This window comes from Passer montanus, unplaced genomic scaffold (genome assembly GCF_014805655.1).
Source record: "Passer montanus isolate IOZ18808 unplaced genomic scaffold, ASM1480565v1 scaffold42, whole genome shotgun sequence".
NCBI lineage: Eukaryota > Metazoa > Chordata > Aves > Passeriformes > Passeridae > Passer > Passer montanus.
This window is the reverse complement of record NW_024369041.1, coordinates 4,146,203-4,260,639: the sequence shown is the minus strand read 5'-3', so window position 1 is coordinate 4,260,639 and position 114,437 is coordinate 4,146,203. Positions and strand designations below refer to the sequence as shown.

Below are 114,437 nucleotides of genomic sequence, written 5' to 3'. Positions count from 1 at the left end.
CTCACAGATTGGAAAACAGCAAAAGTATCCTGCAGGATCACTTTTGAAGAAAGGGCAAGGCACTGGAGCCATCCCCAGCGCTAACACTTTGCTGCAGAATGATTCCTGCCTTTACCCCTGAAGAAAATCCTGTGTGTGGGAAGACAACAGACTTGCTAAAGTAAGAAATGAGTTACTGTTTTACTGCCTAAAGAAAAGTCAGAAGTGTGGCCTCAGAAGTGGCAGTGTGACCTGCCAAGGAGGCATCTTTATCTGTTCCCCAGAGCAGGGAGCTGGAGGTGCTCTGTTGGTGGCAGCAAGGCTGTGCATGCAGGCAGGTGGGACTCAGTGCACCTCCTCAAGGGCACAGCTCCAGAGGGAGGAGAGGGACGGCTGGAGCAGCTCAGGGCATTGCTTCTTGGCAGGAACACACGTGCTCCAAGAAAAACAAATTTACTCAGTATTTTTATGAGTCTCTGAGCTCAGCCAGGTCTGGCAGAGATGACTTGACTTCACCCAGAGAGACAGTAGGGGGGAGATCATTCCAAGTTTCCCTTTATTTGGGTAGTGGAACATGAGTAACTCCTTCCCCGAGCTGGAGGGCGTTGCCCTGGGCTCTGGATCCTGCAGTGTGTGTGTGTCACACTGTGCCTCTCACATCCTTCCATGGGGCCCCTTGTATGGCCTGACAGCACTGCAAGATATAATTGCCTTTGATGCAGCAATTCCAGCACAGGCACTTTGGACTCTGCGGAATAACAAATAATAATGAAGAAAATAGTCTGGCAATAAATGCTGATCACACCCTATAGGCTTGCACTGCACTTTTCATTTCATTTTCATTCATTTCAGGTAGTAGATATTACATGCAAAATAGTAACTTACCCAGAACCTTAGAGAGCTTAGAGTTCTTTGTAAATGTGTAATTTCCCCTTTAAAATACAGTTTATTTCCCTGCACAAATTCTTCATTATTCTGTTGTTGGGGTTGAAAGGCCTCATAATTTGTCTGAGTCCTAAACGCCCTGAAAAGAAAACATTTTTCTTTTAGTGAGATGAGCAAATCTGGGGAATTGAGGCAAAGGTTCTGCTCTGCAGGTGAGCCCCCAGAGTTCCACAAGACCTGCAGGGATGTAGGTGTGGGGGGTGTGTGACTTTTTAGACAGCTGCAGCTTGGAGAGCTTCACTATTGCTCCTTCTTTTTTATGACATTTTGATTGTTGTTCTCTCCTGTTCTGCTGAAGCCAGAACTATTTCTGCCCACTTTTGCCTCACTACCTCTCTCTTCTTTTGCAGTCTTACACTGCCTTTGTAAGGCACTGCCAGCTAATGCTGAGCTTTTGAACATATAATTTATTCTGAATATGTGTCTCTGTTATGTGCAAAACCAAGCTGGATGCTGTGATTCCTGTTCCATTCTCCTTCCTGACCCAGCAGTAATTCTCCTGATGGTACAAACCAAATAAAGAATGGAATTTCTATGCCAATCTATTCATCAGCCATAAATAGGCAATATATTAGTTAAACTTCCAGAAGTGAATAGCAATATATTTCTGAATCTTGGTATCTCCAAAATGTATGTAGATGTTTGCTTTGGGGATCTCTGGCATTTTTGTTGTCAGCTAAGGGCTGTCATGTGATGTTTATGTTGGCTAGAGCAGCACTTGGCAAAAGAGGGTAAGAACAAAACTGGGTATAAAATGGGAAGCTTTTCTGCAGAGAAAGTGTCTTTTCCTAGGCATAGGATTTGCAAAAATATGAATCACTGAAGCTGTTCTGAAGAAAAAAAGGAAAAACTGATTTTAAAAGCCTTTATTTTCAGAATTTCAGAAACACATATTCTGATGAATTAAAAATAAAAAGTCCTTAGAAGTTTATCTCTTATTCAGTGGGGAAGTCCAAAGCTTACTTCACACATAGGTGTAGCTTTATTTTCATTGGGACTTCAGGACAATGAGAAGCTTGGCATGTCATCTAAATGTGGTGATGAAATATATCTGACACTGAGAATTTCAGTGTGCTAAAGAGTGGTGTTCTAAGCATTATGCACCTAATTGGCTTGCATGTCACTATTGAAAATAAGGAGGTAACAACAGTTTTAGGTTTTCTCCATGCCTGGGACTTAGAAGGAAGCAGAGATGCAGGTTCAAGCCCCTTTGGCTCTCCCTTGTGAGGGCAGAGGCTCTTTGCTTGCTCTGGTCTTACCCTGAGCACATGGATGGGAAGCAGAGGGAAGGAGCTGGGGTCAGCCAAGAGGGCCCAAGCCAACATCGCTGTTGAAATGATTGTTTGCCCCTAAATACAAATTACTTCCATCTGGTAAAAGAAGAAAAGTTATTGAAGTCTACTGTAGTTCCTCTCTTGTGTTCCCCAGGAGCAGGGTGGCTCCATTTGTCTGACTGGGGCATTGCTCTGAAACAGGCTCGTGGGTTTGCCTGGCCTTTACTTATGTGCACTTGATATTGCTGTGCCTCTTTTACATGAAATTGCATTTTGTTGAATGGTTTCACCACCTTAGAGGAAGAGACTCTCCACTTACACTGGGCAGTGATATCTTTAAAGCTAGTGGAAGTTTGGGAGTGAGCTGCAATGTAAAGTGCTTCCCTAAAGGAGATGTAGCAGTTGCTGTTCAGCACCAAAGTCCAGAGAAACGACAGGAAAGTGATGATGCTTTAAACCTGGCCTCAGTCCAAAGCATCCCTGCCTTACAAACAGATCTGCAGTCCTGTTATCTGCCTGGGAATAACAGCAAAGCGCCGCAGTGCATTCACACTGGGAATGAATTCACGGAGAATCAGACCTTGACTTGTGCACCCACAAATGGAGAAGTCATGTTTGAGCTCTCTTTCTTGTGGAGTGTGTATAGGTACCCAGTCCTTTAAATTCTTGAGCCAAGCTGTGATGCTTATCAGTTGGATTTATCAGTTGTGATAAAATGCAGTGATTCCTTCATGACACCCTTGAAGTGCTACCTGTGAACCCAGCCTAACCATTCCAAATCAAGAGTCAAGCATTCACTTAAGCATTCTGGAATATATTACTTTTAAAAAATCACTTATTTTTAATGGCACTCTACTTATTGAGCATGTAAATTAAGTTTTTACTTCCCACATAATCTAGAAGAATACCTTTGTTCATTTACTGTTCTGCAAATAGAATAGCAATAAAGAAATTTTTTTTTTTTGTATGGTCAGACCAAAAGAACTGGAAACAGGAGGAGAAAAAAATTTGAAATTTCAGTTTTAGGGCAGGATTTAATTACTAACCATTAAAATTAGCTTTTCTATTCATCCTTCTCTCACAAAACCTGCTCTCTGAAGGGCAGAGGTCCCCGCAGACTGGCTGTGATGTTCTGACCCCAGGTAACTCATGCCATTTTCAGCACTGGTCTGTGTGCACAAATATCAGAGCAGAGCAGGCAGTGTGTGTGAGAGGCAGGGAGGCTGGGACGGGGGGAGATGCTATGCTCTGTCAGTGCTGCTGGTGAAAGGAAAGCGCTTGTCAGGCTGTGATTCCTGGCTGCCACTGCTGCCTGGGAAATGTGTGTCAACACCATGCAGAGGCACTTGCTGCTGCTGCGGGGAGGAGGAGGAGGAGGTGCCTCTCTTTATCCCTGCTCGGCTTGATGCTGGCGTCTCAGAGATGCCTTTGTCACAAACAGGAGTGCTCACAAGGCGTTGTCTGCTTTGCTTTCTCTCCCCCAGCCCAAACAACAACAACAAAATCCCATCTCTGCTATGTAGCAGTGAGATTCTTTGTTGGTTGGATTTTTTTTTTCCCCGTTTCTGCTGTAAGATTTCAGGATGATCCAAGAGTGCATTCACTGGATTTGAGGGGTGTTTTTAGAGGGGGAATTCCGCTGCTGCCTCAAACCCAGCAGTTTGCAATATCCTGAGCTGACCTTGCTGAACATAATACATCAGGTCAAAAATGTTTTGTTGCAGGAGCACAGCAGCCTATTCCTTTCACAGGAATGGTTTCATCTACTGCTTGCTGTTAGCTTAATAACCTTTTCCTACTTGAACTGTCTATTCTGCCAGATTTCTTTTTTTCATAGAATCCCTTGTGGTTTGGCCATGAACTGAGCATGTAAGAGACCACTAAACAAGAAAACCTCCAGACAGCTAGCTGGGCAACCCTATTTATGTAAAAAAATCCTGCATTTGATGAGCCAATTACACAGAGCAAATATTAAAAGGATAGAATGACAAATACTTGTTTGCAAACCTAAGCCTTTATTAACAGCACAGTCACAGCCATGAAAGGCTACCTGAGCCTCACAGTCTACCTGCACCCCTGCCTGAATTCTGGGTGCTGCTGGCTGGGCTTTGTGAGTGTTGTGGGACTAATCCCTGTGGTTCCTTGATTATGAGCATGTGCAGAGCAGCCCAAGGTAGAGCCGTGCATGCAGAGCAGCACACAGACGTGCCTCGCAATGCCATGTTTGTGCATGTGTTCCTACAACTGAGGAGGACACAGGGAGCCTGCCTGCCTTGCTGATTTATCTGATGTTTTCTTGTTTCTGTTTCAGCATTCAGGATAAGTCCTTCAACACGACAGCTTTAGCAGAGTAAGTGAACACTTTAAAGATGTCCTTATTTTTAAACAGGAATGATGAGTTTAGTTACCGTGCAGAATAATTGTAAGTGGTATGTGAGAAGTCCCAAGCTATCTGTCATATATTTGGATTGAGTTTTCTGTAATCTAAATATATTATTGCCTGTATGGGAAGGATTGCATAAAGCAGCTGCCTTTTTAAATGCTCTGTGACTACTTAGCAGTGAAATCCCTTTTTTGGGAGAATGTATGCTGGGTGCACATCACACACATTTGAGTGCATGATTTTCAGTGTTGGATGAACCTCCGTCAAAATATTGCTCATTTCTGATACTGATGATCCTGTCAAACACAAGCATGTCTGTTTTCTAAGGACACATGGTCTGTACTTACCAGAAGCATTGTTAGGAAAAGAAAAATCATTAGGAAATATTTTGAAAAATCCCTATACATTATTTATACAGGCCAAGTAGCAAAAATGTCATTCTTTTATTATCTATTCCATAAACTACTTACATGGCCTTTTGTATATATCATAATCATGAGGATGTATATGTTGATTTTTCTTGTTGTTTTACAGACAAAACAAGGGAGGACATTAGAAAGTTAGAAAGGCAAATCCTCTAGGAACTATTGCAAATGAAATGGTCTTTGTCTTATTTTAGTCTAAACCACTTCAATATTGGTGTTCTGTGCATATTTACTTTGCATGCTTTTGATTGTTTCAAAAGCTTTTGGGGATGATTCTGCAGCAGTAAGGAGCCAAGTTGTTTTTCAGGAGGAAAATGATGTATGGATTTGTTTGTATATAGGTGAGTTTTACACTGCTAAAGTGCTCATAATTTAAACACCCCAGCTGGACATGAGCTGTTTGCTGAGTGCTGGGGGACAGGGGACACTCTGAAAACAGGCCAAGCTGTAATCATCTGAGCCATCTCTAAGTGTTGTCATAACCTCTGCAGGAAAAGTAATATTTCAAAGGGATCTAAAGAATTTCCCTCTGTTATATTGCTTTGCTTTATTTGCTTATATTTCCTTGCTTTGTTTAATATTTAAATTTAGTCACACTTTGTGTGTGACTGGGGCAGATATGGAAAGATTGAGCTGAAGCTAATAAATCATGGAGGGGTTTTTTGTTTGCTTGCATGCTTGTTTGTTTTCATTTCCTTTGTTCCTGTTAGTTAAGTAATAAATTTTGGTCTGTAAAATTATGGGTTTCTCCCTCTTCACAGAAAAATAGCCAGATTACAGATAATATATTTTTTTATCCTTTTTTCTCCTTCCCTTTCCTCTGTCCCTAAGTACATCCATTGTTTCCTGTAGAGATTCCCCTGAAGAAGTCCCTAAGCCTGCCTCCCCCCGAGGTTTCTGGGACCCAAAGGTGATGGCTTTTCTCTGTGGGCTTCATGTTAAATCAGGAGGGTATAAAAGCTGGGAGTGTGGTGCCAGCCCTGCCCTTGGGGAGATGGAGAGGGGTTGGATCTCCCTCATTTCAGCTGCTGTTGGTTCTTGTTTGTGGGATTTCATGTTAAATCTTATATTCCCAAACAAAGGGGTAGAAATTTGCTTTTAGAAAACAAAGGGAGTGAACAATGACATCTGAAAAGCATTGTCCCATTGAACAAACTTGGTTTCCAGAGTTGTCTTCCCTAAATCTCATTTGGAGCAGTCCCCCAACATCAGCTTTTGAGAGCTGCTGAGGATACACAATTCTTACTGATTTCATCACTTATTGCTTGTGTTGGCCATCTCTGAAAACAGATGAAAATAGATTTATTTTTATTTAGCAGAAGAAAGAGAGTTTTCCATGCACATCTAGGCATCCTCATTTAACAATTTCTGTCTTTATTTGTGACAAAGGCAAGGCCAGGGCTTCCTGAATGGAATCAAGTCAGTGTTAGAGCACTTTCAGGAACATTTTTCCAGACAAGGCAAGTGCCTGGGGGTGCCAAGCTCCCAGCAAGCTATGCATGCAGCCTGGTTTGGGAGCTGCTCACGTGAGCTTCTGCAAGGTCAGGTCAGCAAAAGGGAGCAGGGCTCACTCTGGTCTGAAATGGCTCCCGTGGGAAGGTGAAAATGGTAGAAAGTTGAAGAAGCTGGTCCCATTAACCCAGAGACCCTGGAAGAAACACAGAGGCAGTACTAGCCAGAGTCAGAGCAGCACTCCATCCAGGCTGGGATCCCAGCTCTGACCTGACTCTGGCCCGTGCCATAAGATCAATAGTGGATGTTCTTACTTTCAAGAGATATCCATTAGTCAGTAGCTGAATTGGGCACTGAAGAGAGAGGATTCACCCCACTGGCTTTGTTAAAAGACACTTCCTACCCAATGTAAGCCTCAACCCATTTGGATTTCTGACCTGCAGCTGTTGTGGCATAGTCTCTGGTGGTTTAGGAGTGAGGAAGATGCTGCTGCGGTTTTTTGGTTGGTGAAAAGTCTCTCTGCTACATGGCCACAGACTATCAAAAAACGTACCAAACTCTCAAATATCACCCTATCTATTAAATACAGCTAAAGATAAACAACAAGATTTACAAGTTACTGGTGAGAGGAAAAGAAGGTGTACGTGTTTGTTTTGATATGTGCAGACAGGAGGCATGAACACAGATGATTCATTTCTTTAAGAAATCAAGGTAGGAAAACTCCATGATGGAGTTTTAATGATGGATATTTGCATATCAAAAATCCATCTTTTTAAAGGTCCTGCTATGGTCCTAACCTCAAACACTGTCCTGTGTGAGTGAGCTCTCCTGGTTATTATTTATTTTGGTGGAAAATTTTAGAGTGTGTTTCTTCTGAACTTCCTCAGGATCTTTTAAATTTCATGATGGTCATTGTATTCTCTGACTCATCAATGCTTATATTTCCTATCTACTGCCATCCAGTTACTCAAATACATTTTGTCACACTCATTATGTTGTTTATAAGTTGTGTCTTGTTTTATGACTCCTGTCAGCTGCTGGGTGCTGAGTTAGGAGCTGTGCCTCTCCAGATCACCTCGTGGAGCCAGCCCAGCTCCCCCAGTTAAGGAGAGTGCTCCTTCACTGGACTTGCTTTGACCATTGTGCTCAGCCATCCATTGTCCCTCCAGAGAGTGTTTCTCACTGCCAAGGTGGTTTTTCAGGAGGCCGCCAAGTGAGGTGACTAGTGAGAGAAGAGGGAGCAAAACTGGTGACAGAGCTTCTTCCTCCCACCTCCTCTTCTGAGGCACACCCAGGAGGGAGAGTTGGTCCCTTTAGGGGATCCCTGGACTTTGCTGGCCATGGTTTGGCCCGTGGTGCACACCTCACCTGGTGGCACCTTCTCCTTCTCGTCTGTCTGTGCTGGGAGCTCTGTCCATCCAGCTCTGACCTTGGCACTGTCTCCTTCCAGTGCATTTTCTTTCTGTTGTTTCACCTCTGTGAAATATTCCTTCTAGTTCTAGAGCCAGGTTGCTGGTTCCTTTCACACTGGGCTTTGTTATTCAAACCCCCAGTGTGTCCTGTGCCTCCCCTTGCTGCTTCCTATGAGGCACTCAGGTATTGGCCCGAGGGGAAGGTGTGACTGGCACCCAGATTTCTACAGTGAATTTTCCCATTTTGCACATCAAGCCCTGTCTTCCATCCATCATCCCACTCTGCCATGTGGGGAAAGCTGCACTCATTGCAGGAGTATTGTGTGATTAGGGTGATCTGCCACTGGAGTTCTCTGCTCCAGTTGTGAGCAGCAAATGCTCTCATGCATATGCTGATGTATTCAGGAAGTGTAAACACTTGAGTGGCCCTTTAAATATTTTCTGCTGCAGTCTGACTTTTGATATAGACACCAGCAGAAGACTGGTGGGGAAGAGGAATATATTAAACCCTTGCCATTAAATTGCAACGCAGAGCTATGAATGTGTCACTTAAGGTACTCTCTTCTAAGTGGGGCAGTTCTCAAAAATTGACAAGTCAGCAGGAGTACAGGCTGCTTCCCCCATAATGAAGAGATTCCTCTGCCAGAAAACTTCAAGGGATCCAGGCCTCCTTAGTGTCTGTGCCCTGTGAGTATGAGCTGAGGGTGAGGAGAGGGCCCTGACTTTACCCCAGCAATACCAGGCTTGGTGTTTGCATATTTTGGGAGTGCATGCCTGTGGATGCATGTTTATCTGAAGAAAGGCTGCCCGTGGGCTTTGCAGGTTCAATCATCCTGCAAAGTTCAGCCAGGCAGCCAGTGTCCTCTCAGTGGCTGTGGTTTGGCATATTTATCCAGACTTCTCTTCTGATTAGGCAGCCTTGGAACAATTCTTTTGTTTGTAAGTTAAAGGAAGTAATTGATTATGATTGTTCAGGCTTCTTAAAAAATATTGCTAGTTCACTTTTTAAGACTAACTCTCACTTCATTATTTAGTTGGGGATTTTTTTTTCCTGCTGCATAAAGGGTGATTGATCTATCATAGTTAATATTTTTGTGAGTTTGTGAGAAAAACATCCTTAGTTGTGTCTAATTATTTTTGAGGTTAATGTGAAGTATACTATAAGCAATTAGAATACAGAATTTCTCATAATTTTCCTGTGATTTTTATGGTAACATCTGAATTCCTTGTAATTATTTCCACTTGTCTGAAAATAATATACCAGATTGTGCACACTTAACATCTAAATCTTCTTCTTCCTCTGAGACTTGGACTATCATGGAGCAGCTATGGCATTAAATGACCCTAACTAAAGTGTGAGGAGAAGAAGAAATGTGTTTATAGTATGAGCTGCACTGTAATGTTACTAAAAGCTAAGTTTCTGCAGCTGGCAGAAAACCAATAATTATCTTGTATTCGTTTTCAAGGTGTGACGGGTATTCAGACTCTGTGCATGAAGATCAAGCAGGCAGCTCCAGTCCCAGGTACTCTCCTGCAAACTTTGTCTGAAATCCATTGGCAGCAAGTGAAGCTGTGACTGCTTCTGTTAAAACACTAGAAAGAAACCTTTATTCTCAAGGGAATGCAGAATTTCAGGGTTGTTGCCTGCAAAAGCTGCTAGTATTTCTGGGAATGTATTTATTGTATGTATTCTATGTGTTTATCTCGTGCACTTTTGTGTGATCAATATGAAGATTATTTACTGTTGCTATTATGTAAGTAAATACATTGTGGTCTGTATTCTTAAGTTCACATCATTCTCCTGTCATTCAGATGCAGCTGTGGTGCTTATACACCAAATTTTACTGTACAGCAGCTGGTGCAAAGCAGTAGTAAGCAGAGTTTTGCAACTGTGCAAGGATGTGCTCATTGATGAGTGTGTCCGGGAAACAGAAATCCTTTAAATTGTAATTTAACTGAAGTATTCTTGAGGCATGCCTCTCTCATGGCTATGTTAGTACATATTGATTGCTAGGGTGTGCAACTTAACCTTTCAGGAAGATCTTAAAATCAGAGGATACCTCAAAATTATCAACACTGGTGCACACTGTTGGGGTGCCCGTGGGCTATAAAGCTGTAACTATAACAACTGCCTTGGAGCCTGCTTGCAGAAGGCATGGGCAGCAATGGTGCTCAACTCCACAGGCACCCTGCAAGCATCCATCTGGATGCTGATGGGCCACAGATGGAAAGTGAGTTTGGCAGCTCAAAATCCTTAGGAGAAAACATTGAACTAGCAAGTTATGCTTTCTGGAAAAAAAAAAAGGAATTAATCTCAGGGGGATTTAATTCAATAGCCTTGACTCCAAAACATTGAACTAGCAAGTTATGCTTTCTGGAAAAAAAAAAAAAAGAATTAATCTCAAGGGGATTTAATTCAATAGCCTTGACTCTCTCAGCCGTGGAAGTTTCACACCAGGAGAGAGGTCATCTCCCAGCTGACCATTAGGATGCTGCCAGCTGGAGCTGACATCTGAAATCCCACCTGAACCCCAAGCTCCAGGCAGGGATTTTGGAGCAGCAGTGCCACTGCCAGCTCCTGAGGCAGCGCTGCCTCCTGCACTGCGGTGACTTCGTGGTGCTCATCATGGAAGGCATGAGAGCTGGTGGGGATGGAGTGACTGGTGTGGGTGACACCAGCAAGGTCCCCTTGGAGAGAGCTTGCACACTGTAGTCTGGGCGGGGATTGGAAATGCCTGTCCCAGGTCCCAGATTAAGCATCCACGAGTAACTGTGTCTGTTCAAGGCACCAGGTGTCTCTTACACAGGTGGATGTTTTCTCCAAACACATCCCTGGCTGTTCAGACCTTGAGTGGCTTCCTCCTTCCCTCTGTGCAATGGCCCTCACATCCAGAGACCAACAGAAGGGAAGTGTGCTGTTGAGAGGAGTTACTGTCTGTGCTGAATTTTTTGTGAGGTTATAGCTTACTGTGAATCATTGGGTGGGGGAAGTCTTCTGCATGAAAAAGACAGTTTCAGATTTTATTTGGGAATGTGAACTGTAGGTCAGAAGCCCAAGAGTGCTTCTAAAGCAAACATTTAAGTAGCTCCACAGTTGAGTGTGTGATAATGCTAACAGTAGCTTAGATCCTTAACTGATGTGTAGACCACTAAATTTAGTAAAAGCAATATGCCATAAATAGCTAAGAACTTGTTGCTCTTCTTCCTTCATAATGTTTTGACAGATGTCTGAAAACCTGCCTGATGCATTTAAATTTTATTTTCTTACAGAGATGATGATAACAAAGAAAATTACCCGGACAACTCTGCTGTCTTAGAGGAAAGGCAGCTGCCTTTGCAAGACACCCAGCAGCACAAGCAGCAGGTGTTAACTGACTGCACTGTAAAGCCTGAAATGGGCAACTTAAAGCTGAGGAAACCTAAGCCCATTGCAAAGCTAGAAAATGGAAAAAGCCATGAGGAAAGTCAGGTAAAGAATTAAACTTACCAGGGGGAGGCTTGTGGCACAATGTCTAAGCAAATTTTGAAATGCAAAGAGGGACTCCCTGCTAAGTCATGCTGTGATTTGAGACCCCACAGCAATCTACCCTGATTTCCAGGGACCTGCAGTCTGCAACCCTCCTGTAATAACAGTTTCCTTCTGCTAGGGAATTGCAGAGAGGATTCTGCTGCAACTGCTTTCAGAAATGAGTGGAGAGCATAGCTGAAGATGTGCAAATATTTATTTAGACAGTTTCTGTTTTGTTTATTTCATCAACGATCTCCTTTACTGCAACTAGAGGGATTTCATGGTTTTCCTTCATCTTCCTTTCTGTTTTCCCCATATTTAAGTAGTAAGGCCATAGCAGTGCATACTAGTAGCAGTGCTATCCCCCACCATCTTCCTAGGTTGAGCTGGGGGGAACAGAACTGTAAATGTTGTAAAAGGTGCTAAGGAAGACTAGAAATGAGGAAACTTCTGCTGCTGTCTCTGGTGGTACATTTTCTCTGTTGACTCTAGAATTCCATCTCTCAGCAGCTGCTGAAAATGCCTCTGCTCTTCCCTGCTGCTTCCCAAGTCATGTTGGATGTGCAGATTTAACCTCTCAGCTGGAAATATTCTCATATCCAAGATAGTTAATGTTAATGTTGGTAGATTTGTTGGTCTGCAGTAGGCACAAGGCCTGGCATGTGCAAATACAGATGTCTGTATTTACATAAAATTGTGCATACACAAATACAGATGTCTGTATTTCCATCTTTTTGCTGTATAATTTATTTGGCTACTTTTTGTCTCTCCTCTGTTCTTGTTTGTGAATAGAAATTTACAGAGCTCTTTCTAAAGTACTTCAAGCCTATCATAGAATAGGAATTATTTTGGACCAAGTTTAGAATGGGATTTCATCATTTTAGACAGAATGTCTTAGCTTCTAAGTGAGAGCTGTCCTTTTTGAATCCCTGAAGGAAAATGGAAACCAAATGGCAAATGGCATTATCACGGTCTCTTTCAGAATACCAATGTCAAACCCTTGCCCTGAAATTCCTGTCTGTTCTTCTGGAGCTGATCCAGAAATAAAGCAATAACTGGGAGGATTTTTTGCCATTGTACTGAATTCCTAGGAAATATTATTTTACCTGCAGGAAGATGAGGTGTGCATGTTTATCAGCTGAATGGAAAAAAAATTATGGGAATTTTTCCCTGTGAAGAGCAAGTGGAAGCAGATCAGGAAGAAAAGTCATGAAGAACAGTAAATGGGGCAAGGTCTGTCTCAGAGGTCATTGGTTGCTTTTTCAGCCTCTTCCGAGCCCGTTTGTGTCCTGCCTGTGCCTCTCACCCAACGAAAGCCAGCAGAGCACAGATTTGCTGCTCCGTGGCATTTTACATGGCCCTAAGGGGCTAACTGGAAATGGTGAAATTCTTTCATGGAAACTTTTTGAGTGTATAATTAGACTGCCATGAAACACCAGCATGACTAAAGTATGCAGCCTCTGGAAGGAAAAACAGGGCCAGGCAGATAATTTCCACATGGTTCAAGGGTTTGAATTAGGAGAGACAGAAGTGATGAAACACTATAACTGCATCAACCTTCCTTGGTGAAACCCCTTGCCACCCAGCCACTGAATGGGATAAAGGATGTACACTGAATGTACTCCTGAGCAGCTGACAAACAGCACTTTCTGAGCACATGCATTGATGAAAGAAAAGCAGGATGCGCTGCACATCGTGACTAAACAGTTCATCCTTGCTTTCCTGGGATTATTGGCAGAGTGCTTTTTCAGCAGGCTCCTCACTTCCCCAGCCTGACTCTGGCATCAGAAAGAGTGACACCAGAGCAATGACAGAATCTCTGCTAAAGGTGTTGCCCTGATAAGCCAAGGAACTGCTTGCTATTCCCTCTTATGTGTTACAAGCCCATGAATTTCTTTTACAGAGGATTGTCCCCTTAAAATTGGAGGAGGCTGTTGGGAGATGAGTAAGTTTCCTGTGTGTGTTAGGAGGATCAAAGTCTGTTTGGATGGGAACCATTTTGGTGTGCCTTTCTAGTTGTGAGAATCCAAGGGGTTTTCACTGTGGAAAGGTCCCTGAGAGGGAACAGACAGCTGTGATCAAGTAGAGGGAAGATGGGATTTTGAGTTTCACAAGGCTCTCAGCTGAAATGTGATTCTTGTGCCTCTGATATTTTTGGCATAAATGTAGCCCTGTGGTCATGTGCCTTTGGTCTCCATGAAGAAAAGGTTATTAGATTTACACTGATGATTAAAAAACCCAAGAGTAATAAAAGAGCAGCATCAGGTGACTTCACTTGAGCACTTATCAGATGGCAGAATGTCACCAGGGTAAAGCTGTATTCGCAGGTTGCCTGCAGTTATTTCCCTGGGGGCAGGAGCTGGCTCTGGAGGCAGCTGCAACCTTTCCAAACAGAACATGGGAAGAGAGGAGGCTGCTGGAATGCGGCTGCACCACTCTGCTCCAGCTATTTGGTTTCATCTTTCCCATGGTTCCATCAGCTTCCTTAGCAGTTCTGCAGCACTCATCTACAGGAAATCAAATTCATTAGGATTTCTTTGACTTCAAGAGGTGAGGAAGCATATGCCCAGAACATACTCCAGGGAGTCAGTGTAAGAACAGATGGTGAGGAATGGAAAGTCTGCTTTCCTTGCCCAGTCCTTTCTCCTGTCACTCACCTTTGGTGCACTGTCACGAGTATGGATTCCTTAATGAGTCACCCTGAAAATCCCTACTGATACTGGGACATATTTACAAAAGAACACCAAACTTCCTAGCTAATAGGCAGAGAGACAGTAAAAGTTCAGTTTTAAAGTCTTGTTATTAAGGTAAATGGCTATAAAAATGGTGGCTTGACAATCAGTGCCTAAAGATGACAATGCTGAAAACTGCTGAGTAAAGTTTTGTATTTTGACTATAAATGAAGCGTGCAAATTGCTTGTATGTCAAAGAACTTCCAATAATTTGACATTCAAATTATGATTTTAAATGCACAGTAATCAAAAAGTCAGAGCTGATATTGGCACATCAGCTGCAAAAACACATAAACACATCAGGCAGTCTGGAAGTTTTGCTTTGGTTTCTGGGTATACTATGTTTATTATGATGCAATTTCACTGTAGAAGTCACCCTCTTTAGTGAAAAAGAAACAAAAATGCAGTAGAAGATGGGGCTCTGCTGTAGGTGCCTGTGACACATCAGGATTTCACTGCTCTTTAGAAACAGATTCCACCAAGGGTGTTTCCCCAGTGTTACTTGTTAACGCCCTAATGATATGATTTTTGAGCAGCAACAAAGACATAAAAGAGAAAAAAAAACATACAGAAACAACCCAAAGCCACCCAAGTTTTCTAACATCAAGGCTGCAAGCAAGGGCTTATTGCCAGCATGTGCTCTTGTCCTCAGCTTTCCCCTTCATCCAGCAGGAAGCACCTGGAATTTCTGTGTTCTCTCTGCCCTGCAAGTTCTGAAGGGTCCTACCCAAACTTTTGACTTCCATGCATCCAACCAAAATTTGACACTGGAGAAAAGTCAGGTACATTGCTTTAGCAGGGAAGGGAGCTCTGTTGTTTTGCAGAGGGAATTGTATTTTAATTTTTTAAACTATTAGGCTAAAATGTTTGATTACAAAAGCTAATAAAGAGGTAGGAAGAAAGTCCCACTTTGATTATCACATTTTCAAAGATCTTAATTAACTTATTTCATTGCAGCGCAAAGGAAATATTGCAACCCATTTCATAGGTAAGGAAATAGAGATGTACTGAATGCATCTTTTCACAGCCCTACAACTGGTTTTCAAAAGCTTGGAGTCGAATGGATACTTTTCTCATTCCTGTTCTTTTACTCAGTTTTTTGGACTAAATTGCCTTTTTTTATTTTCTGTGCAGCAGATTGGGTGATGTGGCTTTTTCCCCCCTCACTGCCTTTCCCGCCTCCCAGAGTAATACTCTATTCATAAGGCTACACATATGTTAGGGAAGGGAAAGAGGCAAATGGTTAAATTTTACATATCTTATTTAAGTGATATTTAACTGCACTTGCTTTTGTCAGCCAGATTTTTTGATGCTTGTCAAGTAATAAAATCTTACTGATGTGAGTAAATAATTTCAAACTAATTCTTTGTACAGAACCTCTTAGCTCTGAAGCTGAAATCTGTAAATACCCAAGTAATAAAATCTTACTGATGTGTGAGTAAATAATTTCAAATTAATTCTTTGTATAGAACCTCTTAGCTCTAAAGCTGAAATATGTTATTTAAGTAATAATTTTAACAGAAAAGTTACAGCCTGCTTTGGTTTTAGAAACTGTTTTCCAATGAAATAACTGTGTTTAGAACCTTTTATTTCCTGTGTTCTCCAGTTGTTTTATAATTACCAAAAAATAACAAAGATCCTAAACCAGCACCTGGTCTCATGGAGCATTTTCTTCCCGAGGGAAAATATTTAGCCAATTTGGATTGGTACTGACAGAGCACATTCAGCTTTTCTTTTGTTTCTCTTTGTGCAGGAGCTGGAGTGTGCACTGCCAGGCCTCTCAGAGCGGCAGGGGAAGGCTGGATCCTCAGCTAATAACTATGCACAGAATGTGGCACAGAAATGCCAGGAAGCAGTCGTGAGATTCCAGCCAAGGTAAGACTTGGGATAACACAGCACGTTTCACTTCTGATTAACTGTAGGAAAGGCTAATTCATCTGCTGCCTTCTGCATAAAATATTCAGACTCCTGGCTCTTGTTGGCAGTGTATTCTATATTTATACATCTAGGAGTGTTTGGAGAAAGTGAAAGGGATAAAGATAAGAATGCAAATTTAATCATTCTTTAAACCCCTTACATCCAAAGCAGAAAGAACATCCTTAGTTTAGAAACTTCAGTTCCTCTGTGCCAAGTTTCAAAAATACTTCTCCACTTCTTTCCCTTTCCCCCCAGTGCTGAATTGCCTCTGTTTCTCAGAGCTGCATTCTCTGTGCAATGGGAATGGGAACTTTCACACCTGATTATAGCAAGGGTATCTATAGATGTACAGTTTAGGCTCTGGGTGCTGTGGCAGCTGTCCTCGTTCTGGTGCTGGAAGGGCACTGTGTGCTCAGGTCTGGCATTAACCACATCCTCATGGCAGGTAACTCAGCTGGTGATGAAGTCACTCAGCTCTGGCAAGTGTTGGAAGTCACAGTTTCTACTTTCATCCATCATGGCCATCCAAAAGGCTAAAAATGGGATTTCAATTCACCCAACTGACCAGTGAAGGTGTGTCCTAAGGATAAGATTAAGTCCTTAATAAATCCGGGGGCAGTGCTTTAGAAATTTCCCATGTTCAGGTGCTGGTTTGGCTCTGCTTTTCTGTGCACAGAGTTTTTGTCTGGTGAGCCAGGTCTCTGCTCTTTGCCTTGATGTGCATGACAGCCTTGGTGCCCTGTGGCAGAGTTTCTGGCTCCCTTTGGAGGGTCTGAAGCAGCAGCAGCAGCCCATCCCAGGGATGCTCAGTGGCTCAGGCACAGCTGGTTGACAGCTAGAGCTCCCTGGCTCAAGGTTTGTTTGCAGTCAGGAGTGGGACAGCGGTGACAGCTGCCATCCAATGGCACTTTGGTGCTTTGTGTGACATGAACTGGTTGCTTTCTCCACAGCTTTTAGGAGGCAACATTGTAAATGATCTTAATTTGTGCACTCAAAGGAAGGCTTAGCAGAATGAAAAAGCATTTAATTAGCTGGGTCAACAAAGTGCTTTTGCCCTCCAATGCTTGCATGTGCAATTGAAACACTGCATCTCAGGAAGTGTTTCTAATTAGGAAGCCTGCCTTCTCTTTTTCTGGCATTCCTTATGTGAGGAAAGAATCCCATGGACTTGTGAAGAGGAGCTTCCTGAGTGTGGTATCAGACCTACCCAGTGGCTCTGCTGCTGGGATGTTTGTGTATGGGTAGGTAGTAAATAACTGGTTAATTTTGAAAGGAATGTGATGAAAGACAAGAACCAGAGTGTGCATGAATAAAACAGCAACCACAGCAGAGTTCCCCTGTCCACTTCAACTGTTTGGCCTTTTTAGTCTGCCTGGTATTAAACCACTATTCACTATGCTATTTATTCTTGTTTAACACCATGGTAGCCCTTGAAAGCCTGCTGTCCAAAAGGGCTAAATGTGTTGAAGAAAGATGCCTGGATTTACCATTCTAAGTGGTGTGCAAGCACAGTGATCAAATCTCAATTCAAAGAAGCCCCAAGTTTCACTGTGTTTCACTGGTTCCACTGGGCTGCTGGCAAAATTAGCAATGCTTTGTGACACGACACCTGCCTAGTGTCCCTAAGTCAGACTAAAAGCTCTCTGGGTTTAGGAGGAGAGGGGAGGGACACACTGCTGTAGGGGTGTCCCTATACACCTCTCTTCATATATCAGATGTGTAGGGCAAGGACAAATAAAGGATCAAGGTTGATTGTTTCTAGTGAATACTGTTGTTACTTCTGCTTTAACTTAGTTGCTGCAGGAGAATATATCTCTGCCTTTATTCTCTTTGGGGATTAAAGGTCTAAATACCTCTGAACTCTACAGAGGTTTTTAAGAAATCTGTGAGGCAGCTAAAAACCAGATCATTTTAACTTGTCTAAATATGGATTTAAGACTGCTGAAATATGAAAAACTTTTCAGTACAGTTCCTGTTAAGCAGAATAATCTAAGTTTAGGATATTCTAACAAAGGATTCTCATAAACAGATGTGTGACAGAGAAGAATAAACCAGGTCATGTAAGAGCAACAACCCACAGAATCATGACTTAGAAGTGTGTATTGTTTCTTTGAGGGGGTGCTTTCATTTTATGGTAACCACTGAAACAATAAAGGAAAGTTTTGTGGGATTTGAGGGAAATGGAAGAGTAGCCTTGAAGAGATTTGCAGCCAGATGAATAAGGGAATAGTGTCTTTTTTTTTGGTTAAGCTGAACCTGACCTGTGAAGCAAGAGTTTCAACCTCAAGAGGTGTTTACCATGTATGATTTATGAAAATCACCATCAATTTAGTGGATGAAATGCCATCTGCAGGGAAGTGAACCTTTACACCTTTTTTTCCAGAACATGAATTTCTAATACTATTGCCAGAGATTACACTGAATACTGCTCTGGTCATTGTGTGTGGCTGGGTTTGGATATGAGTGCAATATAATCTACACCTTGATAGAAGGCAGATAAAAGTTATAAGCAGGTCCTGGGAACAAATAAAGGAATTGCCTTTTTTTTTTAACAGAGACTAGAAAAGCCAGTATGGAACAATACACATGATTACAACAGCTGCTTCTGCCAATTGCCTTCTCAAAGGCAATCAGCAAAACTGGAGTGGGCTGCAGGCTGTGTGCAGTTACCTGAGCAGAGCCTGGTGCTTTCCTCAGATGCATGTTACAGAGAGCAGGCTGAAACAAAACACCCCTGGCAGTGGGAATGTCAATGCTTCAGTGAAGGCTGCATGTCAAGTCAGTGTGGAATTCAGAGCTACAGTTTGGGGTGAATTTTTCTGCCAAAATAAAATTCCTGAAAGTTCCCCCTCTTCACCATTCCCCAAACAGACTGGGAATGAAGTGGTTTCATCCAACAGGTCTTATCTTGTCCCTATTCTGTGATTCTATGGCTCTATTTTTGGCAGAGGCTGTAGGGGGGCAGTTGCTGTCAGACCTGTGATTGTTCTGCAGGAGAAGTGGAAGTGCTGGTAGCCCAGGGCTGCCCTGCATCTTGGGGTCAGCCAGAGCCTCCTGAGGTTTCTGAGCTTCCCTGAGGGGAGGCCAAGCTCTAGCAAGGCTTCAGTATTTAAGTTTGCAAGGCAGGTATATTTTGAGAGTGCAGCTCAGGTGGGAATGCTTGCAGTTTTTGTTGAATAGCTACAACTCAGAGATGACTGGGAGGCAGCAGGGAAGCTGCAGAAGTCCTGATATCCCCATGCTGACCTGCGTGGCTGAGGCAGAGCCTGAGAGGCTGCATTTCCCCTCCTGCACAGGCAGCCTGGTGAGCAGGGAGAAAGTTGGGAAATGATTGATTGGTTCCAAAGAACAATTTCTTTGGGGATGGTGGTATTGAAATACTGGTGTTTATGGTCACAGTGATACTTCTTGTACCAAGGCAGGGAAGAGTCTCTGAACAAGCTTTTGGGCTGCAATGCAATTAAAGAAAAAAAAAACAACAAATGAGTGGGATGGGGAGAGGATAGAGGAGGAAGGTAAGAGCAGCTCTTGCTGCAGCCCCAGTAAGGACTGTGCCTGCTGAGTACGAGAGCTGCTCATGGTAAGAATAACAAGAGCTGGCTGGGCTGCACAAGGGCTGGGACTAATGAGTCAGACACTGCTACACTGGCTCTCTGTCTGACTTCCCATTCCAGCACTCTGGGACTGCCCAGGGAGTGCCCTTGGGCCCTTCAAGGCAGATTTTTCTCTTGTTGTAGGTGTGCACTTTATGTTTGCCCCAAAGCTTTGTGCAGTTCTGCATTGCTTTCTGAGTCATAGGTGTGCTTTTGAAACATCCACCTGCAGCAGCTTGGATTTCATGATGCTTTTTGCCATTTGGGAAGGTCTCAGAAAGGAGCCTTCTGTTATTTTCTAATAACCTTTTCCTCATGTTCTGCTGTAACTCTGGACAGGCTGGATCAGTGCCCTGCCAGGGAACTGAGACTGCCACTGGTGAGCTGTGAACCACCTGGGTCACCCTCACTGGCTCCTGGACTGGACTCAGGGGAGGAGCTGGGCCAGGATAGGCTGAAGGTGACTCTGGAAAAGGAGTTTCATCCCACAAAATCCTGTGAGGGTGAGGGGCAGGACTCACCTGGCATTAGCCATGCCAAGACACCACACACGTGTGGCCTTGTGGTGCATAAACACATAAACAGCCTGGGACGGGGTTTGTGTCACCAGAGCTGGGCTGGACTGACATTTGCAAGGTACAAAATGTAATGCTCCTTTCTGGGGTTCACAGAGGAAATGTCGTGGGGATTTGCTTAGGTTATCTTCAAACATCTTCCCCAGCTTTTAAAATTATGTGGTTTTATTTGAATTTTATGGAGGTTTAAAAGTGATGTTGTGCATAATTCAAAAATTCACATGTCCTGGTCTGTATTTTAAACAGCACAGTGCTCATGCAAATTTATTTCCCCCTTGAAGTCTAGTAGGAGCTCTGTTATGATAATTAGAATTTAGGTGGGTTTTTTTCTTTCTTTTTTTTTTTTATATCCACAAGCCTCAAATGTACATGTTAGTTATTGCATCTTTGCCATCTCTGTCATGGAGAAAAGGATAATTCTGCCAAAGCCAGTCTATAAAGGAGGGTGAGAGACATATATTTGAGTAGCAGCCACAGAGAGAATTTAATTTTCATTATTTTACAGGATGTAAATTATACAAAATAAGGGTGCCTGCAATTAATCAAAATTTCAGCTAAGGCCTGAAATAATTTTAATGTACTCAGCACAGATGGAAAATGAGGGCTTGTTCCTGCTGCTTTTGAAGTTAATGGATATTTTGTGATTGACTTTTAATGAGAGTAGGATCCAAACCATAGTTATTAAATGGTAAGCCCTGTGTTGCCTGGTGACAATCAGAAAACCTGCATTTGCCTAGCAGAGCAATTAATCTTGGTGAAAATGAAAAAGCACACCCCAAAACTTTCTGCATAGAGTAAGATCAGCTCAGCACACAGGAGACTGAAAATGTAAATTCTCATCACACAGAAATGGTTACTCATCTTCATGATTTCAGTATCTCCAGAATCCAAAGACTGCATAAATAATAGCATCTTACTCCACTGTTTCTAGTGTAAAAAGGAACAGGAAAATGAAAGATTAAAGGCATCCTAAAACAGCTGGCAAGAACATCAGCCTGAATGAGAGAGCTGGCTCCTCATGGCTGCTGTAAACCTTTTGCTCTCCAGAGTACAAGACTTGTGAGATGTACAGCTGTAAATAATGTAGAACTTTGTACAGTTCAGAATTTACTGTTTGTTTTTGTCTTTTAAAGAAAATTTGTTTTGTTTTTATATTATTAAGGGGAGTTCTCATTTGCTCTGTTATGCACCCTGAAAGAAGTTATCCAAATGAATACCAGAAGTGTTCAAATCTCACATGTTGTTCTCATCCTTTCCTTCATGTCTAGCTCTAGTTCAATGCAATAAATGACCCTAAATATTTTTTCTTCATTAGTGAATTAGTCCTTCAGCTGTTTGTAGCCTTGCAGCTGCCCCCTTACATGTTATTAAACCAAACTACAAATATTTCACTCTTTCCTATTAAATTAGTCCTTTTGCCGTTCTCATGACTCATTTCTGTTCCTATGGGAATTGCACATCTTGGATCCTGTTTGGAGCCAAGTTCACCTGGTGTAGCTATCTAATGTGTCTGGTTTGTGGCATAGCCATCATTTCAGTCTTTAAGTGCCTCACAAATCCAGGAAGAATTACAACAAATACTTCTGCATCTCTTTGTTCTGGTTTGAGGTCTCTAGAGGATTTTACAGCTATTTCTTTTTGCTGGGATAACTCTGAGCCCAGAAAAATATGAATTATTTTGTGCAAAGGAATCTGGGCTTAGTGTTGGGTTTGATCACATCTCTGAGTGAGTCTCCAGGGGCCAGGAGACATCAGCACCTTTTCAGCACTGACAAGTCTCAGTCTCTGAGACAGCTGCAGCTCTCTTGCTTCCCCTGAGTCAAGAGGCAGCCTGTGGTACCCCCATGTCAGGCTCTGAAATCAGGTGTGGGATGCCTCAGCTTGTTCTGGGATGGACAGAGTGCTGCTGGGGCTGCTCAGTCTGTGGGAAGCTGTGTCCAGACTTGAGTTTCATTCCTTGGTGTAGTGAATTAGTACCTAACCCTGATCTGGGAGCTGTAATGGGTCACGTCTGCCTGGGTGGGGCACAGCTCCTCAGTGCCACAGCCTGGGGAAGAGATTTGTCCCTCACTAGTCCAGGGCCTTTCCTCTTCTCACATGGAGAAACAGCAATGCACTGAGAGAAAACCAAAGGTGTGGACATCTCTGATGGCAGCCAAGTGACACTCACCAGAAAATGAGGACATCTCTCTTGCAGGATTTCCAGGCACCTGGGGCCTTGCTGAAATTTGCAAAAGCAGAATGCTGAAGATTGGGAGCCTGAAATGCCATCAAATTTAAATATGGAAAGTTTATTCTTTATGGCTGTGATATGGGAAAACTGTTGTTCCTGATTTAAAGCATGTGGGACAAATTGTGCTTAGATTTAAGCTTGTGTTTGAGCTTTTTCTTGGCATTAACCCTGTTAGCTCACCAAGTCACAGATCATACATCCGTAGAACTTTTTTAACATGACAGAATGAGCCCAGATGTTAATGTCGTAGTTTCCAGGACTTCATTAACAGTTTAAATGTACTATTTAGGATTCAATAAAACCACTGTTGTTTTGAATGGGTTAAAAATTAGAGATTTCTTTATTCTGTAATTTATAAATTACATACACACATGATGAAAAGCTTGAGATATTTGCAGCACAGATAGACAATCTATTGAATGATTTTTTAAATTTTGTTTTGTAGAATAGATCAGAGCACAAGCATTTCACCAAAAGAAGCAACTGATCAATTTAACAGCTTAAATGAGGTAAGTGTAACCAAAAGTTGAAATACAATGTTATGAATTTTGAATAGATGTTTTGGTTTTTTTGTTAATTTCAAGGTCTTGGAATAATGTAATTGCTTAATAAACCTAGATTAGCTTCTTAATGAATGATTGTAGTCATGTTTTTGAAGAAAAGCTTAAAAATGTGATATGAGACTGCTAAAATAGTTTAAAAGCTAGAAGCAAGAGATTTTAAATTTTTTTAAGCCAGTTTTAGGTTGCTTTTTTTATGCTCAGAAAATAATCAAACATTCAATATTGACTGAGTGAAGGGACATCTTTCAAGAATGTTTGATTTTTTCCTCGTATTACAGCTCAAAATGGTTCATCTGTTAAATATGAACTGTCTATATGTTATATATTATATGTTTATATATATATATATATGTATGTTATATGTCATGTATAAACCATAAATATGTTTTGTTTAAAAATAAGGAGTTCTCAAGGCTGCTACATCCTGCATAAGTAAGCTAGGAACAGTACAATGGAGTCTAAAAGGTGCTCTGGTTGTAAGATGGAAGGAGGGAAGAGCTGAAGAGGGGCAGCAAGGAAAGCCAAGTAACACCAGTGACACTTGAAAGAAGCTGCTTTCACGGGATTGTGCCAGGAGCACAGTGTGGGTGAAGCACAAAAAGCTTGGTGAGATGACATCGAGCAATGGATGAGCCTGGGCGAGGTCCCACAGCCAGCAGGACCCTGGGAGGGGCAGGGGGTAAAGCCAGGCTTTGCAGTTATGCCAAGGGGAAACCCTATAAAATATCTTCCCACACCTGGGGACCCTGCAGCCAGCCCAGAGTCCACTCACTCTGCCAGGGCAGTTGGGTTTTTAGTGTGGGCCAAGACAACACAACAAACCCAGCGGGAGAAGAGAAGCCCATTCCTGAAAAACTCTGGGAATGAAGGCTTTGTTTCCACAACGAGCCAGAGAACATCTGTGTCTATTAATAGATGCCTGACTTCCATTAGGGGAAGACCACAATGTGCCCTTTTAAAGGAGCTCAGACCTAATCTTCTCCTTGCAGCGAATTGTTTTCTCTGCACTTTGTGTCACTGTTGTGCAGCTCACTGTAGAAAATCTCAATGCTGACAAGCAGGGCACATTCAGTGACAACACAAGAGAGTACACTCAGCCTCTGTAGAGCCACCTCAGGCCCTGGGAGAAATCATTAAGTTATTGTTTCTTTTGAGAAGCCCCAATGCAGATATTCACTGAAGCTTCTGCTTGAAAGCTTCCATTTAAAATCCTTGCAAAAGATTCCTTAAAGGCTAAGAAAAAATATTGTAATAAATCAGTGTAAAATATTAAAACCAATGATTAGCTTAGAAGCTAAAATAAATTGTTAATAACCAATGAGGAATCAGCAAGGGTTACAACCTGGCACTTTCTTTTGCAAAATCTTAGATTATTTTGTGTCTCAGGTCTATTGCAAACCTGTGCATAAGAAAAATTCTCTTTCTGGAGTAGAGAAAATGGTGTCTCTCTTCACTGCTCACCCGTGGCATTATGCAGACCCAGGGCATATCTTGTTCTATCTTATTGTTTCTTGTTTGTTCCCCATAAAGGAAGTTCTGAATTGAAAATGTCATATGCCTCAAGGCACAAATATTGCCTTAATGGATACTGCAGAGATTTATTTATGTTCGCATAAAATGTGCCTATCTTATTTTAACCTGAACCCTCAGATTAAAAAGCTGTTCCAGTGTGACATATAAAATCATTAATTTCCTTGGAGTGAAAAAATGGAACAGGTTGAAATTTGCTCAGTTTCTTTCCAATATGAATCACTCCAAAGGCTATTAAATGCTGAAAGCTTGGATTACTCTCCTTCTCTGCCCCAGCCGATTTCATAAATCCAGTAAATCCATCAATAAACTGGATATAATAGAATAGCTGCCTTCCTGTCTGGGAAGCACAGGAGCAGGCCCAGAGGCAGGCTGCAGGCATCCTTTTTATTCAGGAACACCCTGTGGGGGTCAGGGTGATACCAGTTTATGCAGGAAGAACCAAGCCTGGGCTTTGCTCCTCACCTCTGCTGTCAGCCTCCTGACTGAGTCTGAGCAGAGCTCATGGCTGGGACACATGTGAGTCCTTTCCCTTTCCCTCAGTTCTTAAATTTATCAAACCTTTGGATGTCCACAAGAATGAGACAAAGGATGCTGATAATAGTAATCCTTTATCTGGGAAATAAATTCTTTCTAAGGGCAGGGCTCTCATTTGTCACATAGTCTCCTGTCAGGCTCCTGGACATGCTGACCAGCACATCCCACAGTGCTGATCCTCCTGGGCATGGCCCCGTGCCATGTCAGGGTTCTGCCCCTCAGTGCCACAGCATTCTGGTGAGGAACTGGGAGAATTTGTTCTTCCAGTGTCCCACTCTCCAGAGGGATTTAACAGTGTGTGGCATTCATCTGGACGAAAGAGATTATTTGTTATCTCAGTAATTCCTTGTCCTAAGGCCTCCCCTCTTCATTTTCAACAATCAGTGGTTGGAAGGAGTGATGATCAGTGGATCCAGGCTCAGTTGTTTGTGGAGAAGGTGTCTCTACTACAGGCTGAGATTCCTCTGGGAATGGCAGTCCTTTTGTACTGTGCTTTCTCCAGCAGACAAGGCTATGGAACTTCAGTGACTGTGTTTTCTTAAAGTATCATCAAAAATAGCAAATGGCTGAGAAGGACTACGCTATTTCTCTTCCTGTTTTTCTCTGACTTCCTATAAATATCTTAATTTTACCATTATTTATAATAATGTACAATGCTTTTTCTCTCATGGAATTGGCTTAGATTAAAATCTTTGAATTGTCCGTTGCTTTAAGAGGACATAAGAAGAGATAAGAAACCTTTGTCCAAGGAAATTATAATTGCTTCTTTTTCAGACTTTTGGGATAGTCTTCTTAAGAGAAAACAATATGGTTATTTTTCCAAGGCAATTTATGGATCCATTTGAGGTAGTCATATGTCCTTTCATTTACATTAGCATGGATCAGGAATTACTGCATCAGAAAAACTCATGTTAGGCACCATAATGAACGTGGAATGAACACCAAATCTGAAGCTGAGATCTTAGGACACCATAGCTTCAATTACTTCAGTTATGCTGTTTTTCCACGTAGGGGCATTCTCAGATTGATGATGATGCCCACCATGGCCTGACTTTTCCATCTGTGTGTTTCAGCTGTTTGCACTGGCTTCTCACATGTTTAGCAGCTCCCTTTGAGCAGCCATGGGCAGAGGTGGCCCTGGGGACAGGTCTGGCTGTGGCAGAGCTGTGAGCAGTGTGTGCCCAGGCTGGTTCTTCCCCAGAGCAGATGTGTGGCCTTGCTCTAAGTTGTGTCTCCTGCCACGTTTCCTGTTAATTTGTGGTGACTTTTCCTGGGCAGTGCAGCGTGGCAGTGCTGTAACACTCTGCTGTGGTTTGGGAGAAGGATGGGCTTGGTGGTACACTCCAGAGTCATCATCTCCCTGGTAACATCAAGACAATCAAAGCTACTTAGTGTTTTTCTCAAATCCCTGTCACGGGCACACTCATGAAAATAGATAAGGTATTTCTATTATTATTATTATTATATGATTTTTTTAAGTGTTTTGGCACTGGCTGGAAATTTGCTATCCACCCACCTTCCCCAGATGGGTGAAAAATATCACTTAGAGCAACTGAATATAAACCAGCTGGTGAATAAGAGCATAAGCATTGGTGAAATACAGTGTTTAACAATGTAGTCTGTGAGAATGCTTTTACGCTGAACTTCCCATAAATATCAATGTGTCATAAGGAATAGTGATGCAAAGTGAATGTATTTCCTTGAAATGGGATTTTTCTTGTCAAATGCTTGAAGTAACAGTCCATGAAGGTTAAGTCCTTTTATCAGACATTCACTTACATTTTCCTTATTGGCACATTGTTATTGGTTGTCATCTGTGTTCTCCCTAATTTTCATCAGCTGTTCTCCTGGTAAGGTCCAGGCTGGGATCAGAGTCCTCACTGGTTTGTAACTGGTACAGTCATCTTTTCTAGATGACATTAATGACTGTAAAACTCTGCCTGGCTGTGATAATTCCACAGCCACTTTGTTTGGGTTTAGCTGGGATGACAGACAATGGGAAATGAGGACTTCCCAAAACAGTGCCATATGTATGATGCAAGTTAGCACCCTTCCCTTGACAGGGAAATGCACTGCCCCCTGAAAGCTTTAAAGGGTGAGAAGGTTTCCATAATTTTATAAAATTCCTGAATTTTATAAAAGGAATGAAAGGATAAAAGCAGACCATCATCCCTGGTCTTCTCAGACAACCGAGTTGATTTTTTTTTAACCAAAAGTTATCTTTGGGTTTACAAAAGGGATGTCTTACAACAAAAATAATGCAAAGATGTATTAAATTACTCATTACGTAGGTGACGCATTGTCACACAAAGGAAATGAGGCCAATAAATCAATTCATTTTTTATTAAATGAATCAATAAATTGGTTTCAGGTGTTTGACAGAGTGAGGGAAAGAGTTTCCAGGGTATAAATTTGAGAAATTATTTCTTTTTGCATCTCAGATTATTTTCTTCAGAAAATGTCCTTCATAAATATGTATCACTCGAGTGACTTAATGTTATACGTACATTCTGTGTGTGCCAGCTGTGTGGTTATTAGGACAGCCTTGTGTGGTTTTGTTTCATGTTTTGAGCAGTATTTCCCTTGAGATGGGGGAGCTGAAAGCGTGGGGTGTGGGGAGTGACTCATTTTGCCCAGTCAGATGGTGATTAGGGCTTTCACAGCATTTCCATCACAGCGAGATGCTTCTGTCAGATCGTGCAGCTCAGTGCTGCATGCAGCATTAAAATTCAAATCAGAGCTGGACCACGCATGGCACAGAGGCTGGAAGGGATGTGGCAGATAACTGTCCCTGTCATTGATTTGCCTGCAGCCAGTGACAATGATGTGTTGGTTTTACCTTTGCAGAGGATCACAAAGGATCTGCTGCCCTGTAGAACCGGCAGCAGCCCACATGAAAGCCGTGTCTACATAATGAAGTATCTCTAAACCAGCCAATTAAAAAATGTCTCTCCCAAGAATCCCTTGAGTGATCGTGCTGTCAGTAACCCTTTGTTCACTGCTGTGTACTGCACTCCCAGGCTGGAGAGGGAGATTTGATTTTTTATGAATGGTAAATGGGGAGGGACATAATGTCATCAGATTGTGATGTCAGCCCAATGAATGAAATACTTCCTTAATATATTGCTCCAAGCCCAAGAAGAGGGACACCACCTCTGCTTGGCTTCCCGGAATAAATCGCCTTTTGCTGACAAAGTCATCTTTCCCACGTGCCATGAATAATCCATGTCAGTTGGGACTTAAATAAGCAGGAGTCAAGAAACTCATGGAATAGTGCACGTTTGTTCTCCCCACGTCCTCCCGGAGCTGGCGGTGGAACACCCCTTTGCAGGAGCTGCCCATGGGCTCCGGGAGTTGAAGAGCAATTGCTGATCCCTGTTGTTCTCCACCCAGCCCAATGTTCTGCTTTTGTCTGCAGAATTCTTTGTTGAAGCTGCAAGCCCTGGAAACGGATCTGTGCTCTGCGTTTCTGCCAGCCCAGGAGGAAACTGCCCAGCTGCCGGCGCCCAGGGACACAGCCCCTTCTGCAGCCCAGAGCAGTGTGCAAGCTGATGGGGCCAGCTGTGGAGGTAAGCCAGCGTGCCACGATGTGCTCTCATTTGCAATTATAAAAAAGCCTTGTGACTTGCACTTTAAAATCAGGCTTGCAGCCCTCTGGGAAACAGTGCAGAGCTAACGCAAAGCACCATTTCCTCCTGCAAACGCTGTGTAATGTAAAAGGGGTGATACCTGCTAAAAGGATGAAAATTAACAGCTGTAACTCTCTGGTTTTCTGAGAGGGGATTTTCCTTTTTGGAGAGGTTTTAAAAATCCCAATTCTTTTATTTTTAGTTTTAATCTGTTATTTTTCCCCAAGTAAATTTACTCTCTTTACTTCCTATGTCTGTATTGTGTGAGATCACCTGCCATATCATGTAATTCTATTTTTGTCATTCTTTTTGTCAGAGCAATATCACTTCATTTCTCCTATTATTGATTTTAATTTAATGCATCAGCAGAGAGATAGCGAAGGTGAGTTTTACAGCATGTGGATTTTAATCATTCATGATCCTGTATTATTACCCAGCTGGGCAAACTGTGGTGTGTTATCGCTCCCTCTTCCCTCAATAGAGAAATAAATAGCCCTAAGGATCAGCACTCTTTTTGTCAATTCATGGCTTGTAGTCACAGGGCTGGCAGAGTCGTGATGCTCAATAGAAGAGGAGTCACTGCTCATGAAAAATAGGTCAAAGGCAGTATGACTAATACATCTCACAGACAAGTGACATGAATACACAAATACCTAAGTCGTGCACCATGTATGGTTCAAATTAAGGCAGGTAGGCCAGTAATCCCTTTGCAATTGTTTCATATCCGAAAAAAAAATCTGGGTTAAGAAGAACTTATTTTAGGAGCTGCTTACTCAGCATTTTCAGCAAGAAATAACATTAAGTTATTTATTAAAAAATCATAAATGATAGTGTTCTACTTTAAAAATTCTAAAGTTTGAGGTTGGCACTGGAAAAATCAAGGACCAATGCATGTATAAATCAAATTATTATCAAGATAAAGGAATTTAAAAAATGCTAGATATCCTTTTTTTTTTAGTTTTCATTTTTAATTTTTTTTTTTTAAGAGGATGTGTTAGTCCAGCCAGGCAAATAGCTTAATAGCTCCTGGACACGGCTATAGAGCCTGGACTGGGCTAACCTTGATGGGGATCTGAAACAGAGACAGGTCTCATTTATGTATTGCACAGGAAAAGACATTCTGCAGCTCACCCAAAATCTGCACTGACTCCTTTCCTTTGTGTCAGGGTGGCGTTTCCCTCCTTTCCCAGTAGTTTGCTTCATTATTTTGCTCTGGTGGTTTCATAGTTCATTGTTAGGATGGTTCCTAATTTTTTCCCCTTAATTATTTTTTACTGTTTTGATTAGATTTTCTTTTTTTTTATGCTGGTGGAGACTGCTGCTTCCAATCCCCTCTCTACTCCCATTTCCCCTCTGCAGCCACATGGGGAAATGTTGCATGATGTAGCATTTCTCTTGCACAGTTTCAGAGCATGCTCTGCCACTCCAGCAGTCCAAACTCGTGCTTTAGTTAAAGCTCATCTATTTCATGGGTTTTAATTGCTGTTAACATCTGCTTTGTGGTTTGTGGCATTTTTAGTAACGTGCCATTTTGCACAGACAGCACTGGTCCTAATTCTGTCTTTGAAATTACTGCTGAAATCCTCTGTTGCACTGAGCTGTCACATGGCACTGTTGGCTGTTTGAGGTCCACCTTGGCTGCAAGTCCAGGGATTGGTACCAGGCTGGGAAGGGGGCCTCTAGAGGATGTGCCATTCATGTTCCATCTTTAGTTATCAGCCTTTCCTCAGTGGATCAGGGAAAATAAACACAATCCTTTCATTACCACCCCAGTCAACAAATTTTAGAAAAGTGTACATGATATGTACGGAGAATGAAGATACAACAGTCTTGTAAGATGACAGGGTGCTTCAGAATGCCAGTTTTAAGGGGATGGACAGTAACTTATCTCTGAGCAAAGTCTGCAACTTCCAGTTTACTTTTGAATATGCCAAAGTGAGACTGTAAAGAGTTGTGATGGGTACCTAAGCCAGTTTTTTAAAGAGGTAATTATAGAAAAGTAGAGTGCAATTTCTGTAACCTTTGGATATGAAATTACATCATATAAGTGCCTGAAGCAATGAGCAGCTGAACCCAACTACAGGAAGTGACTTCTGAATTACTTAAAAAAATTCTGACAGAGGCTTTCACAGTTCTAGTGTGTTTAGGACTGAACACACTACATCTGGATATTATTTTTTCTGTACAAGAGATTTCTGTGTATTATTGTTTCACTTGAAGAATATCGCAGGCATAAATACAGGCTTGTACCACAGGACTTGTCATATGAAGTCTACCTACTGAACCATGCTGCAGATTATCAGACACTAGAATTTGGTTTTACTTCCTATGGTGTTCTCCTGTCAGTGCTAAACTGCATGGAGTAGATGGGATGGAAGAGATGATGAGGGGCAAGTCACTTGCTTGGGTAGATGTGGCTTTAATTCTCAGTTTTGGCAAAAATACAGGCTAAAATTAGACAAGATACATGAAGTCAGGTAGAAGTTTGGTCACTTCATGAGCTACTCTTAGGATAATAGTTAGTGTCTTGTTTAGGATCTATACAGAACTGAAATCAGGATGATGGCTTAAGTATTAATTAAAAATGGAATTGGTTAGAACTTGTCATCACCCTGAGATGTCCTATGGCCATTTCAGTGGCACAACATTTCAGTTGTGCCACTGAAATGAATCAGTCTGAATTATTTGCTGGCCACTTCTAACTCTTTGGTAGTAATTTAATGCACTTCTAGTAGAGTTGGAACTAAACCCTTTCTTGGGCCAGAGTTGCAGGAGTATTCAAGCCTTGTGGACCTTGCTGTCAGAAGGCCAAGGAAATGAAAGTACCCTGGCCTTTGGGAAATATTTCCAAATTATAAATCATGCAGTTTGTCTCCCTTTTGTTTGCTAGCAGAATAAAAGAACCTCCTTGAATTTTGTGTGCTTGGTTTTACACTGGAGCTGCACCAGCCACTCCTTGTCCTGTGTATTTATCTTCCAGGAGTGCTTAGTCTTGAACATGTGCATTTCTTCCATTTCTGAGACTGGGCTGGGCCTATGAAATTGTCTGCTTGTAGATGTGAGGAGCAGCAAATATCTGTGACTATAAGGTTTATCAGTGGTACAGGCTGTCTCCTGCATGAAGGACATTTTTAGGTCCACAGGAAGTCAGAGTTCAAATGTTGGAAAGTTATTTCCTTCACTTACCAAACACAGGCTAACTGATCTTTTTATTACATCACTAGCTGATCTTTTTATCACATTATTTTCCTTTCATAGTGAGGGCACTGATACTTAATACTTATTCCTTGCAATAACAGAACATGAAAAACTGTGCAATTGTTCTTAGTCAACCTATTTCACAGTTGATTGCGTGTTTGTTGAAGTTCAGAGATGGTGAAATTAAAGCAAGGGAAGACAGGTTGTCCTCACTGACAATAATGATTTACAGAAAAAAACAGCCAGCAACAACAACAAATCAAAACCCAACCAAAGGTACTATTTTTAAAAAATCTTACAGGGTAAAGAAAGAGTACTTTCCAAAAAGAGAGACTATTTTTGTTGCAGAACACCAGTTATTCCAGCCTGTTGTCAGTGTCCATGACTCCCCAGGACTGCTCAGTGCCCTGCCCCAGCTTCTCCCAGGTGCCTTCCTGGGGTCTCTCTGTGGGAGGATTTGAATCTCATACAAGGTTTAGCAGATTTGGGTGTTGTTCTGGTATCTTGGAGAGCTGAATTTGACCTACAGAGGATGAAGTTCTTAGAGGAAGGATGCAAGGTTAGAATTCACAATCAGCTACGTTGTCTCATAGTGAAAATGCTTGACATAATTATAATTGATGATGCTGGTAAGAGTATAGATGAGCTTATAAATACAAGAGTCATGGAACTTTTGCTTGACAGATTAACTAAACTGTGATTATACAACAGGATTTTTTTTGTTATTTGTAAAGCAAAAGCAGTTGGATAGTGTCCAATAAAATTATATTTAAGCCATTGTAATTACTATTTCTTAGAGAAATATAGGGTTTTTTTTGAAGAGTGCCATTCAGACCTGTGTTTTCACCACTGTCACAGTGTAGCAATAGGGATTTGGAGTTTTGGTATTTATTGGGAAGAGGACAAATAAAATGTACTACAAAGGTTCATTTCAAATCCTGAAAAAAATACTCAGCATGGGAATGTGATATCCCATGTGCAAAGCAGAAAATTGAAAGTGAAGGTAAACAAACTTACCTAAACCTGCCAGTTCTTCTGTGAGTAGACTCATGTACAGCTGTTTTTCAGTGCAGTTTTAGACTTCCATTGAATAAAAAGATTCTGTGAAATGTATTAGAATGCATGACATATGGCAAATATAATACTGATTAGAATTGACACTTGCTGCCTGGAAATGCAAAATAATAGATACTAATTAAAAAGCTGTATATATGAATGGACTTAGAAAAAAAAATAATGTAGCTGGTGCAAAATATAATGTACTGTGGAAACTTCTGTAGGGGAACCTGAGTCAGAGCACAAACTTTGCTTTAATAAAGCAAGAGAGAAAAAATGTTGGGCAAGAACTTTTATGAGATTGTGGAGCTTCTCCCTAGAAATTATAATCTACATTAAATCCCAATCATCTGATAGCAAAAATATAGCATCTGATAGCAAAAATCAGGTTAGATCATCCTCATCCATTTCAACTACTCAGGGTGAGGAAGGAGATTTAGTACTGAATTTTCCCTTCAATGGACTCAAGTAGAGTACAGGAAGATGAACCCCTGATGTACCCTAGGCAGGCCCTGTAATGTGCCATTATTTTCCATGCTGCCCTTAAGCAGAACCAGTGTGATGAGGTTCATCAATTCCTACTTTTTCTAACTTGGCCATTGCTATAGAACTAATTTTACCTTTTAAGGCAGCTGTGGTGAGGTTTGCATTTACAGTCCAGGGCATTGTTAACACAGTACCACAAGCATAACTCCTTCAAGGAGCAGCCACTGCCCATGACCTTGAATAAATAAACTGAATGTTCTTGGTGGTGGCTGTTATTTTCATATCTTGTGTTCTTTGAGCCAAGGGTATGTTACTGTAACCCAACAAAATCCTGCAGGATGCTACTAGCAGCCCTGGAGGTTATTACATATTATATTATATTTTTGACCTTTCTTTCTCTTCACCAATGAAAAATCACAAAATTAAACTTATTGTAGGCAGTCATCATCTTCTTCAGGAAAGTGGCTTTTAAAAGCAAACAGATCTATGAAAATACAAGTAATGCTTCTGCTCTGGGAAACTCTCCATCTTTACTTCATAGTTTATAAATACACCCATCCACCTCCTCCTGTGGAACCCAGAAAGGGTTTATGTGAAGCCAGTGGCAGTACTTCTATTTTCTCATCCTCAGTGCTGTGTCCACCCTGCATGCGACACTTTGCTGATCTGTTTGCTGTTCACTTTGAATACTTATGCTTGGAATACTTCTGTGGGCACAAATTTTTATTGAGCTAGGTAGCTGTACCCTAAGTGAGTGACCCTCAGTCCACAGTGATGTATACTTTCTTTCCAGAGCCTGTGCCAGCCCACAGGGACTGGCAGAATGACATGGAGAGCAGCCCACAGGAGCATCACTCCCTCGGGACCAGCCGACTGCTGTATCACATCACAGATGGAGACAATCCCCTCCTGTCACCACGCTGCTCTATCTTTAGCCAAAGCCAGAGATTCAATCTAGACACAGAGTCTGCCCCTTCTCCACCAAGTGCTCAACCTTTCATGATGTAAGAAAATCTATTTTAAGTCTTATGTATTTTTAAGACTTTTTCTGCAATTCACAACCTTTGACTCTTCGTGGGTTTTGTCAGTTGTTGCTATGTCATAAAAAGCAAATGTTTGTATTGTGGCATATTTTGAAATGGGTAATTTGCAACACCAGAAATAGGAACTAGTGTTTCCTCAGTCATAACAGTGTACAATATTTTTTTGAAGTCTTTGTAATTATAGTTAGCAAGGACAGTTTTAAATGTTAGTAATTAGAATGATGAATGAGCACAAGATAGAGAGGGCTCTCTAGGTCTAATACTAAAAAATTCAGCTGTAATTGAGCTGTAGCTTGAGTCACTGATGAGGGGTGACAGTGACATAAAGCATATGAACAGTCCATGTATGTGATTTCCAGAAACCAAGCTGTGAGTTTGGAGAGAAATCAAACTTTCTTAAAGCTTATATACAGAGCTTTAGCTTCAGCTGCATATGGATAATAATCAGCTCTATTGACTTGCAACTGTAAATAATCAGAAACTAAACTGTCTTCCAAATGATAATGTTTATTTCCAGTAATGAAAAACTGAGCTTACTTTTACAAATCATGTCACCACAGTCTCCTGTTATACTTGCAAGATTTTGAATAAAGGTGTGGGTGTTAAATGTAAATACTGGATCAGGCTTTTGCCTACTAGATTAATTTTTAAAAATATATTCAGAAATCCCATGATTAATTAAAAAAAAGAGAGAATGTAAGACAGATGGTGAACCCATTAGAATACTCTAGGGGTACCTTCAAGCAAAAGCAATTATTTTATGCTTACTTTGTAAAACTAAGCTGTCTCTAGCCAGTGAAAGAACAGAATAGCCATGAATTCTAAAATGTTAAGTGTGTCTGAAAACAAGGCATGGTCCATTATAGCCAGCTCTTAGATCCCACAACTCTGCTTTTGGTTTTTGCAGGCCAAGAAGTTCTTCCAGGTGTAGCTGTGAAGACTGCAAAGAACCACAGACAGTAACTCAGCTTACCAAGCACCTTCAGAGCCTCAAGAGAAAAATTAGGAAGTATGAAGAAAAGTTTGAGCAAGAAAAAAAATACCTGGTAAGACAATAATTGAAAAGGTAAATACTCCAAGAGGGAGACAAGAATCCCAGCGTATTTAAACTTATTCAAAACAATGTCAGATAGGGTATTTCTGGTAAAATGAAATTGGAAAAACTTCAGTGAATAGCTTTTCATCACCTTTCAGTGTATGCAGTAGATCTGAGACTCTGCATTTTCTTTGGATTACCTTTGTAGCAAAATATCCATATTTGAGAAGAATCAGTGAAACATGGCTGACAGGCTTGTGAAACAAAATGGTGCAAAAGGTGAAAAGCTACTTATTTGCTTTGTGGGAGTCATTTGCCTGGAAACTTGTTCTGCTGTGCAGATCCCTTCATTCAGGCAGGCTCCTATGAACCTCCAAAGCCTGGGGCTCTGTACAAGCTGATGGCAAAAATCAGAGAAATAAAACTTGTGGGGGTTGTTTGAGGTCAGTGGTGAGTGCTGTGCTGGGAATTGTGCAGTATAAAAATATCAAAATGTACCTGATGCTAAGGAGGTGTACAACACAAAGCAGGGAAGTTTGTGACATTTTCTGACTATATTAAAATTAAGCAAAGGATATATTACCTTTTAATCCCATTAATGGCTGAAACCATAGCCTTCTGCACTGTTTAGATCTGTGGGCATCATATGCTCCTAGGAGAACAATTTCATACCTAAACAACCCTCACACTATGGCCAGAACAGAAATTATTTCAGGAGCATTATTTTACAAAACTGTTTTGCAATTTTACATATCTGAGTTTTGAAGATTCAGTGTAAATTCACTTTAATTCACAGACAATTTCTAGATGCAAAATAACCCCTGATCTACAAAGCCTTTGTTGTTTGTTTCTTTTGAAATCACTCTTGCATAGGATTTTTCATTTGATTAATTAAGCAGGTCAGTAGAAATTCTGAAATTGCCGTTTCCCAAGAGAATCCCTGTCTTAAAGTAAGAGCTTATTCCTGCAGAGGACAGAGACCTTCAGTTACCATCCTGGAAATCACTTAGGAACTTGACTAAAATTAGGTATTCGCTCAATCCTTTTGAAGTCACTGAAGTTATTTATCCAATTAGTCAGAGGCTGAAACGTTCATTGCTGTGCTTTTTGGGATCAGAGACGTAACACTCAGATCCTTGTGGCACTGTGTCACAATGGGGAGAGATAAGCCATGACAAATGAATGCCATGATCAAGCCAGATGCTCTGCATGGCTCTGATAGAGTGCAGTCAGAACTGGGGACATTTTGTAGCACACTGGGGGTGGGGAGGGTTTTATCTGTTTGATCCTTTAACTGCCAGTTCCTCCTCTTTCTTTACATTCTTTATGTTTTCCTTTGCATTCAGCCTTCTCATGGTGACAAGACTTCCAATCCTGAAGTTCTGAAGTGGATGAATGCTCTGGCCAAAGGTCGGAAGCAGCTCAAAGGTACATAATAGAGTGTTGTGTCCCTTTGCTGCTGAGGCTTTTGGAAGAGGGAGTGTACCTGGAACCTTTTGAAGTCACTTTTCTAACCTCACTGCTGTGCTTATTTTTCACAGTGTGTGGCAGTAAGTCTCCCAATGGCAAGAAAGATATGATGTGATATGACTTGCCTTGATTCCTGAAAGCAGGGATTAAAGTGAGCCAGTTCAACCTTCATACCAAGGCTAGAAAGGGGGAGGGGGGGAAAGCCATCGTCTCTCCCTCATCACTATAAACATTCGTGCAAAAGGCAATGCTGTTCTGAGCACTTTCATGAGGGTCTAAAACACAGAAGTAAAAAAAAGTAAAATAGAATTACTATTTTTGTAATAGCAAAAATATAGGTGAAAATGTTTCTTTAGGACTGAAGATACACATCTCTAAGGATGTAATTTAATTTGATCATAAAAACAAATCTTTCCTTGACAATAAATTTGGCCTTGAGGGTCAGGTTTTGACCTTGACTGTCTGCATACCACTCCATTACGTTTGTGGGTGTATCAGATGCTTTCCCTTGGGGAGTCTGTAGCCAAGACTGATTGATTTTTTTGAAGGCTATTTATAATTTCTCTAAATCCTTTTTTTTTTCCCTGTTATAAATGGATTTTCACTACTAAATAAATTGTAGTGTTATCTTTAATCTCTGTTCTGGATGTAGTTAATAATGTAGATATAGAGGATGTTATTGTGGTAAATAAAGAATTAGAAACTTATCTTGGAGAATTTCCAGAAGAAATTTACTCACTTGAGTACTGTCCTGTTTGACTACTAGATGATGATGATTACTATTATTGTTTCCTCTTGAACTCTGTTGCAAATCCAGGAAGGGCAAATGCAAAGAAAAGGCCAATCTGCATAGTTACTTTTCTGAAAATCTTATCTCTGACTCAACTTCCTGTCCTGAGGGTCTAGGTTGCAAAGATCAGCCTCACCTTCACCCCTCAAATGCCTCAATCCTGTGACAACCCTTAATTTTTATTATCCTGAATAATGGCACTGCTTTTAGATGAAGCCAGATTCATGAGGTTCACATGCCAAGAACAATTGAAATGGAAAACACTCAGATGTTTGTAGATCTTTCTTCAAATTTGCAAGGGTTATCTATCCTTTCTAGCTCTATGGGTTTACCAAAAATTGCTGGCTTTTCCATAAAGCTGGCCTCTATCCTCAGACTGTCACAGCTAAAAAATTGTGTTACTGTTTCTGCGTGGATTTCAACAAATTTAACACAGTTGGACACATCAATCTCCTGCCTTGCCCAGGGTCCTTCACCAGACAGGCATATGCTTGGAACAAAATCAGGTTTTATGGGAGCTAATTCAGAGTTTAATTCAATTTCCTTGCTGCTCTGTGCAGGTCCCTGGAGCTCCAGGGGCTTTGGCTTGGTGTCAAGACAATAGAGTCACATGCTTTATCACATCCAGGCAGGCTGCTGACTGGGAAGCTTCTGTCTTCTGCTGGGTGCTCAGGTGCTCTTCTGTCAAGGGAAGGCATTTAAGAAAGTGACTGCTTCTCCTTGTGAGGATCACACGAGCAGCTGTGTTGGCATGGCAGGGTGGCCTCTGGAAGGGAGAGGGACAGTTTAAATTGCTCCAGGAAGCAAAAGATGTTACACATTAAAGTGAAGCAGAATTACTTTCCTATGTGCCTGTGGTATGATAATAATTCTTAGCAAGGAGTAGGAAAACTCCTTTGCAAATACTTCTAATCTGTTTACTTGCCATGCAATTTACCTTTCAGAGCTGAAACTGAGAATGTCAGAAGAGCAGAGCTGTACCTCCACAGGGCCCCAAAGAAATGAGCCCTGTGAAGGCAGTGGCACCTCTAAAGAGGCTGGCACACAGGAGGCCACAAGCATGGAGCCAGCTCCCTCAGTGGAGGAAACCATGGACAGTGTGCTGAGACGACTAAAGGAGAAAAGACAGCACTTCAACCTGCCTGAGACTATTAAGGTATTTAAGAAGTCCCTCAGAACTCTCTCAGCTGAGGCAGATGTTGGTGTGTGGCTGGCTCAGGGTGTGCCAGGGGCTGCACATCCTCTGTCTGCTGGCACTGCAGTGCATTTTCTCTCTAGTGAGGTGGGAGCTCTAGTGCAGTTTCCAGAAGTGACTCTTCTGAGAAGAATTGCTCAGGTGCAGAAGGCTTTTTCAAGCAGTGCTAAGCATTTTCTGCTCAGAGATGCACATGTGAAACTGTTTGCCAGGCACTGCAGGAACCTGCTGACTTGAGGCTGTTTGCCCAGAACTGCATACCTGGTGTACTGAAGATGGTGCAGCACGAGCACCTTGAGTCCACAGAAACTGTGACTAAAAACACTCCTGAAGGTATTTTGATGATAAAGATCCCCTCTCAGCTGAGAAATGCTGAAAGCCTCTGCTGAGTCAGTAGCATGCACTGAGGTGACAGGGACAGCACAACCATCCAGACTGCTTTGCTCTCCACCTTGTACATTTGTGCTGGTCCTGCCTCTTCCTCCTCCATGTTCTCAATTACTCTTCTGAATGTAGGGGCAATATTCCATGGAACATGATTGCTTGGCTACGAAATCAGCTTTTGTTTTAAAACTAGTACACGTATTAAATTTTTGCTGTGCCTTCACATTCCTGGCACAATATAGGGCTCTCTAAAACAATGTGTACCACCCAAACCCCCACTCTTCTGGGGGCTGGTTTTGCTGTCAGAGGGTGCTGCTGTTCTGATGCTATTACAGCCAAGCAGGACAATAAATCCTGCCCTCAAAGGTACCTAAAATCTAAGTGTTGACAGTGACATTTGGACTTTGGGTGATTAATTAAAAAGCTGAAGGGGTGAGAGGGTGAAGAACTAAATGCTAAACTATGTGAGAACTAAGAAATTATTCTGGGTGGATTTCAGTAGCAGAGAGTACCCAGCAGAGATAATTTTTAATTTTTGTTTTGTTTCTATTCTTGGCTCTCAAACAACTAGCTACTATATAAAAACCAGAACTGTGCATAACAATGCCATGCTACTCAGATCTTGGGCACTGCATACATGACTGATTTTTTAATTGTTTCTTTTTATCTGCTACTTTTTTAGAAAGAGAAATTAAATGGAAAAAGGGTTTCATAACCAGAAAACAAACAGAAAAAAAGGCAACAAAACTGTACTATTTTGTACATAGCTCTAAAATCCTAACAGTGCAGACTGTAGGATAATATTTACAGTCATTAATTTTTTTTTTATTTGTTGAGAACAGATGACCCCAAACAGATGTCTGTTATGAAACCCACTCCAAAAAACTTATAAAAGTAAGTTGGGTGTGGGTATCTGTCCCACTTATTTTTCAATTTTTTGGACTTCCCGTAATTTTCCAAGAGAACCTTCTAAATTTAGGAAATGGCAGTTAGGGATTGAAATATTTTCACAGACAGGGAAATATGTAAATTAAATGTTTGCACATGACAATGTTTTCCATTTTTTTTTTTAAATCTTATTAATTTTCTGTTTTCTTGTGGAGAGAACTTGTGTTTTAAAAACCATCTGTTAGCAAAGTGCTTGGTAATAGTTATCAAAACTGCTGGGGAACACAGGCTTGAGCAGGAATAACATGAAATCAAATTGATCTATTCCAAAATGATATATTTTAGTAGCTCCCTAAGCGTAACATTAAAAAAGATTGGATTTTGATTATGAGTCATCCTGGACTTTTGGGGGAGAATGAGGTTTGTGGCACCGATGATTCAAAATAAATCATGGATGTCTGTGGTAACAGCAAAGATCAAAGGCTTCATTTCAGCTACAAACAGCTTTGGTGTTACTGTAGATATATTTTATCTGCAACATTTTGTTTTCTATACAACATTTAGAACCTGCACTAGAATCTGAGCTAGATTAATAGTAAACTAAGTAGCAGCTAATGTTTCTTTTTTGGGGTATTTAGTTATTTTGGTCAAAGACAGCATTTCCATGAAAGCCTGCCAAGTTCTCCCCTGAAGTTCTCTGTGGAAAACCTCTAAAGCCCTGCTGAAATACAAATGAGAGCATGTGTGTCCTTAGAAAGGTAAAAAAATAAAATCCCAGTATGTCTAAAAAGCACAGACCACAAGATCTGAATAGAAAACAGCAAAATATGGTTTCCAGAACCAAACACTCCTCTGCAAAAAAGCCTGTGAGTAAAGTTATTGAATGAGAAGGCATAGAGAAAATTTGGGTTGGCATGTGCATGGCTCAGTAGCCCACAAAGGGGTGGCCAGCTGTCATTGTTTGTATTACATAAATTACCACCTCCCAGTATATTATTGGGAGATGGTATTTTATGCAATAGCTCACCTTAGGTTTAGGCACAAAGCTTTAGAAAAAGGTAAAGATTAAGAGCATGAATGTAGGAGTTCAAGAGATAAAAGGCAAATAACATATTTTAATAACACTACTGAAAAAGCTGCACCAAATCTCCCAAAAAGCAAATCCACCAAGACCCCATCCCAAGCTGGAATCCAAAGTGAGTGTTGGGTGGCTGGGGCTGTGACTGCCTCAGTGCCCTGGGGGAGCAGCAGCTCTGTGCTGCCCAGCTCTGGCTCACAGCCCTTCCCAGAGGAGTGGGGCTGGAGCCGGCCTGATGGGAGCTGGCACTGCTCTATGGAGGTGTCAGGTCACGTGTTGCCTTTCTTTATACTTTTTATTTCTAAGCTTGTGTTAAATGCTGCTTTGTAATGAGCCACCACACATCCCCAAGAGGCAGACCAAGGCCCTGGGAACCTGACTCTGTGCCTGCATGGAAACAAAGCACTGCCTTTGACAGGCTCTGGGCAGGCCCAGCCCTCACTGGACTGTCTGTCCTTCTGTCCCCAGTTTGTATTTTCTGTCTGGAAAAACAACAGCGAGCTTAAAGGCACAAGCATGCAGGGAACAGAACAGACTAGTAAGGAAGATAACTGTACACAACATTTTGTGTGCCTCTGTTCCAAGTCATGAAAACCAAACTACTACCTTATCTTTAGGTGGAGTCCCCCTTTTCTTTCTTTATATGTCGCAAATAACTTTTGCCTTTTGTATGAATGTTTGCAGCCTGTCCCCCAAGGCTTTTCTCAGACTGGCTCCCTTTATGTATCTGTCTTCTCATCATTGACCCACTTCAGTTCATATTCTCCTTGGCTATGAAGCAGTGTTTCTATTTAATTAGCATTGAATCTCCTGCTGCTGTACGTAGCCTACAGTCCTAAGATGTCTCAGACAATTCTGTAGTTTGTGGCTGCAGCTGCCTTCTCTCATTTTGAAATTATCAGCTATTTCAAACTTAGCTGAATACCAACCTGTCTTGAGATTGCTAATAAAATGAGCTAATGAAATAGGCTCAAATGCTAAACCCTCCTGAGATCGTTTCTCTTGTGTAAAATCAATATTAATGATCACCCCATTTCTTCCTAACCACTCAGCTGCTCCAGGCTTAATAGTTTTGGAAAGAATTAACCTTATATTAATTGCAGAAATAGCTATAAATAAACAAATTAGCTGATTTATAATATTCCTGCATTCTAGTTAGCAGCTCATCTCTTAACATGAATGACAGATGATTTTAGAGTGATTAACTCATGCAGACATTTTAGGAAAATGTGATTAGCAGTTCTGATTAATGGCTCTGTGCTGTTTTTACATTTGAACATCAAAGAAAAAATGTCTTTCTCCTGTTGAAGTTAATAGCAAGGTGCTCTGATATTAGAAGAGTGTCACTTCTTCAAGGTTGATTTATTTTGAAAGGTAGGGTCTAATTAGTAGTAATTTCTTAGTTACCACTACAAGCCCCCTTGTCATCAGCTTTCTGCAGAAATCCCCTGTGTGTGCCCCAAGCCCCTGGTTCTTGACACGACTTCATCTCCCCACACCTGGGAACACCTGGCCCTGACTCCAGTGGCTCTGCTGTGTCCTGGCACAGACTGTGGGAAGTGACATTCACTTCGTGTGCTCCTTGGTGTTCTGGCCCAGGTGAAAATATGCAACTGTCAGGAGCAGGTCTGGCTGGGGCAAGGGAGGAGACAAATACCTGTTACACAGTGTGCTCCCCCCAGCACACACCTGGACAAACACTGACTGTTCACCAACACTGCAAAATCAGCGTTCCTTTGGTACCAGTGATTCATACTGCAGTCTTTGAACAGAAATAAGTTACCATTACAGGTTGGGTTTGCATTGCTAGTTCCTTATGTTCTACATCACTTACCAGCCAAGGCAAATCTATTTCTCTTTCTTGATGAATAATTAAAAAATTGAGGAATGCTCTCTATGCATTTTTTCAGCTTTCTGAGTATATTGTCTAGAATGGTGGTTGTTCTCATTTTTTATAACTAAACACACTTAATATATATGTAGTGTAATTTTGGACTCTGTTCTTGCTAAGTTAATGCCATGTCCCCATTGACCTCAGTGCAGACAGAAATAGAATTCATTATTAATGTTTATCTGGGAAGAAGAGATTATTAAACAGATATGTACCTGTACCCTTGTCATGAAATCCTGACTCACAATCTTATAAATAACTTTTTTAAATAGGATATGACAAAAAAGCAAATGGCTTTGGAAAAAATCAATCTTCAGAAATGTCTACTATATTTTGAGAGTATTCATGGACAACCTGTAAGTATGCCATGGAAAGATAGGTAAATTAAAAATTATCTAACTTCTCTCGCCAATATTTTTGGTATATTAAATATATTTAAATGAATTTTACACAATTAACATAATTTTAGTTATTTCAAACTAATTTTCAGATATAAATGTTATTTCCTGAGAGTGATGAATTTGGTTTATATGTTAGAAATTAAAGTAAAATAAAAAGTGGCTCTGTATCTTTCTATGATTGGGAAATGCAAGATTTGAGGATTAAATTGGAAGATTATATATTCACAGCAGCCTTGGCTCTGCTATCATGTATGATGGAAGGCTTATCAGCTGAGGAAGGTTTTATGTAGGGCACCATCTGAGATATGAACTATAAAATTACCTGACCTGTCGAATGTGTTTTCCTTTACTACATAATAGGACTTAAACTATTCCTTAAAATCTTTTCAAGGGACTTCATTTCTGAATGTAGGTGTAAACAAAAAAATGCCACAATTGGTGAGATGATGATTTGAAAATTTGTCGACACAGCTGAGGAATTTCTTTTGATATCAATGTCTGTATTCTTGTGAATGTCTGTTTCTGGCTAGTAGTTGTTGTGGTAAAGGGAACTTGCACCTCTGTTTGTCTAAAAAAATGCCAGCTGTTAAAATTATGATCTGATTCTGACCTCATTTTTGTTCATCTTCTTTGGGCTTGGAATGAGTGCTGAGGGATGGAGTAAGTATGCAAGAAGGGTATGAAGAAATTCTATTTCCTGAGAAGGAAAACAAAAAAAGAAATTATTAGTGCAATGTAGAGGTAATTGAGAGATAAGAAAGAGAATAACAGGGTGCCTTGTAGCACAGGATTCAGAGAGGGTGTTCTGAGGGGTGAGGCAGCTCTGTAACAGCAGCCTTGAAACAGTGCAGTGTGCTGGGGCTGAAGTTTGCCCTGCTGATGTCTGGTATGGCTCAGCACCATCTTTATCCACAATTACCTGACAAGGCCAGACAGAGAGACCACTGACCAGGTTTAAAGCAAAAACAATTACCTCTTCTGGCTTGTTTGGCATTCCCTGGAGCTCTTATGTGTTGTAGTCAAATGGAAGATGATGCCTGGGGAAGAGAAGGGGGATAGGCAAGCCCTGACGTTCCACACTGAAGGGTGGCTCTAGAAGTGGTCCCTAAGCACTCCATCAGCCAGATGTGTGCAGTGTCACCAGCCTGTGATTGTCTACTGTCCCCCCTGCTCCTGCTGACCAGGCATTTGCCTGTCTGAGCAGCTCTGGACTATTGCCTGTGCCATCAGCCGCTGTCTCTTCACACCTGCCATGGGCTCACTTATCTGAGCGGGTGCACCTGGGCCTCTCTGCAGTGCCAAAAATCAGTGAAATTGCACCAGGGAGTGCTCATAGGTGTGGGAGCTGATGAGCAGAGGCTGATGGTGGATTAGGGAGCAAATGACTCTGTTTGGACTTTCTACCACTGAGAAGAATGTTATTTCGGGGTGTAGGGGTGTGGTGGCATGGTGTGATTGGTTGGCTGTTGTGGGGGGCAGAGAGGTGGTTTGTCTTGATTTTGGGATTTTTTCCCTTGTGGAATTTGCTTGTTGCTTTTTTTTTTTCCCCTTAATGCAGTAAGTCAATCAAGTGCACAGCTAGTTTCCCTAAGGTGTATTGTTGTATTTGTGAACCTTTGTGGCGGGATCAGGCACTTAGCACCTGATTTAAAATCATATTCTCTTCCAAATCAATGCTCCAAGTGCTCATGAAAGACCAAGAACAAAGCAGATGAACAGATGGTAAATCCCCGTTGTGGAAAGCAGCTCTGGTGAGGGATGCAGGCAGCAATCCTGCACAGAGGCAGCTCCATGTGCAGGCTGCAGAGCCGTGTTCTTGGTGCTCTCCATCCCACCGGGCCAGTGAGTGCCTTGTCCCAGGCAGGCTGTGCCATTCCTGCTGCTGCCATCACAGCTCAGGAGCTGAGCTGGCAGTGCAAGGCACAGCAGCAGCACACCTCAACTCCTGCTCTAGCAGCAGCCTCAGAGAGAGAATAATTTGCCCTCTGCCTGGGCAGTGTGGCTCAAGAAAGTGAGGAAGCCGTACAAAGTATTCTCCATTAGAAAATTGATTGCCATTTTCCTTTTTAGAAATTGCATCGATTATATTACAGTTCCCATGGAATATCTATTGAAGCAAAATACACATCTGCTCATACTCTTCTAATACCTTTCTCAGCTTTATAGGAGAAAATTAGACTCTTTTAAACGTACTTTTTTATTTTTTAATTTTTGAGGGCTATGTTTTGTTATGATTTCTCTTTAGGTAACTAAGCAAGAAAAGAGTCTCATGAAACCTCTTTATGACAGATACAGAATTATCAAGAAACTTCTGGCTGCTCCATCTTTGATCACAACAATTGTAAGTTGGAAAGAATTCATCCAATGCCAAGGAAACATACAAAATGCTGTGTTTGATTTGTACCTGTATGTCCAACAATAGAACTACTGATACCAAAAAAACCTGCTGATTGGTTAACACAGGGTGTTGATACTTCAAAATGCTCTGTAAAATTCAACTTCCATGCATGCTAGAAGTTCCAATGTGCAGCAGCAGTTTCTGAGGCAAGAACTTCAGAGGGCTGGGTAAGACTTCAAAGGCTGGCATTTGTTTTCCATCGTGGCAAACCTCTGCCACACAGAAGGAAAGCTCTCTCTGTCCATGAAGGACTCTGCTGTCACTGTATCTCACTTTTATATCTTATCAACAATGCTTTCATCAACCATGTAGCACATACATGAAATTTGTAGTACTTTAATAACATATTGGTGCAATGGAACAGTACTGGTCTCACTGTGGGTGAAGGTAGTGGAATCTGGCTACTTGGAATTTAATTAGCATGTCTACCAAAAATAGTAATCTAATAGTAGTTGGGGTTAGGTCAATTTTAAAAATTATTATTGTCTTGTTTGATGACAATGTAACTTTAGTTTCTTTGAAAAATCACAGTGCAAAGCTTGGCACACTTGCACCTGGATGTTTCATTGAAAAATTTCACTGCAATTCCCCCTAAGTGTTACTTGTCAGGAGCTTTGCCCTGTGGAGTTGTTATGTTTAAGCCTTGGTTTCGATAGTTCAACTTTTTTTCTGAGGATGGAGGAATGTGAGCAAGACACCAATGTCAGTCTCCTTAGTGGCTATAAAACTGTGGAATCTCTCCCTCCAACTCTTTCTACAGCCAAAACATCTGGATATCATACACATACAGGAGATGTGTATATAAGAGAAGTAGAAGTTCCAGCCAGACTGCATTGCTTACATAAATACAGAATGTTAGTTAAATCTTTGCTACATGTAAAGGCTTTTGAGCAGACAGAAATAAATTGTTGGCTGGAGATACTTGGGAGCAGGGCCAGCTTCTGTCCTTTTTACTCCTAGTGGCAATGCAACCCAGTGACCCCAGGAGTGCTTTTGTGAGCAGCCTCAGGTAGACCTGGTAAACCTTTCAAAACATCTATTCTGTTTTGAATACATGCAGGAAGTCAGATCCTAATTCTTTATGTTGTCAGCCTATTACTGGAAGCACTGTAATTTAAACAATTAATTTGATAATGTTTTGCATTTCCCAAGCAGGAGGAAGAGGACTCAGATGAAGACCGTTCTCAAAGCAGCCATGAGTTATCATCTGGCCCAATGTCTTGCTTCCCTGTTGAAGAGCACCTGTGTTATTCACAGGAGGAGAGTGAGCCTGCACATATTTCACCTCTGGATGAAAAGAAAGTTTACAGACAAACAGCCTTGTCAATGTCCAATTTACATGAGGCAACAATGTAAGTTCTCTCTTTTTCCCTCCCAAATGTTTAAAAACATTTCTTGTAGACTTTGTAAGTGACATATGAGCCTTTAAGAGAAATATGAGCCATATCTGTTGCATAGGTATATTCTATACCAAAGGAGTGATTCAGTGCTTTCTTATGGGAGAGGGGAGGCAGAGGAGATTCACTGTTTGGGCAGCACACTGGTGGTTTGAGCTGTTTATTCAAACAATGTTTTGTCTCCAGGAAGAGAAAGGTAACTTGTGCCTTCCAGGAACAGATATGTTCACATACCTTAGGGGATGGTATCTTTTGTGTTTTGATTGGAAGGTCTTAGATGCATAAATGAAGCTAACTAGACTCTAACACTATAGAGATCAAATAAAAATTAGATTTCTATGTAACTCAACAAACGATGTGCACAATAGTTTGCTTATAAATGCTGGGAAGATATTTCTGTGCATTTTGTCATTATGAAAAAAAAAAAAATTACCAGGAGAAAATGTCAACAGAATTCTCTCACTGCTTAAACCCTTATCCTCTGAACACTAGCTAAAACATGGCCTCCAAACATTATGCTTCTGGGTACCACTGGCATTTCCACTGCATCACAGTAATGATTGGGAGCAGCTGCAAATAGGAGCAGGGCTTGCATGTTGACTGTAATTCAGCTACAGCATTTCCTCCTGTGAGATACTGAGCCCTGTCAACTCCATTAATTCCGCAGGGAATTGAGGCCAGTAGCAAGGCTCAGTCCTGAATGCTTCTCCTCTTCCACTGACCAGAGTCTCTGCCTTCCCTTTATTAGCTGGAACACCAGTAAAAGGGAAGGGGTACAGTGTTGTGTGGAGGGTGATGGAATGTCTTGGGGCTCTGGCCAGTGCCTGCCAAGGGCCCAGAGCAGAAGCTCAAATCCAGGGCTTTACAACCCTCCCAAGCACAAGGGGGTTTCACGTTCCTGTCTCTGATCCACAGGCCAGTTCTGCTCGAACATCTCAGAGAAACAAGAGCTGATAAGAAGAGACTTCGCAAGGCTCTTCGAGAGTTTGAGGAGCAGTTCTACAAACAGACAGGAAGGTAAGTCAGCAGGGCCCTCTCCTTGTCCCCTTTGGGTCCTGGGCAGGGGTGTTTGTCTCTGTGAGGGTGAGCAGGCCAAAGGGGATGCACCTAAGAGCAGGAAAATACCCTGATGTGGTATTCACATGCTCTCTGAACAGAGATTTCACTTTCTCAGGAGAGAAAGCAGAGAAAAGAATGATCAAAACAATTCTTCTCTCATTTGCTGCTCTTGTGTTTGTGCCCATGTGGGTTGTGTTCTGGAGAGTGTTTACCCGAGGTGATTGCTTGATTGGATTCTGGTGATGGTGGTTTGGATTCATTGACCAATTGGATCCACATGTGTGTGTGTCAGGCCTCTCGAGCAGAGAGTCAGGGATTTTCTAGTTAGTTAGTTAATGATAGTTCTTGTTAGTCTAACATTTTGTGCCCATGTGGGTTGTGTTCTGGAGAGTGTTTACCCGAGGTGATTGCTTGATTGGATTCTGGAGATGGTGGTTTGGATTCATTGACCAATTGGATCCACGTGTGTGTGTCGGGACTCTCGGGCAGAGAGTCAGGGGTTTTCTAGTTAGTTAGTGATAGTTCTTGTTAGTGTAATACAGTTATAATATAATATAATGAAGTAATTAATTAGTCTTCTGATATCATGGAGTTCTGCGCATCATTCTTCCTGCCCGTTGAGCATCCTAGCACTGATACCCTGGAGATGTCTGGTCTCTGCAGATGTCCATCTATCTCTCTGCTTAGCTCCTTCAAGATGTGGTCATCTGTGAGGAAAGCCAGGATCTGGGGATCTTCCAGGTCATGCCTACAATGAGTTTATACCCACCTCAGCACAGGATATTCCCTGAGCTCAAGGGAGGCTGCTAAAAGTCTCTTTCTGAGGATGTCACTCTGCAGGGAATAGACTTGGCAGTTGGGTCATTTGTAAACAGCCAGATTTTAAAACCAGAAGCCACTGGGTTTTTTTTACTCAGAATTAAATACTGGCCATTTTTCACTCTGTTTTTCCTCCTCTTCATTTAGCAAACATTTTTGTTGAAAACCATGGTGTATACGGGCACTGGTAATGGTGGTAACTGGTAACCATTTGCAAATGACTTGAGAATCAAGTAATTATACTTCCACAGCTGTCAAGAAAGTTATCTAGTATATGAAAATTCAGTATTTAAAATATGACTTTATTTCTGAATATTAGAGCTTTTTTGGTCCTGTCAAATTATCTTAGTCATTTACAGTCAGTAAAAAAAAATAACCCAATCCTCATCAGTTGTTGCAGAATTAATTTTTAATACTGTTTCTCTTGTTAGTCATAAAAAATGATGGTGCTTATATTTGCTTTTCATAGGAGTCCTCAGAAAGAAGATCGGGTGCCAATGGCTGAGGAATACTCTGAATACAAGCACACAAAAGCCAAAATCAGGCTCCTGGAGGTTCTCATCAGTAAGCATGATATTTCCAAAACAATTTGAAGTGAATGCAATGCTGTGATATTGTTCTCTAGGAAAAAAAAAGAAAAAAAAAAGGAGAGAGAAAAAAATGCAAGCAAACAAGTAATGAAAAAGAGAAAGTAATTTTACAGGTCTTGGTCTGCTGCACGATTATTGACACACTGAGATTTTTGATGCACTTTACCAATTATAATAGCTGTGATGAGAGAGAACAGCAATATGCAAGAATATTAAGCACGGGTGAGTGGAATATAGTATATATTTTTCCTTTTGAAAAAGCCTTGAAGTGCACTGTGAGAATGTTAAGAAATTAAAAGGACAGTGAAGTAATGTAGATTCTCAGTTTGATGACCTGCTCCAAAAGTGTGAGGAAATGTTCTGCAGGTTTTTAGTATATCTCAGTACATGCTAATGTGCCACACGTTTGTTTCCAGAATTAACATGTGTTATAACTAATTAGTAATGTTGGCTATTAGTGTGCTGATTCACTAGATTAAAATAAATTATTTGAATGAGTGAAGGAAACACTCAGAACATACTCTAGCTATCAAGACAGAGCTGCCATTCAATTCCAGTGGCTTCAAAGAAAGATGCATAGGGAGAAGCAGTGCCAGGGCTGGGAGCAGAGCAGGAAAAGGCCAGAACAAGACTGCCAAAGGGAACTGGTGGTGTTACAGGAGTAAGAGAAAGGGCTTGGCAAAATGAAACAGCTACAGGCTGCTGAGAGAAGATGGAACAAATGTCCTGGCTGCTGTCCTTTTCACTAGTTCACAGGACCTGGATCACAGAATTTAGAAGTCAGTAAATAGATCAACTACATGCTAGTTTTGATTTCTCTATTAACCTTTGCACTTTGGTTTGCCTGACGCTATAACATTCGCTTCTCTAACTACCAAAGCTCGTTCAAACGCATGCACTTTGTAAAGTGTTGAAGTACTTCTTGTGTTATAAATTGCCACATATATATATAAAAACAGGACTAGATTACTGCATTATGCTAAGATATTTTGGATAGATAAAGTACATGGTATATAAGTGAGTGTCACAGTTATCTGATGAGGACTGCTAGACTTCTTGTTTACTGAAAATAAGGTTATAGAAAGTTATTTTTCCATTGGAGTTATGCATTTTTCTTAACTTTCAGAGCACCACACTTTGTAATATTAAGGAGAATTGTCACTGTTTGTGGTAGACCATTGATGTAAAAAGTGGACTAGTAATAGAAAGATTATCAGCAGGTTTTGTACTAGAAATTAAAAGCAGGGATTCTGGGAAATTCCTACCCCAGACAGAAAAGAGAGAAGAATTAAAGAAAAAAAAGGGACTGGAACCAGATGAATAATGTTTAGTGTTTTGCTTTACCTGTCATTTTGTATTGACCACATAGTATAAGCAACCTGTTTTTTATCTTGGTAAGAAGATTTTGATTTTATAAAGCGTCTTATGTACCAACCATGTTTGTATTTATCAAGTATGTAATGGCATGATTTGGAAGATGTACACATCTTCAAGTAGTCTGGAGGAAAAAATATGAACACTAAAAAAGGAATTTTTTATTTTGCACCGTTTGTTGTTTCAGTGTACTGATTTAATAATTTATAACTTAACTTTTATGAATCAGAAATGGTCTTCATAAATCTGTTTTAATTAAAGTCATCTAGAGCAACAGGAACAGATACAGAGCTATTTGAAGTTTACAAACTACATCTTTGATAAGGGAAAATGATTTAATGACATGTATACAATTGATATTAAAATGTAATCTATATATTCTATATGATTGTATAATATTTTATACAACAGTACAAATAAAATATTTTTCTATTATATTTATTATGTCGAGACACCGTTTCTGTTTTCAGTTAGCTAATATAAATAACATAAATAACACTGTCAAACAACACGTTGGAAGTGCTGACATTTCTAGGCTCTGAAATTCAAATCATGCTGCAATTACAACCTTTCATGCTGTTCAGTTATCCCAGTACTTGTTCAGTAGTTAAAATGAATGCATATTTAAACACCATTTATAAGCCGTTATTTTTATTTTGCTAAAGCAGTTTATATAGGATTTTGTTATGTTTGGCAAGAAACAGAAAACAATTTTTGCAGCATCTAGGTATAAATGGTTGCCAGAAAGAAATCCAGGACTTCTAATCATTTAAAGCATCGGGGGAACAGAAGGGAAAGAGGGAGAGAAGAGATCCTAAGAAGGCTATTGGAGGTTTTGAAGACTGGTAGTTGCTTTTGGTGGCAGCGGCATGTGCATGCTTCCGACAGAACTGTCTGACTATGGACACGGGCAACAGAGGCTTGAAGGCTCCTAAGGAATGAGGGGAGTTTTAACGTCCAACACTGATATTGCAGGTCTTGCAGCTGGGATCTTTCTTTGCATTTGCAGTAGACAAGCTCATTAGTTGGTGACCAGTAATTTCAGCAACTGTGCCAAGGGAGAGATCCACAGGATCAGTGTAAATTACTTCCAAAATAACATCCTGGGCGTGATGGTAAACCATGACCCCGTCTTCTTCATCGCAGGTCAGAAATTTGTTATCTTTTATGTTTAGCTGGGGAAGGCGCTGCTTACAGAACTCATCTCCTGGTGACCCCACGGGGGCGATCACGAGGATGACGTAGTGGTAGGCTGTGTACATGCAGTAGAAGTCTCCAAAGTACAAGTTAGTATTTGGGTTGAAGAGTTTTTCAGCTGCAATCTCATACCTGTATCTTCCATAGGGTGAATCTTGGGGTGGCTTCCCAGTGTTAAACTCAGTGTTGCAGCTAAAGAAGATGCCTTCCAGCTTCCCACTGATCGGAGAGCCATGGCTGCCACTGTTATCCTTAACAGAGGGCTGCATAGCATTCCCATGATGCTCTCTACAAATGAAGGACTGGCATTGTTTATTTTGTAACACATGGCAAAGAAAAAGTGGAAAGTTAGGACATCATGCTGTTTGGAAACAGGACTGAAGGGACACAAAGGAAAACCATTAAACTGAAAGACAGGGTTAGTGTCAGGATCTTAGGACCAGGAAAATCAAGTCCCATCAGACTTGGGAAGAGCTAGAGCAATTCCTGTTCAAGGGGAAAAATCTGCTTTTCCAGCCTGCCTTCTCTGTCAGCTGTCTGGGCAAAAAAAAAAACAAAAAAAAAAAACCACCAAAAAAAACCCACAAACCCCAAAAAACCCCAAACACACAAACAAAAAAAGCCTCCAAATCACAAATGTCTTTAATTAGCTGATTTGTTCAGACTTACACTACATTTCTAACAATAAACACCTTGACTATTGCAAGTCAGTCTCCATATGCTGAATATGCTGTTTGTTACTATGTATTTTTAGCATAGGCAGTACATAGTTCATGTAGTAGAATACTGCCAGTGAAAGTTATTTCTTAAGGATGCTTTTTAGAGAGGTTATAGGAAAGAATGTACTGTCTGCCAGTATTTTCTGTCCCCAAATGATCATTTCAAGTCTAATTGGTCTACTGCTGACTTCAATCAGTGCAGAGCTGGGCACAGAGAATTAGGCAATTTGGTTAGTTTCCATTTTGGTTGGTATCCAGCTTCTGCAGTCACTAGTCCTAAGGGGAAAAAAAGACTTTTTCTTTTTTTTTAACTTAGCTCAATTTTATTCCAGTGAAAAGAAATGTACAACGAACAAGTGAATTTTTGAAATCCCCAAATCCCAAATTGCATTCAGCAGCATTAGGCTGCTAAATTTAGGAGAATACTCCAAAACACCCCCTCTAACATTCCTTAGCACCTGAGATTTTTATGTCTAGCAGGGCATTCCCCTGTGTTTGTGTCCCACACACCTCTGCAAGTGCTCCAGTGGCAGCTTTGACTCCCTCTGCACCTGCAACCACATAATACCTGAAAGGGAACCATCCTCTTTTGTAAGTCCTGTAAAACACCATATTTGCTAGGCACCCTTATAACAATGTCTTTGTACTCACTGACATGACAGACTAAAAATGCATGAGGCTGCATGGGGCTACAGATTATTATGATTCTTATATTCCCCTCTTGCTTTGCTTTTACTTTTATTTTCTTTTTTCCTTCTTTTAGGAAAGGGGAAACTAGCCAAGAAAGTCTGTTCTCTCTCTGCTTCTAACTTGCAACAGGTCCATGTGAAATGGTGCTGTGTGGGAGAAGGTTTTGCTTGGTTAAAGTGGGAGGTAGCAGTCAAAGCAAACAAACTCAGCATATACATTACAAAACAGCTTTGAATAAACTCATTAATATCCCCAGCTGTGATTAGTTTTTTCATTATTTGTAATCTCCTCAGCAGCACAATTTTATTATACTCTAAGATGCATTTCAGAAGTCTTCTGAGCCATTCAAATACTACCTATTGTCTCAAGCCCTATTTCATAAGACATTGATTGGAGTGGGGAGTATAATTAGTATTTTATGACCGAAGAGATTACTAGGGAGAAAAAAAAAAAAGAAGAAAAAAAAGGTTGAATAAGCTTAAATAGCCACCTGAAACCTCTGCAACCTGAAAAGTCAGGCTTAATTCTTAGGAAGTGGGTTCCATTTCTGTGGCAAGATACTGACATCCAGTGGCCAATTAGGCTAATTATAGGTCGGCCTTTCGGGGAATCTGAGCTGCTTTTGGTGGTCCCAGCCCAGGTAAGCTGCAGTGACACAAACACCCCTTCTGAGCTCACCTCAACCCTCTATTTAGGGGCTGCTTTAGCACCAGGAACAGCTGCCTGTATGCCAATGCTACCAGACCTTTTCCAGGCTGTGTGCTGACACCAGAGACCATGGCAGGCATGGGATGACAAGGAATTTCCCCTAATAGGAAGCACATGGTCAGGGCTTTTAACATAACATGCAGACAGGTGTACTGAGGAAGGATTAGCCCTTGTGACTGTATTAGTATATTTCTGGTCAAAAGAGGTGATCATCAGCCAGTTCTGGTAGTGTAGCTTCCCACTGGCCTGGTAAAACAGGTTTTTGTCTCCAGCTTATTAACAGAGGGAAAACAAACCCATCTCTATTGGTGTCAAACCAAGAAAGAATTTAGCAGGAAGAAGAGGAACAGACAGTGCAATCAATTAGAATCACATTTGGCAGAACAAGGCTAAACCCACAGCTATAAATGCACTCAGTGGCAATTTTCAACACTAATGAACACAAAGTCAGATGCACTATGATTACATAGCTGAAAACAAAGCAGTGTGAGGATCAGAACAGCACAGGCATTTCCCTTCTGTGGTATCTAGCCCAGGATGGCAGCAGTGGTTATGAGGGTCTCAAAGAACCTCAACAACTGCAATTTATTCTCTGCTTCTACTGAGTTTTGCAGCTGTATCCCTATGTGCAATAAAATAATCCTTCCAAAACACAGAATGGCAAGAGAAAGTCCATGCTCTGCAATATCCAATACACTCCTGGAATAAATTAGATACCCAAGACTACAAAATGGGAATGTTTCCAAATATAGTAGACTCTGTTCTTTGAAGCTGGATTGCCTTGGGTTGTTTTAAAAACTTTCCATTCTAGGCAGGTACTAGTGGGACACTCACACAAAACTGAAATTATCTGGCCCAGCAGGAGCCCTATCTCCTGATGAATATTAAAGAAGCACAGTCAGTGGTGCAGCTTTCCAACACACTGCTTACCTTTCATCCATGTTCTTCCAATAGGAGAAGGTTACTCTGTGTTCCTGCTCATGCAGCACAAGTTTTGACTCCTTCTATCATAAAGTCTGCTTTTCTCTTATCCTGATGCTTCTGACCGTGTGTGGAGGGCACACCGGGTCTCCAACAGAACAGGGAACCTACCTCCAGCTATTCTGTTTTTTCATTCCAGCTGAAGCATGGTGGTTTAACACTGCCCAAACATAATGCCCTCTCCCTCCTCACATGGTCTACAAATTAACATTCAGCTTGCAGAGTCTGTATAACTGCATTTGAGCATGGAAATAGGATGGTTGTACATGGGAGACAAATATTTGAGATGGAACTCTTACATGCAGGCAAACGCCTGTGCACACTGCTGCACACTCCTACTGTCAGTCACCTCACTCTTAATTTCTCAGTACAGTGGAAATATTTGGCTACTAAACTCTCAATTATGATTACAGATGCTTTAATCAGCTGGAGTCCCTATCAGTACCTCAGTTTCTGCTTCAAAACACAGACTTTTATTGCCTAATGGAGGTGCTGAGTTAAGCAAGGTGAAAGAAACAATTTGTGTTTTATTCTTTGCCTGCCTCTGAATGGGCTATAAAGCATACAGACATTCTGCTCTAGCTTCAGCACAGCTGTCTCTATTTACTTATTTTCATTAGTCCTTTAATTTGCCAAAGGACTTTGAATATGTTTTGTTTCTTACCTGATATAATCAAAGTATTCTTTGTGCTGATTCCGATAAAAAACAGACAGTTTAAGCATACGGCCTGCAATCACTTCAGCTTTTTCCAATAGCTGTGTTAGGTGAACTTTTGAATAATCTGGAAAGGAAAGACAACCTGCTAGTACAGGAGGCAGGAAAAACCACAGCACTCTCCAAAAGCCACAAGACACACAGACTGAAAACTAGGAACAGTCTTGATAATACACATCACATCACGCCCCAGTTCTCAACAGTGGAAACAAACAAATCAAATGGCAGGAGCAGGTGTTTGTGGTTCTCCCCACTCCTTCCTCACAAAGACTCTGCAAGCCTACAGCAACTCTCAGCTCAGGATTTCCTATGTTAGAGCTGGTTTCCCTGTGTGTGGGACTGCAGTGCAGCTCAGGACTGCAGAGGAGCTCAGGACTGCCCTCTCTGGCTCACAGCAGTTGATAAACTGTTACACACCTGGTTGTGAGCCAATAACCAATGACAGTACTAACAAGGCTTGCTTAGGACCCTGCTTAAATGGCTTCCCAACAAACATGGGATTCATACTGAGCCTGCCTCAGTCCTCAGCTTTCACACAGGCATGCACAGTGACAGCAGGTCATGAACATCCAAAGGAAACCTTATCAATCAGACAGGCCAAAGTGATGCTCAAGATGGGGTGTAGATGGTGCTGAGGCTTTGCAGCATGCAGAGAAGGCAGAGCAGCAGAATGTCTTAAGCTGTCAGAGAGCTGCCCTTCTACTTTTCCCCAAAGGTGCTGATAGCCAGTGACTGGCACACAAGTGGCCCTTTCCTAGCCTGGGACAAGCAGTGGTGCCAGGCACAGCACTTTGGGACAGCTAAACTATTGCTCAAGAAAAGGGCAGTCCAGCTGCCTCTGCTTAACGTGCCAAACCTCAGCACATAGAAAGCCTAAAGTGTGAATTCCAGTTTCCAGAGGTGACTATTTAAGGCCACCAGCACAGCTGGCACTGGCAGGTGACCAGCCCGGTGTGGCAGTAGAGGCAGCACTGGCCCAGCCCGTGGAGCAGCATCCCTCAGCAGCGTTACCTGCAGTGCAGAACTCGATGATTTCACTCCACTCGGACACGACGTAGTCGCCATCCACCTGCTTGGAGGCCGTCTGCACCGCCACCGTGTACTCTGTCCTGGGGCTCAGGAACCAGTGCCCGCGCACCGTCATGGGCAGAGGAACTGCCTTGGCCACCAGCTTGGTGGGCACATCCTGGCACAAACAAAAGCACCAAAGGACACACAAGTCAGCAGCGAACCCAAACCAACGTGCCACCCTTTCCTTCACTGCTTTTGCAGCGTAGTCACCAACCCTGGCTCTTCTTTTCAAACTCCAGTTATTTCCCACAGTTTGTTGCTGCAGCAAAGTGAGCAGTGGCATAAGGCCTGATCTAAGAGGCAAAGGGATAACTTGCATGTATGAAATAATTATTTGTTCCAGTGACTGTAGAGTAATGCTATTATACATAGCCCAAATGTATAATTCACTCTAGGATCATTTATGCTTACATATGCAAAGAAAGACATGCTATTGAGAACAAAGCTACCTTAATTTAAGAGAGTCTTGTGCTCTCACTAGTTTCTTTTGGCAAATGTAATCAAACAAAATTCCTCTTGCTGTCAATCAGTCCAGCTACACTAGTGCTGCTACCTTCCAAACTAAATTTCAACAGACAAAATTAAACACATTGCAGAGTAACCATGGCTGGTTCACATCTTTCAAAATACAGTTCTGTGCAGCAATGGCCAGAAGAAGCCAAACAGCTTGAGCCTACCGCTGAACCTCTTGCTATCCCCTCCATTGCCCCTTTAGATCCTCTGTTTTGTTCTTCCTGGATATCAAAGCCCCAGGATGCAACCAAGAAAAATAGCTGCTTGCTGTAGTTAAAATACTTGATTTGTACAGTACCAAAGACTTTGGTGCAGACCGCCAAAGGACAGAAAAAATAGAAGAACAGGACATTTTATGGAAGAACTGTGAGGGAAAGGACTCACAAGGGAGTTCAATGATTCTCTGAAGTGTAGCTGAGGAGCTGTGATAAATTGAAAGATATTTGTTATTGAATATTCACCAGTAATAACAGAATAGTAAGACACCTGCCATGTGAAAAGTGGGCACTTTAAATGACATCCTTAACTGTCCACCTACAAATACTAATCCACAATCATCTACCTATATACAGTAGTCCTATACTAGGACTACAGGTAGATGGACTACTATAGTAGTCCTATAGCATAGTAGTCTTTAAAGGAAAAAAGGAATAGAAGGGATCATGATCTAGAGATCTAAAGGATTTTTTTCCCCCTTGTCTTCTGTTATGGGAAAAAGATCTTTTCCCTTTTGTTTTCCTATCAACAAAAAAATTTATCTTCAGTTTCTGTATTAAGCAAGTGTAAAATTAGCAGCTTGAGATATTACAATAATTGATGTAATTGAGTGATAATCCAGGGTAAAATTTTGTTGTCAGGATTTCTTTTTTGTCAATTCTCATCTAAATCAAATAATAGTTGGATAAAAACTTTATCTGAAAAGGAGAGAGTTGTGCATGCTGCAGTTCATAATATGTAGAGAAAAACTACAAAGAAAAAAAAAAAAAGAACACCAAATGACATTTAAAGCTACCACCCTGAAAGGCATCCTACTGGACAGAGTCTGCTACTGCTAATGCAGTCAGCAGGTGCCACAGTTAACATCATTGGTCTTCCTGTCACCTGTTCTTGGGTTATGGTAAAAACAGCTTCCACCTGGGTCAAATCTCTGTGCTCACACCCCAGTGGTGGCTTTTCACCATTAATTTTGTCAGTTTTCATGTAACATTAGAAGCCTTGTTGCCCGAAGTGTCAAAGCTTTACCCTCCAGCTGTGCATCAGCTACCTCTTTTAACCATATCAAAAAAGGGAGAGACTACAAAAAAAAAAAATTAAAAAAAAGGTAAAAATAAAGGGGCAGAGGACCACAGACTTGAGGGGTTTATGTCTTGCACAGCTGGAGAGGAGGGGCTGATGTGATGCCTCTCACAACTCTAATCTGCTGTTTTTTTCCTAAGCAAACACCACATTTTTTTTAAAGGCCACAATGCAGAAGAAATATTCCAATGTTCACACTGAGGTTCGTCTGGGGATTCTCCACTTCTCCCTTTCATCTCTCTTCTGCCCAGCTCTCATTCCTGGCTGAGCCACCAAAGAAGTGCAAAGCAGGTACTGTGCCAGCCCAAGGAGAGCCAGGATTCTAGAGTGGCAGATGGCTGCTCCACTACCAGCACCCACCAGACAGCTCTAAAGCTACCTAGATGGCAATAATTTCTAAGAACAGCCTGGGAGCTTTGAATAACTAAGCAGCAATGTTTATGAGTCACTCTACTCTCCTTTTTAGGAAAAGAGGGAGCTTCAAGTCTTCAACTTTGTGGGAACTCAGCACATCCAGATTCTAGTCCCAATTTTGCTAAATATTTGAATATTACTCTTATTACATGGGAATTTCTAAGAACAGCCTGGGAGCTTTGAATAACTAAGCAGCAATGTTTATGAGTCACTCTACTCTCCTTTTTAGGAAAAGAGGGAGCTTTCAGTCTTCAACTTTGTGGGAACTCAGCACATCCAGATTCTAGTCCCAGTTTTGCTAAATATTTGAATATTTTTCTTATTACATGGGAGTAATCATATTTCCATATTTAAAAGAGAGGAGGTATGAAAAATGAATTGAAAAGACAAAAATCTTCTTATTACAATTCTAGTCTTTGCACACCACTATCAATACCAACCTCTTTCACAGAGATGATGATGATAGTCAAAAATAATAACACTTCATGCACCCTAAGTATGCTGAATATACTTTATATATTTACCAAGAGAAACAGTATTGGAAGGTTGAATCATTCCCTGGTACACAAGAAAACACAGAGCTCCCTTTCCTGAGGTACAGCATGGATCTATCAGGTGAAGTCTATATCCCAAGTAACTTAAAGCCATCTGAGCAAACTGATACTTAATGTTAATTCTATATAAGTTAGAAAGTAAGCTGGTCCCTGGTGTTAACACCTGCGAGAGAGATGGGCACTTGCAGTGCTTTACCCTACCTGTAAGCTAGGTAAGGATGAATTCTCCTTGCACAGGCCAGGGTGCTGGGTGACTCCTAGGAGCAAATCCCAATGCTCTGTTTTATACCTAGGCAATAGAGCTCACAGTTTTCTCTCTAAAAAAGTTCTGCTAGGAGATAGGGCAGTGCTATTCCTCTCCTTTATGCAAAAGCTTTTTTAGGAAGTAATGAGATGGGTGGGGACTGGAGTCAGTTCCCAGCTGTGAGGATTCAGTGCTGGGCCATCAGCTCCTGCTGCTGAGCTTCAGCTGGGAAACTCCTATGGCCAGCCTTAGAGGGAGGAAGGCTGCTTGTCTTGAACCCCACCTGGGTTAAACCTTTGGAATCTGAGCCCTTCAATTATCAACCCAAGTTCATTCTAGAAGGTGTGCTAAAAATTGATTAGTACTAAAGATGCATGAAAGCAAACACCCAAGTGCTCTGGCACAGAGCTGAGTATTCAGTCTGTGCTTTACTATTGTCCAATCTCTCTCTACTCTCTGGATCTCTGTCATTCAAGCTTGGGAATAAAACCATCAAAAAATCACACAAAAAAATTTTAACCAAGTCACTAACAAAATTAGTAGCAATCAATTTTTAGTTAATTCTGACAAGACATCCAAATTATTCATAATTTTAATGGATAGATTTTAGTCTCCTGTTCTTACAAAACCAATTACCTTTGTCCTTTGACTAAACACTGCTGCACAATAAAAAGCTAGGGAATTGCTGAGAAACACAAAATAAATCTAATAGCTTTTCTTTATTATACTACCAATATCCTTCCCCCCTTCCATTGTAAGTCTAGTCTCATTGCTGGGATAAAGATTCTGAAGTGTATGTGGTGTTTGCTCTACTAGGATGGCTCTACTTTTCACAAAAATAAATGTTCCAAATATACACCAGTTAGCACATGAATGAAAAAACATGTAGAATAATAAAATAACTGACATTAGAAAGAATCCATCCCACTTTAGAGAGTATATTTATTCCTGCAGTGTAAAATGGGAATTTCAATTCAAAGGCTGTCAGTCCAAAATTAGTGAGAGTAAGAAAAAAGCACAAGTACCCTATTTTATTTGCTGTTACAATTAAAAATGGGGCATAATACATGCCTATTATAACATTAAGTTTAGTAGTGCTTCACACACTGGTTCCTAGCAACTGCAACAACCTGGCCAAACATGTAAAATTCTCAATTTAAAGAAATAGTGATTTTTTGTTACTCTTACTGCATATGTTACTTCCAACCAGAAAAACTCAAAAAAACAACAACAGCAAAAAAGGTCAAATAAGAAAATTATACACCTACCATTAATAAAAATCTCATAAAAAATACTCTCACAATAAAAAGCCTCAGAGAAATTGGTGGGAATATCTTCTGTTTATCTCATCGGCTTAGAAACCAACAATTATTTAGGTGCTGAGAAAATTACAGCCCTTACATTTGTTTGGACAGTTATTTGTGCCTTGGCAAACCTTATCTTTTAGAGAATGCCAACATTATTTTTAAATTTGAGGAATGTTCTGTCTCAGTGTTTCTCTGGACATCTCAGTAATTCAACTGTTCTGAGGTAAAAGAAAATTTTGCTGGATTTGGTAAGTAAGGCATTTGCAGATCCTGCAATGCCTCCAATATGTTCCTGCACCAGAGGCTTGAGGAAAGAGGCCAGATGAATATTCAGGTCACAGTGCTGAATGCTGCAAACTAAAATTGCTGGAAGCCTTCCTGGAGAGCATTAGAATTTGTGGCTCTTCTGTTGAAATGAGCTGTGTTGCTCTCAGGAGTCTGTCACTGAACAAGGACAGGCAGGGAATACACACATTTTGTAAATAATGATAAAGAACTAGTCAGGAATAAAAATGGCAGTCTTGCACTACATTGTAGAGGTTCCAAAAGTGCTTTCAAATGGAACAGAAAAGGCAATGTGCAGTTCTCTGTGAAACAAATGTAGTTGTGTGTACATGCACATAGGCTGGAGGCAGAGAGGGTACTTTGAGTAAACCAAAATCCCATCAGATTAATCAAAACCCACCTTTTCTGGATATCAATTCCTGTTTCCCATGGCCTGGCTTTGAAAGGTTAATAAAACATAGAGATTCATTTGCTTAAAATCAAGCATTTGTGCCTTGATTTTTAAATTAAAATTACCTTGTGTTTGAATTTGTTGGAATTCTTGTTTTCTTTCTTGTTGAGATCGATGAAGTAATGGGTAATGCGATCCTTGGATTTAGAATCCATGTCCCAAGAAATCTTGAAGGAATCACACGTGATGTTACTTATTTTGATGTTGTGTGGGACTGGAAGCTCCTCCATCTCTGCAATCCCACTATCTTGTGATTTATTCCCTGCATGGAAAATAAGCACGAGTTATTCAGTGAAGGACCCATTTGATCAGTGTTTTGTGTGCTCCAGTACCAGCCCATCCCTGAACAGCCTTTCACAAAGGCTCAGAGGGGTCCTCAGCAGCCAGTGGGGTACAGTTATGCAAGTCTGGATGTCAGTGATGGAAAGCATTGGGAAGGGATGAAATTCCTCAGGTGAATGAGCACTAATAGCATGGTGCAGAGAGTGGCTGGCATCACCGCTGTGTGTGCTAGCAGGCTGACAGCACAAACCACCTGAAGCTATCAAGTGCTCCAAGGTTCAGTTAAGAAGCCAGCAATGCCCACAGTTAACATAATGGCCCTATTCATATCTGTCAGTGACTTAAACACAAGCAGAAATCATATTCATCCTTAAACCACTTTTCAAGCACTAAACACAGCCAATCTCTGCAAGGTTTATAGATGCTGGATGCATATACACATATGTATACACATATTTAAAACAGCAACTTCTTTGAAATGAAACAATTAACATTTTGATGAGCCACAGCAAAAGGGACACAAAAGCAAACTGCATTTTCTGTTCTTAATTCTTCCCAGTTTCCCAGCTGAGACCCTGCAGTTTTCTTGGGAAGATGTTTTCTAAGTATGTATGGAAGACTAACACATGACCATTGACCCCAAAAAGAATCACTGGTTCTAAATTTAGGTCTCCCCTTAGTTCCCAAGGCAACTTTATAGTTCAGCATTCCGTGAAATTTAGAATTCAGAAACATTAGGTGTTCTTGCACTTACATAAGACCCAAGTCAAAAGTGAACAAACGAAAAAAGCCCAGTAAGTGGAGAAAAAATACTGGGTAAAAAATGAAAAAATCGACATGATGTAAGAGAAGAAGGAAAGAAACAGAACAGAAAAAAAAATTGAACATAGATAAGGAGAGATAGAACCAAAGGAGAAAACAAAAAGCTAATGAAAACAAAAGCCTAAGAAAGGGAGGAAAGCTCCCAAACTCTGGCCAGGTGACGAAGATGGGAAACTCATGCAGGGATGTGGGGCAATGCATTGTCAGAATTATTCACAGCCACATCTAATTATAGAAAAAGATAGTATTTATATTTTCATCATAGCTAGTAAAAAATGATAAAAAACTGAACTCAGAGGTGTTTGGGCAGTAGTAAAAGTAAAAACTTTACTTGGAAAACATGAGGAACATTTCAGCCTCTCAACGTACTCTGCCAAAGAATTATTCCAGCACTTCAGTGCAAGAATATTACTGTTGGCCTGATTGTTGAAAATTCTACCCATAGATATGTGAAATTCAATCACAGACTCTGCAAAATTCAAAGATCTCCAGCTAGTATTGTGAATAATGTATTTTTACTGATGACTTCAAGAACTAATAAAACTATTTTTCTGGTTTTGTCTTATTTTATGCATTTACATCTAAAAGGTTGTCTATTCTTCAAACATCCTATTGCTTTTCTTAAATTATTTTTCAACTAATACCAAAATCAGTTAGTGCATGGTCTTGCTCAAAATGCCCCCTGTTTGTGCCATACACAGTGACATTTCCAACAGCTGCACTGGCTGCAACAGACTCAGAAACACCAGTCATTACTGAAAGCTTTCTCTTCATATGAAAGACGTGGCAAGTGCTTTTCCCAACATGACATTTCAGAAAGCCAGCAGGGAGAAAATGGCACTGCTTTCTTTTGCAAGCAATTTGTATTTGAAAGATGACTGAAAGCTCTGCCAGGTACACTGAAAAGGCTTCATATGATTGGCTCTTCCAAGAGTGAGGCTCTGTGTTTAAGCAGAAGATGGAGTGTGGCTGCTGAGGTTCTCAGAGCTGGAGAGCTGGACAGACTGAGACCCCAGCTCCCTGAACACTGTGTAGCATCCTGAACAGACATGCAGCCAGGAAATCCAAGCCATAAATCCACAACAGCTCAATGTGCAAATTATTTGCCTAAAAATGAGATTCTGTATTCCATACTCAGGGCCTGAGCTGTGTTACCGACAGCCAAGGTGGTTTCAGCCTCAGGACATGTGCAAAGCAGTAATTGACTGCTTTGTCAAATTTTTACTTTGTCAAAAATAACAGAAAGAAAGAAACATTTTGGAGAACACCAGCGGCAAAGAGCAAAAGTGCTTTTGGAAATAGGTATAATTTTCTGTGCATTTCTTGGTATTAATACCTGGCACACATATATGCAGTCTCATTCCTTTTAATTTCTTTGCTTTTGAAGTGAATAAACAGCTGTAAGTAAATGTCAAGCAGAAAACTTCCAGGTAATTTTTAGGGTTAGGGTAGGGGTTAGGGTTGAAAGAGTCAAAGAGCCTGCAGCTTCAGGAAAACTGGGGCTGGAAAAGGCAAGGCTACCCCAGCAGAGCCCCAGCATTGCTGCTCCTGCATCTTTGTGATCTGGAATCCCATGATGTTGGGTTAGGGGTAGGGTAGTGCTTAGACAGAAAACTAGGTGATACAACACACATATTTTAGGGGAAGTATAAAGACCACAAGGAAATCTAAGCACACCTAACATGCCAAGCTCTTGAAGAACCTCCATCTCTAACACCGGCCTTTTCCCCAGGACCGAAAGTTTGCTACAAAAAAGAAATCCCAGATTGTGGTGATTGCTCTGTTCACCCACACCATGTCTGTCTGCATTCAAGCACCTCAAAGCAGCCTTTAGGTCGTTGCAATGTTTTTATGGTGGGTGAGACATCCAGAAACCACTGAATGATTTGGGAATGACAAAAACACAGGGAAGCCCTGGTGATAGCACACAAGCAGTGACTGGGAGGAAAGTCAGTGGAACCCTGGCGACCACAATATTCTGTGTCTGACCACAATATTCCCCTACACTGATGTAATTTCACTCATCAGGGCTGCTGTCATGCAGGAGAGGCTGCACCAGGTGCTGGGTGTAGTGTCTGGGAATACACACAAGACATTAACTCCTGCAGTTACTTCTGTGAGCTGCCAGCTCCATGAAAACCTAGGAATGGGATGAGGGAAACGTGACTCGGGTTCATGAGCAAGAAATAAGCGAGACTGTACTCACAAAGTACAAAATTAAAAGCTAATGCTAGATGCTTAATACATTCTGGGAAGATATCTGAAAATCAAAATATGTGTAGATAAGGATGAGAAGCAATTTCTGAGACCCTGAAAGATTAGGTTTATAGATGGATAGATACCAACAGCATATGCAATAAACACACTAAAGGCCAAACAGAATTTTATAATATGAATCACATTTTAAAAAAATCTCACCTTATCCAGATTTTAAAATGCATGCACTGAGGAAATCAAAATGTGGTTTTCTCAAGGTAACATTTTCAATACAATGAGAGATATTAGCTATGGTATTTTGAAGAAGAAATGTTTGATGAGATGGGATCAATGTCTAAGAGCACACATGCCTTAGGTACCATGACATAAGAAATCCTCTTATAGACGTGGATGCTAGCAACTGAGAACAACTCATTTACAAACTGGAACTCCCATGACATGAGCAGAGAAACCTTACACCTTCTGAAAAACAGAACTTTCTACCTTTTCTTGTCTTGATAATTCAACAGATAGGTTATGTATTACAGCTCTAGAGGTAAAATATTGTAATTACAGAAATCCGATCTAGACTGACAATATTTAAGTGCTGTAATTGAGAGTGAATTCTCCAATTTACTGAGAAGGTATTTAATTTCCTCAAAAATTCAATAGAAGGGAGAAAACTCTTCATTGTGTATAACCATCAAAAATGACAGGGAAGTGCCAGGAAATTACATATTAGCTGCTACTTTAAATTTAACTAAGCAAAAATACAGTCTCATATTTTCCTCCTGTGCTCAGCAATGAATGGCTCCCTGTCCAATGGCTGGCTATATAGAATTACAGAGCCAGGACAATACGTCCTCACCAAGCAAATAATTAACCTGAATACCAACATTTCAATATTCACAGCAACACCTTCTTCAAGAGAGACAGTGAAATCACACAGAGGAAATACAAATGCAACAACATTAAAAAAAACCCCATTAATTCAAGCCTGTTATTTGTTAGGCTATGTAAGTGCACTTCTCTAGGATAGTTACTCTATTTCAAAGCTCAATTTTTTATCCATAACCACAGAAGTAATGTTGATGTTTTGTTTGTGCATCTTTTCCTGTACAAAAAAATGAGTGAAGAGTCTCAGACTCTTAAGTATCTCTCTCTCCTCTCCCCCAGAATCCTGGTAAACTACCTCCCAATAGAGATTTTTATACTTATATAAGCATATTTAGGAATATTTTCTAAATAAGTATCCTTGTAAAACTAATTCCTAAATTAGATAAAGAGAGAATGCCTGACCCTAGAAATCCTGTTAGAGGGATAAATCCCTCTAAACCTTCTCCTCATTTCCTCCCCATTGTCTAATACTACTGCTGTGCATTTTCTAGTATGAAATGTGCACTGTGTCCAAAATACTTTAAAAATAGTTTCAAGAATAAAGCATTACTTCACTAAAACATGTGTATCTATATTTACTGAGTGGTTTTGAAACTTGCATATACACTCAGATTCTTATTACATGGTTTTAACAGCTTAATTTATCTGTTTCCTGCTAATCTAGGACATTGACTTCAGCAGGAATATTCCACACACCAAAGAAAGAGAACACAACTGGACTCTGTGAGTACAAATGTGCCTTCAGTACAGGCATCTTCTTCAGCTGAGAATGCCCCCCAAAGAGTGCCCACATAAACAAAGCACTGAGCAATCTCTGGATTGCCTGGTTTCTGTGCTGAAAAATTTGTCTCAGCCCCTTACAAAGGACTCGATTCTTCCTCCTTCTCACACTGAGGATGAATGCACTCTACAAGTGGCGCCGTGATTCACATCAGCAGCAGCCCCATCTCTCACTCCTGCCGCTGCCAGCCAGAGATGTGCAGGCTCCCAGCTCCCAGCTCCTGCTCTTTCCAAGCCTGGTTTCCTTGCTGGTTCCCCAACACCCCCCAGCCCAGATGCCCATTTGAACAAAACGCCCCTGAACAAAAGCAGGTGGGACTCCAGGGGCTTTGTTTCCTCAAATGTCTGTGTTCCACCAACACCACTGGGAATACACAACACACGAGTGGCAAAGCTGACAGCTAGAGCAGCAACAGAGGTACCATGGCAGATTTTGGAGCGTGGTTATGCTATCAGAACTGAAGGGCTTTGGTTTACAGCTCATTCTCTCAGCAGGCACTGAACACAACATTATGTTCAATATGAAATTAAGTGTATCTTCACAGAGGAGGCTACTATAATTAGTAAGCAGAAATTAAATAGTCACATTATAACATTTCTGTGAAATATCAATTTTGGCATAGATAGTGGATTCTCAACAGTAGATTTGTTGGGCCATATGTATTCCTTCTAAGTTAATAATAAAACCTAAATATTTCTCAAATATGACAGCAGAAACAGTTACAAGAAAAGAACCAACAATATTCACTCCTGTGATAAGACCATAGATATCTTGAATTACACCTGGAATAAATTTCATACAAAATATGCACCTGTTAATCCAAAAGCAAAGACTATTCTCCAAAAGATTTTATGCCTATGACCTGCAATGATGTTTAGGTACAATTTTCATATGATGTACATAAAACACATATATGAATTTATATATATATATGAATATATATATGTATTTTCCAGACTACTGGAAAATGCTAATACTTTTACTATGCTAAGAAAGACAAAAACACTGACAAAAACCATCCCCCTTGGGCAGTGAGCCTCCTCAGGCTCACTTTGCATCCAGAGAAGAGAGGCAGTTTCCTAGATGGGGTAATCTGAGTACCTACAGGTAACTCTCACAATTTAACTTTGCTCTGGAGGAATCTAATTCTTTTCAGAGACTAGAGAGGGAGGTCACAGAAGCTAAGAGCTAGCTGAAGTTACCCTTTATAATAATTTCCTAAATTACATTTGTCAATTTGACCGATTCTCGTGATGCGACAGCAATTTGAAAGATTTCTGCCAGAGAAAAAAGAAAAATCATGGGGATAAATAGTATGTTTTACGCTGTAGGCAATTTCTGAACTCCTTAGCAAAGAAATATACATGTCACTGAATCAGAAATATCATTTGGACTAACACTTTAAAAGGGATAATCTTTTCAAGAATAATTTGTCAGAATTTCTGTGTCAAATACATAATTTACCCCCACAATTTTTTTCTGAAAGCACTGATAGGATCAAATATCTCAGGACCATTTAAGCTTAAATGTGGATGAATTTATAACTTGCTAACTTCAATTATAGAGAAATTATTTAATAACTGTAATTTAATTTTAAATAAATAAAATAAATAGTGCATTTAATTGCATCATTAAACTAATTCCTCAAAATAATTGTTTCCTCTCTTGCTATTACCATACAGAAAATTCAGATATGTCACTGTACATTGTCCTCTGTTGCTATCAGCCAAATGGTCTAAATCAGTATCAATGCTGCCTTTGATTTTTGCCCTTACTCTAAATAAAAATTTAAGTAATGATTAGTAATACCTTCAGAAATAGATAAATTATTAGAAAAAGTCTTATTGAAATCAATGGAATCTAAGCTGAGTTACTCAAAAACTTCTGAAAACATGATTGCAACTATATACACAAACCCCACAAACCCAAAGGATAACACAAACCCTGACTGCAAATCAGATCAATGGCTAAATTGGCAAGGCTGACCTTATTCTTTCACTAAGATTTAATTGTTATTTGATATCCTGAAGTAATTTGGCATCTTGGAAGTATTTAATATTTATACCTTATTCATTCAAAACTAAACCACATTTTCAGAACGTCCATAGCAGCCAAACCCCTAGACCGAGTACTGAAATGGAAATAGATGCAAGTCTCTGTTGATATAATTACCTTTTTTAGAGCTCCCCTTACTCCTATTAGAGATTTTTTGAAGAATATTTGTAAGGAAACTGGAGGTCTCTATGCCTTTATAAAGTACTTGGTATCCCACAAGGTTGGGCCTTTATTATTGAATTTTTCCTCTTTTATTTTTGCAATTTTATTACATGTAAGTTGAGGAGTGTTAACACACTAATATGCTAAACACATATGGCTTCACACAAAATTTAGTTTTCACTGTATTAAAAATAAATGGAGATAAAATAAAAAAGGAGGACTTTCATTATCAGATGGAAATATGCAACTGAAAGGTTGTAAATAATCATGTAGGTACATTTTTCTTCACTAAGCACCAGGAAACCTGCAAGACTGAAAAACCACTTAGGCTAGAAGATTAAACTGCCATCCATGCTATCATGACTACTCTTCCCTGTATCCAAGATACGGAGATCTCTTGAGATCCTTTGACCGTACCATGCTCTAAGGAGTGACCAAATCCCTGGGTGGAGAGCCGAGAAGTGCTGGGATCTCCTTTTATGACCCATGAATACCAAAACCAAACAAACTGAATTGGCCAGCCAAGCTGAGACTGAGTGCAAATGTCACCACCATCCATCAGCATCCTGCTCCTCATCCTGTCTGCTCAGTGACTCCTGTATGCAAAACAATTTATACCCAGTTCCCTCTAACATTCTCAGCCTGCTTTTACTAAACATGGCTTCATTTTCTGCTGGACCTTGTCACATAAAGCTAAACAAGCTTCTCTGTGGCCTTCTGTGAAAGGAGAGCTACAGTATGCAAAAAAAAAAAATCTCCTGTGGGCAAACCATCACTTTTCATGACTCTGCCATCAGTGCCAGGCAAGAGCAATTGTGTCTTCTTGAAACCAAAAAGGACATCATTGCAGGCCACAAACACTAAGCCACCACAATTTCCTCCTAATTAAATTCTCCCATTTTGTTCAGCACAGCAAGCTGCAGTACATGGGTGGTAAGTGGCTCTTCTCAGCATGTGTTGGCTACAAGATACATTTGAAAAACTAATTTTAATTAAAATGTGCATTTCTCAGTTGTTGAACGGGAAAGAAGGTAACAAGGGATGTAAAAGGCTCTAAACCACCATCTCACTTAATTTAAATGCCATTTAAAAATTAAAATTAACTTTACAGTCCTTACCTATACAACTAGTATTTGAGTGTAATGCATACCTTCAATTATACAGAATTCCAGACTTAGAAAGCAAGTATGTCAGAAACTACTACAAAATCTCTGCCAGATCAACCTATCATATGCACTTCATTCATTTAGCAGAAGTCTGTGTTATCAGATGCCTATCATTATCTAGCCAGTGGGAAATTCTGACCAGTTTTCAGACTGCTCTCAGGTCCACTTTGTGGTATATTTTTCTAAGGATGCTATCTTGGTACTCTTCTGCTGAAAACTGGGAATAAAATTTTTCAGCGGACTCCCACCCTGTTGATTCCCAAAGGGGCAGATTTTGGAGCAGGAAGGGATAAAAATCTTTTAATGGCATGAGGTTTGTCTCTTCTGGTGAATAAAATGTACAGCTGCATCCGAGACTATGGAACTGCCTATGTCTCCAGGACTAACAACAAAGGAAAACAGATCTCAGATGAAGGCACTGACTGTATGACCCCAGACAAGTTGCTTGGGGCCAGATTCCGATCCAAGTTACACTGCTCTGGGTCACTAGCCTAATTGCTCCAGTGCTCTTCAGCTAACAGTGTAATTGAGGCAAAGCATTGCCCTCAGTTTTCCATTGCTTTTAATATTAACTGTGTATTAGAGAAGTGAGTGGCCTTTCATGATTTGTGCTTCCACATGTCACTAAACAAAGGAGAGAGACAGTTCCATTTTAGTTTATTACTGTGAACCTCATTCATATCGGTTTACCTCATTCTTTGGCTGGCAACAACTTGTGCCATTTATTGCAGCTGTGTCTTCATCTAAACCAAAAACGTGTTCTCTACTTCAAGTTGAGTCATGTGAGTTCAAATCTAGCAAGATGAGGCAGCCTTGTATTCACATGAGCTTTAATGTGACCTGCCAGCTTCCCTGAAACTGCAAGTGCCTTGATCACAAAAGGGTTTTTTCATTTAAAATCCACTTCCTTTCAACACATGGAAGCCCAGAGAGAAAGGCAAAACTCATCACTTGCAGGGCAGCAGAGAGAACTCAAGGCTGGGGAACATAGTTTTACTAAGCATTTTCCTTGGGAAAGTAGGGTGCTCAGCATGAGTGGGCTTTTGTAACTCTCTGGATACCCTGGCAGTCTGCAGCATGAATGAGCATTTCTTTACTTCAGCACACTGGCAATTGCTGTGTGCTTTTCACACACATCTCTTGTAAGGAATGGGATTTGGCTCTGGTTTACACTAGTTTGTGCTTTTTAGCTGTGATTTAAAATGTATTACATATTCACAATAGTTCAGGAAATTCTACTTTGTAACTTGTGCTGTTCTATTTTACATTCAAATTGTATGCACATTTCAGAATTGTATGCTGTTTCAGACTCTCAGGCCCTGACAAATAAAGGATATAGGGGTTTTGAGAATCCTTTTTTTTGGCAGGAGTTGTTCTGTTTCATTTTTAGCTGGTTTCCTAGGAAAACTGAACATTGCCAAGGCCTTCAGATGTAGGTCTGCCACTGGTTGACGGTTCCTAACTTTTGGATCTCTGACAAGAGCAGACAGCTCACAGATAACTTAGGTTGCTTCCAGTTTCTTTAAGGCAGGCAAGCACGCAGAAATGAGAGGATCCTGCTAAACACTCCTTATCAAGAGGAAGACTACAATAAGGTCAAGCTTTCCACTTTTACTAGAATATAAAGATGACACAGTTATGAATATTGTAGCCAAAATAAATCTTTCAGCAGAGTCTTCACCACATTGGAATTCACCCCTCACTCAGACACAGTACAGCATACTGACTGTGCACATTTATTAGAAGTCCCAGTGTAGCTGATCAGCTTCCTGTCCTGCTGGCATTTGTGACAGAACTCTCCTGTAGGTTATCTAATGAAAATTGTCTAATGAAGAGGAGAAAACTCAAAGTGAAGTTTTGATGTGATTAAGTTAAAAGAAACCTGCAACAATTCTAAAAACATCAGATTCAAATCCATGGTCCTCAATAACTCTCAAATTGCTCTTTAAAAAAGCACAGCTCAGTTGGATACTTACAATAGCTCCCATTACAAATTTTTCTGTAGTCTTATTATGCAGGCTATCAACAGCCATTGGACTGCAACAATGGCACCAATCATGATCATGACAAGACAAAAATTGATTAGCTATAGAGGAATAGCTGCACAACCTTCTACAAATTCACAATGCCAAACAAGTTCCCTTGGGTATGGTACTTAAAAAGAATTCATATTTAGATTAGTTTTTCGTCTTTTGGATTTAGACCATTTAAAAGCATCTCAAGGAATGCTTTCCAGTTCCCACTCCTACTATATGAGCTAATCTAATAAGCATACTGAGATACACTGAAGGATTTTGTTTCCCTCTCTGGCTTCCATCTCCAGCACTGCACACTTGCACTAGGGCTGACAGCCCCACCAGGCAGCCTAGGGGGGTTCCTGATGGTCTGCTCGGGGAAGCAACACAGAAAGCAGCTGAACAGTACAGAATATACAAAAACAGAAAAAGGAGAATCACTATACATGGAGATCGTGGTTCCGTCTTCCCTGTACTTTTCCAATTATGAGAAAGCACAGAATATCAGATGTGCTCCTACCACACAAGCCATGCTGGGCCACCTGGCTACTGATGTGCCACAAAACCTGAAATTAAACTCGCATGCTCTAGAAAGGCTGCTCTACTCAGATCCCTGGATATCAAGTATGATTTAAGAACTCCATGCTACCTAAAGGGTGACAAAGAGAAGTACAGAAGTGACATATTCTTTGTCAGGGTCCCAAAGCATGGCACAGAGCTGTTCATAGACAGAGGAAACAAAGAACTGCATTTGGAGTTTCAGGTGCTTCCATCTATGGGGGAAAGAAAGCAACCTCTACATGTGGGCAGAAGGGAGACAATTACAATAAATGCCATGAGAAATCTTACTGCCTAAACCTGTCCTTTCATGAGGAGTAAGGTGGTGGCTGTGTCATCACAGCACAGGTAACACTGCCTAAAATTCCAGTATGTTCAACACAAGAGGGCCATAAATTCCCTGTGATCTACTGGAACCAGTCAGCAGCCTGAGGGGATTTTCAGTTCCTGTGATTAGAGATATATCTTGGAATTATACTGGAACTGTAAAGGCTAGAAGTTCATCAGAAGCAGTGCTCTGAAAATCACATGCTTTCTACTCAACATCTATATTAAGTTACCAGCATAAAGTTCATCATGAAAGTGTAAGTATATAGTATTTACTTTATGTCATCACATGGAAGATGGACCATTAGAAAATACAATCTGCTGCACGCCCTGTTTTTAATTTTATCCATTCCTTTATATAAACCCACATACAATTTCCCTTTACATAAGTTGCATTAAAAAGAACAACAACACAGCATGAGTCACTCCACAGATACTTGTACACTAGAACTTACAGCTGGCCAAGACTGAAAGAGCCTTTTAACATCTTTTTATCCTGCTTATTTTCAAGTCCAAATGTTTTCGACTATGAGTACACATAGAAGTGAACTATAAAAAAAAGCTCAGAATAATCTTTTTAAAATGTTATTTCTAGCCAGAAGTGAAATGCAGATTTTAAATACAGGTTAAATATATAAACAAGTATATAAATCTATCTTATAAGAGAAGACAGATTAAATCCAGATAAACTGCAACTTATAGAGAAAAACTCCAAATGAGATGCATATCTATATGAAATAAACTAGAACACACACACACCAGAGACTAGGAAAATACAGCACTTGTAAGATCTTAATCATGCCACATTAAGAATGCAAATTGGTTTTTACACAAAATCTTACTGAAGCCAATGGAACAGCTCAGGAAAGAAATTTATGGGATGCTTCCGATCACTGCAAACCAAAGAATTCTCCTAACGAGTGCTTGGATATACAAACTTAATACTGCAATTCCTTCAACTGTGCTTCTCCCAGAGCTGCCACTGGGAATGATTTTCTCCAACATCAAAGAAATAAACTCCAGACTCCACTCCACTTGGAACTAAGAGTGCAGCCCTGATAATACTTTCTGTCACTCTGCAGGAATGAAAGAGCAACACCAAACTAGTTTTAAGGCTTCCCATTCTTGGCAGCAGCTATACCTGTCAAGACTCAGAGGAATACTTGTTATGTTATGAAAACAGTACAGCTAATCATTGCTTTTGGAAACATCCATGCAAAACACCTTGTTCATTCAAGCAGAAATAAAACAAGAACACTCTGAGAACAATAAAACAAAACTGACTAATGATTCAACTACAAACACCACTGTGAAAACTGATTCAGTTACAAACGCTACAATGAATTCTAAGCAAATCTTCTGTGCTGAAGGAAAACATTTCAAGGTCAAATAAAGAATGCTCCACTGTGGAACAAACTCTAGTGAAGAAATCATACAAAGTGATCCTGGAGCAGAGTTTTCTTTAGTTCAAACTCCTAAACATTGTCTTTGTTCATACATTTCTATAGCAGTGACATATTTAATACACATATCCTGTACTGGAAGTGTTAGTACTGTTTCTCCAGATATGTTTACAAATTTCTGAAAAAAGTGGTCTGCAAGAAACATGCTGAAAAATTCAGTCAAAAGAGAACAGAAGACATAGCTTAAGCCTGTGTTCAGCCAGAATTAAATATAGCCTTCAGGTCACAAAAAGCACAAAAGGCCATGCATGCTGGCAGAACAGAAGATGTACCTACTGTCCTGAGTGGTCCAAGAAAAACTCAGACTGGAAGGATTTTTAAAGATTATCTCCTCAGTCAGGGTGGAAGATACCACCACTACTTCAGCAGCACAAGAGGACTGAAAACTACCTTATTCAGAAAAGGCAGAGCCTTCAAACCTGCTGCTTAGAAACCATGAACAATAAAAGACGCAGGAAATTACAAGGGATGGGTAAACAAGGAGATCTTTCTAGATTGTAGGGGAAAAAATGGAAAACTAATCAGGCAGAGAAGTCCCAAAATGAAAAACCAAGGTCAGGAAAAACAGGTTTCAGCAAGGCTTTAGAGACAACAGAACATAACAATGCCTGACTGGAACCCATTCAAAAATCAATTATGAAATACTAGAGAAATATAAATAAGAATATGGCAGAGCCTTTCCTCAACACACCTTACATGACAGAAGGAATACTCTGCCTGTTCTAGAAATGATGGTTCTGGGAGCAGGAACCTCACTGGAAAGCTGTTGGAAAGACTGAATTCTGGGTGTACTCTGACCTAGATCATAGAGGCAGAATGGCAGGGTAAATGGTGAATTTGGAAACACGAGCTCAGAACACTTCTCACACAAGGTGGTAGAGCCACCAGATTAGCAGGCTCAGAAGAAAATTGCTAGTACAATAGAAAAATCTGGTTTAAGATGAAAGAGATTAATTAGATAGTAATAGCTTAACTCTTTCTCAATAAAAACAGAGATTTGAGATTTGCAGAAGGTATATGAAATTTTAAGTAGAGGTGGGCTCAGCTTCTTCTTGAGGGGACTGCTTCTCAGATGCTGGAGGGGTTAGAATTTCTCTCCCCTAAATGATTCCTCCTGCCATTGTACTCACTGAGAGCTCCTGATCTACGGGGCTGAAGCAGGGCTGGCAGAGGTGAGACTGACATATGGAAAAACAAGAAAGGAGCTCACGTGTCCACTGGGCTACCATGGAGCCTGTGGCTGGTTCCAGGCTTTGTGTCTTTGTGAATGATCTAAAGAGAGATCACATTTTTGTATTGCAGATAACACTAAACAGAAGGAGCTGCAAGCACAAGATGGCTTACAAGCATGGGCAAGAAGTGCTACAGTGAATTTTGTTACAGAATAAATGAAAGAGTGCATCTGGGATCTCTAATCTGAAACAAACACAAAGAAGAAGGAACATACACAGGAGACAATGATGATTAAAATGCTTTACATATAAAATTGACTAGAAATTAACTACAAAAGCTATATTATATGTTTGAGTTTCAACCCAGCAATGTCAGCACTGGGAAAGAACAGTGATTCTGTAGGTGAATCTAGCATAATTACACATCAAGCATTTCTGTAGCTTTATAAAGGATCTTGCAGAGTTACAGTAAAGAATAATTGAATGAAAAGGAGAAGAAATAGAATGGCAATCAAAACATAAATAACTAATAATATATAACTTGGTCATTGCCAGACAAAATAGCTCACAATCAATTATGTAGGTTTGGGCATCATGAAGCTGTAAAAGAAGATGAGAAGGAGGAAGGAAGGAAAATAACCCTAAAAATTCATGAATATAAATTTGGATTGCTACATTTCTTGACACCAGGATGTTGAATAGCCAGTTTCCAGCAAAGCCTTGCTACTTAGTGACATCATTGCTTATGATATAAACAAAGACAGGATGAAATACTTGCTGAAGTGGAAGACATAGGGAAAACTAATGTTTTCTTCTCTTCCACAACTCTAAAGATGATTCATGAAGACTTGTTGCTTGGCTCTATTTAGTATTTTTCTATTCTAACAATAAGGAATATGTGAAATCTTAGTCTCTGGCAAGAATGTAAAGCTAAAACATTAATTTGTATTTTTCTTTGCAGCAAGTGAGCTTTTGAAGTGATGTGCTAGATTTTAATCCCTACCTGAAGCAACATTATCATTTGTCACAAAAAACCCCCAAAAAACCCACAAAAAAAAGCAAAAAAAACCCCCACAATGTTCAAGTTCAGCCAGGTTAGACATAATTATATGGAAGAAACATATTTCTTAGTTGGCATTCCACCACTCAAACCCTAGAAAAGTGATACGGTTTGCATTTTGAAGAGAGTAAATTTAAATCTCCAAATTTTCAGCCAGGGAGAGGAACAAACCAACAATAAGCATAACCGAATGTTGTGTCCTATCGAAATATCACAAACAAAAGCACTTCTCTATTACACTAAATACAGAAAATATGAACTGTGCTCAGAATTGTCATCGTTTTTTTTAAAAAACCAAACAACTGTTCAACAACAAAGATTCAGGACATTAAGAATTGCTGTGAAATTTGGATCTCTCAGTCATCCCTCATGTGGGAGTCTACCTAGATATTTGATTTTTTCCTGTCTCTCAGACACACATGATGACATTTCAGAAATAGCAGTGATATTGCTCCATAATGCCAAAAAGGGGATTTGAAGATCACATGCAGAGACTGGATGATGCCACTTTGTCCCTTCTGTTTGAAAGGTGAATGTGTACACAATATGGCAATGTAAACCACAATTAATGAACTCCAGAAAAAATATTTCTGAATCCTCCAATAAATCCAGCATGTTAATAAACTCCTGAAATAAATTAGAAAACATGAGATATGCTCAAATAACATGAAGAGCCAAAGATGCAAGCTGTTTACATAAACCAGAAATGACATCTTAGCTTATATGATGTAATGTTTTTATACAAGCCTGGTAGACTAAACAGTTGTGATGGTGCCAAGTGTTTGAAAGGTGATGGAATTAATTGAAACTGGCCAAGACACAAGTTCCAGCTCTGATCCTAATGCCTAAATACTATCTTCAAATATATGAAGGCAGAAAAAAAGTTTAAAAGCGCGTTAGTGAGATTGTACAGTTCAAGCCATCAACAGTTAGAAAATACCAGAATGAAGCATACTTGAATAACCTTACATTGGACACTTTCTTTAGATTATGATATAGCCTTTAACTGCATGATTACATACTAATTTTTCCACATAAATTCTGATTCATTCAGCATACATAATGAATAGTGCGTACATAATGAACTATTTTTCTTGTAACAGCTAGTTGCTTTTGTTCAATGTGTAGTCCCAGGACTTATTTGCTACACATTATTCATATTCTTCTCTGAAGACAAAATTATGAATTTCATCACGGGTTTTTCCATGCACCTCATGGGTTTTCCAGGCTACTACAGTGTCTGTCTGATTAACAAACATTCATTAGTTTATTTTGAAAACATTGCTGTGAGGGGAGGCAGCAGTGTGCTTCCATTTTACACATGGAAAACTAAGGCACAGGAAAATTACTTAATGTGCTTGATGTTCTCTTCAAAGCCTTTTTTTTTCAAATCCAACTCTCACAGAAGTGAGCAGCAGCCATTGGTTCTGAGTACTCCATGGTACCTTTCTCTGCCAGCAAACAAACAAGGAGAATTTGTCATCTTGGGGTGGTGTGTGGCTTTGGAAGGTGTCATGCACTGATACACATTAACACTTCTCTGGCAGTCACACCAGAGCATGGCCTCTTCTGCCCTGTTCCTTGAACTTGTTCCTGTCCCCCTTCCTTCTTCCCCAGTCACACTACACAAGTGCTGTTCTTCATTCCTAAGGCTGTCCTTTCAGTCCCAGTTCTCTGCTCAGCAAGTCCTAGCTCCATCCCTGGTCCAAACTGCCCAGTAACCCCATCTTGTACTTCCTCATTCTTTAAAGTTAATCTGAGTGAACATGCCCTCACCTTTTCCCCCCAGCTTTCCTTCCCTGCGCATGCTGCCTGAACTTAGATTTCTTTCCTTGGTCCTTTATCTTCATGTCCCATTCAGGGTTATTTTGTCCAATTTCCATTTAACCTAATCCCCATCTTGCAAGTCTTTCCTGTTCTTGAGGACCGCCTCAAGTCTGTTAGCACCTCTGGGGCCAGTCTTCTTGCCTGACTCCTTTGTCTGTGTTCCCCAAGTTCCAGCATCCTCTTTGAAGGTTTGTTTCTGTGCTGCTCTCCTTTCTGCATTTTGACAGGTGTCATTGGACAGGTGTCTTCTGCTTTCCCTCTGTCTGTGCCAGCAAAGGGAGGGGAGTGGATGCCGGCGTCACCGCTCTCAGCCCACAGCCACAGGGCAGCATCTGTAGGGGGAGCACGGCACAGCCACAGAAGAGTCTCGGGAAATTCAGCTGCTGACATCCAAGACTGTTCTGCCAAGCCTGGGAAAAGCTTGGTTTTTCCCAAGACTTTCTGACATCAGCTATGTATCTATAGCATTGGTGTGCTCATGACACAAAAGAGATCCATTCATCTACTCAAGGTTTAATTCCCAGGTAAGGCTAATACAAATTTTATAAAAAGGTCACCACAATGTTCAGCACTGATTAAACATTCATTCCTGGCCTAAGCTTACAGAAATATGGCTACAATGTTCAAATATAGCAAAGAAAAATAACAAATGCTACACTTTTTCCTATACACAGAATGAGTTCAAGAGAGTTCAGAGGAGCTACCTTAGACTGTGCATCAGAATGAGCTGTGCTATTGGACCCAAGTGAACGAATAAGAGCAAATAATGCAAGATGCCTTTGAAAATAACAGCTCATAACTGGCTTTATAGTGTTGCATTCACTTTGAACCAAACCTTATCAGGAGTTTTTATCTAAAAAAATTTCCAAAGTGCATATATTTCTTATGTCTTATTTAACATTTGTAAGTTTTAAATTGCTTTGATTCATTAAGAGAGATTACAATGCCTGCAAAAACAACACTGAAAGAAACCCAGAAAAAAATCCAAAAAAATATGAACTGTCATGATATTATTAATTGCTTACTCCAATTTCTAGATTTGTGGCTCCTGTATATAACTTCACAGAAGGTATAACCCAGTTTGCTGAATATAAAACATCTCAATATTAATCTGCTCATCTTAGAAAACAAGAAAAATATTTTGCTATTTACATAAATATTCCATTACTGCTTATGTTTTTACTGCAGCACTGCTTGCAGTTCCAACTACGTGCATTGCAGAATTTGTCATAGTTGGACGTATAATGTTATGGTTTCACTGGCTGTCTTTCCAGTTAGTACATCTTAAAGACCAAGGACATTTTCAGAATATGAAAATCTAGCATAATTACAATTTACTATGTGTAATACATTGCCATTTATCACAAGACTTTGTTGAACCTCAATGATGCCAACTGCCTTAAGAACATCACCCTTTTCAACAAAGATACCCTAAAATAAATTGCAAGTATTTATAATGCAAATGTACCCATGTGCATACTCGGGGATCTAAATGTATGGCGTGTACATTTGTACACTTATCTCAAAAATGAAAGCTTTAACCTTTGCTTCCTTGTTTTGTGTTTCCATTAAAACAAGCTTTTTGATGCATAAGTGCCACCTGTAGGAAATTTTGGAGTATGCTCAAGAGCAGCCCTGTGCCAGCTGAGGCACTGAGTTGTCTCCCTGCCATCCCCAATACAGGCAGCTCCTGTGGAAATTCAGACATGTATTGAGGAACAGCCCTGGGTGATGGTAGCTTGCTTGATGAAGGTTAGTTTGTAAAGCCACATCTACAGGAAAGTTGTTGTTTTCCAGTGAAGTCTAACCAAAAAGGAACTGAAACAAAAAATACTGTTTTTCCATTTCTTGCCTGTATGACATTAATCCATAGGAATCAAGCAGTCCTTTTCTATTGTATGTTGATCCAAATAGAGTTTGCCATGATTAACATGGACTACTTCACTACAATTACTTTGGGTGCACAGATATGAAAGGATTGCATAATGTATATATTTTTAATTACATCTACTATTAATTAAAGGAATATAGGTGAAAAAGTGTTTTAATGAAAAAACCAGCATAATCTCCACTACTATAAACATAGTTCAATTTCCTGTGGCATTGAGTAAGGCATGAATGGATGGAAGTGCATATATCTTAATTCCAACATTAAAAGAAAAAAAATCAAAGAATTTCTAATCTAACTATAAAAATAATATTGATTAAAAACCAGCATAATCTCCACTACTATAAACATAGTTCAATTTCCTGTGGCATTGAGTAAGGCATGAATGGATGGAAGTGCATATATCTTAATTCCAACATTAAAAGAAAAAAAATCAAAGAATTTCTAATCTAACTATAAAAATAATATTGATTAAAAACCTGATACTGATAAAATAATAACTGAGACTTTTCAATGCCTTATCTTGTTTTTCATATTACAAGAAAAAAAATAAGAGCTTACAAAAATTCAGGTTTTTAAATGTTAGAGTCTGCCTAGGTCAAAAAAGTGAAGTATTTAATCCCAATTTGTAAAAAATAACAGAGAAAACTGGCCTGACTCCCTCTATAGCCATCATCTTTAACAGTTATGCTCCAAAAATATGTTCACCACAAGGAAATAGTTTCATTAATTCAGCTGTACCAATCATTATACAGTACTCCCATTCCTTGGTACATTTACTAGGGAACACAAATTCCACACCCAAAGCACATTTTGCATCCAAGAACAAAAAGTTATTTTTAATAATTCAATGTGAAATGACAAGATAGAAATTATCTGGTACACGCGAACAAATGAAATGCCATTCTACGAAGAAATATTAGTTCATTGTTTGACAGGCAGTGGGTCTGTTTAGTTTTGTCAGTCACAGTTGGGTACAAGCGACATGTCTCTCTTCTCCCCTAGTCAGCCGTCAGCGTCGCTTCGAGCACGTACACTTGTTTTGGCTGTCCCCCGTCACCACCTGACATTTATCTGCTTGCTTCAACACACACAACCTTTACCACCCGCGCCTGCTACTGCGAAACCGAACTTCGCCTGCCCGCCGGGAACAGACGGGCGGACGGACTGACAGCCGCTGTCCCCGGGGCACTGCGGCTCCCGGGGCGCGGGGCTCGGCGCGGCCGGGCCCGCCGGCGCGGTGCTGTCCGCGGTGCTGAACCGCCTCCCTCTCGGTCTCCCCCCGCGCCCCATCTTGCGAGCCCCACGCTCGCCGCCTCACGGCCCCCACGAGGGACCGGCAACAAGTCTGGCCGCTTGCCCACGCCGGCCGGCACATCCGCCCGTCTACCTGAAGCACGGGAATTGCTCTGTAATACAAAGGACTTTGGAGACCGCGGGCAGCAAAACCCCACCGGGGCCGCTACCCCATCCCTAGCTCCGGACTCTCCGCAGCTCGGGCTCTGGCTCCCGTTGCTGCCTCTCCCAGAACAAGCCCCAGCGTCCATTCCTGGCAGGGCAGGCTTGTGCATCAGGCTTGCCCGGGGTAATCGCACCGCAACGCCAGGCACGGTTTAGGGAGCGGCGGTTTTCCCTCCCTTCCCTCCAGCAAGGTGCAACCTTCTCTTCTTCTTTTGTTCTCAATGGCGGGAGGGTGGCGGCAGCGGCGGGAGGGGTGGGGAACACTTGCACCTACAAATTCATGGGGGATAACAAAGGGCCATACGACGCGCGGATTAATTTGCATTAGCATCCATGAGGGCAGCAGCATCTTACGTCTGCAGGGATTAGCCGCGCCGAGCCCGGGCTTACCGTCCCTATCGCAGAGCTGAATCGCCTCCAGGCTGAGGTTCTTGATCACCTCCTCGCAGGGGCTCGTGGGGCTGCTCATGGTGTGCGCCAGGCGCGGAGCCTCCATCGCGCCCCTCGCCGCTGCCTGCTGTGGCTTGGCCGGGGGCTGGGGCTGGCCGGCTCCGGTGCAGAGCCGCGCGGCAGCGCTTCCCGGCGCCGCCCGGCTCGGCTGCGAGCGCTCGGCGGAGGAGGCGGGCGAGGAGCGGATTTGTCACCGCAGCGAGCCGGGGAGGGGGCAGCAGCGAGGCGGGCGGCCGGCGCGCCCCGGGATCCGCGTTTAAAGGGGCCGCGGCCGCCGCCTCGGAGCCGTCCCTGCCCCCGCCGCTCCTTATGTAACGGCGGCCGCGCTTCCACGGGAAGCGCCCGGGGAGTCCAAGCGCTCCGGGTCAGGCCCTGGAACGGCCGGTCCGGGTTCCAGCCGGCCTGCCTCGAGCACAGCTGCTCACCGCCGCGGCGTGGTTTGTTTCGAGGTTACTCCGTAACCCGACAGAGTCCCCCAAGGCAAAACCATCCCCAAGCCACAGCCAAGCGACTTCCCGTTCCCTAAGCGCACAGCCCTCCATGACCGCTGTGTGGAAATCACACCCAACTGCAAGGGCTCTGCCGTCCACTCTGATCCTTCCTGATTATGCAAGAATTTGCAGAAAGAAATATTAGCCAGTTTTAGATTGGTAAACCTAGAAAAGCTGGCAGAAGGTAATTGATCGCAAGAGAGGGTATGGGAATGAGCTCTTTCTTGCTATCTGCCCACCTGCCCTTTTTGTGGGAAGGAGAAAATCTACATGGTATTGGTCCCATTTGTATCAAGCCCTTCTGAAAAGGCTTGATTATTTATCAGTTATTTATCAGTTCCCAGCTTCAGGAACAAGAACGGGGCCAGAAAAGGAGAAAATGTAAAGAGTAATAGGATAATAAATTAAACTGTGTAGCACTCCACCATCATCAGGTGTGACAGCTCAGCTCCCTCCCCACAGAGGCCTGCAGGCTGGACAAAGGAGCAGCCTCTGGGCCTCTGGCTGCAGGAGTGCACTGCTTTCTCCAGGTCATGGACTCTGGGATCAAGCTCACTGTGCTGGGATGGGATCACCAGTTTCCAGACAAAGTGGTTTGAACCCGTTTCCTACCACACATTACAACAAGCATTCCTGCCACTGATTTGTTGTTTCACCAAAATAAAATTGACACTGTTTAGTCATTGATCATGAAATATCAACACTGGTTGCTTTGAGAAACAGCAGTTCATTGCATGCAGGCTCCCACCAAGACTGAGGCTGTGACGTTTCTTGGTCAGCACCAGATGACATCAAGTCCAGAGAGTCCCTAAAGCTCCCATTTCTCTTTCTGCAGTCCCAAGACCACCCAGTGTCCTCCCTGACACTGATCTGGCACAGTAGCAAGCCCTATGCACAGCTGGATGTCTGTCATCCCACTAACACTGGACTTTGGGATCCTTCCATTCTTTATGATGGTTTCCAGGGACACTAATCTCAGAAAATGAACTCTGCTCTTTCCTTTCATGAAGCCACGGCCAAGTGCTGCAGCCTAGAAGCAAGGAATACTTTTTAGAAGCCTGGATTCCTCTGACACCTTCAAAAATCTGTAGTACATCCTAGGGAGAAAGAGCAATGTGGAGCACCCTTCTGGAACTGTGTACTCTTTACCTGTCCCCCCTCCCCCTCTTTCTAGTTCATCCTTTTTTTTCCCCTGCTCTTTATTTCTCTGAGGTTTTTCATCATGATGGAAAATGGGTGCAGAGGGGTCAGGCAGAGGAGAAATGGAATGAGTAGGAAGGGAACCTAAAGGAAGAGAAAATGAAAAGGAAGTAATAACAGGGAGAGTGTGAGTCAATGGGGAGGTGGGAAGGGAGAGGAATATATGAATGAATGAACAGACAGAATGAGGACAAATTTAGAATCAGAAAGGGAAGAAATTAAAGTGGGTGAGACTGCATTCATCAGGTTTTAATTTTGTCTCTGACAAGCATTAATTCCCTGTGCTGAATCAAAACCTTTCTGCTTGATATTGTAACTGTTCTTAGCACACAGGCATCTCCTACGTAAGGCTGGAAAATTTCTTTCCCTGAAGATGGTGTATTTAGTCTCTAGCCTTATGTTCCACATTCATTCCCTTCCACAATGTGGCAGACACTTCAGCAGCTCACACAATCTTGTTACTTTGCTATAACATTATATAAAGTCCATTTGAAACAGACACTGTTCTTGAATACTGAGAGAATTCCCAATTTATTCTCTGCTTCTATTTTATACACCTTTCTCTCCTCTACTTCTTATTCTATACAACTGAAATCAGGTTTTTAAGAACGGATGGATTTTGCATAGCTCTTTGAAAGCGGACAGCATTGGGGGTGTTCCCATTCCTCAAAGGCCTCTCATTTCTCAGCTACCTTGTAGCAATAACCCCTGTCTGAGCTCTATCTATTTCTTTCTCCACACCATTACAATTTTTTCTTAAGAAAATACTGATTAACTCTCCAAATACCAGCAGACTTCTGTGTAAGTGTAGTGCAGAGAAACCTTTTCCATAGCTCTGCTTTTCTAAAGCTAGACCTGCCTGAGACAGTATTTTGCAGAGTCACACTTCAGGCTGCATGCTTCCTTTAGCCTATCACCACTCCCATCACCTGGGCAAGGGATCAACATTTTTTTAAAGCTCAAATTCCTCCCAGATGTGGTTCCATGCAATCACTTGGCAATGAATTTAGTCTGAGGTATTTCAGTCTCAGAGCACACAATGCTCTCATGGCATTTTTTTTCACCTGAGAGAGCTATACTCTGCTTGTCTTAACAAGGAATATCACTGTCTGAAGCACAAGTTATGCTTGTGCTAAAGGATGACAGCCTCAGCATATAATCAGAAAGTTTATTCTGTGACAGATTATCCCTGACAGTGTTTAGCAAAAAATGTCACATATCACAAATATGGGTCAACATTATGTAATGGAAAGTCTGCCAATGGCAGCACAACATTAGAGACAGCAGAGGGTCATGTGCTTAGAACTGCAAAAGCTTGCAAAGAATTTACCACAACAGCAACCTCTCAGACTTCCCGCCTTTAGATAAACAAAATCTCACCAACTTCTGTAGTTCAACAACAGAATGTGTTAACAATGTGTCTGTTATTACAGTAACCTCACACAAGGAGAGCAAAGCAGTATTTTCTAGCGTGATGCACACACCCAGAAACGTGAGCTGTGACACACAGCTCTTGCCTGGTGAGGTTCAACAATCTCAGCTCTCCTGCCTCAGCCTGGCATCCACAGTGCCCCAGGTAGGTCAGCATGATCTTGCTGCAGGGCTATGACTCCACAGCAGAAAGGCAGAGAGGCTGCCAGCCAGCTGGAGAGGTGTGTGGCTTCTTTCCTAAAAGGCACAACCTCATTCATGCCATAAAACAAGGGGAAAAGGGTTTGCTGTATATTCCTTTTCTCCCCCCTACACAATTACAAAGTTCAGCCCCACCTGTGTTGCACTCTGCTTTGGGAAAACTGCTGAGCACTAGCAGCAGAGCACAGCACAGAGCTGGGCCACCCCATACTCACTATTTGAAAACTCTTTTGTATTTCATTGTAGCAAGATTTATCTGCAAGTTATAAAAGAAACCCTCTTTCTCAGACCTCAGCAAGACTCAGAGTTCCAGCCCGACCTTCCCACTTGGGAATAAAAAACGACTTGTGTTATTGCTCAGTGGACTGTGCAAGCAGAAGGCAAAAAGGCTACAGACATGGTTTTCAGGAAAGAAAAACAGGGAGGAATTAAACACAGCATTTTGGGATTATTTTCCTCCTAATAATATGTCACTTTTGATGAGAAAAGCAAAATATTAAAGGACAGATAGAAAGAAGGATGAAAATCAGTATTGAGATCAGTCCTAAAAGATGCACTGGCTAAACTTAGCAACTAATCCCTGAAGTTTCATGGAAATAAATTCTTTGCAATTTTGAAGTCATTCTCTGTCCTTAATGGACATCTCAACTGTTTTGAGCGTGCAAAGGCACACACTTGAAAAAGGATTGTGTTCAAAATATTATTGAAACACCATAGAACTGAAGTAAAATCCACAGACTGGTGACAGAAAGACAAAAAAACCCACCCCAAAACTGAAGACCCTAAGTGAAAGCCATAACTCCATAGAGTTAATGTGAAGTGTGACACCTCATCCTCCTGAGATGGACATTGGTGTGTGACAATTTAGAGCACTGGGTACAGTATCTAACCAGGAACCTCTTTGTTTTTCTCAGATAACAAAGCAAGGACCTCCTCCAGTGCTCAGACAATGAGGATGATGGCAGAGGTCCCCCTTTTATACTCTAGGAAAATCCAAGGCAGAGCAGCAGTGTTTGTTCTTAGCTCTAGAGTGAGTCTCTCTCCCTCTTTCTGCGAAGGTACCAGCCATGGACAGGCACCCTGACATCAAGGCCAGCAGTGAGGCTCCAGCTCTCCTGGAAATGTCTCTGCCTGCTTTTTTCTGCTTCAGCATTGTTTGAGATGCTGGGAAGCCCCACAGCTTCTGGGAACCCTCCAGTGAGGTGCATGCAGTGGCTCATACATCTCAAAATGTCTCTTCTCTCCTGTTCAGAGGGCTTCATTGCAAGAACTGAATTCAGTTTATGCATTCAGGCTTCTCTTGCAAGGCCATAAAGCATACTTTAAAACATCAAAGATACAATTTCAAGGCATTATTGTGACTTCTGGTGCTAGGGAACCTACTCATGAATCTGGAAAAATGGCTTCAGTGTAGGCACAGCTAGTCTACAACTTGCATAAAAAGATAATCAGTCCATGAAAAAGATAACCAAGGGCATATAAGATAGAAATTCACTAGAGCACAAGTGGCACAAATGGGATAGCCAGAGTCTGACTCTGCCAAGTCTCCCAAAACAGGAGTTAAGAGGGTGTCAATTGCAGTTAATAGCAGCAGCTTCAGAGCAAAGGAAAGGACGAGGTATTTCCTGCAATGAATGTTACAGTTGTAAGACTAAAGCACAGTGCCAGTGCTAGAAATTTTTGTTCATTCAAGGGAAGGCTGGAAAAGTTCATGCAAAAGGAATAATTTAGAGTTACTAAAACCACAAGTGACTGAGCTGAGAGTGACTGAGCCCTAAGCTGAAAACCAATTGAGTCCAGGGAAGAGTTACTGAAGACTTATAGGTACTTGTCATGGCCTTCTGTAAATGCCCATTTTCAGCCACTGCTAAAGGGACTGCACTATCCTGGCTAAGTCCTTGGTCAGACCCAGGACAATCACAGAAGTGCCCTACTATCCAACCCTTCATTCCTTACCACCCACTACTGCCACACCATCCTCATTCAAAAGGAAAACTTCAGAGTATGGAGCCCTCTGATGGCACCAGTTGGGTGTGCAAATCTCAACCTAATCTAAGCAACATAAACAATTTAAAGGGAATATTCCTCTCAGAACAAGAAAGACATCAAGAAAATTATCATTTAATTAATGCTATTGATGGTGCTGCTTTTTGAATTTCAGTTTTCTGATTATACAGTCTGAATAAGCATCTAAGAAAGAAAAGTTTTTCATATGCAAAAAAAAGTATTTGTAGTTCATAAAATTTATTTGTTCCTTAATGGACACAAAGTGCTGTTAATGCTTAGCGTTATCACTTATTAATTTCATTTTAAGCTTAGCCTCCCTTTATGAGAGCCAGAGTAACCTTAGAGAACAATCTGAACCTCTCTCCTCTGTGCTGTAAATCAGTCTTCCAACTTTTGTAACCACTTTCACATTTAATTAGTGCCTTATCCTTCAGATATTGGACCATATCTTGACCTTTAAAGGATACTAATGTCTGCTTATCCTTGACAATGCTGACTGCTATTCAGATTTAGTTTCTGTCTACAGTTCAGTGGCCAGCTTTGATACCTTTAAGTGAATTTTAGCCCCAGGTGACTTGTTTCAGTAATTTCCTTAAGATATTATGTGGCACAGCATCAAATGTCTTTGTAAAGTCTTGATGCTGTTCTGTCCCCTGCTTATCTTGTGGCTTCATCGTAAAAGATGTGGAGGATAAACATTCTAATTGGCCTGGCTTGGTTTGCTGCAGTACACCTGGGCCATATCAGGGTCTCATTACACTATTCACCTCCATGTAAATACATTTCTCCCTTCAGCTTCACTATTTATAGTATTTGTTTCAATTTGGAGCCATGCCCATAGGACAATAGTTTCCATAGTTACTCTTAATTCAGTTTTTAAAGACTTCTGGCATGCTGAGACTTTATTAGTCTCCTGATACTTCCTCAATTCTCTGTGGGGTTTTTTAGCAACTAGCTGTTCCATCAGTTCTTTAAATATCTGAAGGGACACCTCAGATGCATTTGTTCAAGTGATGATATTTCATTCTGTATTTCTTAGCTACTTTTTCCCAGCAGTTCATAATTACATCAATGATTTCTTAAGCAAGCCATTATTTAAAGTTTAATCTCCTTCACAATAAACTTCATGGCAGAAGTCCAATTAGTCTTAGGGAGAATAAGAACTGGTCTCAAAATTTATCTCCTTATTACAAATTAATTACAATTAATATTTTCTTGGTCAAGTAATTTTGTGTTATTGTGCCTTCAAGACTTATAACACAGTCTTTTCCTATTATTTTTAACCTCTTGGCAGCTGTTTCAGTGCATCCTCCTGCTGTCCCTGTTTCTCTCCTGTGTACTAAACTTGGAATATAAAGCCCTGTTTTGGTGACCCTCCAGTTTTCTGTTTCTAGCACAGTTCATATTTTAGTTTTACTTGTTTAAGTATCCCTCAGTGACCCATTCCCTCTTCAGTGTTTCCCATTTTCATTGGAACAAGACACATTTCTGCTGGCTTTTCATTACAGTATCCTCTCATGTGCCCCCTACTGCCCTTCCCCTTTCCACAAAGCCTTTTCTGAAACTCTCTCAACTGATCCTATGAATGAGATTTTCCTCATAATACTACACCCTTTCACTGGATAACCAAAACTCTTCAGATAGCCAAGAAGAATGTACATTAATAAGGATAATGGAGAAAGTCTAAATTATTAGCTCCTCAGTGTCATCTACTGATCTCATTTTCCTATAACTATAGAGCTATAAGCATTTTGCATAAGCATAGAAGATGGGTTCTAGGTCGATGTCACTGCTTTTTTACCACACAATGAACACAGTCAGGTAAGCACTAAGGAAACACCAGGAAGATTGTATTAATCAGTAAGAGTAGGAACACCAAGGCATTCCCTCTCCTTAGCTCAGAGACTGGATGAGTAGTGAGACTAATCTTAAATTTAATTTGATTCAGCCACTTACTAGAAGCTCTCATACTGTTTTTCAGACCTATGATTATTTATATACATATTTTGCACTGACCCAGGCTGGATGCCAGGTGCCCACCAAAGCTGCTCTGTCACTGCCCTCCTCAGCTGGACAGGGGACAGAAAATATGCAGAAAAGCTTGTGGCTCGATATAAGGGCAGGGAGAGATCACTCAGCAGTGACTGTCACAGGCAAAATGGAATTGACTAATAGAAATTAATTGAATTTGCTACCAACCAAAATCAGATTGAGATAATGAGAAGTAAAACAAATCTTAAAAGCACCTTCCCCCACCCCACCCTTCCCTCCTTTTTGGGCTGTACCTCCACCCCAACCCACACCTACAAGTGCTGTAGGGAGATCAGGAACAGGGCTTATGGGCAGTTCATCACAGATTGCTTCTGCTGCTGCTCAGGGAGAAAAATCCTTCCCCTGCTCCAGCACAGGGTCCCTGTCACAGGACACACAGACTTCTCCACAGACTTCTCCAGTGTGAGTCCTTCCCACGGCTACAGTTCTCCATGAACTGCTCCAGAGTGGGTACCTTCCCATGCAGTCCCTCAGGAACAATCTGCTCCAGCATGGTCCCCCACGGGGTCACAATCCCTGCCAACAAACCTGCTCCAGCGTGGGCTCCTCTCTTCACAGGTCTGCAAGTCCCTCCCAAGAACCTGCTCCAGCGTGGGCTTGCTGCAGGTTCACAGTGTTCTTTAGGGCATCCCAGTGCTCTGGCATGGGGCTCCATGGGCTGCAGGCTGGTCTCTACTTCCCTGGGGATTTTCATGGGCTGCTGGGGGACAATCTGCCTTGCCATGGTCTGCAGCACGAGCTGTAGGCGAATCTGCTCTGGCACCTGGAGCACCCCCTGCCCCTCCTCCTGCACTGACCTTGGTGTCTGCAGAGTGTTCCTTTCACATATTCTCAGTCCTCCCTTCCCTGTCTGCAATTATTTCTGCACAATAACATTCTTTTCCCTTCTTAAATATGTTATCACAGACGCATTACTGCAATTTCTGATTGGCCTGGCCTTGGCCAGTAGTGGGTCTGTCTTGGAGTTGGCTGACTTTGGCTCTGTTGGACATGGGGGAAGCTTCCAGCAGCTGCTCCCTGTCCCCTCCCTGCTACCAGAACCTTGCTACACAGACCCAATGCAATAGGTGATCCACAATTAAAATGTCACAAAATTTCACAAGAAATAATTTCACTTTTAAAACAGCAATGAAGAACTGTGTTTACCATGGGCTTGCTCTGGTAGGAATGCATGCCCACTTAGAATGCATATACAGATAGATTAGATAAAGAAAGTAGAGCAAAGAAATAAACAATAAAATGAGCATTTTTCTGTAGCACTGTTTCTTTAACAACATCCACAAGCATTTTAATTAAACCATGTTCTGCTCTGAATTATGTCCTACTGCTGTTACTTGTGTTCTGAATATATGTCAGCCCTGCAGTATGTTATTTATTGGTGGTGTAGCAATCCTTACAGATTTCCAGTTGTTGTACATACGCAGTGCCCTGGAGTGTTTAAAGTCAGTGGAGGAGTTGTGGCATTCTGTGAGCCTTGAAAATCCTAGAACTGACTCAAAATCTGTTAGTGACTGATTCACTGCTCCTGCTTCTTAAACCAGGCTGCACAGGAGGATAACTGCAAAGGCCATCTTTAGCCCAAGGAGTTTATTTGCCTTAGGATCTTTCTGCAGTCAGTGGAGAGTAGAAAAATCCTCCTCTGTGTCTCAAAGGGAGTTCATCGTAGGTGCTCAGAGTTGCTCCAGAGGAAATGCTTCCTTTTGAAGGGAGAAGCAGAGGGAGAAAAACCTTTTGAGGCTAAATTTAGTCTTTGTGAATGCCCTCTAAATTGTTCTTATGTATGTTTGCAAGAACCATCTTTGATCACCTGAACTATATTCTGGAGTGAGAAATGAGAATAGCAAACAAATTTGGCAAAACTCTCTCTCCAGGGCTAACACAAGCTCCTCAGCTCCTTCTCTAAGGTTCAGGGGGCTTAATCTCCACATGCTGGTAGGGACAGGGCTGCCTGCGAAGCAGAACAAGTGTTCATTTATCCAGACACAGCTGCTGCCTGATGACAGAGGTCTGATAGTGGCTCCTGTGTGATGGAATGTGGGTCTGTGCTCAGACTTGTCCGAGCACTGCTTATCTGAGACCTGCTGAACGCACATCAAATGCTCATCATTTGTAAATTCTTTTTTCCCTAATTTCCTCTGTTTCTTCCATGTTAACTGCTAACCTGATATCTTACATTAGTTTTTAAAACCAAATTTACTAGGGTTATTTATCTAATTTTTCTTTTTAATATCAGTATTTTTATTCTTGATTATCTCTGTTCTTATTTGATCCATTTTAAGTCTAACCTCACCTACTCCCATCTATCTAAGAGTCAGCTTCTGATTAATGTATCTCCACATAAATTCAATTTAGCCATCGACAGTATATTTTTGGGGTTGATCACATGACATCCCCCTGGTTATTTCTGGGATGAGGAGGGAAAATGAGGTAGAAAGTAGCAAAATAAACTGCTTTCCGTGTTGAACAGTTGATTTTAATTAATGAAATTAAATTTTACTTTGTTTGTGTGACAAAGTTTTGCTTGCTACAGGGAGAAGCTGCTGGAGTTTCCCCCCAGTCTGATAGAGCCCATGCCAGCCAGCTCCAAGGCAGACCCACTGCTGGCCCCATCCACACTGGAGGCAGCGCAGATGTAAGGAGAGGGAGAAGACTCTGTGCAAGAGCAATCAGAAGAGAGGAATGAAAATATGTGAGAGAAACAACATAGCAGACACCAAGGTCAGTGGAAAAGGAGCGGGAGGAGGTGCTCCAAGCTCTGGAGCTGAGATTCTGCAGCAGCTTGTGGGAAGGACTCTGTTGGATAAGTTCTAGAGGAACTGCCTTCCATGGGACAGGCCCCATGCTGGAGCAAGGGAAGAGTGTGAGCAGTCCGTCCTTGAGAAGGAAGGGGCAGCAGAGAAAATGCCTGATGGACTGACCAAACCCCAAATTCCCCATGCCCCCACTGGTTGGGAGGAGATAGAGAGAGAAAATCAGGAGTGAAGATGGGCAAGAAAGGAGAGGTGGGGGGAAGGTGTTTTAACATTTAGTTTTATTTTCCATTATCCTACTCTGATTTGATTGGTAATATACTAAGCTAATTTCCCCTAGCTGAGTGCATTTTGCCCATGACAGCAATTGCTGAGTGATCTCTCCCTGCCCTGTTTTGACACACAAGCCTTTCGTTACATTTTCTCTCCCTTACCCAGCTGAGAAGGGCAGTGACAGAGCAGCTTTGGTGGGCACCTGGTACCCAGCCTGGGTCAACCCACTGCGTGAATTTTCTGGTCTCTGGTCCTTAACAAGCGACTTACAGTAGCTGCCAGTTGACAAGAAAGTTGTCTGTGGATTTTATCAATCTTATAACGTATTGCCTGTCATGCTGTGGAAGTATCACTTTGCACACATAAGTGACGGCGAAGTTTTCCAACACCATATCGAGCACAGCAACAGAAGTAAGGGTATGAGGTGGAGCTATACAGTTTTGTACTTAAATACCAATCTAGATCAGCCCTACTCTTTTGTGTGGGCAATAGCTAGACTACCGCAATTTAATTTCTTACATTTTTAAAACAGTCATTACATTTTAAAACATATTTTAATGCCATAGCTCCATCAAATTAATTTAGAGGTTGCACACCCCTTAATTATACACACCCCTACAGCGATATAGCTACAGTTCACAAAAACTAAGGACAACCTTCCCCCTTAATTTCTGTGTACCACCAAACTGCTCTGCCAGGAATGAATTAGACCTGGTATTAAGGCAGTACTGAACTCTGTGTGGGTTTTTGGAGGAGAGACAAATGTTCACGTATATTAAAATCTCTAGAAACATATTACTACATATGTGTTTTCATTCATAAAATTTATCAGGCAAAGCTATTCAAAAAAGAAAGATATGACACAGAGTCAGCCTAAGGAGAGATTGAAAATGGAAATATTTTATCACTAACCAATGACTATTTTAATTTCTCAAATAGTGCAATAGAAATGAGTGCCAAATCCTCCATTCTCTGCAGACAGTTTGAGGCCTGAGAAAAAAAAGCTCCATTACCACTTTTTTTTGTTCTTTTTTGAAGTTGAGTAATATATCACTATAAACTAGGGGAAACAAATTAGGTATAAATCAAGCTAAATTCAAGGAATGAGATTAGCAGCTATCAGATCCATAGGCTATCTATAAACTGGCCACTAAGTCTTATGCCCTCAGGAGTTAATTACACAGCTATCACAACACTGAAAATGCACATGACTGGCCTCTACCTGAACTGCAAACAAACCTGTCCACTCCTAGCACAGGAGCAGTGATGTCTGACAAAAACGTGGCAGCAAATAATTCAGAGACAAAAGACAGAAAAGTACTCCACAATGTCTTCAGGGCCTCCTCCCATGCTTAGGAGGCATGAGGGATGCTCAGTGACAAATAAGATAAAAATTGGGAAGCCCAGCTGTCAAAGCAGAGGCTGGTCCCCCCACTCCTCTCCCCAGAGAGTTCAAAATTACCTTTACAATTAACACTTGTAGAAAATGATTAAAAAGTGTGCAGCAATCATGATGGCTAAGGTGGAGAGACCCAAGCTCTCTGGGTCTTGTCTCTGGTTTGGTGCAGTGATTCTGCAGCTGAAATGGTGCCATGCAGCCCTTTGGGAACAGTTGCTGTCAGGAAGCATTATGAACTCACAGTCAGTCTGGACAAAGATGTTCATTCCCAAATGTGGCTGTTTGGCTGCAGAAGGCAAATACTGGGAGTTAGCAGGAGTGCTGATAAAGAAACAGGAACAAGCAGTGGGGTTAGACTGCAGTCACTTTGGGGGTCTGAGCACTCATTAAAATGACTGCCTGACAGGACTGTCTAAATGCAAACGTTATGCAAATGATGAATTCATCCTGGAATTAATCCTGGAATTCTCCTTCCTGTATCTTGCTGGCAAAAGCACTTTCCAGACTGAAACAGATCATGCAACTAGCTTTAGAGAGAACATGTCTTATCCATATTTTCTCATTTTGGATTCCTCCACCCTCTTGAGGGATGGTGGTCTGAACTCCTTATACTGTCAAACTCCCACTGACCTCAACAGAAAACAGCTCATCTCAACACACAGCTGAGCAGAGCAGCTAGCTGCCTTTGCTTGAGCCAGCTGCTCCCAAACCGAGGTTGCAATACCACATGCAGCTGCAAGGCAGGCAGTGAGAGCAGGGTCAGTTCTCCAGCCTATTATGTGCTGCTTCCACAGACTGTGGGAGCAAAGGCTTTGCTACAACAATGATCATGGGTATCTTCTTTCACTGCTTTAAAGTTGTTTTCCCCTCTTCCTCCCCCTCAACTACTGATGGAGTCTTATTACTGCTTGATCCAGCTGAACCCTAAGGCAAAGTTTTCAGCACTGGGCACACTCCTGCAGAGAGAGTTTTGTACGAATTATAAAGTCAGGGCATTCAAATACTACATCAATTCACTTCCCACAGGCCGTCTTCATGAATGCTTATTCATCTTGAAATGATGGTACTCTAAGAAGTCACTTAAGCTCTTAAGCTTTCCTGATCTCATGTCACAACTTCAAAAACAATCAAAAGGAAAAACGCTTGGAAAAGCATAAAAACAAAACCCATAGTCAGAAAAATTTGTGGCTGCAGCTTCTGCTAAATAAAGAGATCACTTTCTGCACAGATACAGCATAACATGTTCTGCTGTATAACTCATAACAAAGTTTGATTCAGTCATTTCTATCACCAAAATATTATTGCTGTGGTGTCCTCTTTGTTTTGGGACATAGACAAACATAAAAGCCCCTCTGCACACGCCTTACAGTCTCTTCTAGAGACTGTAAAGGAGAAGCAAAGATATGTTCCTCCTGCTTTATTGGGGGAGGGCTGGTGGCTATTTCTGACAATCAGATTTTCATTCTGGCAGAGACATCTTAAAAATTACTTTCTGTTGTTATTACATGCAGCAGTACTGGTAGCCTTTACAAAGCACTTTTGTGTTTCAAAGATAGCATTACCACACAAACACTGGCTGTGCACTTCCACAAAGGCTAAGGAACACATTTCTTAGTGCCTTAAATCATGTCTTCCAGTCCTGCTGGAGATCAGAGGGGCTGGCACAGGGGAGCAACTAAGTGCAAGTCACTTGTAATGTTCTACCTGCTAACTAACAAGCAGACAAGCCCTGGCAGGCTGGCTGGAGCTGCAGGCACACTTGCTAGAGCTCATTTCAGAAGTGTAGCACTGCTTTCCTCTCTCTCGTGCCCTCTGCCACATGCCAGCAAGCAAAGAGGAGCACGGGAGCAGCTGACCACTTCTGATGCCAAGGACTGTGTGTGTGCACTGTAACAGCCTGTGCTCGCCAGCACTTCTCAAAGAAATGAGAAGCCAGTGTTCCTCTCAAGCCTTGGGTGAGGGCAGGGAAGGGAGGGGGAAGGAACTCCCCCCATGCTCTTTATCCCGTCGTGGGAGCTAAGCAGAGGAAGCCAGATTTAGGAAAGTGTGTGAATGTGAGACCATGGCAGGCTGTCACTTTCCACACAACACAGCAATTGAGGGAGTGCTGCAAGAGCCATGGCACCAGCTCTCCATGCAGAGTTCACACAGTCTGGGAAAGTGGGCAAGGTGGAAGCACAGGAACCCCTCTGCATCCTGATGCTGTTCCTTCCCTTCCTAGGGCACAGCACAGTGCCTGGGACAGACAAAGAAGTAAACACAGGGCAGAGGTGCTCTCACAGAGTCACAGCAAATGCTGAGCTGGCAGGGACCCACGAGGACCATCAAGTCCAGCTCCTGCACAGAACTATCTCTATCCCCACTCTTAAAATCACTTTGCCCTTTTTTTTCCGCCCAAAGTGCTTTCTCCTACTCACTAAGCTTACCAGTTGTTCTCAGGGAAAAGAAAAAAAGGAAAAACCGCAATGGGCAAATAATATTTGCCATTTCCAGACACCAGACAGGACACGGTAGAGATGCTCCTCTCTTGTCCCTGACCAGGGACATATAGAGAAACTCTAACTCTGAGGAGTGAGGATACATCTTCTTGCCATGCATGTCCCAACTGAGTGTCCCCCCCCAAGCTGCCATAGCACTGGGTCTGCAGGATCACTGAGCAGCGAGAGGCTGCTGGAGAGAGTGGACTCCACATATTTCCATTGTTCAGAGGCAGTTTATCAATTGTTTGAGGACCTGTCCAGGTCAAGTTTGGTTCTATTTTCAGAGCTGTGTAATGACTGTTGATGACATCTGCCCACGACTGGCAGCACACATTGATGAGTACTGTAAATGACCAGTTTCCATATGTACAGCCACGTGTCTCCTTTCTGCTCCAGGCTGCTGATAAAGATCCACTGGTGGTAGCTACTGTTTAATATGGTAAATGATTTTGGAGATTACAGTCTTCTCTTGTGTAATCTTCTTACGTAAGGACTGAGAAAGAAAACATATGAAGTGCAGAATTTGAACATCAAAACAGCAGTGGATCTGGAGCTTAACTTCCTGAAAATCTTTTCTGACCATTCCAAGCTAATAAAAAGCCAACAGAAACAAAGTTCACCCTCATATATACAAGAAACTTAAATAAGAGCTGCACCTCACCACAGAATCTTGTGTGCTAACCCACCATGTGGTACTTAGCTGATCAGATGTTTGGTGAATAATATGGGAGGCAACTAAACAAGTCAATTTTAATCTAAGTAGAAACTAAACAAAACTGAACAAAAAGTTCCAAAATCTCTAGATCTTAGAGATTGTGATTGGGTTGTTCCTACGACAGGTTTAGGTTGGAGAAAAACACGTTGCTCTTCTTAACCAGCTACCTCATGGTGAAACACACATTTTGAGACTTTTTGCATGCAGATTTATGGTTTAGAGCCATGATATTCCATTCAGTCTCCTCATGTGCAGCTCCTGCTCTGTGTTGCTTGTAGCTCCTTTTGCTCATCCCTCATAACTTATGCTTGTAGTAAAGACAGAGGGACTGGCTTAAAATGTTTAAAATCTTGGTGCCAGAGAGTGAGAAATGTAAAAAAACAAAACAAGATAAAGAGAATGGAAAAAAAGTAAAAGTAGCAGAATGGGTGGAAACGCTGAGAGGCCCTTTTGTCCTTCTCATTCCTATCGATTACTGTCTGCTCTGTTCCTTTCTTTATCTTTCTTTGCTGTATCATGTGTCATACTGCAAGCTTTGAGAACACTGTGCTCAGATACAGTGGCAAAGAGCCAACACATGCAAGACCTGAAAATACCAAAGAGATGAACAATGTTCACGGGTGGAGGCTGTTTGCAGTAATGTGAGAAATTTCATGTCTATGGAAAAAAGGTCACGATCAGGAGAGGGTCTGCCCTGTCTTCTGAGCATGAGGTATTGAGGGCTCACAGATTTACAGAACTCTGTAGGAGATGGAAGTGTTTTATTGCTTTTAGATGAGAGTTGTATGAGTTCTTAAGAGAGCTGAGAAAATACTGAAAAAACCCTCCACCAGCATTTGCTCAAAGTTTTTAATGAATTCAGTTTAGCTCTGTTTGTCCTTCATATACGTTCTAATGAACAAATATGCTGGTGATGAGACTCATAGACAGTGCAATCATTATGCAGATTATTCAGTGAAGGATTTGGAATAATGCATTGGTAAAGACTGGATTCCTAAAAGACAGAGGCAACTAATGAAATTTCACCTCTTCCCTGTTTATGCACTAGGTATAAACAAAAGGCCTTATCCAGAGAGGTTTTTGTCTTATTCTAAAAGCTGTAATTCTGAAATTATTTAATATTAAAATGTTTTTCCTGTTGGACCTGATCAGCCTCTCAAATAGAAAACACAGCCTAAACATGCATATTTTATCAAAAACTTTTCATTTTTTCTTTCTTGTTTGCGTTTTTCCCTAAAATGCACAATCTTGGTTGATGTAAATTTTCTCGGCAGTAAGAAGAACATTGAACTCTAGGAAAAAATTGTTAAAGCTCCTAACATTGACTTTACAATGAAAAAACACAGACATAACAAATCCAAATGCCCTAGATGCAGCCATCTTATCCTATACCCTGCAGAATGGCTCTGGTAGAGAGAATGTCCAAGAAGAGAGGGAGTAAGGAGAGAGAAACCCCAGTAAGGAGGGGAAAACCTATTGCATGTCCTTGTTTCATGGTGGAAATGGAGCAATGACCCATTGATAATCTCTAGATGCAGTCAGTTTAGAAAAGGAGAGTTTCCTGTGTTTGTTACTGAATGAGAGCAGTAAATGAGAGCAGTCCTGTGAGCACTGTGGCTGATGGCACGAGCCCCATGAGCTCTGTCCCTCCTGCTCTCTGCTGTTGCTGCACACACCAGTGCTGCAGGTCTCCTGCTTGCTTGTGCCCACCAAGTGAATCTGCCCCTGTCTCCCACAGGTGCTACACTGGTGTCCAAGTTCATAATTCCTTAGACAGACTCCTCAAGATAGTCCTAGAGATCTGGTAACTAAATCATAGTGTATTATGCTTATCTGGAATTTCTAAAAGAAGTGTTCTTTGTAAGGCAGACAGTGATAGCAAAAACAAAACCAAAGCCAAAACCCCCAATGTTTAAAAACTATTTTGCTCTCATCACACAGAAACACGGAGCCAGGGGAATTTCAAGAAGCTAACTTTTTGCTCAAATCTATATTTTCTGTTAAAAATGTTCTATAAAATATCTCTGCAATTTTCATAAGGTTCTTCCAGTGCTCCTCCTCCTTCCAGTTGCTGTGTTGTTTTGCATCCTAAGCAGTAAGTTGGCAGTCTGGCTCTCTTCATTCACTGTGACATTAGGTACCTAAGCCTAAGGCACCAACAGCTCTCAAAAGGTTGTGCAGGGTGGCAATGCTTTGATTCAGAAGACAAAATGCAACCAGGCACACAACTCTTGACTTTCACTTATTTCTTGACCTGTGCTGACAACGTGCACTCTTTTTTCCTCCACTCCTAGGAGGGAGGCATTCAGTCATCCAAATATTTGTTTTGGACACAAATACAGCTTAGTTGCAAAAACCACTGAATGTATATCAACTGCAGACTTATTTATAACTGCTGTGTTCTGTATGTGATTGATTGCCTCCAGGAGGGCTCCTCAGATGGAGCTGAGCTGTTTGTGTTGGAGGCAGTGGCTGCAGACCAGTGTCATTTGGTGGTCACCAGATAGCTGAGCTTTCTAATGCCCCTATGTACATGCCCTGGCATACACTATTATAAAAGTCAGTAATATTGCTTGCTAGAATTCTGAAGTAAGATTTTTTGTCTGGTTCTCCACAGATTTTGCTTTTCCTTTTGGACTGATGTCATAGTCCTACGCCTCCTCTCAACCCTCTTTTGCCAAGTTCCTTTTTTAATCAATTCATCTAATACCATAGCATACACAATATAATTATTCTTTATTTATATATAACACCTAAATATTTTCCAAGTAGTAGAGGGTAAAGAAAACCATAAGGATGAATCTCTTATGAAGTCACCTAAAACAGAGATTATGTTCTTTCTTCCCAGAGTGACAGCACAAAGGAAGTTCACTGACTCCAACACAAGAGATGAAACAGGGAGATTCAGCTCAAATACACTCAGTGGATAAGCAAAAAAGGATTTTCACAGGAAAACATTCTAAAAATAGATCTGGAATTTGATGGCACTGTATTTCAACAATGATGATGATAATAATAATAATAACAACAACTGCTACTTTTTACCTGTTATGACAACATCTCAGGTAATTAAAAAATAATATGCCCTGAAGCTATAAACAAATAATTTGGTGATTATCTGGATGAATGTGCAGCAAACTCAGAATAAATTCTAGGAATGAAGTTGTGAGAGAGTCTGAGCAGCGGAAGCCTTTCTGCTTTAAGAGATGTACATGTTGATGTCTATTTCTAGACATTGCTTCTAAGCTAACAAATATGTCCCTAAAATAACATGACACCAAAACACAGATTAGGTCAGAAGGGAATGTTGGCAAACACCATCACAACACAGAGATCCTCCAGGGCTCCACTTAGGAGTAAATAGTTCCACACAGCCATGAGTACCCAATGGGAGCTGCTGAAAGGATTAATTGTGCCCTACTCAGGTTTCATCTCTCCAGTAAATGTCCTATGGAGAGTAATAAAACACTAGATAACAGTAGATTACAACATCAGGAGTTCTGAAAGCATTCAAAGAGTGACACTCCTGAAGAACCCGTCTGGACACTATACCCCACTCCACATAAGAATGGTATTTTGGAAAGATGCTGGTACATGATTTAGATGTATTTTTGTATTCTGTGCTTCTATTTCAAAGTATTTGAAATGACCATTAAGTTCTGAAAGGATGCACATAAAAAGCTGAAGCTTTTTTCCTCACATTTCGATGATTAGTAAACCACAGTATGACCTTTACCTGCTTCCTATTCAACACAAGTCTGAGGAACATAAAATCCCTTAGGAACAGGGAAAAATTACTATGCAATCACAGAAATGGTATGCTCCAAATTAGGTTGATTTGTTTGGTTTTTAAATGTGAGAAATATAACTCCATTAGAAAATTGTGTCAACATCCTTAGGAGTAAATTTAAGTTTTGAATATACCCTTGCAGCATATTTCAGAGGCAAGCAGGCAGAGACTATCTTAGATCTGAAATAAATACTACTGAAGATGAAAACTTATTAGAAATGATCATCACCTCCAATTCTGTGCACTCAGGAGGGATACACAGTTGCCGTGCTTTGTCTCATTAGTGAACAGACCATCACGGGCTGGAGCAGTCCGTGAACAGAAGGGCAAAAACCTTGTGTGCAGTTTAGGTACAAATGCTGATTATGGAAGTCACCTTATCTTGTTGCAAAGCTGCCCCATGCCTGGAGGAGCCTTCTGTAGCTGCATGTCTCTGTAGTGCCCTAAACAACGTGTCCTGCAACAGCCACTGCAGGAACCCATCCCCTTGGGCAGGATGGGAGGGATGACCTGGGCAGCTGCAGGAAGACCTGCTCCACTGCAACGAAAACAATAGCTGTCTGCTGTATGTTCTGTGGACAAGTGCTCATTTTAATTAAGGTTTAATCTCCTCAATCTCTACACTAATCCTTGGCTCTCTATAATAATATTCCCACAGAGGACTCCAGGGTGTTTTCTGGCAACAAACAAGTCTTAGCTGCTGGGTTTGTTCTGGTGTACAGACTGCTGTGTATCCATCTTTATGTTCTAAGAAATATGTGGGCAGAAAAAAATATCACTGTTTGAGCATTAATTGGATGATAATGGCAATTTATGGATTCGAGGAGGAGAAAAGGTGCCACTAGAGTGTGTAAAGTGGGCAGCTGGCACAGTAGCTTTTGCCAACATTTGTGTCAACGTGGGAGTACAGCAATATGGTAGCTGTTAACGTTGCACTCAATAAATATCTCCCCATATGCGAAGATGTGACTAGTCTTTTGGAGGAAGAAGCTGAGTATTCTCTGAATCTGTGGCAGCATTTTAAGTGTAATCCCAACAAATCTCAGCAGGCCTTCATGTGTGGCTAAATTCTGTACACATAAAATTGCTTTCTTGAAATGTGGTGTACAGGGAAGCAGTGAAATAATAATGAAATAATTCACACATTGAATTATCTGGAGAAAAACAGTGTAATGCTCAACATGACACTTTTTCTCAGCTGATGCAAGCCTTAAGGAAAAATACACAGGCCTGTTGTCCAGTGCATGTGACTATTTTTGTTACTATGTGACTTGGATTCTGTATTATGTATTTGTGCATCCACAAAGGCAGTTATTTCCAGCTTTTTTTTTTCCTGTTATAAATAGGAAGGACATTTAAATTATTATTTTAGGACTGAGGAAATTGTTTCTGTCACACATGAACTTGTAACTATTGGAGTTAAACAGCAAAAATGATACTGCAGATAAAAATGGCACTAGACCTTTTTAGGGTATTTTTCTACACCTATTTCTTACCATGAGATTTCCTCTTGTGGATTTTCTACAACTCTTACACAACAATTCATTAAATTCTTAATAGAGAAAAAAAATCTGGTGTCAAGAGTCTGTCCTCTAGTCATGTTGTGTTTTCATTTTGCCATGACATTTCTCTCTGTGAGGAGTGTGTCCACCCTTTCTCCACCTCTTCAAAAGCCTTCCCTCCCTACCTCTGTCCACCACTGCTACTCTTGTCATCCCTACACAACTATTAAATCTGAATAAATCCCTCAGCCCCATTCCCTTAGAAGAAAGTTCTCTATAATAAAAACTTATCTTGACATCAACAACTGAAACATCATCATTCTGAAGAGTCAAACCCACTGAGATTTTAAAGAATTTTTGTCTGTGAAGCCTCAAAAATCTTGATTTATAGATGCAAATAAAACAAACAGAGGTGTAGACAATTCAAAATATAGACTATGTAACAAACTGTCCAACCAAACCACTTGTAAAATCAACTGGCTACACAGGTAGAGAAAAATTTCCATTCAGTTTTAATGATGCCTATTCACTCTCCAACCAGCCAACAGAATGAAGATTCTACCCACAGAACATCACCCATGCATTTATTTTTACATTGACATAAGCATAGACTGTTATGAAAGGATTTGGGAATGTAAGGTGGTGTAGGAAAAAAGACAGTATTAAGTGACAGTGCATTTCAAACTAAAATGAAAAAATGCCTTACTAAAGTGCTTTGGGTACTATGATGGACAAAAATGCTCTTGTATGCCTAAGAAATTAAGTTTTATAGTTTCACATACAAATATAAGAAGGGTCATTTACACTTTCTTACTGAAAAGCTAATGGCTTTCACATTTCCTAATAAAACACTTTCAACAAGCCTCATTAATGCAGCTATTTACATTCACAGTCATTGGCCCAAAAAGGGAAGATACTTTCTCCACCCTATCTCTCAAACCTGAAAACTTGAAATTTATAACTGTAGAGAAATATCAAACAGCAACACTGCCTCACAGCAAAACCCAAGTACAAAATAGCACCTTCTGAATGGAAATGAAGATCCTGAAATGTTGCTCTGAAAGTGAGACATCAGCAGTTTGATTTTAGCAGCAGGTGGCCAAGAAAGACTAAGGCAGAGGTGGGTATAATTTTTTCCTGCCAGCATGGGGTCATCACAGAGGAGTGAAGAGCTCACAGGGATGGGTCTGGATCTTCCCTAAAAAGACAGAGGAGTGGGGAGCCTGAGCACTCTGCAAAGCCACCACTTCTCCTGTGGTTGAAGAGCAAGGCTTGTATTGCATTGCTGCCTCATTTGTATTTACCAAAGAGGTGGAAGAGCAGCCTCATGCTGCCATCACCAGACTGGTGGGACAGCACTGAAATTCAGGGATAAATCTCATACTTGCTCTCCCCTGTGGCATTCCCAGTGCCCCAAGGAGAGCAGGAATTTGTGCACTCACACTTTGCTCAGAGGGAGCTGAGATCCATCCCCGTGGCTGCTGCTTCCAGCTCAGAAAGCTCTTTTTGAGCAGATCCTCCCTGGTGAGTTAGGCCTGGCTTGTAGCCAGTCCCTGGGTAGAGATCTGTCCTGTGGATGCTTCTGTGTGGTTTGTGTGTTTGATAAGGACAAGATAAGGCTGCAGCCATGGCTGTGCTGGCCAGCTGTCCTCAGCCTGCCCTCCAAACACCAAACAAGTCCTGGGAGGAATTCCACTGGGGAAATACTGTATAACTGCATTTTGTATAGGGAGTGCTCTGCCATGACACAGACAGTGCTATTTTGGAAAAGTTTCTTAATCAAGCAGTAAATAATCTTGTATCAGAATAAAGACAGCTGGGACTTAATACCCATAACTAACATACATACACACATACATAATACCCATAACTAACTTACATAACTAACTTTCCAACAATAATTAAAATTAAGGAAAAAATATCAGTACATCCAAGCATGCTGACCCATGTGAGATACATGAAAATGGAAGGTTATATTTATAAAATTTATAAAGCCAAGTACTATTTGTTTTATAGTCAACAACTGCTCTGGTGGGGTTTAGAATTTTAAGGGAACTTGAAGCAAAAGCACTTCAGCTGCAGAGTAAAAGCACCTATTTCTTAAAATAGTTGTCTGACATCCCTCCCTGTAGAACAGAGCATTTTTCACATATATAAATATATATATTCCACTCAGAAAACAAGCAACAAACAAACAAACAAGTAAACCTTTATCCTTGAGCATCCATGATCCAAAGACATTCAAGTCCAAGAAAACAAACCATATTTGAGCTTTGTACAAATATCAAAGAACAGGTCTAACTGTCCCTTCTGAAGAGGGCACCATCTCTTACATCTTATTTCCAAATCACATACATGTTCACCCCTCTTCCAAAAAATAAATTTTGAAAAGTATTCATTTAATGGAAACAGCCATATTCTTTTGAACAGACAGGAAACCTGATGGAATGGGATGCAGTGAATCCCTTATTTGCTGACTTCAGGAAGAGATATTTCTGATTTTGAAAATTGGTTTTAGAGAGTTTTCTGACTTCATGGCTTGGGAGAATATCAACAATATAGAAAATACAATTGTATGTTGATAAATTCTGGAGACATGAGAATCAGACAAAAAAATGTAAGCAAAGTACATATCTGAAGAAAAACGCATGTTGTAGTTGTCTTCATAAAATGGGTCATTCCCACTTAACTCCCCCAGTCACTGCATACTCAGGATTGCATCAAGCCATTAATGGTACAGTAAATTCTCCTTCTGCTCCCCACAGCATCACCACTCCCTAGTTTCTACATATCTGAGCATCCCACTGAATCTTATTTTCCCTTCAGGCAGTGGACCAGATTCTCCCAAGCCCCTCCATCCCAGTTTCTCTGCTCTCTGTAGCCCCTTCCTTTCCTAGTTGCTCACCTCTGTTCTCGTGCCCTCTCCTCCCCCTGTGCAGTGTCCCTCTGTCCCAGCAGTGCTGTACCTCGTGCACAGGGTGATGGTCTGGGATCCTGGCTGGGGGAGCTGCCTTCACTCACGCTGGAGATGGCAACTTCTCCGTGGGCCCTTCCCGTCACGGAGGGCTCCGCACTGCCCGGCTGCTGCTCCTCCCCCAGCTCCTCATTTGGCCAGTCCCCTCATTTGGACACAGAGAAGAGAGGTTTTGTTGAAAGTTGTGTTGGGGCCTCACGAGGGAATGGTCCTGCCCACTCTGGCCACTTGCCAGACTCCAGACACCTGAAGGGAAGGGGCAGTAAGGATCCTGGGATATTACTGTTCCTGTCCCAAAGTCAGACGGGCATGAGCTTTGAGCTCTGAAGGCACTGTGCCTACCAAAATCCCTTTGCAGCCAGTGCTCCTGGTGACCTCCCAGTACCAGAACTGGGGAGGCTGAGCAGGGGAGAGGAGGAGGAGGTGGCTGCACAGCCAGGCTTCCCCTGCTGCCACTGTCATCGCATTTGCATTGCAGGGAGATGATCTGGCTGCCTTTGTGTGGCCCTTTGGCAGGAGCCCAGCAGCATTTCTGTGCCACTGCTCACATTGTACTGCAGGAGTATAAACACAGGCTTGTCCACAGTGCTCTCAACAGCTCTGGAGGAAATCCATGATTGCCCAGTGTCAAATAGGCCAGAGAAGCTGGGCTTTCTGTATACCAACTACTGTCCTTATCCTAATACCCTGTCTCTTGTAGGAATGTGGAAATTTGCTGGTATGAGAGAAATCGGACAGTATGATGCTACTGTGATAAGTATTCTCATTCAGAGCTTGATGCTACAAAATTTTCTTTAATGCTCTACTATTTCTAAAGACTAAGATGGGCCAGTGTTTAACATTTCTCAAGACCATGCCAAGGTACCACAGAGATAAATAACTGAGGCAGAAAATAATGTTTGAGAAGAGAAAAAGTGAGTTGCTAGTGTGAGGAGAAAAATTATTTTGAAACTAGAAAATAAAATCTCAACCAATCCTTTCCCTATGCTATAAATATTTAAAAGCATAAACTATGTTATCAATGCTCTACTCCTTCCTGTCCAATTTCTCTTTGACAAAGACAAGATCTTTCATCTACCTAGAAGTCTAAGCACTATATATGAGCTACTTATATGAGCTGCTGGACCATTATACTGATTTTGCATGGATTTGTGTGACCACACAAATTTCTAGGTCTGAGAACACAAGAAATAGATCAGAAAAAAATGTGCAAGGTTCGTCCTTTGAGATCTCGAGACTGGAAAAAAAATTCACTGCTTCCTGAATTTAACTCACAATCTTCCTTTGTGACCTTGCTGCCTCCTGCAGCCCTAACTGGACAGGCACTGGTCCAGTGTGCCACAAACACGGGGTGTCCACCTCCCCCTGGGCCCCACCACGTACAGAGCAGGAGCTCATGTTGCTCCTTAGTGAACTCTGGGGAAATTCCAGCAGCTTTGACAGAAAGCAGTGTACATCTTACAGCCCCAGATGATGTGGGTTTTTTTCATTTCTGTGTTATCACTTGGGCAGAGCTGCTTTGCCCACGAGGAAAGCCCTTTCCTGTCTGCAGCATGTGCTATCTAGGAAAGTGTAGGTGTGTAGGCAGGACCTCCATCTGCTCCCCTTTGCCTGTCCCACAGTGGAGCAGGCAGAGGGGTGAGGCACACACAGTAACACTCTCAGCTGCTGCTTTACTTGTCTGAATCACAACATGGCATTTCATGAATAACCCCTTTTCCACAAAGACAAAAGCAGGATTTTGCTGCTGACTTCCCTAATGCTGCAGAGACCTGCTGATTAAAGTCTTTGGAAATGCATGTAAATTACATTTATTGCACTGATTTCAAGGAAGCTAAACAAACTTACACCCACTAGGAAACTAATTCTTATGTATTACTGCAGTAATGTACTACTGGACAAAGAAATATAGCTACAAATGTAAATATTAATATGAAAAGAAAAAGAATATTTCTCTTTCCTAGAAGCTGTTACCCCATCAGATTTACACAGGCTACAGACTTTATTCTCTCTACCTTTCACCTGAAATTAATGTTGTTTTAAACAAATGCAATCTTTATCATATTTTCTATCCCAATTTGGTTACTATTTCCTGCTCAGCATTTAATTCCTAATAAGAAATTAAATATGTAGTCTGATAAAAAAAATATTTTCCTTTTGAATTACCCAAATGTTAAAACTCTGCTTCTGTGGCAAAGAGATGGCACTCTGATGAACAGAGCCATCTACAGAAATCTTTTTGATAATGGTGTCCTTCTTTCAAATCCAAACATTTCCTTGATGTAGAATACAAATTGAGCTCTAGTGTATAAGTCAGCTAGGATTTCAAAGTTGGCCTTTATACTTTGCCATTAATTAATTCCGTCCAAGAAATTCAAACAAAGATACAAACAAAAAAGTTCTCTAAATACATTACATAAGGCATTCAGAATATTCTAATTCATTCCCCTCCAGGAACACAGCAGAGTCAAAGAATAGTGTACACAGCATGTTTGGACTGTATAAAGAGCACTAGAAACTGTAAGAATAGTTTAAAACCCATTTATTTAAAGCTCTCCATTATAAGAGCTATTGTAGAGTGTTTGCTAATCAATCTACACTTCTGAGTTCTAAACAATTGCAGGCCAAATGAAGTGTGCTTTTCTTCACTTTCAGATGCAGGAACAAAGTTTCCTATTAAAAGGGAGGAAATGCAAACAGAAGGTGGAAGACCTCTTCCAAAAATTACCAGAACTTCTGAGTAGTTTAAATATTGGCTAGAAAGTCAGAAACTCTTGTTTGTGATCTGAGGAAGTGATAGTCTTTCCCAATATACCCCATGTACAGCTTTAAGTCAGGTAGAGCAAGTATTTTCTCTGATACAATGAGGAAAGCCTCCAAAATCAGGGAAAACTCATACAAATGACTTGTGTTTTTTAAAAATCTCATTTTCTTGCAATTATCACAACATAACTAAAACAGAAGCTGAGAATATGGGTCAGTGGTCAGTCAGCTTAGTGAGATCTTCCAAGCTGAGGAATTAAAAACGGTTTGTGCTTAGGAGTAAGTATAACAGCATGAAGTAAGAACAGAGCAACTATGTCTGTTCAGCCTGAAAATACATTAAGAGTTTTCTTCTCAAGATTCACTTAGTTCAACTTGTACAGAAACACAAGGGAAACTTATCACCTCACACCTTTGGCACAAAACTTAGTAGTATTCATTCACCTGAAAACCAGATTTCTTAGACAGGAGAGGAGGCAGAGTCACAAATGCAATATTCAGAAAGTAAAAGAAAAAAGAAAGTGAAAAGCAGGCTTTGTTGTGCTCCCCACTAGCCCACAGTATGCAGATGACACCTCCTTCCTTGTCCCTCCTGTGTGACAATTTCTATGAAAGGCCACAGAGCTTAGTTGATACCACAGTGCTATAGAAACCATTAACTTCTGTGAGATTTCCCTAGGCCATTATCTCCTCTCTTAGCTCATTATTCCCTGGAGCCCAACTCATGAACACTAATTCATGCCAGGATCTTGTATGGTCACTGTTTTTGTGTAGCTCATCTCATGATTTGCTTGTAATCTTATTTACTGTGCAGTGAGACCTAGGAAAGCCCCACACCAAACTGGATACTTTATAGGACTAAATGCCTAACACTTGATTGTGAACATGCTGCATGAGAAAGCCAATATTTGACATCCTCTTCACTTTTTGTTCTGACACAGACCTGCAATAATGGACAATCTTAACAGAGACCTTGCAGCATTGCCTGAGACTCATTGCCTGAGACTGTTTGAGAAGATGCAGCTCCTGTAAAGGACAGAGATTAATTCCAGTGCCTATATAGGCATAGAGAAGCATATGTATTTCTATTTTTCTTTGATCATGTTTGATCATGAAGACTATATTTCCATCATGTAAATTTTGAGGGATTTGAGGGTTGTGTTTAACATGCACTATAATTAGTACAAGTTGTTTAAATATTCATCAATGCTCTTTAGGCACTGAAAGGCAAAAAATAAATATTTTCACTTGCATATTGTAGGAATCAGCTACTGGGAACAATCTAAATAGAAACAAAGAAAAGATCAATGATTTACCTATTTCCTCCCTATAATAAATTCCAAATGTCTGTATTCAGTCTTTTTAGTCACTGGAAACTGAAGACACAACTAAAACTGTACTGAGTGCATTGTCTCCCCCACCTAAACATCCCAAACCCAGAGGAAGCTGACACCTTCATTCTCAGAGCTTATCTATCTGCAGAGCTTTGTAGTCTCTCATTCAAGAATTTGGATTTTCTCTGAGATATGTGGCTTGCAAATGAGTCTGGCACAATATAATCTTTTCTGTTATGTAATTGGAAAACTTCATATCTTCTTTTAATATTAACATGGGTTTCAGAGGAAAGAGTAAATTCCACTTTTCTTAAGGAAACAAAGCCCTTCTGATCCCACATCTTTGCAATGTACAGACAGATATCCAGGCATGAGGAGCAGGCTTTGCTGTTTGTCCATGAAAAGCAGCATCATGCGATGCTATCAGTATTTTCATTGTGACTACAATTTCCAGACCACATATTCTGGTGTGGTGACAGATGAATAGTTCCCCAGCACAGCGTGGGATGATGGCCCATTATACAGCTAAGGGTCTGTAAGGAAGGTTTCCATGACAGCATTCTGTGTATCACTGGTATTTTGGAAATAACATTCAGCTTTGATCTCTGACTTCTACAGGTTTTACTGTTCCCATGAAACATTATATTCAAGTTAAAAAAAAAAAAAAAAGGAAGGGCTAGCATGAATATTTTACATACAGCCAGGAATGCCTGGAAGTGATATTCCTGTGATAAACTGTAGAGCTAAGTGATAAACCACAGAGCTATTTGTTAAATGCACCTATTAAATATCTTTAATTACCTGTTCTACTCTCTGGCCAGTAACCATTCTGTCTTGGGACCTATTCTGAAGTTTTATACTGCTGAATAGGTTCAGACAGCTGGCACTTCCAGCCTGCTGTCCACATTAAAATATAGGATTTTTCTAAAAACAAAAACTGATTCAAAGCCCAAGAGAAGTTAGCTTCAATCCTGGGCCAAAAAAAAGTGCTCTTCTATATGATAAAACATGATGGTTTTTAAAGCACAGCATCTTGCTCCACAGAGCTGAGGATGAGTTTAGCACTGAATGACAGGGGAGAGTTGGGACAGGAAGGGCCTTACAAATACTTCACATTCAGATGTTCATCAAAATTGTTCCAAGTAAAGTTATAATCTGTTTTACAGCTGTTTATTCCTCTCCATTTGGACAGGATTTTCCAGGGTGTCTGAAGGAACTAGATACCCAGTTCCTATTGAATTTCTGTAATATTCCACCTCTTAACTCCAGTGGGCTGCTCTGTGGGCTATGAGACATGAAACAGCCTCTGTAATGAGTTTAAACAAACACAAACAGTGTGGATCTGTGATTTTTCAAGAACAAGGCCAAAATAAGGTCTTATCTGCAGCACAGGGAGAGGTCCTGTGCAACTTTCTGCCTGTTTGGAAAGGGAGACTTTTCTCAATCCACACATGACTCTGCTAAAGCAGAATACACGATCACATTATGCATATCTGTCTGTAAGCATGTACTTACAATTTATATACAAAAAAATCTAACTGGCTGCAATCTGCTTAAGGAGCTTTTCTCTTAACCATCTGAATTTCAAAGCATAGATAAAATTGCAGAAGGATTTTAATTGCATACAAGATCTGAGCTTAGATAAACCACCTACACGGATTCTTAATCTTTTGTGGGCAGCCAGTACTTCTTAATCAGTGTAAAAAAGAATTCAATAATAAACACAAACACTGAGCGACAATACAAAAGCATGGATTTTCTAGAACATTTGAACGTATGGCACAAACAATTAGCTCTGATAAGGAAGAAAAGATGTAGTGTTTCCAAAATGCAGCTTTTATAATCAATTTCCCCACATTTTTAGAGGATTATGAGTAAACTCTGAAGATGGAGAGAATGAAGTGTACAGAATTCCTCAACTGTACTCTCATGGACAGAGAAGAAACCAACTCACATTGTCCATTCCTAAAGTAAATCCCAAAGTGCTTTTCTGTATCAATGTCAGGCAGGAGCATGAGCCACTGGTGTCCTACTTTTCTGCATGCTCCTCTATTTCAAGCTCCAAATAAGCCAATAAAATATACCAGTGCATGTTTCCATCCTTACAAATGTTTTCAATAGTCCTGCACCCTGTCAGGAAAGCAGTTTTGCTGGGGCATGGCAAGGAAATGAGCCTTTTTCTCCTGTTTTAAAAAAATGTACTGATTTATCTTGTGAAAAATTAGGAGTAAAGGATTCCCTGATATCCTTTTAAAACAGGCAACATGAAATCAGAGCTTCCACAGGAATCAACACGAGCAAGATGCACTGGTGGCACCACAGTTAACCCAGCACAGCACTTTGCACTGAGCCATGGTACTGCCTAATGATTAACACAGCAGGAATTTGTGTGAGAAACCAGGGCTAGGAGAAAGTCTAAGGGCTTTAGCACAACCCTAGCAGTGAGGGTACTACATGTGATAGAAATTTGCTGCTTCTCTAAATTTCTTGCAAGGGAAGGAGTGAGATAGAGTCCTGAGGAAAACCACAGAGATGAAGCAGGGAGAGGCTGAGTTTATTACACAGCCTACCTCATCCAATGCTAGAGGAAAGTGATGCTTAATCTTCCTCAGGGTTGGGTAGCATGCTCAAGAGAGACACTTGGCTCTGCTAGTTTTCTTCAAAAGAAAAGGATGTTCTGAACTTGTAGCCAGCTCTGCCAGCTATTCACCTGCTTTCTACCCACAAGTCTCAACTTAAAGACTTGTTTTGTGTTCTTGGAAAAGGTCTTAGGTTACAGCATGGAGGTAATAATGCCAAGGCTATGGGTTCAATCCCTGTGTAGGTCATGCACTTTAGAGTTGGACTTCATGATCCTTGTGGATCTCTTCCAACTCACAATATTCTGTGTTTCTATGATTTGGAGAAGTTTGGGGAAGAGGCAGTCTTCAGTTTCTGAGGAATGTTAGTAGTCACAAGAAGAAGTGATGGTAAATTACTTGATGAGATGCCCCAGGAATCTGTGTAACTACATGTAGGGCTGTTCATTGCTACCTCAGCTCGTTTATCAGGTCCAAGCAGCACTCACTTCCATTGGAAAGCGTTGTTACTTCACAAAAAAGAGCAAATGAAGAGAGGAAAGAAGTGCTGCACAACCACTGTCTTCCCTATTTTTCTCACCAGAATTTGTTTATTCTTTTAGAGTGTTTCCTATCCTCTTCTTAAGTACAAGATAGCCAGGTTGGGGAGGACATGCATGTAGGGATTTGCAGACTGTTTGGGATACAGAAGCTGGAGAATTTCCCAGGTAAGCAGGCACTCTGAGCCCACAGAGAAGGCTGGCACTTTGCCCTGCATCCCCAACTCCAGAGACCCTCCTCACAGAGAGGGCTGTGTGTTACATGCCCCAAAAGTCTGAGAACTGGCTCCTCTCTGTTCCAGTCTTCTTGGCAACATCACTTTGGAAAATGCATTGAATGATATCAAGTATGGGATGACAATCAAACAAACCTACAGTCAAGGGCAAAGCAACACCCTGTCAATAGTGAGTTTTGATGATAAGGTATTCCCAACCCAGACAATCTGGATATGTAACCTGCTCGAGCCAAAGTCAGAAAATAAAAATGAAATATGAATTAACAAGCTGTGAAGAAAGCCAAAGAGGATATTTGACTTTCTGCCTTTCTTGATCTCTTGGCAGCTGACAAGCTTTTGAGCTGGCAGAGGCTGCCTTACCTACCAGGACTGTGCAACACAGGGAGGGCTCAAGAAAGGCTGTAGAGGGCAGGTGCAGGAAACAGCCATGGGCAGAAACAGCAGCACTTTTCAGCAAATTAGACCATGGAAGTGTACAAAGCACTTAGATACCTAATTTTAAAAATTGTGTGTCATAGGGAAGTGAAGATAGATGCATCTTGGGAAGAGTTTTACTTCTGCTCTGAATGTGCTGGCAGCATGATATTGTGCACTTGGCAAGTTTCCCTAAAATCAAAACTAACTTAAATCAATGGGCAATGGATGCCAGTATTTCTTCAGCTCAGAGATGGGTTTCTCTTTTAGGTTTTCTTTTTTTCTTTTCCTTACTGATGAAAATTTCAAGAAATACTTGAGCTGTAGAAAATACATTGCA

At 41.1% G+C, this 114,437-nt stretch overlaps 2 protein-coding genes across 8 annotated transcripts; one reads left to right on the top strand and one right to left on the bottom strand.

Annotated features, from left to right (window-relative positions):
• Nucleotides 1-4,393: 4,393 nt before the first annotated feature.
• Nucleotides 4,394-56,170, top strand: FAM13C (family with sequence similarity 13 member C). 5 transcript variants are annotated; one of them, XM_039719642.1, is made up of 17 exons: nt 4,394-4,548; nt 9,337-9,393; nt 11,141-11,339; nt 15,864-15,985; nt 22,874-22,937; nt 28,477-28,627; nt 29,004-29,069; nt 34,221-34,431; nt 35,378-35,516; nt 36,853-36,934; nt 38,711-38,922; nt 43,475-43,558; nt 45,849-45,944; nt 47,154-47,353; nt 48,314-48,415; nt 49,746-49,840; nt 53,920-56,167. In XM_039719642.1, exons 1-17 carry the CDS (start codon nt 4,487-4,489, stop codon nt 54,078-54,080), a joined length of 2,103 nt encoding a protein of 700 aa, XP_039575576.1. In that variant the 5' UTR covers nt 4,394-4,486; the 3' UTR covers nt 54,081-56,167. The 5 variants fall into 5 exon arrangements, with proteins under 5 accessions (XP_039575576.1, XP_039575580.1, XP_039575579.1 ...); XM_039719646.1 differs by lacking the exon at nt 29,004-29,069 and having other exon boundaries at nt 47,157-47,353; nt 53,920-56,170; XM_039719645.1 differs by lacking the exons at nt 29,004-29,069; nt 53,920-56,167 and having other exon boundaries at nt 49,746-51,170.
• Nucleotides 51,382-106,425, bottom strand: PHYHIPL (phytanoyl-CoA 2-hydroxylase interacting protein like). 3 transcript variants are annotated; one of them, XM_039719650.1, is made up of 5 exons: nt 82,908-83,175; nt 62,451-62,647; nt 57,262-57,436; nt 56,200-56,317; nt 51,382-52,725 (listed from the first exon to the last, which is right to left on the bottom strand). In XM_039719650.1, exons 1-5 carry the CDS (start codon nt 83,011-83,013, stop codon nt 52,191-52,193), a joined length of 1,131 nt encoding a protein of 376 aa, XP_039575584.1. In that variant the 5' UTR covers nt 83,014-83,175; the 3' UTR covers nt 51,382-52,190. The 3 variants fall into 3 exon arrangements, with proteins under 3 accessions (XP_039575584.1, XP_039575586.1, XP_039575585.1); XM_039719652.1 differs by lacking the exon at nt 82,908-83,175 and adding an exon at nt 106,164-106,425 and having other exon boundaries at nt 51,473-52,725; XM_039719651.1 differs by lacking the exon at nt 82,908-83,175 and adding an exon at nt 106,225-106,425 and having other exon boundaries at nt 51,473-52,725.
• Nucleotides 106,426-114,437: the final 8,012 nt, after the last annotated feature.

Bases quoted from the DNA above. Each gene is read 5' to 3' on its own strand.
- FAM13C (XM_039719642.1), top strand. From the start codon at position 4,487: ATGTTTTCTTGTTTCTGTTTCAGCATTCAGGATAAGTCCTTCAACACG. The intron at 4,549-9,336 runs GTAAGTGAACAC...TTCGTTTTCAAG, and splicing joins AACACGACAGCTTTAGCAGA to GTGTGACGGGTATTCAGACT. The intron at 15,986-22,873 runs GTAAGACTTGGG...TTTGTTTTGTAG, and splicing joins GTCGTGAGATTCCAGCCAAG to AATAGATCAGAGCACAAGCA.
- PHYHIPL (XM_039719650.1), bottom strand. From the start codon at position 83,013: ATGGAGGCTCCGCGCCTGGCGCACACCATGAGCAGCCCCACGAGCCCC. The intron at 62,648-82,907 runs GTAAGCCCGGGC...TTTTCCATGCAG, and splicing joins TCAGCTCTGCGATAGGGACG to GGAATAAATCACAAGATAGT. The intron at 52,726-56,199 runs GTAAGAAACAAA...CTTCATTTGTAG, and splicing joins GAATACTTTGATTATATCAG to AGAGCATCATGGGAATGCTA.